General features: G+C 38.3%; 1 long non-coding RNA gene across 1 annotated transcript; it reads right to left on the bottom strand.

The window, feature by feature from the left end:
* Nucleotides 1-9973: 9973 nt before the first annotated feature.
* LOC116560179 lies at nt 9974-89849 on the bottom strand. The gene is made up of 3 exons (XR_004272839.1): nt 88491-89849; nt 70448-70484; nt 9974-10295 (listed from the first exon to the last, which is right to left on the bottom strand). It is a non-coding gene; the product is annotated as an uncharacterized LOC116560179 (long non-coding RNA).
* Between the last annotated feature and the right edge of the window lie 26356 nt (nt 89850-116205).

Below are 116205 nucleotides of genomic sequence, written 5' to 3'. Positions count from 1 at the left end.
CTACTATGTGCTTTACATATTATAGACCAATTGATCTTCCAGTAGTTCTAGGAAAATTAGGTTCAGCGATTACTGCTAGCTAACCCCAATTGTCATAGCTAGTATAGAAAGGGAACTTAATTTGTTAGTAACTACACTACCCCAAGGGCCAAATGGTCACAGCAGGGCCTCAGAGCAGTGGCAGATGGTTCTGAGAAGAGCAAACACTCCTCAAATCCAAATTCTAAGTTAAAATCCTGGTTCTGCAAGTAATCAAAATGACCTTCTGATTTGGGTCAGATAGTTCTTTGTTGCGGAGGCTGGCTGCCCTGTGTATTACAGGATGTTGGACAGCATCCCTGGCCTCTATCCACTAGATGCCAGTAGCATCTTCTCTTCCTCTACTGCGACAACCAAAAATGTTCCAGATGTTGCTAAATGTCCCCTGGAGGGAAAACTCATCTCTGATTGGGAACCACCGAATTAGACAAAACCCATAACCTCTGTTTTATCATCTGTAAAATGGGGGATAATCACAGCACCAGCCACTCACCACAAGATTATTAAGACAGTCATATCCAATAGTGGTTTTGCAAAGACTTTGCCAATTGCAAAGCTTAAAGCAAATATAGGTTGTTATTCTGACCTAAGGATAACACTAGAAACTGGAGTTGAGGGGACCATCATGCACGTTAGTGTAACGAACAACCCCAGGCCTAAGCAGGGCAGAAGAGCGTTTTTGTGCAGATGATGACTGGAGGGGTTTGGGAATGAGGAAAGCTAGGGGAATGTGGTTTCACCACTCTCTGGAGTTCCATTAACATGTGGATGAATGTCAATGGCAGAGGTTCCTGAAAGTGAGTTTTCAGGGAGAGGTGTCAGGTTAACAGGGCTGACCACTACAGGCAAAGAGTGAGAGTTGAGAATTCAGGAGGCTTGGGAACAGCAGGCAGATGGAGAAGCTATTGCGGTGGAGAAAAAGCTTGGGAGCTTGTGGGCTTGGGAACCAGGACTGTGTCTTGGGGTGAGAGTAGGGATGGGGATGGGGTGGTGCTAAGCCAAGTTAGCTCTGAGACACTCACAGAAGGAAGCTTGAGGACCCAAATGCCTAATTAGTGTTCTGGGATCTGTGAGGATGAATGAAGTACAGAGATGTATGTGTAGGTCCTGGAAATATTGCTTTAGTAAATATATGGTTATAGGTGGAGCAACAGAGACCAGGATATCTGTTACAGCCTCTGAGCTCATGACCTGCTACAGACCATGGTAGAAAAAGTGGGGGCAGGAGGTTCCATTGGAGAGATTTGGTTATAAAAGAGGGAAAAGAAAGAAAACAATTTAATCAGAAAGTACTTAAGTGATGTCATTAAAAGCCAAATTTTCTAATTTGAAATTGGCTTCTTAAGTGAGTAAACCTAAGGTTTAAAAAATAAATAACAGCCCCTTTCATTTGTGTAGCATTTTGCATAATGTATATAAACCACATACTCCACCACTCAATAAACATTTATTCTTTTCCATTTGCAGGGCTTTAACAGATCTCAGTTCATCTTTGTACTGATGAAGGAGTAAAGTCGGCTTCCTTATTTCCATTTTATCAGTTTGGAAATAGAGACTTTGAGAGGTACAGTGATATCCAAAGTTACAGAAATATTGGGTGACAAGGCTTGGGCATAAGCCCATGTTCCCCAGTTTGAGCCCTGACAGTTCTCTGAAAACTTGGCATTGAGGGACCTGGTGACACATCCTTTAGGGAAGCAACGTGGCCAGTTCTAGAGCACTTTGCCAGTTCATACAGTTTGTCCAAGCCCTTCCCTCCTACCATCCTAAAGGCAGGTGGTAAGGGCAGGGCTTTAGCAAGAGGAGCAGCCTCCTTGAAAGTGACATCCTCCCATATAGGACATCTCTGCTGGTGCCATCCGCCAGCATGGTTTCTGTATGCTGCTTCCTCTGATCAAGCTTGGCTCACTCTAAAATTTACATTCTTGCTCACATTCCTTAAGCTATAGATTGGCATCTCTCTTCAGCATTGCACAATCACTGTTCATCAATTTCAGATGACGGACTTGGTTACCTAAGAAGCATACTGTCTCTCCTAGCTCTAAAAACACACACCCACCCCAAAGTACTGTTAGATACACGAGGTCCACAGGCCACCTGCATCACGGCCATGGAGGTGTGTGCTAAGGACAGATTCCTGAGTTTTTGAATTTTTGGCAGACTTCCTTCAGTGGAATCCTGGATGGAGGTGAGACCCTGGAATTTGCCTTTTTTTTTTTTTTTTTTGAGATGTAGTCTCGCTCTGTCACCAGGCTGGAGTGAAGTGGTGTGATCTTAGCTCACTGTAACCTCCGCTGCCTGGGTTCAAGTGATTCTCCTGTCTCAGCCTCCAGAGTAGCTGGGACTACAGATGCATGCCACCACGCCCAACTAATTTTTGTATTTTTAGTAGAGACAGGGTTTCATCACGTTGGCCAGGATGGTCTCGATCTCTTGACCTCGTGATCCACCTGCCTTGGCCTCCCAAAGTGCTAGAATTACAGGCATGAGCCACCACACCTGGCTAGGATCTATCTTTTTAACGAGCTTTCCCAAGTGACTTTTATGCATCCCGAAGTCTAAAACCACAGTCTAAGGTGCATATTTATTTCCTGAGAATGTTTCTGATTTTTGTAAGCTTCCCCAAGTATAAGGCAGAGCCAGGCAGGGCTCCTCTGCCAACCACCCCACTGTGGGTTGCAGTAGAAATACTCCCCTGGCTCTGTGGCCTGTGGGCTCTGCTGAGGGCTTTGCACCCTAATCCTGCTTTCAGGGAGCCCACCACCTGCCTCCTGCCACACACCGCCCACACCGGCAGTGACAGAGCAGAACTGAGAACTGCAGCAAAGGCAGCAGCTCAGCCTTCCTCTCATGCCTGTCAACAGCCTGGAGCTGAGCACGCTGCACACTAATGAGTACTATTTTCTACCCCAGCTTTTTAAAATGCTGCAATATTAACAACTATCAAAATAATTCAACTCTCTACATCAGTGGGCTGGCTTCACCGAAAAAGCCACTAACAGGGGCTACAGCATTTCTGCTGTGTGGCTAAAGCCCTGCAGAGTATGTGCACACACACATGCACTCAGACATGCACATACTTTATCATGAAAACGAAACGAGACGATACATGTAAATGTACCGTGCTTGGAACAGATGCTGCTACGGCTGGTATTAAAAACAATGAGATATCATTTTGCAAGGAGATGTGCTGAATATTCTCTATTTACTTTTCAGATCTTTCCCTTCCCTGCACTGTGTTCTGGGAGGCTTTATGTGCTGCCTTAATGTGCTCTCCTGCCCTTTAGTTCCTGCTTGGGCTTGGCCAAGGAGAGGCACAAGCAGAATATGGGAGGATGAGAGGAGAGGGGTCACAATATGAATTCCCCTGGCTCCCTGCCACCAAGGCCTGGTTGGCAGTAACCAGGGTTCTCTCCACATAGCCTTAGCTTGTACTGGCTGGCCCTGTTTCCAAGGTGAATGCTTCTGCTGGGTTCCAGTAACTTCACTTCCTCACCCTGCAACTTTAGAACTATAGGGATGGTGTCACTGTGGTTTATAGCTGTAGCGAGCCCTGTAGCGAACACCAGGGGTGTTCACAATTCACCCTGCTCACGCCTCTGTACATACTTCTTTCATGAATTCTCTCCAGTCACCACTGTTGAATATGCACCTGTTTCCTGCCAGTACCTGACTGATACAAGGAACAACTGTCTGGATTTGATCCGAGGAAGATCCTGAAACAATGTGACTGTCTCCTGCACTGGGCATCTGTCTCCAGTGTCGTGGTCCTTAGCTGCTCATGAGGAGAAGAAAGTCCTCCCCCACTGTGTGATGTTGGGAAGCATCCACGTGCTTCCTTCTTCAATGCAAAGCCAGCACCATTTCCACCCACTATTTTCCCATTGTTAATTCTCATATCATTCCATCCAAACCACTTTGTAATCTTTTCCCTTCAGGAAGTCAAAGGTAAATATTCTGAAAATCCACTGGGAATCCCTCCGATTTGCCCTTACATGTGTGCCAGGCTTCCCACTAGGCCATGTCATCCCTGGGCCTGGAGCTCTTCCTAGCCAAGGGAAAGTGAGATCTCGCCAACCTGCATGCTTACATCAGCAGGTGTAACTGTGGTACACACTTTGGTATCCATTATGATGAATATCATCTCCATACTCTTTGAAATACACATCCGTCCAATTTTACTAGTGAGGGCACTGATGCTTAGAGAGAAACTTGTTCAGGGTTACCCAGCCGGTGGAGAAGATCTATTTTGAAGCCTGTTATAACACAAAGCTTGTGCTCCCAAAATGAAGAGTCTCTCAGGGTTGCACCAGACTTACTCAGAGATCTTGCAAAAAATAAAATACAGCCTCCTGGCCCCCATTCACAGACTGGTACAGGTCTGGAGAGAAGACTTGGAAAACGGGAGCCCACAGTGAACTTGCCTGGAGGGCTCTTCCCTGCTCTCTGCCCCTGAAAACTTTCTCCTCAGTTAGATCCCAGCTTTAGTCTCCATTCCTGGGGAAGTCTTCCTGATCTCCCTGACTCAGAAAATTCCCCACACTCTCACAGGGCTGCATAAATCCCCTTCAGAGCCCTTATTCCAATCACAATTTTACATTTATTTGTATAATTATTTGATAAAATCTGATTCCCCATACTAGACTGTAAGTTCCAAGAGGGCCAGCCCTGTGCCTGATTTTACATACTGTTGTTTCTTCAGGGTATTAGTACTGTGTCTGCTGCATTGTGGGCATTCAATAAATATTTGTCAAATATCTGTTCACTGAAATCAGGAGACTGGACCAAATAATCTGTGAGGTCACATGCAGTCTTTAAACCTCATAAGGATTTACCTTAAGGATCAAGAGGTGAATTCTGTCTATCTGATGCCTCCCAAGACAGAAATTTAGATCAGAAAGTAGCTCAGAAAGTACAGTTTTTGGTCAAGCGTTGTGGCTTATGTCTGTAATCCCAGCACTTTGGGAAACTGAGGCAGGAGTATCTCTTGAGGTCAGGAGTTCAAGAGGAGACTGGATAACACAGAAAGATCCTGTCTCTAAAAATTTTTTATTAAAAATTAGCTGAGCATGGTGTGTGCCTTTTGTCCTAGCTACTTGGGAGGCTGAGGGAGGGATCTCTTGGGGCCAGGAGTCCAAGACTGGAGCAAGCTATCATTGCACCACTGCGTTCCAATCTAGGTGACAGAGCAAGACCCAGTCTTTAAAAACAAAAACAACAAAAAATAAAGTACAGTTTTTCTGACTTTTCATTGATTGAAAGATGACCCCAGTATATCTGAGCAGCTGCTGTTTGATAAACTAGACAAGCTATCTGAAAGCAGGAAAGACGCCCTTGCATTCACCACTGTATCCCCAGAGCCCAACTCGGGGACTGGTGCATTGATTACGGATACTGAATCAGTGTTTTCTTGCATGGATGAGTTGAAATAGACCCACACCAATGAAGTAAAGGGACTCTCCACTCCTCCTTTCTCAATTTGTACCCTTCACCCTAAAAAATGCTTTCGGGAGTCACTGAAGCAAGACTTGAAATAATGTGGACTTCTAGCTAGTAATATTGCAGAGAAAATAATAATGAAAAGCACATCATGTGGCTATATCCAAAATGAGATGGCTTTAGAGAAAAAAATATAATTCATAGAATGAAGAGGAAAAACTGTAAAAAGTGTCATGTTTTGCATAGCAAAGTAACCCATAGCTTCAACTAGAAGAAAAGTTTCCAAAGGCACAAAAATGCAAAGAACTTCTGGTCTTTTTAGCGATATGAACATAATGATATGTCGTGTCATGTAAAACTTATTCTCTCCTTTTCTCTATTTACCTATGTGTGTATGTGTGTATACAGATGTGTCTATTCCTACTTAAATGGCTTCTGCACCAATGTATCCATTTTTTTGTGACTGCATGGCTAGATCAGACATCTCATCTCAGTTGACCATCCCAAAGAAAATGCATTACAGTCCACAATCCTTAGTAGCTATCAAGTGACTTTATCAATTATCAATACTTCCTGAGACATTTTAAGAATTTTGACCTGATGCCTTACAAAGGCACTAAATGGTCATTGTTCTCTCTCAGGCAAGGTCATACTTGCTCTGTTTATTTTACCACAGCCAACAGCACTTATGGCTTCTTAAGACCTGGTGTAGTGGGTTACACAGTGTTCTCTCACAATGTCTGCCTACCCTGAAACTCAGAATGGGACTTGGTTTGGAACAAAGATCTTTGCAGATGTAATTAGTTAAAAACTCAAGATGAAATCACCCTGCATTTAGAGAGAGGCTGTGGGCCAATGATGGGCGTCCTTATAAGATGAGAGGACGGAGAGGGACACAGAGGAGGGGGTGATACAAAGATGGAGGCAGAGATTGGAGAGGTACAGTACAAGCCAAGGGACTCCACAGATTGCTGGGAGCCACCAGGAGCTAGGATGAGGCAAGGAAGGATTCTTGCTTAGAGTTTTTGGAGAGAGCATGGCCTTGATGACATCTTGAGTTTTGACTTCTAACCTCCAGAATGGTGAGAGTAAACTTCTATTGTTTTAAACTATCAGGTTTGTGGTATTTGTGATGGTATCCCTAGGAAATTCAATCATCTGAGCTCAAGGGGGCTTCATCATTGGGGTGATAAAGTCATCCTTCTAGTTACACCTGAGTGAATATCACACAATCCTGACAGGCCTTCTCAGTTTCTCTAAACCACCTTCCTCCTCTCTCTGACAGACTCCACCTGCACCAGGTTGTCCCTCCACATTTTAACTTGGATGGAACATCACGATGTTTGCTTCCTGAGCAGCCATAAGCTGAGGGACTGCATGACAAACCCTGGCAGTGAGGGGCAGGGAGCTCTTGGGGAGGAGATGGGGGCACCTGGAGCAAAGGGGAATGAGAGACGGAGGGAAATGCATGGAAAAACATCTCTCCTTCCTTTCTTCCATCCACAGTCTGCTCTGAGGCACACTTTCTCCTTGCAAATATTCTAGAGAAGTCCAGGTATCCAGTGACCATGTCTGCTGAATATCACTTCACACGTCCCCTCTTCCCTTACCTCACCCTTACTGGGATTTTCAGATCACAAATACAGCCTTCACATTTAGTCCTTGTCACAGACTCCGGGAAGACAAGGTGGTATAACTTCAGCAAATTAATTAATGTCTCGTGCTTTTGTTTTTCCCTCTGAAAAATGGGAAAATTAGCAGTTTCTATCTCATACAATTGTGAGAAATTAAATAAATCAACATATGTAAAATAGTTGAAGGATGTCAGGCATCAAGTAAGTGGTAAATGATATGTACTGTTACCTGGCTTACGTAGGTTTAGGTTTTGATACCAAATGTTAATAAGAATTATTCATCAAACCCTAATCCTCTAGGAACAATCTGATAATCCTGTAAGTATCTTACTTTAATGAGATCAGAAGAACAAAAAGAAATATAAAAGCAACATGTAGGGGAAGGATTATTAGGTGGAAAACGGCCCGAGAGAGTAAATATTGTTTTTCCCAGGTCTCAGTTCCTAAGTTAAAAACAATACTGAGAAAACAGGGAAAAAAATTTCATTCTTTTTTACAAAGGCAAAGAAGTGCTTGGCTTAACTTAATAAGCAAGTGCGGCAGCGGCAAGCACTGTGTGGCATAAGAGCCACCATCTGCGTGGGATACGCTGGATGCCACGCTAAGCTCTATATGTTCATTGTCACATTTAATCCCATAACAATCTTTTGAGATGGGATTATGCACATTTAGACATGAGAAAACCATTTGATAGGAAAAGGTTAACTAATTGCCAAGGTCACACTGCCAAACAGTGGAGCACCTGGGATTTGAACCCAAGAATTCTGACTTGCAGTTTCCCCATCTCATCCTTCCCTAGAGTGTGAGGCAGTCTGAGTCTAGCTCTAAAGCTAGTCCCTTATTACAATGCTGGAAGAGTCCTAAATGAGTAGAATATAAAATGCTAATTTTCCCATTGAAGCAATCATTGTCTCTAACTACTTGGACACACTACAAGTGATATTGGGTAGTACCAGATGAGGTGTCCCAGACTCTACAATTTTTGTCCCCTGACTTGTCCTGTTAATTAGGAGCTACACACACACACACACACACACACACACACCCCTTAGCATCTGAAATAGACTCATGAAACATCAAAAAGTGGGTTACAGGCTGTTCATGCCTTCAAATTATGATACTTAAAGTACTCTGCAGCAAGCCAGAGACAGGAGCCTGATGGGTGAGGCTCCTGGAACACGCAGCACTTCCCCAGCACCAACTGCCCCAGAGTCAGAGTCTCCTGAAACACTGCCATGTGAGTAACAGAAATGCTAGGTCCCTGACAAAGTCCCTCCCCTGTTTAGCTTTCAGTTTCCCCTCTGACACAGGCACTTCCCTCTGCTGGCCTGAGGTTGATGAATTAGAACGTGTGTGGTGCCTTAAATTGGAAAGGGCAGTAATTTTCCTGAGCAACGAGCACTGACATTTTCCCATGGCTAATCAGAGAGGAACCAACACTATAATGCTAGTCAATCCCTTAAAGCTCCCTGGATAAAAGACATTATAGGAGCATTAATTATCATTGCAGCTGGAAGGAAGAAGAGCTAACATATGAAGTGCTTTTACGGGGTGGAATGCAAAGCTCTGAGTCAGGGATAACTAACAGTGCCTTTGCAGGTTTCCTTTCATTGTGGTGTCACAGGCTTACCTTTAAGTTAGCTTACTGGCCATCAGTCAGACTGATGAACAGTATTAAGGACAAGAATATTTCCTCAGAAAGTGTCTTCTTAAAATGTACTCATACTCATGAGAAGTGAGCTATAACCTATGAAAGCACCTTGTGTATTAGGAGAAACGGTTGACCCCTCTTCCACTCTGCCTTTCTGTTTAGAATGCACTGTGAAATAGACAGTTACCATGAATGACTTGAAAACTTAAGTGTCACTGATTTCTGGAATGATTGGGTGAATTGTTTATAACTAATCCTTTTGCCACTGTAATTAGAGTTATGTGAATGCTATACCTGGGTCTAAAAAAGCACTCTCTTTGACAATGCACACTCTTCCCTTCTGGGAATGTAATACACTTGTGTTCTGATTAAACTAAATGCATTTATTAAAAGCTTGCAGGAGACCTTGGATAAGTCACCAAACCTCTCTGAGCTTCAGTCTCCACATTTGTTAAACGAATGGATTGGATTAGATTAGAGGCCTTTTCCAACTCTAACACTGATTATATGTTTAAAATATGTTCTTGTGAAGATAAATACCGGTTTGTAGCATTGGCGATGCTTCTGTCTCTGAAACTTCAATGTCACCATTAAATTATTAGTTATGGGACAGAATTGGTTACTGAGAAAGATGAGGGGCTGTCCTCTCACAGTCTGCCCCTGCTTCCTCCCTGGAATCGTATGATTCAGTCACATGAATTACTTCTAGGTACCTGAAAATGCCATGATCACTCTTACTTCCGGCTTTTGTTTGGTCTTCACATGGCATGGAATGCTCTGTGTCCTCTTCTCCATTCACCCCAATTCACCCTGCAGACTTCAGCTTAGGTGCACCGCCCCCCGTCCCCGGAAGCCTCACCAGGCCCTCCCAGCTGCACAGTGCCCCTCTGGAGCATTCCTGTTTCGAGTGTTTCTATTATACCACTTCCCAAACTTTACTGTGCTTGCCTGTTTGCTTTCTAGAAGTGTCTTCTATTAGGTTGGTGAAAAAGTAATTGCGGTTTTTGCCTTTGAAAGTAATGACAAAAACCGCAATTACATTTGCACCAACCTAACAGATTGTAAGATCCCTGGTGGTGGAAACGTTATATTATTCACTCTTAAATCCCATTTCTAGCAGAGTATCTAGCCACAGATGCTCAATAAATATTCATTGTTGCAATTATATAATTTTAAACCCTGAGCAGCGTTAGGACATCCACATAGTTTCGTGACAACACTTCACCTCCAAGCAGCACTTTGACATGCATGACTGTCAGTTGGTTCTTCTGAATGCTCCTGAGTGTTATGGAGAGCTGCTCCATCAATTAATAGAGCAGTTAACCACTCAACAGATTTTTGGGCATTTACCTTATGGCCAGGCAAGAAACACTCCATTTCACTTTTCTGGGATGGAGAAGGAAGTACATTTCACAGTTTCCCCAGGGCACTGGACTCATGGGACTCTCCTCTACATTCTTGGTAGAGATAATGCAGATCTGTGAGAGCGGCCTCCGATAGGGTTGTAATGCTAGTCAATCCCTTAGACCTCCCTGGATAAAAGACATTATAGGAGCATTAATTATCATTGCAGCTGGAAGGAATAAGGAGTAAGGTGATACACATTGTGGTTTTCACTTCCAAGGATATTTCATGAAAGAATGGTAAAGAAGCATTTGTTGTGATTTATGGCAAGTCCAACACAAAGCTTCAAAAACTTCACAAAGAATAGAAAACCCCAAATTGAAACTTTAAAGAAGGAGACTTGTCTACAAATTTTGACTGGAAGCCTAGAAAAATTGCTTTGGAAAATACCTTTTTGGGTAAATATGTGAACGTAGTGTGTCTTATATATTGGTAAGCTCCATAAATATCCAATGACACATTAATCACTTCTGCCTCTAAATTGCTGATTTTTAGCTAAGGTTATTCACTTTCTTTGTGTGAGTTCCTTTGTTTGCAAAAATGGAAATGTAGAAAGGACTACTCATCTTAAGGGGTCATGAAGAGATTTTCTCTACTCCCATTTCTTCCTAATTGCTGGTTTACCATCCAACTACTAATATTCCAGCTGACAAAAGGAAGGCAATTTGATGGCAGGGACCTAGAACTTTTTTATGGTTATAATTATTATTTGTTTTGTTTTGGTCAGTGAACAGATTTTTATTTATTTATTTATTTATTTAATAGTTTTTGGAGAAGAGGTGGTGTTTGGTTACATGGATATGTTTTTTAGTGGTGATTGCTGAGATTTTGGTGCACCCATCACCCATCGCCAGAGCAGTGTACACTGTATTCAGTGTGTCTTCTCCTGACTCCCCAAAGTCCATTGTATCTTTTTTTTTTTTTTTTGAGACTGAGTCTCACTCTGCTGCCCAGGCTGGAGTGCAGTGGTATGATCTCGGCCTCCCATTCTCCTGCCTCAGCCTCATGAGCAGCTTGGACTACAGGCACAGTTGGCTAATTGTTGTATTTTTAGTAGAGATGGCGTTTTCCATTCCCAAGTTACTTCACTTAGAATAGTGGTCTCCAACTCCATCAAGATTGGTGCAAATGTCATTATTTAATTCCTTTTTACGGCTGAGTAGTATTCCATAGTATACATACGTCACATTTTCTGTATTCATTCATTGATTGATGGGCATTTGGGCTAGTTCCATATTTTTTGCAATTGCAAATTGTGCTTCTATAAATATGTGTGTGCAAGTGCCTTTTTTATGTAATGACTTCTTTTCCTCTGGGTAGATACCCAGCAGCGGGATTGCTGGATGATAGTTCTACTTTTAGTTCTTTAAGAAATCTCCCTACTGTTTTCCATAGTGGTTGTACTAGTTTACATGCCTGTCACCAGCAGTGTAAAAGTGTTCCCTTGTCACCACACTCACACCAACATCTATTTTTAAAACACTTTTTTGATTATGGCCATTCTTGCAGGAGTAAGGTGGTATCACACTGTGGTTTTCACTTGCATTCCTCTGATCATCACTGATGTTGAACATTTTTTTCATGTTTGTTGGCCATTTGTATATCTTCTTTTGAGAATTCTCTATTCATGTCCTTAACCCATTTTTTAATGAGATTATTTTTTTTTTCTTGCTGATTTGTTTGAGTACCTTGTAGATTCTGGAAATTAGTCCTCTTGTTGATAGGCAAAATTTTTCTCCCACTCTGTGGGTTGTCTGTTTACTCTGCTGATTATTTCTTTTGCTGCATATAAGGTTTTTAGTTTAGTTAGGTCCCGTTTATTTATTTTTGTTTTCACTGCATTTGCTTTTGGGTTCTTAGTTATGAAGTTTTGCCCAAGTCAATGTCTAGAAGGTTTTTCCAATGTTATCTTCTAGAATGTTTATGGTTTCAGGTCTTAGATGTAAGTCTTTCATCCATCTTGAGTTGATTTTTGTGTAAGGTGAGAGATAAGGATCCAGTTTCATTCTTCTACATGTGGCCTGCCAATTATCCAGCACCAGCTGTTGAACAGAATGTCCTCTCCTCATCTTATGTTTTTGTTTGCTTTGCCAAATACTAGTTGGCTGTAAGTATTCGGCTTTATTTCTGGGTTCTCCATTCTGTTCCATTGATCTATGTGCCTCTGCTGTTTCGGTGACTATAGCCTTCTAATATAGTTTGAAATTGGGTAATGTGATGCCTCCAGATTTGCCTTTTTGCTTAGTCTTGCTTTGGCCATGAAGGTACTTTTTTGGTTCTATATGAATTTTAGGGTTGCTTTTTCTTACTCTGTGAAGGATGATGACATTTTGATGGGAACTGCATTGAATATTTAATTTGCTTTCAGGTCCTGGGCTGAAGAAAGAAAGGAAGTAAAGGTATAGTAATGGTTAAAGACCCAGGAGGTTTTTGACCAGGGTTGTGAAAGCGCCTTTCCCTGTAACGGATTAGAGAGGTCCTAAAGATCCCAGCCAGACTAAAGATCAAATCCTTGCTCTTCAACATTCTTTGATGTCTCAAGCAAGTATACTTAAACTCTCTAAGTCTCTACAACTGTAAAAATTGAGATCATAATATCCAGTTCTCATGATTATTATAAGGATTAAATGATAATTGTGTCTGTGAATACTCAGGCACTGCCTGGCAAATAGTAACCTCTTAGTAGTTGAGAATCATTCTACTTTTTTTCTAGCCTGTCATAGTCTTGACACCAGACTTCATATGAAGGAACATTCCTTCCTTATCCAGTAAACATAGAAGTGCAGCCTGGAATGCTTTCCATCTCCTGCTTGTTAAAAAAAAACCTACTCAAATTAGCATGTGTGTGGTGAAGTGGTGAGGGGAGGGCCTGTGGAGTCAGTAAGAACTCTTTTGGCAGTTGAAGTTATTTGAACTCAAAGACTGTGTTCACCCAATTGTAAAGTAGGAATAATAACATTGTCTCCCTCATAGGATTCTTGTATGACATGAGAAAATGCATGGGAAAGACTGAGCACAATGGTTGGTAGCAAGCAGTCAATAAAGGACACCTGTTAACTCTGTTAGGCAATAAAAGCTCAACTCAGTAGCTTCCTCCTCTCTGAGGATTTTTCTGTAATTGCTCTCTGTGCTGCCATAACACATTGTCTATAGTGCATTTCTTTTCAACATGAAATTGTCATATTGCCATGTGTTAAAATTAGCAGTGTATATAAAATGTCTGTACAAGCTCATGTGCTCTTTGAGAACAAAGACTGTTTCAGTCATGAGGTCCTTACAATCAGTGGGGGTTACATAGTAAAGGCTCAGAAGACATTATTGATCTTAACTAAAGTGATAAATTAAAACAGAAAGGTTTTCTACTAAGGTGATAACTAAGACAGTTATCACATCCTCTAAACAATAAAACCAGCAAGAGGCATACAATGTGTAATAGTCACTCTAACATAGATGATCAGGAAATTGGTGTGAGTGAGAAAAAGAGATTGAAATAATTGAGAAAAATATTTACGTGTCAGAAAGAAAAGTGTGAATCAATTACTAGAGTTAATAATATTAAACAAGTTGCTGCTTGAAAAGCATTGATATATGGATGCATTGGACAATTTTTCCCAAGCTTTCCAGAAAAAGGAATCAAGATCACTCAGCTGCTGACAAGTGATTTTAGCCTTTCAGATTCAACATTATTTACTGTCACCCAGCTAAAGACAAAGGAGTTTACATGCTGTGTACATAGAATAAATATTAACTGGGTGATTACTCACAATTCATTTTTATGGACCCTCTCTAATTTGTAGTTACACATGCAGACAAGCATCCCACTGAGATACTGGCAGAGGGATGAGGAAGAGGTGTGGGAGAAGGGGAAGGGAATTAAACCTCTGCAAGTTTCCACTCACACCACTTCCTCCTTATCTGTGTAATTCTATCTTCTCTGTTATTGTCTAAGACACTGTTGTGCAAACCCTTCATACCTGAAAGTCCTGGGAATAGAACTGTGGTATGAGGTTTCAGGTATCAGGGCTAGATATGGGAGTACTTTTCCATTATACAAAAGCAGATAACAGCCCTCACCCCCCAACTCCAGGGCTTCATCAGAGGAGATCGAACCCTTGCTATGGGCATCAAGCTTGTGTATAGGATGAAGTATGGGAGATAAGGAGCGAGGCAGTGTTTATTCAAACACATATGTAGCCCCTGTCCTAAATCAGTGCCAAATTGGGTGATGGCAAACCTAAGAAATGCAGTGTCTCACTTATACAATCCCAGCTTCTCCTCAATGTTAAAGGGTCATTTATAAGTTAACATGAAAATAATATTTTTAAAAACTAAATTGAGTATCTATTGTTTGCCCGAAAGGTCCAGGGGATATTGGTATTGGTGGGAATGGTTCTAATTCTTATGTTCTAGAAGTCCACAGATTTCTGTTCATGCCTAGGATCTGCTACACTCATGGAGGACATCAGGCAAGTTGCTTAACCATATAAGTTTGGGAGCGGGTGGGCAGTTTCCCAATTGGTACAATGAGATGGTTGATTAGCTTATCTCCAAGACAACTGGGCTTAATATTTTAAAGATCATAGATAACTTGGAGAATCTAATGAAAACTGTAAACCTTCTTTCCAGAAGAAAGTACTTCTAACATTTGACTTTTAACATTTATTTTCAGAAACTTTATGAGCACCTTGAATTTACTGACAGACTGCAGGTCCCTGTTCTAAAGGATTGTTGCATAGTGTTTTGGATAGTTTGAATACTAAGAATGAATACCAAGAGGGTGTAAAACACAAGGGCACTGCTTTTGCCTTCAAATACACCAAGTTAAAATTTAATATTCTTGAGAATATCAAGTTAAAAATGAAAGATCTGATATCTTCTGACTTTTAATCCATACATCAAACGACTTTAAATCATAAGCCTAGGTTTCTTTTGTATATTTTTAAATAAACTGAATTTTCCTAGTGAATTAAACTTTCTACTTGCACTGTAATTTCAAAGGTATTTCCTTAGGGAAAAATTTTTGGCTCCAACTATGAATATACACAAACAAAATTATCACATTTTGGTAAGAACTAATATTTATCTGTGAAACCTCATTGGCCTATTTTAGCTTAAGAAACTCCCCCTCCACCACCTTCATGTGACCACTGTTTCAGAATATTAGGAAAGCAGACTAAAGGATTGATGACTTAACAGAAGCACTGTGTTGATACACTCATAGACTCCCTTTTAAAAATCTACTTACTGAACTGGAACATTTTAAAAATTGCTGCAACAGGTCAAACAGGAAACAAGTCAGGTGGGAAGTGAGAGCAAACATAGGCAATTTCAACACATGCAGAAAATGTCAAGATCATGTCATAATTATAACATGGCTAAAATCTCCATTTGGGATGAAAAGTACTGGGTTATCTTAACACCCTCCAAATTACCTACATTTTTTTTAACCTAAAAACTGACTTAGACCATCTTTTTATTTATGTAATTCCCAAGTCCAGATCAGTATTTGGCACACTGTTCTTACTGCACCATCTTCTCTTATTTCTTCCCGTTTTTTGGAAAATGTCAGAGTAGTATGAAACAGAAAGATTTGTATGCTTTTCATCTTCCTGTTGTAGAGCCAGAAATCCTGTTAGATTCAGTTTCTTGAGCAAAGGTATTGAGTCCTCAGCTATCTTCCTTTCTAGTGTAAATATTTCTGGAATGTATAACACTTGAATGAGATGTTAACTCATTAATGTAATGTAAAATATGGTCTCCCAGTTTAATTTCACACAGATACCTGAATCTGGGGCATTGAGGAAACCAAAGACACAATGGGCAAGGACAGATGGATTTTGATTGCATGAGAAGAGGGAAGAGCCTAGGAAACAACTAACGACATGAGCTGAGATGAGATGTGGTGGGAGGTGGGAGGAGGATGGAGGTACCTGGTACGGAATGTTAGAAGAACTAACAGAAAATACAAAGGCAAACTTGGCCTTCTTCACTTTCCCTTCGAATAATTCCAATCCAGTTGACAAGAAATTATATGTACCACACTACTCTGAATGTGTCAGTTATTTTATTTTGAAAACTTTTGCACATGGTAGGCAGTAAAAATATTTGTGGAATGAATGAAATTATCACCAACACCCCTATGCCATATGATAACTAAGTTAAGAATCCTTCTCATTAAAATGCAGTTCTAAAGCTGAGGCCCCCTTAGAGCGGACTGACTTTTATCAGAAACAGTATGGCCATCTGTCCTGAATAAATGCCTTTAAGGTCATTTTTCAAAATTCTGCATCCCATATTTCTTCTAAGTCATGGAATCTGTGCATTTTGTTCTACTATATTTCCTTTGCTTTTCCTTGTGGCCATGTCGATAATACAACTCTTACTACCACAGGATTGACTGCTTAACAGAAACACTGTGTTATATTAGTGACATGTACTGAACATCTAACAGGTGTAAGGCACTAGAGTAGCACCTTACAGTGCATTAGCTTATTTGCATCTGGTGTGTATTAACGTTATTCCCATTTTACCAATTGAAAGTCTAGGAGTTAAAAGTCATACATTTAGTAAGCAATGGAGCAGATTTCTATCCCTTATTGAGTGAAGTCATGGCTCTCAAGCCCTGTGCTGTGCAGCTTGTGCTTTGCAGTGAAAGGGTACCTAGTCAAGGTTGCTGACAAGTGAAAAACAGTTCACCATATTAATTCAACGTTAAAGTAGAGCTAAAGGATCCAAAAGAATAATAAATGTTGAGGTCCTGGTGCCAGGTAGGCTCCATTTTTTATCTGGAATATGAAGTTCCCACTCTTCTAAATCTCTGCCCACGAGAGCCTGCTGCTCATTAGGCAAAATACAAGGAGTTGATTTGGCAGAGGGTGGTGCTGCCTTCAAGCTCTGTTCAAACGTGTGGGTGACATACAGCCTGCAAGTGACCTTGAAAAGTAGGCCGTTTCTCTCCCACCCCTTCCCAGGACCTAAGAGACTCTACGAAACCTTCCTGCTTGCTGTAGCTTTCTGAGAGGCATAGGGTTCCCCGGGGAAATGGCACTGGGGAGGTAATCTTGCTTCTAGCAGTTTCTGTACTCACTGCCTCATTCTTCTAAGCTAGCCTGGTGGAAACTGCCTGTCCCCAGCCAGTGAACCAGAACCATGTCTCTGTTCCTTTCTGTAGAGCAATAAAAGCAAAGTCTGGTTTGTGTCAGCTGCGGCTAACCTGGGTCACAAGTCACCCTCAGGGAATCAGACTGGTTTTCTGAACACTTTCTGAGTTCCAGCCTCTTTGGAGCAAGAAGACCAAAAGTGGGAGCTCAAACCTTGCTAAGAGGGAGGGCTACTTATTATCCAGGACCTGTTCTACTATTGGCATTTTAACATATATTCTTATTTAATTGTCACCATATTGCTGTGAAGATGATCAGAATATCCCTGGTTCCCCAACTGGGAAGCTGTGGTTCAGCGAGGTGAAGTAATGCACCCAAGGCAAACCCTAGAGAATGTCAAGACTGAGCTTTAGACCCAATATGACTGGCAGTGAAGTTGATGCTTTCCCCTATTCTATACTACTTTATAGCCCCTCCCTCATGATCTCCTCGGCAGGATGCTCAAACATGAGATATCAGTGTCCACTCCCCATGAGAGGCTCATCTTTCTGGCTGAGGGCTAGATTCTTCCCTCTCTTGTCCACTTCCTATTACAACTTCATTACATTTGGTAAGCTAGGACACCTGGTTTTGTAGTGGCCTTCGCCTGAGATTAAATTCATCTTTGACTGTGTCCCATGTACTATTCTCTAAAACCCAGAAAATTTACTTGCAAATTGTTTGAAAGCCAATGCTGTTTCTGATTGCGACACAGAATGCTCAACAGAAGACAGAGAAACACAAAAATTCACTTTAGCCTCACCTTTACCATGTGATCTTCCAGGTCATGTATTAGAACATCTGGGTATGGGGTAATAAAAGTGTAAGGAAAGACCAGATAGGCTCATCCCAAACTCTGACACTTAATGGCCGTGACCACAGGCAAATAAGGTTCTTTGGGCCTCAGTTTGTTCATGTTTACCTTACAGGTAGGTATTACCTGTAGGAGCCCACTCAAATTAAGGAGGGTAAATGAAGCCAGAACCCTAAAGAGCTATTCATCCTCCAAAAAAGAATAAACTAAATTAAAAGAAAAAAAAAAAGGAACAAACAAAACCGAAAAACATCTCCACAAAGAAAGTCAACAAGACAAATTGTCTGGTAATGTTTTCAAGAGGCCTGAGAGTGAGAGGATTCTTGATAACCTATAGCTATTTTTACCAATTCCACCCTTTTGTTGGAATATGGCTTAGGAAGTCTCTGCCTATGCAATGCCTTAGTTTTCCTCTCTGTAGAATGGAAATATTCTGAGTCTCCTGCCTGTCTTATGCATTCTCACAGAAGCTTTACAAGATATACCTGATAGCTGTGAAACATTGAGTTCCCTAGGGACAGTCTACAGGAGCAGAGCTCAGCAACCCAATCACCCATAGCCAATATGTAATTTTACAACTTTTCTTTTTTTCACTGTGACTATCCACTAGACTGTGAACGCCATGAATCAGAAGATTGTGTTAGATTTTGCTCACTGATGTATCCCTGGGCTAGGAGAGGCTGCAGTGCATTGCTCAGGGCCTGCCTTCAGGATAGAGGCATGCTTGCCCCTAACTGCTGGGAGCATCAGCTGCCAGTGGTTCACAGCTGATTGCCTTCCTAGAAACTGTCCTTGGTGAAAGAATGTTCTTTGCCAATATTCTCTTCCCTCTCCAGTTGCAGCCCAGTGACTAGTCAATAATGTGGTACAAAGGCCTGGGCCCCTTGCCTTAATTCAGGACAACTCTGAAAGGCTACCCCCAGCTCCAGAACTCTCTGAAGGGCCAGCTAAGGCCTGGATCAAAACTGCTGCACAGTTTAACTTCTTCTGCCAAGTCCAATTTCCCTCACTCAGAGATGAGGTACCCACCAGCACTTCTCAATAAACCTGCAAGCAAGTCTGTAATTCACGATCTATTTCCCAGGAACCCAACCAAAGACACTCACTGTAGGGTTCAATAATATTTGATGAAGGCTGGATGAACATTGGAAGGGATAAAGTTGCCAACAAAATCAATTCAATTTGATATAAACATCCTTCGAGAAATGAGAAGGAATATAAACCATGGATTCTTTCCATAGTTTTATAGACAAAAATTCCATAAGATATAGGAGAGCCTTTAGTTAATGATGCTGTCGTAATTTATTATTTCTTTGGAAGACTTTTAAATGATTGATACAGGGCATAATAAATGAAAAAGTCCAAAGTGACCAAAGTCACATAACCATCAGTCAACAAACTCTTAAAATCCTTTAAAAATAAAGACAGTTTGTGACATGTAAAATTCAATAGACTTAATTATTTTCAAATGAACATTAAGTTCTCATTAATTTTCATCTGGCCAAATTAACCAAAAGGAGAGAGGACAGTCTGTGTATCAGTCAGTGTCTATCAGGTCAAGTTTAAATTACATTAGTGTAAGTGGATCAGGAACATGTGAATTAGATTTAACCTTTGGATGCTATGAATGTAATAATTAAGGCCATCACCCCGGCAGATGGAGATTCTGCCCAAATACCACTGAGCTCATATTCCTCATTACTCTTCAAGATTCTGTACAACAGCACTTAATAATGGAAGTCAACTCTCAGTTGACATTCTCCCCACCCAGTTTATTTTTTCACCTGAACATCAGAGATATGTCATTTATGACACTGGATCATTGTTGACTGGGACACAAACAACACAACAGAAGATGGGGAAACAGATCCCATTGACTTCACTACCTTCACTCATGCTGTAACAGCCTAGCTGCCTCCAAACCCCGTCTCTTCTCTGTTACTAACACTCGGGGTTGAGTTGGCAGAAGGCCTGCATGGAAAATGACCAAGTTTGTTTTTAAAGATTTCAGGACATTTATGCTGAGAGAGTCTATGAACAAAACTTGCAAAAACTGCCTCTGAATAAGTGCCAGGCAAGTTTCCTTCTTTGTTTTAAGCAATTTATATTCATTATCTTGAGTCTTCCTGAGAGCCAGATCTGTGGATAAGTATTATTATTCATGTTTTACAAGTGATCAAACAAATTCAAAAAAGCAAACAGATTGCCCAAGACTGCACAATAATTAAAATAGCAGAACTGGGATTGAAATCCAGGGCTAGACTAATAGACACTGCCAGGACATTTTGCTCCTTTATTTTTTATAAGTGATTTCAACTTGTGAAATGAAGTAAAGGCAGGAATCCAAAACCACCAGCCATCCTGGAGAAATCAGTTAATTTCTGGTGGCTTTAGTGACTAACCCAGTTATAAGAGCCCATTCAAATTAGGGAGGGCAAACAAAGTCAGAATGCTAAAGAACCATTTATCCATCACAAAATATTACATTAAAACAAAAACAAAAACACCACCATAAAGAAGGTCAACAAGGAAAACTGTTTACTTAAATGTAGCCATAGATAGAGAAAAATAATATTCCCAGAGAGTTTTTTTCAATAAAATTTAGCCCTTTTGGGGATTTTCTGATTTTCATAAAAATTCACATTGCAAATTTAATTCAAAAAAGTACAAGTTGAAATTTTATTTTTAGGTGACATTAGATTGCTGGCCTCCTATCATCTGGCTAAAACAAACACAAATTCTTTACAGAAGAATGCACCATCACTAGGGACCTATTCCACACAAAATTAAATCAAACAAGAGTTCCCTGAAAAAGCATGAAAGAAACAAAGCATTGTGATTGAGAGCAGAAAGAAATAGCTTGGAGAACCAGACCCACAGGATTTCAGACATTGGAATTATCAGACACAGTATACAAAGTGAGTATGTTTAATATGTTTAAAGGTATAAAAGGTGGCAAAAACATGAGCAAAGAGAAGACAATATAAAATGATAGGGCAGTTTTAAAGATCAAGTAGAACTTCTATTTTTAAAAAAAGCATATTTGCAATTTAAAAACTCATTGAGTAGACTAAGCAGAAGATTAGACCCAGCTGAAAGGATACATAAAATGGAAGATGCATTTCAAGAAATTAACCAGAATGCAGCATAGAGAACAATCAGAGGTTTAGAATTCAAATGAAGAAAAGACCACAATATTTTTAAGAATTGTGAGCTGACAAAAACCCTCAGTTTTAGAAAGTCCAAATGAAATCCAGGCAGGATTCTTAAGTGCAACACCAGCTTCAGATTCCTCTAGCATTACCTTTGATGAGGGCTTGCTGCCTGAAAGTCTTCCTTAATGTCCCTATGCCACCCATACCTCTTGCCTTCCTGTGTACTTGAACTTCTGAGAGGCTCTCTCCTCGCCCCTTCCCTGTTTCTCTCATTAGATTGCTGTTGCTAGTTACCTGGTGCCACTAGGCTGGTTTTAGGCATGCCCTGTGCATCCTGTTGTTAGGATGAAACTTTCTCTTGGATCCTGCCCCACTTTCAACAGTGGAAGACATCTAATAATCTGCTCCAGGGCGATTTCCTTCCCCTTCCTCTAGGGTTAGTTTTCGTTTGCTTGTATGTTTTTTGTTTTATCTCCAGCCCACCTGTGTCTTCTTTTTTTTTTTTTATCTTGGGTGACAGGGTTAGCTGTGCTTCTACAAGTGACTTCTTTTCCTTAGGGAAGAGGGTGTGGATGATGTTTCAGGCCTTACCTGCAGCTGGCCTGCTCATCCCAACGGATGTTCTTTCTGTTATTTCTGGTCCCTGGCCCTGCCTCTAGTTCTTCATCCAAGCACCTAACGGATGCGCATAATGAAGAACCCTCAGAGTGGGTGAAAATCCTCTTTGTGTCTGTGGCTCCCAGAGGTTCACTTGACTTTTAGAGTTGTTTTAAAAAGGAAAAAGCTGGGCGCAGTAGCTGATGCCTGTAATCCCAGCACTTTGGGAGGCTGAGGCGGGTGGATCACCTGACGTCAGGAGTTTGAGACCAGCCTGATCAACATGGTGAAACCCTGTCTCTACTAAAAACACAAAAAATTAGCTGGGCATGGTGGCGAGCACCTGTAATCCCAGCTACTTGGGAGGCTGAGGCAGGAAAATCAATTAAACTTGGGAGGTGGAGGTTTCAGTGAGCCAAGATTGTGCCATTGCACTGCGCAAAAAGAGTGAAACTCTGTCTCAAAAATAAAAACAAAAACAACAAACAAACAAACAAACTTGCCTTCTTACATACAAGTTAGGCAGCCCATATTCCTTCTGTGCTCTGCCCAGGTGGTTCAGGGCTCTTGTCCCAAATCAAGTTGGGGGAGGCCCCCGCTTGAAAAAATGAGCCAGCCTCTCCCTCAAAAAGCCTTCTCAAAACCTCTTACCTTTGTTAAGCAAGGTGGAGAAAAACCTCTCTATGGAGAAAAACTTGTGGGGGATGGTGCTTAAGAAAGAACTTACTTTGAAGAATAGGGAAATGTTATTTCTTTTTTAAACCTAAGTTCTGGGCATAAAGCAGTGAGATTTAGAAATTTGCCTGTGAGTTAAATGGATAAATCAAGAGGAGACTGCTGTTGCTTATCTAAGCATTTGAAAGATAGAATGTGTATTAGTCTGTTCTCATGCTGCTAATAAAGACACGCCTGAGACTGGGTAATTTATTAAGGAAAGAGGTTTAATTGACTCGCAATTTCACATGGCTGGGGAGGCCTCACAATCATGATGGAAGATGAAGGAAGAGTAAAGGGAGTCTTACGTGGTGTCAGGCAAGAGACTGTGTGCAGGGAAAATTCCCTTTATAAAAACATCAGATCTCGTGAGACTTATTCACTATCACGAGAACAGCACAGGAAAGACCCACCTCCTGTTTCATTTACCTCCTACTAGGTTTCTCTCACAACATGTGGGAATTATGGGAGTGATAATTCAAGATGAGATCTGGGTGGGGACACAGGCAAACCATATCAGAATGGTTAAGAATTTCCATCTCTGGAGCTAAAAACAATAAGAGGAAAACAAAAACTTGGACTGGAATATCAGGTTGTCATTACCTGACTGCATAACCTTGGACAAGTTGCTTTACTTCTCTAAGCCTCAGTTTCTTCTGTTGTGGGAGAGTCTACAGTAGCTACTTTGCAAAGTCAAAGATTAAAAGAGATATAAAGTGCTGAGAACAGTGACCAGCACATAGAAAGCACTCGCTCAATGTAGCTATTATGATTATTAACTCTCCTGATATCAATATCTCGTTGTATGTTTGTATTGGGTATATACCATAGCTGTGTTTCATGGACTGGAGGACTCACAGGTAGCTGAGTAGGAAGTAGCAAATCACTGGTCAGTGAAGGCCTTGGGAACTTAAAACAAATTATACTACCTTAAAACTGCACTAGATTTGATGTCCCTTCATTTTGTTTGCCTATTACTCCCTTATGGAATGCGGAACAGACATACGCATGGATGACGTTGGTTGCAGAAGCTGGAAGGTTAATAATCAATCAGTAATCCAGTATTCTCTAAGCCTGTGCCTATTTCATCACTGAGCATGGCTCCAGGGCTAAATTAGCTAAACTACTTATGGAAAAGAGATTCAGGGGAATAAATAAAAGGCAAGATATGTCAGGGAAAGAAAGAAAATGTAGGGAAACAAGGGAAAGTAAAGAAAAATTTCTTGGACATGGTTGATCAATCAGTGTGTCCTGGTTTTCTGGAAAGACCCTAGAGAAAATCAAATGATGAATTTACTAACATGTGGATGATCACAGATGTTTAGGATAAACCAGTTTCAAAACTATTTCATGTAAACCAATTTAATATTCTTCTGTGGCAGATTGATGGGCTGCTCTACAGATAAAATAAGTAATAAATATTGCCTATCTTATCATCATTAAGACATATGACTGTACTGCAGCAAACTTGCTAGTAAGCTAGGAAAACAGCCCCAGAGGCCATTGTACTGTGAGGTGGTTGCACCATGAATCATGCTCGGGGAGTAGTCCTGACCACCCAGCTCACAGGTATCTGCAGTCAAATGGTTTGAAACTTGTCACTCTCTGATTGATCCTTCATATAAGAAATGACTAACACCTTGCAGAATAAAATTAGAATTCTGAATAATCTTGACTAGTTGGAGAAGTAATTAGTCATAAACTGATGAAGTCACAGTCAAATAAGATACCAATAGTTTATTTAGAGAGAACACCACAAATATGTGAATGGTGGATGAACGCATGAAATAATACATTAAGAAAGAACTGTGTGCCCTTTTATGGGGAGCTATAGAAGGAACTTTCATTATAAGCTATTTAAATATCACAGTCTTGGAAAGCAGACAGACTTGAGTTGGATCATGGTTCTTTCACATCTGAGATGTGCCTTCTTGAACAGGTTCTTACCTATGCTTCCTCTGGTTTTCTCATCTGTAAAAAAAGGAGGTAATAATCTCTACCTTGCACAACTGTTGCAAGGATATACCTGAAGAAAATCATTTGTAGCAGATACTATTTGTTGTCTGTCCCACATCCATTTCCTCCTTTCTACTGGTTAGGAAAAACTTAAAATTTTTATAGTTGTCTGGATATCCTTCTGGATGGCGACCCTAGGCCAGCTCAGGAGTAAATCTGAATCGGCCCTAATGTACTATCGTGGGAGTCTTCTCTCCACAGACTTCTTGATATATGAAACAATAGAAGTTCTTATGATTAATATCAGAATTTTTCTTGTATTTATTGCCCACATGGTTCATTGAAAAAGTTTTGAAGTTCTTGATACCTAACTGCTACTCAAAAAAGGGATTCTCCATAAATCTCCATTATTTGTTACTTTTCTGTAGCTTTTGGATCTGCTGATCACCTCCTTTTAATGAAAGTTTCTCCACTTTTACATTAGAGACCACTGCCTTCTGCCTTTCTTCTCAAATCTTAGGTTGCTGTTTCTCTGTTTTGGAGGACAGCTTCCCTTTCTCTACCTGCCCTTTGAATATGATTCTCTATCAGAGGTCCATCCTTTGTTTTCTTCTCTCTTATTGATCTCAGCTACTCCCTGGGCTTAGTGACTCTTAAATAATTATCTCCAGCTCACACCTCTCTTTTCAGCTTCTAGCTGTCATTCCAGTGTCCTACTGGATACGTCCACATGGGTGTCCTGTCCAACTCAACTCTTATTTGTATCATTTCCTCACTCATTCCCACTGCTCTTCCTGCATTCCATTTCTTGCGGAATCCATACCACATCTTCCCATTGTGTCAAGCCAGAAACCTCCAGTCACCAATTGTTCTTCCTTCTGCCTCACACCCTGCATGCAATTAACTTATTGCCTTAATATTTTCAATTAATATTCATCTGTCCTGATTCCTGAATCTTCACTGATATGGCTTTGGTTTACCATTGCTAATTTTCATCTCTAATCTGGATTACTGCAGTAACCTCTTTGCCTGAATCTTGCTTTCAGGTTTCTTCTTTTCTATTCCATCTTCCAGACTATATGAGTAGAATGATAGTTCTAAAATACAAATTTCATCAAGTCACTTCCCTAGTTTAAACCACCTTGATTTTTTGTAAATGCAAACTTCGTAGCACAGTCTACAAGTCCCTTGCATAATTGAGTCCGACAGTTTTCATGCTGACAACACCTTGGAGTCACCTAGAGTGATTAAAAAATATGCCAATGCCCAGGCCCTACCTCCAGAGATTTTGATTTCATTAATTTAAGGTATAGTTATTTCTAAAAGCTCTCCAGGTGGTACAATGTGATGTAGGCTGATAACTGCACACAGCTCAATTTTTGAAGAACTTGCCTGGAATCACACAAGAAAACCTGACAAGAACCCAGGTGTCAGTACAAACCTCCTGAATGACCAGCCAACATGGCAGGGCCCTAAGTCTCAGTCAATATTTGGACAGACACCAATTGCTGAGTTTTCTGTTCATGAAGCCATGCTTCTCTTGGAATCATGAAGACATAAGCTAACCAAAGAGAAAAACTTAACTGCACATGCATTGGTCTGAGCAAGGTGTATGGGAAGGAGTTTCTCAGGAATGGTCTCAGGCTTAGGACACTATTGCTCTGCAGAGATAGGCACAGTTATCTTCTCTGCACCTCAACTCCTGTTTATAAGAAAATTTACTTCTTTTACATGACTTACAGCAGGAATTCTCAAACCTTTTTATGGCAAAGTCCATGGACTTTCCTCAGTAACTTTGTCAAATACGTCAATGGCATAAAGTTGCAACAGAGAAAACTTACATTGAAATGCAGTTATCAAATACTAAAATATTTGTGATATAGGAATATTTGTCTTTATTAAAGTACTAGATAAAAATATGTAGCAGTATATCTAATAACAGTTATAGTTTACAAGGAGAGATGAACATAAATGATATTTCACGATTCTATAATAGCTGCAAAATAATACTTTAAAATACATAATTTTTAGTGACAAAGTTGTAGATATTCCTAATGACTATAGTAGTGTATTGTCAATATCTGTAATTGAAAAACATAACACATTTCAATTAGATGTTAGTGAAATAAAAATATCAGTTTTTTTCCAAACCAACTCCCTGCACATCACCCCTTCCCTACCCCAATTTTTATCTCTGAATCCTGTGGGGCGTCAGATTAAAAAAATTTTGGTTTAGCAGAAACTGAAGAAGGCTTTTGAAAGGAAAGCAATAAGCTGTGTAGGATATAATAATACTTATGATTACACTTGATATTTATTTTTGTTGTTTATTATTAATATGTTTACCATGTTCAGTTATACTTTACTGCAGATATTAATGTTAGCAATGAATAGAATGCAGCATTAATTATTCCTCATCATAAATATTAGCGGAATATTTGAATTAGCTAATACATGAATGAATGGACAATTAAGAAGCAAAATTTATGTTTTTAAATCACAAGTCTACCCCATCTAGTCCAAACTGTTACCTTAATGAATCAACACCTTGTGCCTCAGTTTCCCTAGATCATAGATGATCAGGGTATTAGTAACAAAGTGTGCAATATAAAGGTCAAGAACATGGCATTTGGAGTCTGACGTAAACTGGCTCTAGTTCCACCAGGCATCAGCTAGGTGGTCAAGGGGAAATTACTTGGCTGGTTTTGGGGGATTTTGTTTGTTTGTTTTTTGAGACAGGGTCTCACTCTGTCGCCCTGGCTGGAGTGTGGCAGCATGATTTCGGCTCACTGCAGCCTCTGCCTCCTGGGCTCAGGCAATCCTACCACCTCAGTCTCCTGAGAAGCTGGGACTATAGGCGTGTGCCACCAAGCCCCGCTAATTTTTATATTTTTTTTAGAGACAATTTCACCTTATTGTCCAGGTTGGTCTCGAGCTCTTGGGCTCAAGCAATCTGCCTGACTCGGCCTCCCAATCTGCTAGGATTACAGGCATGAGCTACCACACCTGGCCTTTGTTTTTAATTATGTAAAGTAGAAGCAATGATTTCAACTTTTGAGGGCTGTTGAGAGGATCATGTGAGATGATGTTTGTATATAAAGCACTTTGCACAGCATTCCACACATACTAAGTATTTACTTAATGGTTGCTATTACTGCAACTATAACTATTGCTACCTGTTATCACAAGGCATTTTGCCTATCAAATAAAAGTTGATATGTTTAACCCATAACAACAACAAATTATAGGCTCCTTCACAGCAGAATCCTTAGGTAAGCTTTGAAGTGATGAGAAAGAATCAAAATCTGTGCTATGCCTAGGGATTGTCAGCCTTAGCTAGAAAATGACACAGAAAACAGCCCTTGTGTGAACAGAGTAAGGACTGATCTTCGGAAAGAATGGAAAAATAGGTTACATTTGCCATGGAAGATCTCCTAGGACATTTTCAGAGTGCTTTCAGTTTTTGTGTCCCCTTCCCTGGATTCCAAGGTTTCTGGTATCCAGTCTTCTGCCCCTAAACATGCTACTGTGCACTTCATGCTAGGCAGGAGGGGAAGGGAATTTGTATTGATGGGGTCTCTCCTATTTGCAGGGCACTATTTTGCTTTCTAGGTGATGAGTAATCCAGAGCTTGAAAGCTTTTAAATTTTTCTGTGTTTCATTTCTTCAAGGATCTGGTTTTGAGGTCATACCTGCCTCATTTGAACCAATCAGTAATACTGAGGTATTACTGAAAATTGGGGATGGATGCCCAATTTTCCATAATGTGATTATTACATGTTGCACGCCTGCATCAAAGTATCTCATGTACCCCATAAATATATACATCTACTATGTGTCCACAAAAAATTTAAAAAGTGTATTAGTACAGAAGCTTTGGGAATGCCTTAGTTTTCAAGCTGCTGCATAAAATATATGTGTTATCTTAGCAAAAGCTTTTAATACCAACTAATAATCTATAAAGCTGTACACATACATCCATGTAGACCCGGCTTGCATCCTGACTCTGCTATATCCTAGCTGTGTCATCTTGAGCAAGGCAGGTAACCTCTTTCTCTAAGACCATTCTTTACTTATAAAATGGAAATAATAGCTACTAAGCAATTTGGCTAAAATCATAAAATTTTATCAATAACTAATAAATATAAATACTTAACATGAAAATGTTTACTATCAATAAGAATAATGAGACTTTCAGTGTGTTGGAAGACATTTCATGTGATATTGGAAGGAATTTCAGATGCTTTTGATCACTCATCATGAGTAACTGCTTCTCTGTCAATGGGTGGTGTTTCTTCCATGCTAAGAAGATGAACACATTTCAGTCTTTTGGTAAACACAGAGCTCATGAAATTCTAGCCAACATCTCAGAGTGAGTGCACACTACATGGTAAGGAATAGTAATGGGTTGAGAAAATCCTACCCAATTAATCTTCATATTCAATTTGGAGGTAGGACAACATCTAAAACACAGATATATAATCTCCCCTCTCTACTCTGGCCCCTCAAGAGGATGATTCTTGACCCATTGCTCTTAAAACACTTTTAAGCATTTAGGCATCCTGTCCCAGAACAAAAATCAAAGTAAGGCCGCACACAGCTTTGAGAAAGACCAAGGGCTTTCAGCCTTTCTCCCTCCTCAACTTGTAAAGGCTTGAAGAGGCAGTCCCCATAGTCTCTGGGCTCTCCTTAAACTTTGGGGCTCTTCAGCCATGGAATCCAAATAACTTTTCTGGATGTATGCCCGGAGCTGAGCTCTGGCTTCAAATTCTCTGGACGACAGCCACGATAAAGACATTTGCTACTGCCAGCACATAGAGAGAAACATGGAAAATACAAGAACACAATCAGAGTTTCTAAAATACCTCAGCCAGGGGGAATCTTTGTCACCGGCTTCTCAGGAAAGAGGAATTATGCCCTCCCCTCCCCACTTGGCTAATTATCGCCAGTATTGCAGAATTGAAAAGAGCTTCAAGGGATTGAAGGAGAACAGTCTAAAGAGACTCATAGTTCATGAATTTAAGAACAGGGTCTTAATTTGCGCTTTATAGCTTGTGAAGCTCACGTGTTTCCATGTGCTTAGGAGAAACTTCTACAGGGACCAAGTGTGCCTTCTTACAGCACCCTGTTCCATATTATGTGTGTCTTTTTTTTTTTAACTTTTTGGATTTTTAGATTCAGAGATTCAGTTTATTCATACTCTTATTTCAATTCCTGGCACACTCTTATGTTTGATCCCATAAAGCCCCTTTCTTAGTTTTAGTTTTCCCCTTCATCTATCATTTCCTATTCCCATTCCTTACCACTTAGTATACATTTGCTTTAAGATGTTTAATGGATATCTCTTGATACTTTTAATACATGTGTATTTGTGAAAGATATCTAGTAGTATTTTGTGTATATGCTTTTATTTTCTTTTTGGAGATGGAGCCTTGCTCTGTCACCCAGGCTGGAGGGCAGTGGTGTGATTTCGGCTTACTGCAACCTCTGCCTCCCAGGTGTAAGTGATTCTCCTGCTTTAGCCTCCCTAGTAGCCAGGACTGCAGGCACCCGCCACCACGCCCGTCTAATTTTTGTATTTTTAGTAGAGACAGAGTTTCACCATATTGGCCAGGCTGGTCTCAAACTCCTGACCTCAGGTGATCCACCCACCTCAGCCTCCCAAAGTGCTGGGATTACAGGCGTGAGCCACCAAGCCTGGCCGTGTTTATGCTTTTAGTCTACATCATACATAGCATCTTATTTTTCTAATCTCTTTATTCAATGCTATGTTGATGTATATTCACTTGTTTATCACATCAGACAGCTGAATTCTATTCCATCTGCTGATGGACAACTATTGCTGTTACAAATAATGCTGCTGTGTTCACTTTTCCATGTGGTGCCTTACAGGCCTGTGTGAAAATCTCTCAGGCACATTCCCAGGAGAGAGACTGCTATATTGTAGGGTACACAGAAACTAATTACTAAAAGCTGCCAGATTACTTTTTGGAAAGATTGTGCCAGTTCCCACTCCTACCAGCTATGTATGTAGGTTCCTGTTTCCCCCAACTTGTTGAAAACTTGGAGTCTTCTAACTTTTTAACTTTTGCCAATTGAATGAGTATTAAATGGCGTATTATTGTTGCTTTAATTTTTATGTCTCTTATTACTGGTGAGGTTGAGAATCTCTCGGTCTAGCTGTAGTCCTTCAGGTTTCTCCTTTTGTTCATTTCTTATTCATATCCTTCATCCATTTTCCTATTTTTTTCTCTCATTGTTAGAAGTTTCTTTTGTAATCTAAGTATTAATCTCATTTATTTTAAACTTTGAAAATATTTTCCCCGGTATGGTACACATCTGTTAACACTGTCGATTGTGCCTGTGTTGAACAAAAATCTTTAATGTTATTTAGTCAGATCAACAATTTTTGCCTTATAGTCTGTGCTTTTAGAGTCTTATTTAAAAAATCCTTTTTCATCCTAAGGTCATATTTTCTCTTGCTAGCTTTAAAGTTTTACTTGTAAGATTTAGGTCTTTAAGCCATCTGGTTGCATAAGGTCTATATGACGTGAAGTAGACATGTAAATTTTTATTTCTTAATATAGTGAGGCAGATTTCCACAAACCATCCCTTAAATAGTTTACCTATTCTTTACCTCTATCATGTATCATTTCCTTACATATATGCTGTATTTCTGGTCATTTTTTTTTTCTATTCTATGTTTTATTTATCTGCTGCTATGCTGGCATATACTATTCTCTGTTTGATAATCAAAAGATAATTGCCCTCTTTGCCCTGTGTGTATAAAATTGACTTAACTAATTGTGAATCTTAATTCTTCATGTGCATTTTTGAATTGGTTTGTCAAGTTTCTCAAAAGCTTCTGCATGAGTTTTATTGCAACATATTGAATATATAAAGTTAGAGAAGAACTGACAAATTGATAATGTTAAGTAATTTCATTTATCATACCTTTTTCTGTCTTTACAGAATTTGAAACATTCATCCATAAAAGTTTGTACATTCCGTTATGCCTCTTTCTAGAAACTTTAGAGATTCTTGATATTATACATAGCATCTCATTTTAAAATTGTCATTTCTTATTAGTTATTGATAGTGTAAATTGAATTATTGATACTGTAATTGAATCCGGCAGCCTTGCTAAAGTCAATGTATATCTGACTCCTTTTATTTGAAGGTACACTAAAGCCAGATACACACCTGCTCTTTGTATTTCCCACCACTGCATTGCTTTAAACCTTTCCCATCCTGACTGACCTCATAATATAACTGCTATCATTTTTTAACATTTACTACGCCAGATACTACTATAAGCACTTCACATGCATTGTCTTACCTGAATCTCACAGCAATGAATTTGACTTAATTGTTATCCTTACTTTACAAATTAAAAAAGGGGATGCTTTAAAGTAAATTGTCACAAAGTCACACAGGTAGTAAGAGACTGAGAAAAGACCAGGTATCTTCGATGCTAAAGCTTTGGCCAGGACTTCCACACGGGTGGCACTCAAAGTGTGGGCCTCACCAGGGGATAGGTAAAAATCTATATGATTTACGTATACACAAGCTTTCAATAAAAAAAGAAAAATGTGACTGTTTCAATAAAAAGTGACAGTTTTAATATTTTTACTTATGCTGTTTGTTCTAATTATGTTTATTTAATGCTAATGTAACAGCCACCAGAAGTATATAATAAACATAAAATAAATGCATTTATATTAATTATAGAAATTTCAAAATGGTCTCTAGTTATAAATATGAAATTGGGGCTGGTATCTTGCAGGTCTGTGTTTTATTTATTTTTTGATAATAATTTTTTGAGACGGAGTTTCGCTCTTGTTACCCAGGCTGGAGTGCAATGGCGCGATCTCGGCTCACCGCAACCTCCGCCTCCTGGGTTCAGGCAATTCTCCTGCCTCAGCCTCCTGAGTAGCTGGGATTACAGGCAATTTTTATTGTATTTTATGAAAGTAGTGGTGGGTGACATTTTGGAAATCTAAAAAAAAAAAATAAAGATTCTTTACCAGTGGTAATTGAGAAGCACAGATCTAGACTACATGTCCTTTCTTTATAAAGGTATCTCTTGCTGACTTAGGTGCCTGAAGATCTGAAGATGCAAACAGATGAAAAAAGAGTTATGAATCAGCATATTAGGGTGCCCAACTGTCTCAATCATTTTAAGTGGGTGATTTGGTAAGAGGCATCTGAGCAAAGCCATTTCTTGCCAGGAAAAAAAAAGAAAAAAGCCTCAGAATGGTTCCTTGCAATGTCCCCACCCAGATCTCTCAGCTACTTTATATCTCAATGGCCCAGAGGCCTAAAGGGGAAGAATCTACTGCTGGCTCTGGAAGTACGAAACAATACGTGAACTCTGAGCTAAGGAAAAGTCGCTACCAATCTTTAAATTCAACTCTCTCTCATTGGGAAAAAGAAATGATTGAGCTTGAGCATGACAGTATCTGGAGGTTAATTATGAGGTTGTTGGCAATGTTAATGAAACTATCTGATTTAGATGCTAAAGTATGGTATTTGTACATAGACTGAAGTATTTGAGCCATCAGCACAGCTGATTTGTATAGTAATACTGAGATATATCATCAAATCTGAGGAGAAATGTGATATTTGTAGGAAATTACAGAATATTAAAACAAATTTAAGATCAAATCCCATATCTAAGTAAAAGTATAGGATAGTGGTCTGACAGATCATGTGATGTTGTGATAGAGCAATCCAATGAATATACAATTTAAAAAATAATTATCTGGCTACGTTTTTGAGTATGTAATGTTACCAAGTTTCAAACACAATTATTAGTAGAGCTATCAGCTAGCTAGCTTTTAAATTTTGATTTTAACCTTCTTGTATGTCACTTGTACAAAGATATTTATAGTGGTCCTATATAGCTCATGGGAAAAAAATGGGAAAAATCCAAATATTTAACTGTAGGAGAATATGTAGCAAGACAGCTTTATAAATGTAATGACATACTGCAAAATCTTTTATAATAAGGAAGCAGAATATATCAATATATAACAATGGCTCTATAAAGAATATTGAGTATAAATCACAAAATTAAAAAAATAGAATACCTGTAAACAAATTACAGCTACATAAAAATATGTTCATGTGTTCAGAAAAATAATTAGAATGTAGTCGGGTAGAAATTATTGGGTATTTTTTTAATCTATAAAGGTATGATAAAAAAATTGAAAAGCACACATTTATATTGCAATTTTGAGAAAATCATACCAATGCATAGGCAGTTTATGTAAATTTAGAAACTTTCAGAACTCTCAGATAGTGGTAATAGGTAGCACAGAAAAATGAAAGAAAGTGGGTGTTATAAAGGGCCCTCTGGAGCAGGGCTCAGCAAACCATGGCCTGGGAAAATTCTGCCTGTTGCCTGCTTTCGAAAATAAAGGCTTTTTAGAACATAGGCACACCCATTTGTTGACGCACTATCTGTGACTGCTTTCAAGGTACAAGGGCAAAGTTGAGTACTTGCAGCAGAGACCATTTGGCCTGCAAAACCTAAAATATTTACTGTGTGGCTCATTATAGAAAAAGTGCCAATTTCCAATCTAAATTACGACTTGAGAAGAGATAAATTAGAATCTATTCTCATTTGTGGGATTTCCATTTCAATAACATATATGGGGGAAGACCCACACTCCTTCAAATTATGTCAGTCTAAGCCTGCAAACAAGTACAACTGATGGATTATAGGCTCAAGAGGTTTTGGGAAACAACCGTGTCACTATTTTCAGAGTTAAGAAATTTCAGAGCACAGGTTTTTATTTCTAAGCAAAACAGTTATCCATAAGGATATCAGAGCTATGTGACTTGAACGTGGAGTAGAAGTGAACACAGACTGGGTCACCTAGGTCCCTCAAGGCTTCCTTTGGACCTCTCTTTTTTGCAAGGATATTATGTAGGAGGCTGTTTGTCCCTGCATAGTACCATACAGTGCTTTTACAGCAGCATCGAAAAAAAAAAAAAAAAAAAAAAAAGATTGATCCATGAGTTTCCTGAAGGTGTCAGAGCAAGAATGAATCCTGGGGGAAACTAAGAAGCAATCAGCAGGGAGAAGTGCGTGTTTCACTTCTGGTGGCTATGGAATGCCCCTGCCCATACTCACAGGCTTTCTGTTTCTTCTGTTGTTTCACCCAAGTTCTCTGCACCTTCTCCCTTCATTCCCCATGGAAAGGTTATTTTCTGTCTGTGGCTGCAGGCAAGTGGATTGTTCCCAAATGGATTTATATTTTGTATTTTGGAATAGCCCAGGAGAAGCTTCATACTTGACTTTGTCCTACAATTTTAAAAAAAGTATCAGCCTGCTTCCAGAAAACAATTAACTCAGTTTTCAGGTTGCCTCTTTGGATACAATTTTAATCTTTTCTGGGAGAAACAAAATTTATCAGTTCGATACCTGGAGAAGAAAATTAGTAGTTTTCAGTAGTTTCTGGACTGAGATGAAAGGTACTTTTTAAACTCTTTTTCTCTGATCAGCCCTCCACAGGATCACAGGTAAAATCATATTTGTAACGACAGATTTCTAGCATACTTACTACATGCTTACTACCTATTAGAATACAGAATGCTTACTAAACAGACATTCATGCACCCACTTACTGAGATTGAATGGCCCCAGAACATGTACTACTGAAGATGAGAGGAAGAGATCTTTGTAGAGCGGCTTTGGAGTGGGGCTAGAGGTCCCACTAAGTCAGTGAAATTGTCTTGACCTCCCTTTCTGCCTTTTCTGTGCTCTCCTTTTCTTCTTATCCTCCTTCATCAGTTTCTTCCCAAAAGCATCTCAATCCAGTAGCTACAGTGATCATCTAAATTCTCCTGGGACTGAAGAACGTTTTCTGATTATGTATGCTAAAGTATCAGTGACTCTGGTATGATCCTTCCTAAGGATATTCACATTGATACGGGAAGAAAAGAATCAAGGGGAGAAAGCAATGCTTTACTGAACCGAGTGTATTTCTAATAGTTGTATTTTTAACACCATGGTGCCTGTTGGGAAAGATACTTTTATATGTGTGAGGAGAGAGCTGTTAACTGTCCTTCAAATCACACTAAATCCTCTTAACTCCCCTTCTTCCCCTCCCTTTCTGTGTCCACCTTCCCTAGCTGCTAAAAGCACTTACTCAAGAGTGAGTCCACAGGGATACTGTGCTGCAAGATCCAGCTCTCCGCACCCCAAGCATGCAGCTTCCAACTCCACAAATGCTGGAATAGCAAATGCAAGCCAAGACCGCTCAGCCAGCTGGTGTGAGGTCAGGGCTCTGCTTTGCTTTGTCCACCCACACCTTCTCTCTGCAGAGAGACAGAAAGAGTCTGGGAGAACTAATGACAGGATGAATCAGAGGTCATCACTGGGCAGATAAAGCTCAAGAGAGAAACTAGGGTAAGGGGCTGGGAGCAGAGGGCTGCAGAGTGAGAGCAAGAAAAGGTGAGGAGAGTCAGAGCTGGTCTTGGGCCAGACCCTGCAGTGAAATTTATTTGGGGTACCCTTCTCATTAAGCTTTACTGTTCACCCAAACTGGCAATTCCTTCTTAGTGTCACCACTTAGCTGCCCCGCCCTGGGCCACACCTTTCTTATCCTCTGCCTTCCAAAAATTCCTGCTCTTGATAGCTTTCTACTCTCTCTTTTTACTTTCTCTTTCTCAGGTCCTGCCATCCTTTTTTCTGTGAAAAAGTAATCCGTAGAAAAGCTTTCATGAGTAATAACAAATTAATTCATTGACTTTCTAAAAGGAGATAAAGGTAGAATTTCAAAATGAGATCCCTTAACTCTCCACCAGTGCGTGCCTAACATAAGCCCTGACCCTAAGCCAATTTTGCTTTGAGTATCCCTGTGTCTTCCTCTTCAGGATCATTTTAGGGATTAAAACAATTTAATGCTAGAGGAACTATAAATTGCTTTTGTGTATGTTTATATGGCATTTGCAAATGCCTACAGACACTGAATTTTAAATTTACAAATAACATTTGGCCTAAATATATTATTAGTAACCTTAAGCTGATATATATATATATATATTTTTTCATATATATTAGCTTAAATATATGTATTAATAACTATATATATTTTAAACATATATTTAAGCTGATATATATGTAAATATATATAAGTATACATATTTAAGCTGATATATTAGTAACCTTAAGCTGATACATATATATATATAACATATATCTAAGCTGATATAAATGTAAATATATATAAGTATACATATTTAAGCTGATATATATGTGGTGTATATAATATATAATATGTTAATTCACATTTTGGGGGGTTCTGGATCCTGATCCAGGCTCTCTTAAGTATGCAGGTATGTAGGTTAGTTTGGAACAGGAGTAGGGAAATACGCAAGAAGAAAGACTCAGTGGATTGGCTGTGTTTTACTAAAAAGGTCTCCTGATCCAAGTTTGAGGGAATCAATTGTATCATTTGCTGTTACATAACAGAGATGGATTTCTGGACAAGCTCCATAATAAATATTTCTTTTCTCTTAGTTATCATTGTTCTCTTGCTGGCAACTACCATAATTGTGGGGGATTTTCCCATGAAGAAGAGAACCTAGTAATTGAGAAGACGTTGACTGAAAATCTGTTTTTCTCTTCCAAAAATGGGAAGAGCTTTCATGTGGGTTAAAATTAACCATGAATCTTGTCCTATACAAAATATTCACAATCGTACCCATTGAGGGGGATGTTGTAAACTCTTTTTAGATTTGTTTGGGTCAGGAGTGGACCCAAAAGTTATTTCAAGAGAAGAAAAAGCTAGACAATAACTTATTGAGCTTGTTTTATAGTAATTATTGTAAGAGTTATATAAATCTGCATGAATATAAACATATAAACTCTCAAAAAATTATAGAACCAGTAGGTGGCTAAGAAGGGCCTTACGTAACTTCTGACCCTTTCTACTGTATTCTATCGTGAGGAATGGTTTGTGGGCCATTTTTCCTCAGCCTCTGGACTGACCCACACCAGGCATCCTGGTTGACAGCACAGCCAGATAACTAGTTCCACACAGAGCAGCGGGAAGCAAGGGGGATGTTAGCAAGTTAGTGTGCTTAGCATAATTGGAAAATATCACTAGAATAAAAGCAACCTTTGTTGATTTTTCCACATGACCTACAATTTCTGATTGTTATTCTTCCTCTTCTCCCATTTCAGCCTACAGAACTGTCCTCTTGCTGTGACATCCAGTCAACATTGACCTTCATTCTACGCCTGCTGCCCTGATGACGGCACATTAATGAAGCACAAAGAGGAGTTATTATTGTCCATTTATTTTCCAGCCCCAAAGACAGTAATAGAACCAGCCTGCCCTTCTCTGAGGAGGAGAAAACAAAAGCTTATTAAATGTCAAAAATATTTTGAGTACTTCCTGGACACCTTCAGGAGTCAAACCACCTGCAAATGGTCACCAGGCCCGCCTCCATTGAAAGCTTTCTATTGGGAAGGGGCTCTGTCACCCATTTGTGGAACTCCTTGAGTTCTGTTATATGGCTTCTTCATCAAAAACATGCCTTATGATTTCTCATTAGCACAGCTTCTCTTTCTAAAGCTATTTCCTTTGATGTAGCCACCCCTACTATCTACATCTCATTTTAATTTTACAGCCTCTATTCTCTGTCCTTGTTTGCATAGCAGCAAAGGAGATCTTAGTTTCTTTGTATTTATAGTCAGTGTCTAGACTGTTGGATTAATTCATGTATCAATTCTGAAATTCATTCAACAAATATGAATTAAAAGAACACTTGTGATATGCACTGTTATAAGGATACAACAATTGAATAAGACACTTTGGAAATAGGTAATGGTGATGAAGGCACAATATTGTGAATTTAATTAATGCCACTGAATTGTATATTTTAAAGTGGGTACTATGAAGAACAAGATGAAGTTTCTTCAAAAAACTACAACTGGAATGGCCATTTTATTCAACAATCTCACTACTGGGAATTTATCCAAAGAAAAGCAAATTATTATATCAAAGGAACATCTCCACTCTCATGTTTATTGAAGCACTATTCACAATAGCCAAGATATGGAATAAGCCTAGTTGTCCAACAACAGATGAATGGATAAAGAAAATGTGGTATATACACACAGTGGGATACCATTCTTCCACAAAAAGGAATAAAATCCTGTCATTCGTGGCAGCGTGGATATAACTGGAGGACATTATGTTAAGTGAAATAAGGCAGGAATAGAAAGTTAAACTCAGCATGTTCTTTCATTCGTGAAAGCTAAAATAAGTTAATCATGGAAATGAAAACTAGAACGCAGGATACTAGCCTCTGGGAAGGGTAGGCGGAAGAGGGAGTTAGGGAGAGATGTGTTAAAAGATACAAAGTTACAGCTACATGGGAGGAATAGGTTCAAGTGTCCTATAGCACTATAGGATGACTATAGTTAACAACAATATATTATGTACTTTCAAATAGCAAAAAGGAAGATATTGAATGCTCCCAACACAGAGAAATGACAAATGTTTGAGATGATGGGCATGCTAATTACCCTGATCTTATCACTATATTATGCACATCAAAACATCACTATATACCACATGAATATGTTCAACTATTATTTTTTCAATTAAAAAATGAAAAAGTTTATGTTCCATACATTTTACTGCAATAAGAAAAATGCTTAAAAAAAAAAAAGCAACAAATCAGGCAGTCGTGGTCTTCACACACAGTGCCCCTAGTCTAGTAAGAAAGACAGACCCATGCAATAAAGTATTGTTGGTGAGAATATAGAAAGATGTAAAGGACACAGTGAATGCAAAGGAGAAGTTGTAAACTAAATTCACCTTTTTACTTGTTTTTGTTTTGTTTTTTTGGTTAGTAGTATTGGTTAGATACAGTCTCTAGAAGTGAGGATTCAAAGATGAGCAGTTCTCAAGAAACTAGCAGCCCAGGCTCCCTCAAACACTGGGTGCTGTGATGCAGGCAGTAACATTTGAAAGACAGTAGAAACCTTGGGTAGTTTAGTCTTTAGTCCTAAATCCAGTACTTCTACCTTCATTAATTTGTCCTACCTAGGACAGAGACTAGGGTGAGTCAAAAGAGGCACCTAGGCCGGACACAGTGGCATGCACCTGTAGTTCCAGCTACTCAGGAGGTTGAGGTGGGAGGATCACTTGAGCTCAGGAGTTTGAGGCCAACCTGGGCAATACAGTGAGACCCCATTTCACAAATAAATAAATAAAATTTATTTAAAGAGAGACAGAGAGAGTGATCTAGGGTGCAAGATGTAAGGAGTCATTCCCTTTCAGGGACAGGCTAACTTGCATGACCTTGAAAGTGAGCACCCCCTTAAATGTCCTTATGTTCAACGTGATCCATAGTATCCTTTCTATAGCTGCTTATTTTCTTGCCTGCCTCCCTATACGAACTATAAATTGTGCCATGTGCATTTTTGTATCTACTGGGGATAGAACAAAGTTTGCACATAGAAAACTCGCAAGGAATATTAGTTTGCTTTGGAACATATTTTTTAAATAAATGCATGGCCACAATCCAGCATTGGTTCCCCTAGGAACCAAGCTCTTCAGACTCTCTTATCCTTGGCTTCCATCTCTGTCTTGTCAAGCTGAAGTTTGTTCGGGATTCACATTCCCTGAAGGCTTCCAAGTAGGTAACATGTAAGTGCCTCTGGAACTCTTCTCCTTTTTTCAGTTTTTTTTTTTTCCTCCTTGTGATTGATTTTGAATAGTTGTTCTATCTTCAAGTCCACTGTCAAATCCACCATAAATCCCATGCAGATAAGTTCTCATTTTGAATATTGTATTTTTTATTTCTAGAAGCTCCATTGGTTCTTGTTTGTATCTTCTATCTATTTCCTCACTATGTTCACATTTTGCTTCACATCGTTGGGCATATAAAATATATATATAGGAACATTTTCAATGTCTTTGTTCATTAAGTTCATTATCTGTGATTTCTGAGTATCTTTTAACTAATCGATGTTTCTCCTAGCCGTGGGTCACATTTTCTTACTTCCTATGGCTGAAAGTGGAAGTCAGTCCTCAATATGTTTTTCATACACGTTTTCAGCCTTGTTCTATTAAATTAAACATGACTTTTTCCTGATGACAGAGCTTGACAGAACTTCCCTCTCATCTCCACCCAGTGGATCCTTTTCCCAATATCTTCCTCTCCCAGGACCAGGAGGAGGTGTTAGAAGTCACTTTATCACACTGTTGTTTCTTGGTCATTGCTCACCTGAATTTTTTTGCTTTGACACAACTGGAATATACAGTACTTCCAATACACAGTCCTTTTCTCTATGATGTATCTCTACACCTCCAGGAGTCTCTATCTTCCATTTTGGAAGCTTTTAGCATTGGGTTTAGTTTCCTTGTCCTATGTCCTATTTCCTTTTCTATTTCCTCAAACTATCTTGCCTATGACTTCAAGCAGAAAGTCAAAGCCAAGTATAAGTTCCCTCAACTCTGTTCATATCCAAATTTCATTTCTCTGTACCTTTGCTAATATTTTCTTCTCTCCTCTGTCTCCTTGGGGAATGTGATCACTCTTAGGAATAACCTTATTCTTTCCTTCTATGCACTTGAGTATATCCCCATGGATTCTCCTAAGCATTGCTCCTACAAACATGCTCCCTTCTTCTTTTTCCTTTGCTACTCACCCATGGATAATGAATCCCTCAAATAGAGGTATGCCTTGTTCTTGGTATATTAATAATAGCCATCATAAAGTGTGCCCTGATTCATGCCTTATCTTTTTTTAGGTGCTTTTCCTTTTTACTCTCTTGTACTGGGTTCATCTTTGATTCCAGAAAGTCAACTTTGATACTTTCATTTCCAGCTGTGGTATACTAGCTTATTGGGCCAAGCTTCCCATCAAGTACTAGTAGAAAATCTGGACAAAATACATTTAAACAAAAGTCTGTTTAAAGGCTTTGAAGAACAATAAAGGACTCGATAGGCCAAGATGCTGGAAATAAAAGATCCCCGAGAAGTGGGTCCAATATCAAATGCTTCTTTTCTCTGCTGGCATCTGCCAATTCTAAAACAATAGCTGAGAGACTAAGAAGCAACTAGAGTTCAGAGCCCACCTAGAAGGAGGGGCTCTGATAAATATACCCCAGAATTTTAGATGGACTTCTACAGGGCAGATCAGATCAGATCACTCAAAGACTGAAATCTACCTTCAAGTCACCTCAATTCAGGATTAAATTTAGGTGATCTATTTCTTGTTTACTTGCTTGGCAGAAGTAAATATGGACCTTCTCTGGGAAGTAATAGCATCATCTAAAGTCTAGCCACTTGTCACTATTCTCACTGCCACTCCCTAGTGGGTCCATATCTCCTGTCCCCTGGGTTGATGCAAGAGCCTAAAAACTGATCTCCACACTTACCACCCTGTCATCCTGATGTTCTCCTGTTCCCTTGATATAGCATCTAGTGCATTATTTCTAAAACACACACACAAAAAGCCTTTCTCAAATACTTCCCTAAATTTAATTAGCTTTTACGAACTAACATAGAACCTAATAGAAGAGAGCCTCCATTTTTTATAAATGGTTGACAGTGGTATCCATGATCAGACTCCTGCCCATCTTTCTACCCCATCTCTTTGGTTCTCTCTTACGCAAACATAGTGAGCTTGAAAGAAAAGGCTGTCTCGAACTTCTGAATGTTCCCACTTGCTCTCCTTCTGCAGGAAACATCCTCACTTTCTCCTTTCCTTATTAACACCTACTAACTCTTCACATATCCACCTGGAGTTGACCTTCTCATTTTTATACTAGGTTAGGGTTTCCTGCTGCGTGTCTCACAGATCTCTGTACCTCTTCACTTGTAACACTCACTTTATTGTTTTTGCTTGTTTATTCATTTTTCTTTTTAAAATCCACTGAACATCACGGTTTTATTTCACTCTTTATTTTATTAATATCTGTCTTTCCTACCAGATACAGCTTCTGTGGTGGCAAAAGGACTAGCTACATAATTTGCAGTATCCAATATGAGACAAAAATGTGGGGCCACATGCTCTAAAATGATTAGGAATTTCAAGAAAGTGAGAACAGGTATTAAGTCAACCATATTCCACCTATTTCAAGCAGAGGTTCCTGTGTGAATGTACAATTTTTTTTTTTTTTGAGACGGACTGTTGCTCTGTTGCCCAAGCTGGAGTGTGGTGGCACAATCTCGGCTCACTGCAACCTTCACCTCCTAGATTCAAGTGATTTTTTGTGCCATGTAGCTGGGTTACAGGCTCATGCCACCACTCCCAGATAGTTTTGTTTTTTGTTTGTTTGTTTTTTGTATTTTTAGTAGAGATGGGACTTCCCCATGTTGGCCAGGCTGGTCTTGAACTCCTGACCTTGTGATCCACCCGCCTCAGCCTCCCAAAGTGCTAGGATTACAGGCATGAGCCACCACACCCAGCTGAATGCACATTTAATACCCATGAAACTGACCTGTGGTGCAAGCAGAAATGACAAGGAGGTGGTAGGTGCAGATTTTAAGAAAAGGTTGAAGTTTTTCAGAGTTGCTGAGAGCAATTCCTTCTTTCTCTTATTCACTCAATAGATCTTTATTTAGAGTTAATATGTGTCAGGCTCAGTACTAGCTGCTGGGGTCCCAGATCTATTTGACATTTCTGCCTACACCCTTTAGTGAGAAAACTGAGGCAATAAGTTCACAATCCCATACATGTGCTCATTGCTTTCTTTGTTCCTTCCCATCCTATGAAAGGGGTTTCACGCCTAACATGCCAGACCGCTTCCCTGTGGTTTGGGTCCCTTGCTTTCCTATCTCCTGACCTTTCCTTCTTCTATGTTCTCAGACTTTTCAATGGGTGTTTTTCTTTTGGCATTAAAAACATTTCATATCTTTCCAATCTTAAAAAAGGAATAAAAACAAACAAAACCTTCCTTGACCACCATGTCCTTCTATAGCTACCATCCTATGACTCCACACTCCTTCACAAACAAGTGTCCCAATAATAATCTACCCTACTTTCCCCAGCAATGCCTGTCACTACATACAAGCTTTAACATACTACAATCAAGCTCCTACCCCTCCTGCTTTCATTCCATGATGCATTTTGGCAGAAGTCAGTGAGTTTTGTTAAACTCAGCATATAATTTGGGGTTCTTATCTTACTTCATTGAGGTAGAATCACTTGCTTTCTCCTGCCTGAGGTTCTGTCTTTCTTGACTTCTGAGAATGTCATTTCATTGTGCTTTTCCTTCCTTCCTTTCAAGTCTGATTTTCTCTGACTGCCTCCTTTCACTTTATTATTTCCACATTAGTAAGTCCCCTTCTTTTCCCCTCCTTCTCTTTCCTTTTCTTCCCCTTTTTTCCCCCTTCCTTTTCCTTCTCTTTTCTTAGCTTCCTTTCCAATTCACAGGTGTTAATTCCAGGAGCACTCCCTCATAAACCTCCTATAAACTAATCTATGCCTCAGAGTCTATTTCCTGGGGAACCCAATCTGCAATAGTCATCCTAAATATCTCAATTTCATATGTTCCCCTCATCCAGTTAAATACAAAGCTATAGATACCAAGCTTTATAGTATCTATAAATCTATTTTTTCCTTAATTAATCTGTTTTCTTCTGTTACGCTCCCTGACACTACTTGACTTAGAGTCTTAATAATTCTCAATGGCACTATTTCCACTTGTTCTCCTTGCCTCTGGTCTGACTTTCTCCCGATTTATCACTCAAGGCTACTCTCAGCAGGATTTTTCCAGAATGTAGATGTAACCTAGCAAATAATTTACTTCATAAGGACTTTCAATGGCTCCCATGTCTGGCATTTATTTTTACATTCAGTCAGTCAGCATTTGGTAAATATTCACCATGTTCCAGGCACTGTAATAAGTTCTGGGGATGCAAAGTTAATGAAACAGAGTCTCTGTCCTCATGGAGCTTATAGCAAAGGGGATGTTATCAACTAAGATGTGTAAGGTGAAGAAGCAAGAGCACAGAGGACTCACAATATGGTGAAGAAGAAAGGCATGAATCAAGTAATCACTTATTTAGGTAAACACCAATAACAGCTGTGATAAGTTCCACAAAAAACAGGTTCATTGTGCAATAAGCACTTACAAGAAGGTTTGACATAATCACAGGAGCCAGAGAGGAATTCCAAATGAAATGGCTTGGAAATAAAATTTAAATGCTTCTTCATATTCTGATCCCAATCTCCCTTTATAGCTTTATCTTCCAAAAATTCATCCTAGCCCACCTATGACATCCACTTACCCTTCAGAAAAGTTTTATAGAGACTTCCGCACGTTCAGTCATCAGCCTTGTTTCTAATGCTCCCTGTGATGTAATTTCCTCTCTTACCTTCTTCATGAAGCCGTCTCCTACCCATTTGATAAAAATCAGTATAATGAATAAAAATCTCTAGGAGACATTTCCTAATTCCTCAATAAGATTTTGATGTTTCTCTGTTGTTCCTTAGCAATATAATTTCTTAATAGTCACATCTGTAGCAATTTTAACATGACACTTAATGCTATGTATCACAACCTTCAACTTATTTTAAGTTTCTTGAGAGATGCGATCATGTTTGTTTGTCTTTACCATTGCCATGCCTAACATGGACATGGGACGTGGCATATCATAGCATAAAATTTATGACAAATGAAATGAATGAATGAATGGAGTTTGCATACACATAAGACCTCACATGTCTCTTTATAAGCATAATCTGAAACTTAACACTAAATTAGTTCTACATCAAGCACAATAAATAAAAACCTTTAAATAAGCAGGTTTCAGGCACCCTTTAAGCTTTTAACTGAGAAGTGACTGTGTAGTATTAGATTCAGTTTAGTCATTTAGATGAGCTAGTCGTTTTCCAGTCTTATTGTCTTGGTCACCTTATCTGATGGTTATTTGATGATTCTCTTCATTTCCAGGTAGCCTATTAGTCATCAGTTAATCCAAGGACTTACTGCAGTAAAGTCAAGGTTTAAATACTGTATTCATGTTTCCATGTTCTATGGAGCACAGCTTAATGGGATGCCAGCTGTTACATTCCATCTACAAAATGATGTTTATTCCAAGTGAAAAGGAAAGATATAACACTTGGTTTTTAGTTAGAAAGGAATTCAAAATAAACAGAATTTTCTAAATCAAATTGTCAAACTAATGTAAATAAAATAACTCACTCTGAATGAAATTCACCCAAGAATTTTGAAGGATATCAAAGGCAAAACTGTAAAACTATGGCTATTCTTCAAAATTCATCACCAGTGGCTACTAGAGCAGAAGATCATCAACACAGCTCCCATCAATGGGGCATTTTCCAGCAAGAGGCTGAATGTTGTCTCACTTTCATACTGAGCAAGGACATGGAATCTTTGATAAATGAGGAAGACTTTGAACACTTAAACAAGCATAACCTCCTGAGAGAGTAAGTCTGTTTTCTGCCTGGGAAAATCTTGGCTAATTTACTAGAACTATTTTTGGACGATAAATTCAAAAACAGAAAAAGAATAACCAAAGGGGCTATTATGATTAAACTTTATAAACAAAGTGCTTTTACAGTTTTAAATTTTAAATTCTGAATCATTGATTGATCAAATTAATTGTAAGTTATTTAATTAAATAATTTCTTGAATTATTATTTGATCATTCTAAATGAAAACAATTGGTATCGTTGGAGGAGCTTGGGGAAAGTGGACAATGGCACAACGTTTAAGGGTTGTACTCCTTTTCTCTGGTCCAATGGTAAGCAAAGATCTCCGCCTTGATGTTCCAAAAACACCTTAACTCCACATGTCCTGACATAGCTCATTATCTTCCTCTTCAAACCTGTTCTTTCTTCGTCCTACAGAATGTTGGTGAGTACTGCCACTATTTTACCCACCAACATAAAAAAAAGCCACCCCAAATCTTTATTTTGGAGAGAAATACCTTGCTAATCCGCAAGTCTAGTCATATCTCTTCCCTAATTAATCCTTTTAGTAGTTGTTAATTGTTGATAGAATAAAGCACAAATTCCTTAGTGTGGCATAAAAGGTTCTTCAACATTTGAGCTCTCTCTTTCCAGCCACAGCTGCTGCCAGGCTTCTCCAGCATTAAAATCTTGCTTTTAAAATAAACTTGGTATGTTCTTTCTTCCTTCCAAAACTTTATACATGTGGCTTCCTCTGCCCAGCATGTCCTTTATCTCATTCTCTTACTAAGACAGTCTCATCATCTTTCAAAATCCAGTTAAGATGTTAACTCTTCCATTAAGCCTTCTCTGCCTCAATATTAGCTTCAATAATCCTTAAGCAAAACTTTTCTTCTCTAGCTAAATACTCAAACATTGTTCTAAAATTAAAATGAGACTTAAAAGTGACAGAATTGACAAGACCTCATGACCTTTGAATAGGTACAATCAATATCATTCTAATATATTCACCAAAAGATGGACAGCTTTCCTACAATCTCAATAAGAGATGACTCAAGATGAAAATCCTTTGTAGCAGATTTTATTAGCTTCAGGTATCAGGCAATTATGTGCTTCAAGAGAGAGCGCCTCTTCAGGCAGTGAACCTGATTGGTACATCAACTGGGGTAATTCATCTTTCCAGGGATTAATTTAAGAATGGGAATGTAAGATTAACCAAAGAGACATGAGGGGAAGTCTGCTTAGAAGGAGATAATAGTCCAGAAAATGATTTTGGTTTGCTTTTTAAAAAGGAAGCAGGAGAAGAAAGTATTCTGTTTTGTCTTTAGATTTACCATGAGCGTGTGATGCTTAGCCCTATGGCAGCCATCGTGATACCCTGAGAAGAGTCACCACAAGAGAATATGCCAGCATTCTAAGAAAAACAGGGTGGGGATGGAGAAAAAAAAACTGGGTCTGGATGACATTGTTGAGCTGCACAATTAACCTAGAACTATCCTAACTCAAGATTTCTCTTTATAAGATAATATATTTTCTTATATTTAGATCATTTCAAATTTGATTTTTGAAATGTGGCGACTGATTAGGCTCTTCAATTTCATGTTTCTTGATAAAGGTTTCTTTTTCCTGACATAATATATGCATATATGTGTGTGTGCATGGATGTGCTTAAGGCGCAAATGAAACAGAAAGCTGTCTCTATTCATTAAGAAGTTAGCATCCTGTTGAAATCCTTAGAAAGTTAGAAGTTCAGTGAAATTTTTAAAAGTATAGAGGAAAACTGCAGATTAATTTTAAAGATAAGAAATTAAGAACAGGGAAAAGACAAGTGCTATGCTGTGGAATGAAATATGCTCAGGACAGGTGTGTGTGTGTCTGTGTGTGTGTGCATGTGTGAGTGTGCATGTGTGAGTGTTCATATGTGCGTTCCCTCTTTCTCCACGTTTTATTTTCATTAACTGTTCAAATGACCAAAAAACCTTACACTGAAGTTATTGTGTAGTTTTCTGTGAGGTTCATGGTTAAGGCAAAATCCAAAGGCAACAGGGACTTTCAAGCACAAAGACTTTGAAACGGTGTCCCCCATCATGCTTAAAGCCTGCTTGCTTCTCCCTTGGGACCAAAAAAGCAAGTAGAAGATGCCAGAATTGAGGAAATCCCAGAGTAGACATTTGTTGCTTATCTGCTCAGAAGTCCCCTTACCTTCTTTCTAGCTGTCTTTTATTTCCTCTTAAAGATCGTGTATTTTCAGGAAAACTGAATGTTCTCTCTGCTCCCTATTTAGAGCACATACAGCCAAGGTTAAGTTGATAACCACACTTTATCCTCCAGCTATGATGATTGTTAAGGGGTGAGTTTGTTACGAAAGCTGGTCCAATCAGACTTTCAGAATGATTGTTGGGAATCCAGTGCACACCCTCCTGCTGCATGAGGTGCCATGTAGCCCTGAGATTCTGGCAGCCATCTTGGCATCAGCCTCAAGATGAAGTTGATATCAAAACTGGGTCCTTGGGCGACATTGTTGAAGTGCTAAAGGAAACTTTGCCTGAAGCCAGCCCCAGTTCTGGAATTTTTAATTTCATGATCCAGTACATATCATATATTTTTAAGCCAATTTGAAATTTTTAGGGTTTTTTTTTTTTTTTTTTGGTCATTTCCACCCAAAGGCCCCTTTGTGATGCAATCTGTTGGCATCATCTAGTGCTTTCCCCCCATTTTACAAGTAAGAAAATGAAGCCCTAGAGGGAACTTACTTGCCCAAGGTCAAACAGTATGTAGTTAGGATCTGCTACAGGAAGACAAGTTTCCTGACTCTAGTCTGTTCTTTTCTCATAAATTTTCACTCTACATGTGTACAGAGAATGATGTTATTTTCCAGCCAGGCAGAAACTAGCAGAATGCCAGGCAATCTTTTACTTACAAACTAGAAAAAAAAAAGTATGTATTTATGTGGCTATTGGGATTCCTGGGATGTGTTGCATTAAGTAATTTGGGGGTATATGGAATGAAATCATATTCGGCCATTCTGCTTTTCTAACCTCTCTTTAAGACTATATGTGTTTGCACTGCAGAATCTCTCTCTTGCAGGGCTACCACAGGCACGTGGAGAATTTCTCAGAGTATTTCCACAGCAACCAACAGGCAATGAAGAACTGCCAAAACATGGGGTTCAGAAGCAGGTATAGAGCTCCAAATCTGACTCTTCCCCACCAATTGTATGTTTGCTTTACTTGTATACATCTCTGTGTGTGTTTATGTATGTGTGTGCATGTGTAAGTGGTACGTATACCACAATATAGTTTGGGAAGCTTTGTAACTAATCCAACTTTACTTACCTTTTTCTTTTTTTTCATTGAGGAGAGTCTTAGCACCTCTTTCTCACATACGCTGTATTTCCTCTCTCTTTCCCTCTCTTCCTTCATCCCTCCCTAACTCACCTCCTCTCTACCTCCCATGCATCCACTCCACTATAGAAATGTTTTCAAGTTCCACCTTCTTGACCATTATTTGAAAGGAGAAAAATCCTCTGTTTCAGCTAAGTGTGTGCCATGCATAGTGGTTACTATGGAAATACTCAAAGGAGATATCTGAAAAGAGACGTCAAACTGAAAAATAGTATTTTTTTCAACCAAGGTATATGGAAACAAAATGGGTTACTCTATGAAGCAATATATTAGAAGTCACTGGAAGTGTACAGCATAAAGTTTAGACTATGTAATATTTTACAACCACACCAGCAAAATGCCTACACATAGGCATCCTGGGTCCCAAAGTCCTTTTCATAATAAGGCATTCTCCCTAGGCTTTTTTCCCCCATCTTATTCTCAGAAAATTAATAATCTTCCCTATTTCTTCAAAGCACTGAAATATAAACTATTTTTTCATTAACTGGTATAGTCAACAGTATGTGTTGAATACCTGCTCTGTGCCAGGCATTGTGCTTGGCCCTGAGGCCACAAACAGGGAAAATAAATATTAAATTCCTGATAAATGCCTGCCCCCTGGAGAGAGAAGGAAGAAACGGGAATTGTGACCTTAAGAAGGTAATGTTTTGTTTTTTGAAAAAAATAGCTCTGAAGCAAACGTGAAAAATGTTAGCATTTTAAAATTTTGGTTATTGATTACATGGGTGTTTATTATATTATTCTTGGTTCTCTTTTGCATTTTTCAATTAAAAAATAAAAGGGATATTGTGACATTTATGTAAGAGGAAAACTGAAACATGTTTGAAGAATTTAGAAATATAGAGGTCTTTGGAGAGCCTAAGAAGAGCTGGATCTGGAAAATGATGGGAGGGGGCATGAACCTAGAGTGTGCTGAGGAGTGAGGAGTAGATACTGTCTTAACCTAGGAGATGTCATCCACATGGATAGCCACCCATATGGTAATGACTTACAAATGTGTATTTTCAGTCCACAGCTCTCTTTTAGACCTCTGAAGTCACACCCAGTGGTCTCATCAACATTTCCTCTTGAAGGGATTATAGAGATTTCCAGCTTAACGCCGTGTGAGTAATTCAGTCTCTATGTTCAAAGCCTCATAAGAAAGAATGACTGGTTGACCTGACATGGACCAAGTGACCACTCTTGTTCCCAGCGTGCTATGGACTAAGCAGAGATGGGCACAGAATGATGGGAATGTAGAGAGAAAGGGCCCAACCCCACCAGGAGGGGTAGATAAGAACTCCTAAAGAAATAATGTGAAAACAGAATATTTATAACAGAATTCTCAACTTCATTTTTCCCTGTTTGAGTCCAGGAAGTCAGCAGTTGGTCACTTAAGAGCACTACCTGCTCCTTGGTTTGAAGATGTTCCTGATTTTGAATACAAACATCTGATATTCCAGCTTATACTCCTCCGCAAGAACTAGACTGTCGTCCTATTTTGGCTTCCAGCTCAATCCCTCTGCTACAAGTCCTGACTCCAGAGCTCTGTGGGATAATAAAATACAAGATCATAGCTTGAAAATAGAGTGTGCATCTGGTGTGGATTGTTGTTTTGGCTTAATTAGGACTTGCTGTTTCCTGAATTCCTATAATCTCATTTGATGAATTGTGTTGGTGACTTGCTCTGCAGGCTTTGAGTATGTGGCACATTTCAGAGGAAATGATTTCCCCTTTCTTCTTTGAAAATCCATCTTCTGGTGCCTTAAAAAAAGAAACCAAATGTGTTTGGATTTCTTTAGCTGTCCCAGAATTACCAAATGCTGTGGTAGACATTTGCTTCTCTGAAAGTGCTTGGGTCCAGTGCATTCAGTAACACATTCTATTCAACAGGTTCTAATGTGCATCTACATGTGCAAGGCAGTGGAAGTTACAGAGATGAGTAAAACATTCTTACTCTCCCAGGATTTTTCAAGCCAATTCAGGAGACAGATCCACTGACAAGTAACTACAATGCAAGGCAGACTAGGTAAAAGCTATAATACAGATAATCATCTCTTTCATTTACTTATCTCAGTTTAGTTTACAAAGAACTTCCATTACCTCATTTGATCCTCACAATGGCCCTGTGAGATAGATATTATTATCTTCATTTTAGAGTTATGGAAAACCAAGGTTCAGAGAGAGTAAATATCTTGCCTATGTTCTCACAGCTAGTAATTGGTACATAGATCTTTTGAATCCCAGTTCAGTACCATGGAAGTTCATAGGAGGGAGAGAATAACTTCAGCAGAAGCAATGAGAGAAAATCTCATAAAGGAGGTGGGGTCTGGGTTGGGCCTCTTCCTTCTGGAATCAAAGTGAAAAGGAAAGGAATTCCAAAGAGATAATAAATATATGAGTAAAGTACAGCTAGTACTCGACTTACGACCACGATTGGTTCCGACAGACCGGTTGTAACACGATTTGGTCGTAAGTTGAGTAGGCTATATGCACGCGGAGATGGTAGTGCTGCTGGAAGCTGGTCTGCACTATCATACTCCCAGCTGGGCAACGTTTGCGCTGCCAGACGCGGAGCAGTCATGGCCAGCGATTGTGGTCGTAAAGTCGAATGGTCGTAAGTTGCATAGGTCGTAAGTCGATCAATATCTGTAATCTTATTGATGTGGAGGTGGGAGAAGAAAATTAAGTAATTTGGGTGTCTATGACTTGCCAGTTGATACCATCAAAATCCATGGAACAAATACAAATTGAGCACTATATTATGTAATTGATTTGATTTTGAAAACTGTTTTAATTCTCAGAGATTACTTAGCCAGAGGAAAAACATACACACAAAACAAATGAGCCCCATACAAGAGAATATCTAAGTAGTTAGCCCTATTGCAAAGTACAGATAAATGCCATAGGAGTAGGGTTTTATTTTCATTTGTTCATATTTTATCAATAGATTGATTAACTGCAGGGAAGGTAGTTCTATTATAAGTGTGGAAATATTAAATTGCTCTAAAGAGATCAATGTTTTAGGCATTGAGTTGGGGCTGAGAATGAGAAAATGTTGAACAGCTCTAAGTGAGTCAGGGCTCCCATGCTCCATGGCCAGTGAGTGTTCTCAGGGTGAGTGTGGATGAATGATGCTGCCTAGCAATGCTTATTGGGATTGAAGAGGGATTGGCAGGTTTAAGGAAGATGGGGTGAGCCTCAGCTTCAGGTGCTGAGGTGCTGAAGCCGTGCAGACTCATCCCATGCCGAAAGAAGCAACCCCACTGGAAGAAAGGGGAAGAGGGAAAGTAGAGGAAGATTGAACTTCTGGAGCCTAGGCAGGCAGAAATGCAGCAGTTGTCTATTGACTGAGTCTAATGTCTTCCTGGCAGGATGCCAACACACAGAACAACATGATTTCACTTAATTCTCACGCCAAGTCTTGAAATACATCAAATAGGTATCATAAATGCATCTACAAGTAGCAAATACTCTTAAAGGAATTAAATAACCTACTCTGAGTCACACTTAGTACCGTGACTGCTGAATTCTGGCAGAACCAACATTTAAAACTAGATCTATTTGATCTATTTGTTAATATACATCAATTGTGTGTTAACAGAGTAGCCACTTTGTATTCGCTTTTATCACAATTTGTTAGTGTAATAAATACTGTGGCAGACATGCTATCCAAATTCACAAAGTTTGGAGAAATTACAAAAAGTGTTGTAATCATATTTGGGAAACTCAGTATGTGCATGTGTGTGTGTATATTTGTTGAGGGTGTGTGTACAGTGAGCAGGACCTCGAGGAGTATGTTTAGATAAAGAAGAGTTTTATTCTGATTTTAAAATGCAAGTTAACAGGCCAGGCGTGGTTGCTTATGCCTGTAGTCCCAGCACTTTGGTAAGCTGAGGCAGGTGGATCACCTGAGCCCAGGAGTTCAAGACCAGCCTTGACAACATGGTGCAACCTTGTCTCTACAAAAAATACACAAAGTAGCAGGGTGTGGTGGCATGCACCTATCGCCCCAGCTCCTTGGGATCAGGAGCTGAGGTGAGAGGATTGCTTGAGCCAAGGAGGTCAAGGCTGCAGTAAGCCATGATCCACCATGCCACTGCCACTGAACTCCAGCCTGGGTGACAGAGAGACTCTGAAAAAAAAAAAGAAAGAAAGAAATCAACAGCACATTTGTGTCCCCATGCTAATAAGCAAAAGGGGGTAAAATAATGGAGGAGGGTATGCCTAAAGGTCAAAGTTTCAAAGAAGGTCAAAGGGATGGGACCCAGAGCATAGAAGGGAAGAAGAGACCCTTCCTCCACCACAGGGGAGAGAAGCAGGAGACAATAGGAGAGATGCAGGTGCCTTTTGTGGCACTTCCAATGTCTGCCTTTATAAAGCAAGGTTTGTTGTTGTTATATGGTCTTTTTGGCCCATTTGCCATCACACAGACTTTTTTTTTTTACAGCTTTATTGAGGCATACTCAACATAAAATATACTGTACATATTTAAAATGTACAATTTGATCAATTTTTACTTACACGTATACCCCTGAAACCATTGCAACCATCGAGGTCATGAACATAACCACCGGAGTTTTCTCATGTCCCTTTGCCACGCCTTCTTCCAAGACTTCCCCAGCCCCACCCCTCCCAGGCTAACAGTGATCTACTCTCTGTCACTATAGATGCACTTGCATTTTCTAGACTTTTCTATAAATGGAATGATACCACATATACTATATTTCATCTGGCTCCTTGCACTTAGCACAATTCTTCTGAGATTCCTCCATGTTGTCATGTGCATCAATCGTTCATTCTTTCTGTATTGCTAAAAAGTATTCCAATGTATGGATAAGTCACAACTTGTTTATTCACTCATCTGCTGAAAAACAGCTGGATCATTTTCAGTTTGTTAAATAAAAACTGCTATGGACATATTCATGTACAAGTTTTTGTACAGATATATGTTTTCATTTCTCTTGGCTAAGTACCTGAAAATGAAAGGACTGGAACATATGGTAGGTATATGTTTAACTTTGAGTAAAACTGCCAATTTTCTTCCAAAGTGGCTGCACCCTTTTAAGCTTCCACCAACCACATTCTAGTTCTTCCATGTCCTTGCAAACACATGATACGAACAGTTTTTTTAAAATATTGTAACCATTCTGATAGATGTGCAATCTTATCTCACTGTGGTATTAACTTGTAATTCCCAACTAATGAATAATGTTGAATATATTTCATGTGCTTATTTACCATCCATATAACTTTTGTGGCAAAATTTTGCTCATCTGTTTACCATCATTTTTTTAATAAATTGAGTTTTGAGAGTTCCTTACATGCTCTTAATATGAGACTATTATCAGATATTTTACTTGCAAATATTTTCTCTCAGACTATGGCTTGTCTTTTCATTCTCTTAGGGGTGTTTTCACATAGGAATATTTTTTCATTTTTATCAAGTTCAAATCATCAACTTTTTATGAATTGTGCCTTTAGTGTAATATCTAAGAAATATTTGCCTTACCCAAGGGCACAATCATTTTTCTCTTTTTCTTCCTATAGGGAATTTATAGTTTTAGTTTTACGTTTAGGTATGGAATCCACTTTGAGTTAATTTTTGTATATGCCATAGGATGTGAATCTAAGTTCACTTTTTTGCATATGAACAACCAGCTATTCCAGCAGAATTTATGGGAAAAACTACCCTTTCTCTATTGAATTACCTTTTCACTATTCTCAAAAATCAATTGACGGCCAGGCACAGTGACTCACTCCTGTAATCCCAGTACTTTGGAAGGCTGAGGCAGGTGGATCACTGGAAGTCAGGAGTTCAAGACCAGCCTAACCAGCATGGTGAAACCCCGTCTTGTCTAAAAAATGCAAAAATTAGCTGGGCATGGTGGCAGTCATCTAATTGCTTGAACCCGGGAGGTGGAGGTGGCAGTGAGCCGAGATTTTGGACTGCACTCCAGCTTGGGCAACAGTGCAAGACATCATCAAAAAACAAACAAACAAAAACCACAATCAATTGACCATATATATGTGGCTTTACTTCTGGATGCTGTTTCATTGATCTATTTGCCTATCTTTTCAGCAACACTATTTTGTCTTGATTATTACAGCTTCAAAATGAGTTTTAAAGTCAGGTAGTATGATAAGTCCTCCAACTTTATCTTTTTCATAGTTCTATTAGCTATCCTAGGTCCTTTGAATTTTCATATAAATGTTAGAATCATCTTGACAATTTCTGCAAAAATATCTGCTGGGACTTGAATGGGATCCTATGGAATTTATATACCACTTTGGGGAAAACTGACATCTTTTTTCAAATTTTAGTTTGAAATAATTATTGGTTTACAGGAAGTTGCAAAGATGATACAAAGAAATACAAATGCTCTTCAGTTTGTTTACTCCAAGGTATTTATTTGCACAATGTGTGTGTGTGTGTGCAGTTCTATGTCTTTTTTATTATTTGTAGGTTTATGTAACCACTGTCACAGCCAAAATATAAGACTGCTCATCACGACAAAGATCTCCCTTGTGCGACTCCTTTATGCTCACACCCACCTACCTTCCCCATCATCCCTAGCCTCCGTCAACCACTCATCTGTTTTCCATCTCTATATTTTTGTTTTAAAAATGTTACATATGGATTATATATAACATTTATATATGAGCTTTGAGACTGGCTTTTTACACTCAGCATAATGCTTTTGAGATCCATCCAAGTTGTTGCATGCATCAATAGTTCATTCTTTTATGTTGCTGAGTAGCATTCCATGGTCTGGATATACCACAGTTTGTTTAACCATTCAACTATTGAGGATTATTTTGGTTGTTTATGGTTTTTGGTCATTACAAATAAAATTGCCATGAACATTTGTGTACATACAGGTTTTTATGCATATGTACATACTTATTTCTCTGAAGTACATGCTCAGGACAGTAATTTCTTTCTTCCTTTCATTATTTCTATTGTGGTCTTATTTCATTTTTTCTGCTTATGTTTTCTTTGACATTGTTATTTTTCCCCTTTATCTCTTTTCCTGACTTCCTTTGGATTATTATTATTATCATTTTTTTTTTTGAGACAGAGTCTCACTCTGTAACTCAGGCTGGAGTGTAGTAGTGTGATCTCAGCTCATTGCAACCACTTCCTTGTTCAACTGATTCTCATGCCTAAGCCTCTTGAGTAACTAGAATTACAGGCAAAACACTGTCTCTACAAAAAATTAAAAAAAATTTTTTTTTGAAGAGATGGGGTTTTGCCATGCTGGTCAGTCTGGCCTCGAGCTCCTGGCCTCAAGTGATCCACCTGCCTTAGCCTCCCAAAGTGTTGGGATTATAGGTGTGAGCCACCTCGCCTGGCCTAGGTTAATTATTTATGATTCTATTTTATCTTTTTTGCTAGCTTATTAGCAATGGCCACACTTTTTTTTTTAGTTGGTTGCTTTAGGATTTATAGGATACATATTTAAATTATCAAAGTATACATTACCTTTTCATATACAGTAAAAGAGTCTCATAATATATAGTTGGCCTGAACAACATGGGTTTGAACTGCATAAGTCCATTTATACATGGATTTGTTTTCAATAAATATAGTCAGTCTTTCATATCTGTAGGTTCTGATTCTGCAACTGCACATGAATCAGATATATAGTATTCATGGGATGTGAAACCTGTGTATAGGAAGGGCTGACTTTTCATATATGTGATATATGTGAACTCCTCAAGTTAGGTATGTGTGACTTGAGTATGTGCAGATTTTGGTATGTGCAGGGGGTCTTGGACCAATCCCCCATGTATACCAGGGGAGGGATGGCTTTGCTTTCCTTTGTCCTCTCCCAATCGTTGTGATATTTTTATTTTGTACTCTAAAGATTTGTTCTACTACTTTCTCACTTGCATTGTTTCCAAGAGAAGTCTGTTGCCTTTGTTATCTTTGTCTCTCTGCTTACAATGTGTTTCCCTTGCACTCTATAGATGCTTCTACATTTTTCTCTATACATTTTTCACTAGCTCGAAGAAATTTGATTATGATGTGCAGAGGTAAAGTTTATCATAAGCTAAACCTGAAAAGAGGCTGTGCATGGTGAATTCCACAGGTGACATAAAAAGGTCACAGTAGTCAAGAAGAAATGAATGGGGGAGGTTTTCAGCAATGATTTGGATTAAAAGGCGACATGAGACTAAGAAGGAAATGGAAACGGAAAAGGAAAATGAGAATTTTTTCCTCTTTCCAAAACATAGAAAATATGATGTTTCCATTTTCTGTCATATCAGAGGTACAAAATAGACATTGATTATTAAGAAGTTATTCTTTATGTAATCCACCCATCTTTTCATCAACTCCATAATAATCAATATGGTAATAATGCATTACTTAAGACATTGGTACTTAAAACTTTGAAGAATGTCACTTTTACTGGTTTGCAAACAATTCAGCTCTGCAGAGGCTGCAGATTATATCAGATTATCTCCTAAAGTCTTCCTCTGGGACTCTATCAATTTATGAAAACAAATAAATATGAAAAAATATTTCTGAGGTTATCTTAATGGCTGATATTGTTAGTTAATCTCAAGGGAGTAAGAGTATGGATGTAATAACCCAAGGACAAGATTTTCATTCAAGGCTTGCTACATTCTAACTGTGTGACCTTGAGAAGTCACTTAACCATTAAAGTCTTCATTTCTTCAAGTATCAAGTGAATGTAATACAACATATTACTGTTATAAAAATAATTACTGTTCCTATTCAGCCAATCAGAGTATTGCAAGGATTAGACAGCACAATACTGGTGAAAATACTTTGTCAACTATAAAGGACTATGAAATATTAATTTTCATTTATCCTAAGCAAATTAACTTAATGTAGCATAAGAAAGTTTATGAATACTCTGAGGAACACTTGTGGGGAAAATGTTTGCAACAGTGTGCTTTGAATGGAAACGAAAACATAGTATGGGCTCCAGAATTTGTGTAACTCTAGTGGCAGCTGGTAGGAGGGAAGAAAGAGATGGAATAAAAATGTCCAAATTTATAGCATGAAGCAGATATACAGGTATGCCTTGTTTTATCACACGTTGATTCAGTGAACTTTGCAGTATTGTGTTTTTTACAAATTGAAGGTTTGTGGAAGCCCCTGCTTTGAGCAAGTCTATAGATACAATTTTTCTAATAGCATGTGCTCACTTTGTGTTCCTGTGTCACATTTTGGTAATTCTCAGAATAGTTCAGACTTTATCATCATTACTGTTTCTGCTATGATGATTTGTGATCAGTGATCTTTGATTTTACTATTGTAATTGGGGACACCATCAACCACACATATGCAGTGGGTGAACTTAGACAATAAATGTTCTGTGTACTCTGACTGTCCCATTGACTAGCCATTCCCCTACCTGTTTCCCTCTCCTTGGGCTTTCTTATTCCCAAGAAACAAAAATATTGAAATCAGGTCAAGTAATAACTCTACAGTGTGCTCTAAGTGTTCAAGTGAAAGGAAGAGTCACATGACTCTCACTTTAAATCAAAAGCTAGAAACACTTAAGCTTAGTGAGGAAGGTGTGTTAGAAGCCAAGTAGGGTGAAAGCTAGGCTTCTTGTGTCAGTTAGCCAAACTGTGAGTGCAAAGTAAGAGTTCTTGAAGAAATTTCAAAGTGCTACTCCAGCAAACACACATATGATAAGAAAGCAAAACAATCTGTATCAGACCACCCATTTCTGGGAAGAGGAGAGCCATGTATTATCACCCATTTCTGGGAAGAGTAGAGGCATGACAAAGGACTAATGTCACGGGAGAAAAGCATTCTCTTTAAAAAGTTAAATTCATTTCTACTCCCCAAATTATTATAGGAGATTGACTGGCTATGCAACCTATATACAGAGAACAGCAATTTTTCTACAGCCAGGATGGAAATAAAATTATTTCTCTAGGCCTTCCATGCTATTGAAAGGAGATACACTGTATTTAAAAGTTTGACCTTTAGTAGATACACCAGTCACAAAACCATTACAAACTAAAGAAAGATTTGATGAATGTCAAGAACTTAGGAAGGAAAGCTGCCTTGAAGCAGTAACACTATGTCGTGTTCTTTGCATACTGAAAAAACTTGCATAAAACCATTTTGTGAGACTGTCTTATTTTCCTGCAGTTCACTCTTATACTCTTTGCAAGGTCAAGATATGTCCACACTTGAAGATACTTCCTAAGAGTTTCCCAAATCAGAATTCTTCCCAATTCCTCTGACACATTCTACTGATCATCCATTTACCATGGGACTCCTATTGAAGTACAATGTTTATTAGGCAGAAGAACGCAGGATTGGGGAAGATCTTAGAGTTGTTCATTTACTCCTTGGCATTCTTCCTGCTCTGTATGCCAACCACTGTTATACATACTTTGTATTATTAACTCACTTAATTATTAATCATTTGATCATTCCAATAACATTTATTGCGCTCACACCAAGCTCTTACAATGTATTAGGGCTAATATACAAGCCTTGCTGTAAAATAGCCCTTCTGTGAAGCAATCCACAGTATGTTAGGCGAGGTAGACACGTAACACATCTCATAATTACCTCTTAAAAGCAATGATTAATTATGCAGAGAAAATACAGAATCAGGGAGGAAAGATACCTAATTCTAGGAGATAGGAGACAGGAAACAGGGAACGTGTTAGGAAGAGCTTCCTGAAGGTGCCATCTCAGTGCTGAGCCTCAAGCGTGAGCCTATAGAGTGGAGTGGGGCTGTGATGGGACAGAGTGGGGAGTGGGGAGCAGGACCTCTCAGGCAGAAAGGAGAGTGGGAACAAATGCACAGAAGCAATAAATACAAGATCTATGAAAGCCACGACCAGCAACTTGTTGCTGGAGCATAAGGATTGAGACAGGCATTGCAAGAGAGAAGGCTGAAGCTGTGGACAGGGTTAAGTGAAGGAGCTTAGTCTTTGACCCGTGTAGACAACGGAAGTCCACTGAAGAATTTTAACTAGGGGATAAGTGGTTAGACTGATATTTTATATATTTCATATAGTTTAGATAGTCTAGTGGCAACGGAGGGAGGTGCATGACTGGAAATGTACAACCAGTTAGGACACTTGTTCTACTAGAATTATGAACTTCAGCATAATAGATATTCATATTATCAATGTAGTAAACTATTTATAGTGTATTAGTTCATTCTCACACTGCCATAAAGAACTGCTTGAGACAGGGAATTTACATAGAATAGAGGTTTAATTGGCTCACAGTTCTGCATGGCTAGGGAGACCTCAGGAAACTTACGGTTATGGGGGAAGGTGAAGGGGAAGCAAGCACCTTCTTCACAAAGTGGCAGGAGAGAGAGAGAGAGCAGGGGAGACTGGCATTTTTAAACCATCAGATCTCCTGAGAACTCCCTCACTATCACAAGACCAGCATGGGGAAAACCAATCACCTCCCACCAGGTTCCTTTCTCAACACCTGGGGATTACAATCTGGGTTACAATTCAATATGAGATGTGAGGGGGGACACAGATCCAAACCATATCATATAGTTCTCTGTAGCGTACTTGGGTATGCACTAAATAATAAATCGACTATACTGAGAAAATCTTAACTTTAAAAAAATTTGCATTAAACTTATGTTTTTTCTTTTTCTTTCTTTCTTTTTTTTTTTTTTTTTTTTTGTTATTTACTTGAAGGAAGACATGGTTAGGTCCATTTCTGGTTAACAACTAAAGGGAATTGAAAAAAAGTTAGGCCTTATCTTTCTACTCTTGTCCCAGCCATTGATTAGCTGTGAGTCATTGGTGCAAACCTCAGATTTCTCAACCATAAGATAAAGGGACTACAATAAATGGTGCTTAATTTCTGTTTAAGCATCGAAGTTCTATGGGCAATTTTTATTATATCTAACATTTTATTAGTCTTCAAAGGGAATTGAAGGCAGATACACAAGAACCTTTATATGTTTTATCTCTCAGTGTTTCTGAATAGGATAAGCAGTTTGAATATATGTGATAATTAAACCTCAGGGATCTGCAACATGAACAACATAGATTTAAATATACATACAGTGCTCATACTAAATAGGATGCAATGCATTTTTGCATATGACAAAATATTCAACTATCCAGAATAAACTTATGTGCCAAAATAGTGAGTAGAGTTTAATTTTTAAAATTTAAAACATTTTTAAAATTCCTCTTTACTTTTCCTTGAATGATCCTCTGAATCTGTAATTTGGAAAAAGATGAACACTGGCTAAAGGCTTTAGTCAAGAAAAAAAGTCAACTCCTAGTTGACTCATTTTGGACTTGGAGCCTCCAGAACTGTAAGACAATAAACTTGTATTGTTTTAAGCCACAAAGTTTATGGTAATTTTTTACAGCAGCCATAAGGGTTTAATACATTTTCCATAGTCCATTTGTACAAGAGAACCTCCATTTTCTTCAGCAAACATGCTTCCTGCTCCATGCTTCCCTCTCTGTGTTTTTAGAGACTGGCTTAGAAAATCTAGGCAAAACCTAGAGATAGGCATAGGCAAAGAATTCATGACTAAAACACCATATACCTATTTATCCTACTGGGAGCCATCCTCAATCTCTACCTCTTCACCACATTTATACTTCATCACCAATTCCTGTCCATTCTTTCTACCTCTGGAGTAACTCCTCTACTCTGTTGTCTTTCCCTGTTACTACTCTTTTCAGGTTACAATTTTGAACTGCTAGAGTTTTATATTCAACTCTATTCTCTATACTTTCAAAGTTTATTTTTACTTTTTGGTTGAGAACCATAGGAAGAAATACATGTCACATCAAGATCTAGGGCACACACACACTCCTGAAACAAAAGTTTCGTAAAACAACACTTTCTGTACTCTTTTGCAGTATATGCTGATATTTTCCATTCTATGTTTTAATTTTGTAAAAACCCAGCTATCTGTGATTTACTGCAATGATTTCAATGGATCATGACCTGTAGTTTAAGAAAATTCTAGCCATCAGAATGCTCTTTATAAAATATGATTATTTTTTCTTAAAATCTTTCAATGCCTACATTACTCTATGGATAAAGTTCAAACTCTAACATCATTTCTAAGCCCTTCCATCACCGAGTCCTTTTATCACAGTAGCTTCATCTTTCTCCACTCTAACTGGTTCATTTTCATTTTACAATCCAACCTTACCTGCTTACTTTCTGGACTCAGATTGAGTTTCTGGGCCTTTGCATGTTGTGTTATCCTGTTCAGGCTGTTCTTATTATTATTATTATTATTTCGGAGTCTCGCTCTGTCGCCCAGGCTGGAGTGCTGTGGTGTGTTCTCAGCTCACTACAACCTCCACCTCCGGGTTCAAGCAATTCTCCTGCCTCAGTCTCCTGAGTAGCTGGGTTTACAGATGTGCATCACCACACCCAGCTAATTTTTGTATTTTTAGTAGAGATGGGGTTTCACCATGTTGGCCAGACTGGTCTCAAACTCCCGACCTCAGGTGATCCACCACCTGGGCCTCCCAAAGTGCTGCAATTACAGACTGTCTTCTACATACCCTCTTCTTATAGCTAATTTCCACTTAGTCTACTTCCTTAGCTTACACTTCACTTCCCTCTAAATGCCTTCCCTTGATGCTAGACTGGGTTCGGTGTTCCTTCTGTCCCCCTGCATGCTCCCTTAGCACCCAGAACCCCCTGAATGGCAGTGTTTATCACCCTGTACTTAACAACAACAGTGCTGTTTAGGAGCAGAGACTGAGTTTTGTTCCCTAAGAAATATGTAGAAGGTCTTCAGTAAATACTTATTGAATAAGTAAGTGAAAGTTAAAAAAGTTTAAAAAGCCAGTTATTTGAACTAAAATTCTATTAACATTTAAATTGTCAATAATAACACGTTCTTGAAATATTCTATTGGGATAGAAAACAAGCGGTCATTACTAAAATGACAATGTGTTTTAGGACTATATCTCATTTGTACTATTACAAATATCATGGCAGATAGAAAGAGGTAGGATGCACTTTGCTTTGTTGAAACCTGGTAATAATGCAGGGGCTTGCTTAAGCAACAAATTATCATCCTTCACATTCAGTGTAAAGAAGAACCTGGTTCATAACGTGGTTGGTGCTTTCTTTTTAAGGGCATTCATAGAAGGGCTTTAGTTGCTTTACCAGTGAGCCAAATAATCTATGACAGTTCACTTTTATGGTCTTTGATATGCTATTGGCTGATTTTCTGTTCAGCAGGCCAGTTCTATCATTTAACCACCCAAATAATTAAAATGGACAAAATAAATTACTCACTAAGACACTGTCTTATGACTAGGGACAAGACGTCTTGGCAATGATTTGGTATGTATGTTTGTTTCATAAAGAGGAAATTAATAATTTCATCACCAAGTATCAAGGCTGTCCATCTGTCTAAAATAAAAACACAATCATTTATTTCCTTCCTTGGGTGTCAACCCAGCTTTTAGGGCAGTTTTCTTTAAACAGCATGAATGCATGTGGGTACATATGGACAGAAACAGACACACACATTCTTCATGAGAAAAGAGAGCAAGTTCTATATAAGGAACCCAAGATGGGAAACAGCCAAAGTGAAATGCACCTGGATGCCTGTGTAGGCAATCATAGGATTGCCAGTGGCCAGCAGAAGATGAAAGGGAATGCCTGCTTAGGAGAGAAGAGCATGCCTTGTGCAAACATCAAAGCGCTGCTTCTAAGAGAGGCAATTTTTATATTGCCGTTGGCAGACATGGATACTAATGCAAATCATTCAGAGCTCCTACAAAAGGCTTGACATACTCTGAACTTGGCGGGAGCTGGTTGGGACTATGGCATTTATCTCCTTCCAATCCTTTAAAGTGACATGACGCCTTCCTGTCTCCAGTCTCAGACTGACCACTTGGGGTAGTTGCTTTCAGGCCACTGTGACAAGAGCTGACCACTGTGGTTTTGTGTTTGGTTTGACAGGGCAGCAATCCAGAGCTGAAAACAATGGAGGCTGAGACAGAGAGACTGCATTAGCTGAAAAGTTTTTTACGGCACTCAATTGCAATGTTCAGTGTTCTCTTAAATAGGGTAAATGTGGCCAATGGGTAAAAATGATCCAGTGAGGTGAAGGATAAAATGATTAGAATGCTATTTACATTAATTTACATTTAATTTGTTTTGCACATATTTTATAAAATATACAATATATTAGTACAATTGTTCATGTGTTATAAGTAAATATGTTTATTTCCTAAATGAACAAACTATTTTTATTAATAGAGATGTACAGTCAAATAAGTTTTCATGTTATTGGTGTTTTTGCTCAGGTTAATATATGCATTTCTTGAAGAGGGTCTTATTTTTGCCTCTAAAAGAGTTCTTCAGATTCCAGAGTTCTGTTTTTTGGTCACCTTTTCTCTTTGTTGTTAATTATCTCTTTGCAAGAATACTACCTATATCTACAGGTAGTCTGTATTCTGTTGATATTTTTCTAACATTTTCTTCAAAGAAATGTTTAATTTGAAAAATCACAGAGGGAGGTAAAACTTATTTGAGGTTCTTTATTGATTTGTGTGACATTAAGAATTTGTAGGGAAAGTGAAGAATGATTCAATATTGCAAGATGCAGTATTTCCTGGGTTATTTTAAGGGGCTTTATTTTATCTACATGTGTTGTAAATACAAAATCAAGAGTGGATTAGAATGTGAAATTGGAACGTGTGAGTATGTGTAAAGTATTTGGTAATCCTTAGAATTAAAAAAGTAAAAAGAGCAAATAGTAAAAACAAAACAAAACAAAAACACACAAAGTACATAAACCCAGAACTATAGCAATAGCTGCTACTACTGGCAGAGATAATACTCAGGAAAATAGGTCTTCCATCTATTTTGAAAATTATTAAAACAGAATAATGTTTCAGTGAAATCCAGGTCTATTTATTCACACTATTAGCTGCAAATAGCTCTACCCTCACATCTTGGATCCTGCTGACTTTCCCTCAAAGGCCTCTCTGAGTCCTATAGTTGAAAAGTCTCCTACTCAATGCCTTTATATAAAATTTGAAATAAATGGAAAGTAACATGAAAATAAAACAAATAAAAAAGATGTCATTGCAGTAGGGTGACAGTATTATACATAGTTTTCTTTTGATTTTATTTCTTTTAATGTGCTATCATAATAATCTAACCAAATATAAAAAGCAAATAAAATTGAGACTTTGAGATATCAATTGTGTGTGTGTGTGTGTGTTTTTTTTTTTTTTTTTTTTGAGATAGAGTCTCTCTGTTTCCCAGGGTGCAGTGGTATGATCATGGCTCACTGCAGCCTCAACTTCCCAAGCTTAAGTAATCCTCTCACCTCAGCCTCCTGAGGGGCTGAGACCACAGGCATGCACCGCCATGCCCGGCTACTTTTTTTAATGTTTTATAGAGATAGGGTCTCTCTATGTTGCCCAGACAGGTCTCAAACTCATGGTCTCAAGCAATCCTCCCATCTCAGCCTACCAAAGTGCTGGGATTACCGGCATGAGCCACAGTGCCCAGCTTAAATTTTGGTATCTGATGGTCAGTCAATACCTACATATGAATGTAATCCCAGCAGAGGGAAAGCATTCCTAACAGTAACTAGGTCTTTGCACATATCCTGTGTAAACCTCTATCTAAAGTTATCATGAGGGATATGTAGGCCTTTTGGAGACTATCCAGATCCCTTATTTTTCCTATCTATTGAGATTTCTTTTGAGAAAGAAATCAGAAGCTAGCTGGCATGAAAGTAAGAAAAGTGATCTCCTTTTATCTAAAATGACTGGGCTGGGCACCAGCCCGCTAACAAAGAGTTGATTCACTATGTCTGAGACACAGAAATATTTCTTGGAGGCTCTGAAGGCTCTCTTGGAGCTGTTGACTCAACATCTTGGATGTCAACAGATATCTCAACCTCAACAGATCCAAAGAAAAACTTCCAGCCTTCCCCATTCCCTAACTCCAAACCGACTGTACCTACACCCTTCCTCATCTCGGTTTTGCCAACTCCATCCTTCCGTTGAGAGAACCAAAATTGCGGAGTCATCCTTGACTCCTCACAGTAAAACAATTTATCAGATAGCTCTGTAGACTCAACCATCAAAACACATCCAGACTCCAACCATTTCCTGCCCTCACCAGGGCTGCGGCCCACCCAAGCTACCAGCATCAACTGCCTGGAATATTGCAATTGCCTCCTAACAGTTATTGCCACTTCTATCTTTGCCTCTGCATGGTCCCCACAGAGCAGTAGCGGTAATGCTTTAAAAAGGTAAATCAGATCACATCACTCCCTTGATCAAAACATACATTGGCCCCCACCAACCTCTACTCAGATGAGAGTCCAAGTCCTTACCATGGCATAAGGCCCTCTCCGAGCTGCCACACCATTGGATCTCTTTTCTCTTACTCTCCCTGTGCTGCCCTGTTCCAACAACTCTCACCTCCTTGCTTTCCTCAAAAACGCCAGGCACACATGCTCCCTTTTAAGGGGTTTTGTGTTAGCTTTTCTTTCTGCTAGAACCTTCTTTCCTAAAATACCTACTTGGCTTACTCCCTTATCTCACCTTCTCAGTAAAATCTGATTCGGCCCCCTCATGACTACTATAACCTGCCAGCTCCACTCCCACCGTCCCTCTGTACTTTCAAGTTCCTTTGCCTCATTCCATTATTTCTCTTATGTACAGTAGAATATATTTATTTATTTGTATGTGTATCATCTAATGTCTGGCTCCGCCAGCTAGACTGTAAGCCCCATAAGGGCAAAGGTCATTGTATGTGTTGTTCCCTCAGGTATTCTAAGAGCCTAGAGCAGTGCCCGCCACATAACAGGTGTATCATATTTGGTGGATGAACAAATAATAAAACTTATAACCAAAGCCTTCATTTAAACCCCTTATCCTATAAAAGTGGGAGTTTAAATAGGACATACTAAATATATATCAGCCTGACTGGTCTTCATGATTCTAATTGTTAGAGGTGTTTTCCAACATTCAATGTTATAATAAGAGCTACCCAGTACACTCACTAAACAATCTTTTTCCCTAAATGTTTTACTTGGGGAAATTCTAAATGATCTCTCTTCAGTTACCAGGGATTTGCTCTTCTGACATACTGTTTTATAACCTCAGAAGCCCTTAGTTGAAATGGAAATGGCATTTGAGAGGTAACATATTTAGGTACAATTGTTCCTTGTGTTGCTTTCCATCACCAGGGAGGTACAAACTCCTATACAAAGGATGTGAGGAGAGATAGTAAGAATAGTATATTTTGATTAAAAAAGGGGGGGAAGGGTAGAAAGATGGATGCAGAACTTAGAGACACTACTCAGAGAACACAAGCCTCCTTGAGAGGTCACAGTCATTCATTCACACATTCACTTACTCATTTAAATACCTCCTGCAGGCTTGCTTACTGCTTACTTCTCAAGAAATGTAAGGAATGCACAGACTTTAGGAAGAGCCCAAAGTAAGTAATAACCGCACTTTGCAGGGAGTGCTGCAATCCAAAGTGCTATGACTACACAGTTGGAGACGTGTCTGCTCCAGGGGAATGGTGAGCAGACTGTACTGTGGGGAGGCATTAAGAAAGAGCTGCAAGGAAGGTATTACTCACATTTTTGCATTCAGCTCTCCAGACCCAGTTATAGACCAAGCATGTTCATGCCCTAGTGCTTCTCCATGCTGCATAGGGTCTTCCATCACATGAGGCATAGTCAGAGATTGCTGAGTTCAGAAGGAGCTTCTAGAATCCCAAGAATAAGTGGAGTCCATTTGGATGACTGGCTTATTCATCTGGGTTTCCCAGAAGTGCTCCTTACTACCTCTCTTGCAAACGTGTATTAAAACTCAAACAACTAAACAGGGAGAAAGAGCTTGCTTACATCTAATCAAGTCCTCAGAGCATAGTTTATACATAGTTCTCATCCTGTTCTGTGAAAATTCAGAATGAATGAAGATTCCTTGCAACCCTGTAAATATAGGCGAGGAAGGATGATTAAATCATCCTCCATCTTCTCTCCAAACAGATATCTGGAATATTTTAACCATCTTTGACATACTCTGACTTTCGTTTCTTAAATTATTATAACCGCAGGTTGAATTAGCTTTTTTAAAACTTAACTTTATAATAATTCATAGTAGTTAATTTACTGCATTTGTAGAATAATAGCTAGTTCTGCCAAATGATCATAACTTAGAAAACTCTTCTTTAAATAAACTCATGTAAAATATTATTGTGCAGTGTTTTAAGATTCTGGTATATACCTTTTTGGGCTTACAGACACAGAAACAGTGCTTATCTTTGTCTATATATAGAGGGTTACCCTGCTTTTAAAAGACATTTAATATGAAAAATCATTATGTGCCAAACAAATAGCCCAGGTGAAAGAAGAATATTTGCTTTAAATCTAACTTTCCTAAACCTCTTCTTTTAAAAACAGAGAACTTTCTTCACATCATGATTCAGTTTATACATTGTATGTTCAGGAACATGGTGACTGAACAGAACTCTGCAGAATCAAGGTCATCCCACTGACTTTCCCCTTTGGTTTTACTGGCTTATCACTGTCCCCCTAGAAATCCCTTTTCATATTCTTCATCCTATATGTCCATATCCTTTTTCCTTCTTAATAATATCAACGTGTCAACTTAAGGCCCATTCTATTTTTCCTTCAACTTGAGGCATATCATTTTTTGTGCATATTTCTCTGCATATTTGTTTATAGACATAGAACTCACTGTTCATGTTTGTCTTTGCCAAGAGAGGCAAGCTGATTTCTTCTCTTTATCCACCTGAACATTTTCTTCTTTTTATCCACCAGTTTCAAAACCAGTGCCGTTATTATGTGGCTTCACAGCTTTGAAAAGTAAGGCTATTAAAGGAATGAGATCCAGATAGGAATAATGTGTATTGATCAGCTGCCATAGAACTAGTTTCAATTCTAGGCATTTTCACACTTTCACTACAGTTCAATTCTTATAAAAATCCTGGGAGGTGGTATTAGTTCCTTTATACCCATGAAGACACAGATACCCATCCAACCATACACGGGCAGAATCAGGACTCAAACATAGAGCCTCCAACTCCAAGTCCAAAGTCCCTGAGTATCCTGTCACATTCTCACTTGAAAACCACCAATGCAGGGAGGCTTTCAATGCATTTTAAAACCCCTCAGACAGGACTCCCTGCATGCCTGCTGTCAGAGCAAACTTGATACAGATCATTGTATGAGTCTGCAGCCTCAAGAGCCACCTGCGTCCAATGGGCACAGTTCTTACCATTAGCCCTGCCTCACTGGATACCACATCCCCTCCTCATGAAATGTAACTCATTCACTTCCATTCACAAATGTAACACTCATTCTCTTCCATCACTCGGAAAACATCTGCCTGTCTCAGAGCTTGAGGTTTCCACAGTTGGCTTAGGGTCACTGGCAATAGTTACTAAAAATGGCAATGTGTCAGGACAAAAAGTTCACTAATACCAATGAACATGAACATAATACAATAGTACATCAGACATATACAAATAAGGAATCACCTGAATCAGACAATTTACTTATTTATATAATTACTGCCTTATTATATTATTACTATACAAATTATATGAATAACATTTTGATTACATTAATAAGTTAATTATCTAGCAAAACTCAAAGATAATGTTGTATAAGGTATTTGGATCATGGTGTGTGATTATTTTTATTATATTTTTTAAATTTTGCTTTGTTTCATTTTTTTGGAGAGAGAGAAAGGTAGAGAGATACCAAAACAAAGGAAACTTGGGCCTAGCCGATGCAGTTAGAAGCAGATGATGAGTTTGAGAACCTCAGGCCTTGCAAAGGGGCATCCGGAAAAACAAACAAACAACAACAAAAATCTGTTCCCATGCGATTTAATCTAGTTTTGAAAATGAAGAAGTTCTATGTCATATATTAGAAGGGCAGAAATATCATGGAGGAAAAGAAAGTATGGAAGGAGAACAGGAATGCTGTGGGCCACTGCCTTTCAGTCAGTCAGAAAGAAATTTAGAAAATTCCTAAATTGTCTTCTTAAGACAAATTTGATAATTTTTTAAAATAACACTTTCCTTTCATTCATTCAGATGCTCAGACTTACCTTGCTAGTGTGCTCAGTGGCAGGATGCAGGGGAGACCTAGGAAGAAAAGAGGAATGAAAGATACATTTCTACAACTTATCAGTCTATCAATATAGAGTCTCTTATTTGATCTTTTTCCCAAAGCATGAGTTTGCCCAGGTTCACAGAATCTGCTAAAGTGACAGAGAGCCATGATTTACCCTCCAGTTCTACGATGCCAGCCTCTCCCCTATCCACCGCCCCCCCTTTGTTTTTTTTACCTTGTCTACACCATGCTGTCTTCCTGGGAGGGTCCCTGTAATTTACTACCTCCCCACAACAGTAACTGGGCATAAAGAAGAATTGGGAAAAAAAAGATCTCTCTCTAGATAAGCATAAATGCTGAATTATCTTGGAAAAGTTGTGCAAGTTAATTTTGCTCTCCACTCAGTCAAGGCAACAGTGGTCATGAGTTCTGTATTTATGGGAACAGAGAGGAAGTAGAAAATAAGTCACCACTGTCATCTTCTAGTTGCTGTGGTGACATTTGATGACCTTCACCTACCTGCCTGGCTTCCACTATTCTTTTTTCAGTCAAAAAATATTCCAGATATATCTTTCCTTGAGAACTTTCTAAACACAGCTACAAAGCCCTGTTCACAGTCAGTGTGTGTGTGAATCTCATTGAACCATAAATAATTTTCCACCTCCTTGAAGCGAGGTACCCAGCTGCTAAGGGGCTCCAAGAAAACCTCAGTCATGACCCCTACGAAGATGCCCTATACTCTTGCTTGTTTCTGAGCTTTGTAGAGACAAGGACAAAGAAGATATTTTGTCTATTCCCTTTGTTCAGACAGCCAGAGGTGAATAAGTGACGATTTTATCACTGATGAAACCACTAATGATGAAATAAACAATCTGAAGTCTGACACCTGACCCTCCACAGGAATACCTGCAGTGGTATAGCAGGTGATGGGAGAATGGAAATGCACTGGGAAGAATCAAAGAAAGTAGTGTGTACATGTATGTGTGTATGTGTATGCACGCTTGCAATCATGAATGATGTTGGGTGATGAAAGAAGTGCATTTACTGCCTCAGACCCTGAGGGGGTATCACCTTTTTGTGTATAACAAAGATCTAAAACATTGCTTGCTGAATTTGCCTCAACACACTGTGGTGAATGTTTCCACATGCTATATAGAGGTATTTCTACTAATAGATATAGACCATAACCTTGAAATCAGTGAAAACGAGATGCTATGGCTTACCCACCTTAGAATGGAAGCTCTAAGGAGGCAAGTCTGCTCACGGTAAGTGCTGGATCAAGAACCTAAAAGATGGCCCTGAATTCTGACTTCTCATTTGGCATGGCAATAGAGAGAATAGCACCTCAGAGCCTGGGTGTAGAACCAGATGCTGGCAGCTCAAACAAGGAACCTTTTCCTTCAGCAATCCTGGGAGAGAGCTCCGTTGCACACAGGGATCTGTGGGTGGCTCCCTGGAGACTCACTCCCTGTCTTTACATTTCCTATGTGGTGCACTATTGGGCTGCTCTCCTGGAGCATGTCTTCCCTTACCCTCACCTGCTGTGCCAGCTATCTAGGCCTGCCATAACAAAGTACCACGGACTGGGGGACTTAAACAACATAAATTTATCGTCTCAATCATGGAGGCTGGAAGTCCAAAATCAAGGTGTTGGCATGCTTCCTTCTCAGAGCCATGAGGAAAGGATCTTCCAGGCCAAGGTCCTTTGGTTGCAGATGGCTGTCTTCTCCCTGTCTCATCACACTGTCTTCCTTCTCTGTGTGTCTGTCTCTGTTTCTAAGTTTCTCCCTTTTATAAGGACATCAGTCATATTGAATTAAGGCTTAGCATAGTGGTCTTTTTTTCAATATGATTACCTCTGTAAAGACTCTGTCTCCAAATAAGATCACATGCGGAGGCACCAGAAGTTAGAATTCCAATCACATCTTTTTTGAGAAGTGCAATTTGACCCATGACACCTGCTAAGCAACATTTTGAAATGTTTTTCTTATGTTTCTTTCCATCATTTTTACTGGGTTGGGAGCGATCATCCCTTCTGTCCTCATCCAAAATAAAAGAACACAGGGCTTCAAGAAGCCAGAGGAAAGCCAGACAACTTGATTTTTACCTAAAGAGTTGGTGACAACTAGAGGATGATGAGGTATGACTGGAATTGAGAACACTGATATATTTCCTTGTCCTATAATATTGTGAAGGAAGATCAGTAAGCAGATCTTTCCAGAAAAATCTCCAAGGTTCAAGATGGCTTTTTGAGCAGCCAAATGACAGGATAAAGGAAGGATGTAAATGACAGAAAAAGAAACCAGTATTAAAGAAATGGATAAACAAATGTACGGTGGAATTGTCTTCTCTCACAGCCTTTAAAATGTAAAATTGCACCTATGGGCTTGCAAAAGAGAAGACATCAACATGTCAGTTTATAAGAGCCTGGGCCATGAAGTCAAACAGTCCAAGTTTTGATTAATCCACTCCCCCCAGCTCCCGCACTCTCAGTTCTGCCACTTACAAGCTATGTGATATTGGGAAAGTTACTTAACTTCTCAGAGCCTTGCTTTCCTTATTTGTTCAATGCAAATCAAAATACACACCTTTAGTATTTGCAGTAAGGATAACGCATTTTATAATTTAAAACACTATATTATTCCTCATGCTGCTAATAAAGATATACCTGGGCCTGGGTAATTTATAAAGGAAAGAGGTTTAATTGACTCACAGTTTTGCATGGGTGGGAGGGTCTCAGGAAACTTGGCTGAAAGGGAACCAAACATGTCTTTCCTCCCATGGTGACAGGAAGGAGAAGTGCTGAGTAAAAGGGGAAAAGGCCCCTTATAAAAACATCTGATTTCATGAGAACATACTATCACAAGAACAGGAGGATGGGGGTAACTGCTCCCATGATTCAATGACCTTCCCCAATCTCTCACACAACATGTAGGGATTATGGGAACTACAATCCAAGATGAGATTTGGGTGGGGACACAGCCAAGCCATATCAAACACTATAATAACAATACCACATAATAGATATATAATACACAGCCATTAATGTCATTAATAGTGTCATTATGGAGATAAAAGGACAATCAAGGTCAGTAGTTTTCAGCTTTGGCTGCATATGAGAATCATCAGGAAGTTTGAAGAACTAGGCTGCAACTCAAGCCTATTAAATAAGACTATCAAGAAGATTCCAGTGTACAGCCAAAGTTGAGAGCTACTGTCTAGATTACTTATACTAATTCAAGCTATACTGTGGACTAAGAAAATATCTACTCAACCTATTAAAATTTCTATAGGCAAGAAAATAATGAATAAACTCCCATTCACAATTGCTACAAAGAGAATAAAATACCTAGGCATACAACTAACAAGGGAAGGGAAGGACCTCTTCAAGAAGCACTACAAACCACTGCTCAAGGAAATAAGAGAGGACACAAACAAATGTTAAAACATTCCATGCTCATAGACAGAAAGAATCAATATTGTGAAAATGGCCATACTGCCCAAAGTAATTTATAGATTCAGTGCTATTCCCATCAAAATACCACTGACTTTCTTCACAGAATTAGAAAAAAAAACTACTTTAAAATTTATATGGAACCAAAAAAGAGCACAATAGCCAGGACAATCCCAAGCAAAAAGAACAAAGCTGGAGGCATCACACTACCTGACTTCAAACTATACTACAAGGCTACAGTAACCAAAACAGCATGGTACTGGTACAAAAACAGGCACATAGGCTGGGTGCAGTGACTCATGCCTGTAATTCCAGCACTTTGGGAGGCCAAGGTGGGCGAATCATGAGGTCAGGAGTTTGAGACTAGCCTGATCAACATGGTAAGACCCTGTCTCTACTAAAAATACTGAAAAATTAACTGGGCATGGTGGCACACACCTATAATCCCAGCTACTTGGGAGGCTGACGCAGGAGAATCACTTGAACCTGGGAGGTGGAGGTTGTGGTGAGCCGAGATTGTACCACTGCCCTCCAGTCCAGGCAACAGAGCAAGATTCCGTCTCAAAACAAACAAACAAACAAAAACAAAAACAAAAGACACATAGGCCAATGGAACAGAATAGAGAACTCAGAAATAAGACAACACACCTATAACCATCTGATCTTTATCTGATCTTTGACAAACCTGACAAAACCAAGCAATGGGGAAAGGAATCCCTATTCCTTACACCTATACAAAAATTAACTCAAGGTGGATTAAAGAATTAAATATAAAACCCAAAGCCATAAAAATCCTAGAAGAAAATCCAGGCAATATCATTCAGGGTATAGGGCAAAGATTTCTTGACAAAAATGTCAAAAGCAATCGCAACAAAAGCAAAAATTGACAAGTGGGATCTAATTCCACTAAGGAGCTTCTTCTGCACAGCAAAAGAAACTATCATCAGAGTGAACAGGCAGTCTACAGAATGGGAGAAAATTTTTGCAATCTCTCCATCTGACAAAGGTCTAATATCCAGAATCTGCAAAGAACTTAAATTTACATGAAAAAAATGAACAACCCCATTAAAAAGTGATCAAAGGACATGAACAGACATTTTTCTAAAGACATTCATGTGGCCAACAAACAAATTTTAAAAAGCTCAACATCACTGATCAATGGAGAAATGCAAATCCAAACCACAATGAGACACCATCACATGCCAGTCAGCATGGTGATTACTAAAATGTCAAAAAACAACAGATGCTGGCAAGTATGCAGACAGATAGTAATGTTTTTACACTGTTGATGGGAACATAAAATAGTTCAACCATTGTGGAAGACAGTGTGGTGATTTCTCAAAGATCTAGAAGCTGAAATCCCATTTGACCCAGCAATCCCATTACTGGGTATGTACCAAAAGGAATATAAATCATTCTATCATAAAGACACATGCACTCCTATGTTCATTGTAGTGCTCTTCACAATAGCAAAGACATAAAATCAACCTAAATGCCCATCAATGGTAGACTGGATAAAGAAAATGTGGTACATATACACCATGGAATACTATGCAGCCATAAAAAAGAACAAGATCATGTCCTTTACGGGGACGTGATGAAGCTGGAAGTCATTGTCCTCAGTAAACTAACATAGGAATAGCAAATGAAACATTGCGTGTTCTCACTTATAAGTGGGAGCTGAACCATGAGAACACAGACACATGGAGAGGAACAACACACACTGGGGTCAGTAGAGGAAGAGGGTACAGGGGGAGGGAGAGCATGAGGAAGAATAGCTAATGCATGTCAGGCTTAATACCTTGGTGATGGGTTGATCTGTGAGCAAACCATCATGGCACATATTTACCTATGTAACAAACCTGCACATCCTGCACATGTACCCTGGAACTTAAAAGTTGAAGGAAAAAATTTCTATAGGCATGTCATACATACATATATGGAGAGAATGCTTCAATGTAATTTTAAGCTGTTTAAATCTATTTTAAATTGCTTCTTTTAGATCTGATATGAAATGAAAATCATATTCACCACACTGACTTACGATATATTCACTTTGGCTGCCAAGTAATTTTTAGATTTAAAAAATTAAGATGCTTCAGATGGAAATATATAGCAGATTGTTAAAAAATTATTCTGTAAATTGGTGTCAGTGTGTGCACCAATTAACTAGGAAGTACTTGTACTTTCCCAGCTCTAACTCTTTAATCATCAGAGACCTGAACATTTTTCATTTTTCCTCCTCTTCAGATTTACTTAACACCCTTTACTTTACTTAATCTTTCCACTTGAACTTCCATCAGAAGCAAGCACACATCCTCTGAAATCATTCATGCTCACTCTGAACAATGAAGAACTTCAGAAGATCAGAGTATGAACCTAACCATGAATGTAATCTTCTCATATCCTGGTATCTCAATGGCAGCATATGTTAGCAAGGCAATCCATGGTTGTGGAAACATTTTTTGGATACAGTCAATTTAGTGGAGCCAGGATATGGGTTCAAAGTAGCCCTCTTCAGAAAGTTAATATCTTCTCCATAGAAGGTCCCGGCTCTGAGCCTACACAGAACTGGTCCAGGTATCCTAATGGAAGAGATTCAGCTTCTCTGACTGTGACAATAAGAAGAGGCTGGGGGAAGTGGGTCACCCCTATAATCCCAACACTTTGGGAGGCTGAGGTGAGAGGATCACTTGAAGCCAGGAGTTTAAGACCAGCCTGAGCCAGAGAGTGAGACCCGACAACAACAACAACAACAACAACAACAACAACAACAAAAAAAATCCAGGTACGGCAGTGCATGCCTGTGGTTCCAGCTGCTCAGAAGGCTGAGGTGGGAAGATCACTTAAGCCTAGGAGGTTGAGGCTGCAGTGAGCCATGATTGCACCACTACACTCCAGCCTGAGTGACAGAGCAAGAGCGTGTCTCCAAAAAAAAAAAAAAAAAAGTATGGCACAGACAAATAGATAGTAAGATTGGTGGAATGTGTAATGGCAAATCCAACCACAGATACCTTATCCATTCGTTTGACAATTTGTTGATAATCTCACTATAAGGATTTCTTTGGGTTGAGGATTGAAGACCCCAGAAAATATGCCAACATTTTTTGGTAAAGTTAATATCGTAAGACATTATTAAGTGTCATTACTTAGAAAAAATTAGTTTATGTTTGTTATTTAGTCAACTGTTAAAATTTGCATGAATAAATAGAAAAGAATGAGAGTCAACAGGGAGTATAAGATGTGATAGATTGCTCTGCTGTTTTTGAAAGAACAATGGCATTTATGCATGTATTGCAGTGAGCTTGGAGATATGCTTTATTGTCCATTAATTTGTTGGGTTGAAACAAGAAGTTCCATGAAGCAACGTTTAGAGGTAGGTTTAGGATGTCAACTGCCTGTATCTGTCTTGAGCTAGTTGATGGCCTGTGAACTAGGCAATTTGAATGAAAAATGCCATTAAAGAAAGGGCATCCAACTCCTGGCTGCCTGAAGGATAGCTCCCACTGTCTTATAAGGGTGAGATGCCAGGTCCTAGGGCAGGCTGTATGGGGTTTAGGAGTATCTTTCATTAATGAAAAGCCTTCAGTGGCTTCCTTCTAACACTGCATGACATTTGAGCTCCACAACCAGGCATAAATGCCCTTTCTCAATGGGTACTCACTGGTTTCTCCAGCCTCAGTTCTCAGGGACTAAACTTTTTTTCAGCAACACAGATCCATAACCTTTTTACTACTTCCTTCTCTTTTCCTGTCTTCTGCTTCTCTAATCTCAGTTCATCCTTTAAGACTTAATTTGGATATCACTTATTTCAATGAAGCCCTTCCTGATTCTCAAAATCCCCTTATTTTTTCTTCTATAATTCCTGATGCCTATCTTATATGATTATACCTATGGCATAAGTTAGGGGTCTACTGCTCACATTAGTCTTACAAAGTCTCTATGGAAAGGGACTATGAGGTATTCAACTTTGTGCCCGAGAGCCTAGGGTAATAAACAGATGACTGGATGGATGGATGGATGGATGAATGGATTGAAGGAAAGATTGGCCGAATTCTGGATCTTTTTGGAGACTTTTGCATTACCATCCATAATTTGGTTTGACTAAGGCATGAAAAGTGGGGACAGGGTAGGGTGTGAATAATTTGTATGAACATTTTGAATGTCCCTAAATTATTATAGTTGAATCTTAGTTGAAGTTTCTGCAAGCATATTTTTTGGCTTAAAAATTTACTCATCCCTTTTTGTATTAACCTATTTCCTTTTGGGTTTTTGTTCCCACGATTATTTGAATAATTGATACACTTTGCACTTTTTAATATGCTGCTTGCTGATTATCTTCCAGTTATATTTTTGGTTTTATCTAACTGTAAAGTAAGTCTCTGGAATTTTCCTTCTAATATTTTGTCTCCTGTCATTAAGCCTGCAGTGTAGTAAATACGAACCTGATCACTAAAGCCAGTCTACCAGGCATCATAGCTTAGTGCTACTCTTCACATGGCCCTGGGCAAGTTACTTAACCACTAGTGCCTCATTTTTTCATATATAAAATGGGAATAACACTAGTTATTATCTCAGAATGTTTGTATAAGAAATAAATGGGAGCATGAACGTTATAACACATTTAGAACAGTGCCCAGCATATAGTAAACTCTTGGTTAAGTCTTTTCAGTATTGCCTTCCCATAATAGCCATTGGTAATGCCTTATAAATGTTCATTATTATATACCTCACAAAGTGATTTCACATTTACTAACAACAATGGATACTTAGTATGCATCAGTCTCTGTGCTGGTCACTGGACACGCTGTTGAATAGGATTACCAATACCTATCCTCACAAAGGCTTACAGAAACCTGCTGTGTTTGGGATTTCATAATTTGCAAGTGTACAGGTGCAATGAAGCTTCCCTGTTTAAGGACAAAAAATAAGAGGCCTCAGAAGATTAATTTACTTGACCATAGTTATGTAGGCTGAGATGCAATGGAATCCAATCTTATACTGCCGTCGCAAGTTCAGTTTACTTCTATTAATCATAACTATAAATAAGATGACTGTGTTAAGTATAGTGGGCTGAACACTTGAACACTTCCTTTTGGAACCATACTAAAGTCATAACAAAGAATTTTATAAATGTATAGGGAGAAAGGAAGGTAAACAGATGCAACAGTTGATAAGCAATGCCAAAATCTTGGAAAATGAAAAACAAAAGCACCAGTAGCAACTGACCAAACAGAAAGCTGAGCCCTAAGCATGTAGGGGGAAAGCCAAGAAAGAGAGAAGCCAAGTCAAGCCACAGACCAGATCCTTAGAAAGACTTAGAAATTATAGGAGCATTTTTTGTTTGTTTTGTTTTTGTTTTTGTTTTTGTTTTTGTTTTTGAGGGGGATGCAAAGGGTGGGGATGGTTTGGAAGGCTGAAAAAAAGAAGAGTGATTATAAATTTGTATAAGGAGCTTCGAATTGCAGATTCTCTACTCATTTATCCATCCTCATCTATTCATTCTCCCACTCTAGAAAATGACAGAGATTTCCTCTAAAGAGAGGTTAGAGTAACACAGGATTTGGGGGTACCTGACCAACCTCAGGGCAAGAGCAAAACTCTATACTGAATCATTAAAAAATGAAGTAAAAGCCCACAAGTTGAACACTAAACCTACCACAAACCTGATTCCCAGAGCTCCGACAGTCACACTTGCACTCCCCATTTCAACCTAAGTTGAATTTAATTATGTGGCTCAAATTTAATTACGAGTTGACAGAAAAATATCATTTTAAAAATGACAAAAAAAATAAGAGATAAAAAAACTCATGCGAGAAAATTTTGGCAAACCGTATATATAAGGGGTCAATATCTAAAATGTATAAGAAACTTTTATAGCTGAATAGCAAAAACAAAACAAAAAACCAAATAACCTGATTTAAAAATGGGCAAAGGACTTGAGTAGGATTTGAATTTCTCCACAGAAGATATACAAATGGCCAAGTGTATGAATAGATACTTAACATCAGTAATCACTAGGGAAATGAAAATGAAAACTACAATGAGAAACCACCTCACATTTCTTAGGTTGGCTATTGAAAGAAAGAAAGAAAGAAAGAGGAAGGAAGGAAGGATAGAGGGGCGGGAGGGAGACAGGGTAGAGGGAGGGAAGGAGGAAGGAAGGAGGGAAGGAGGAAGGAAGGAAGGGAGGGGGGTAGAGAGAAAGAAAAAGAAAGAGAGAGAGAGAAAGAAAGAAAGAGAGAAAGAAAGAAGGAAAGAAAGAAAGAAAGAGAAAAAGAAAAAGAAAGAAAGAGAGAAAAAAGAAGGAAAGAGAGGGAGGGAGGGAGGGAGGGAGGCAGGGAAGGAGAGAGAAAGAAAGGGAGAGAGAAAGAAAGAGAAAAGAAAGAAAGAGGGAAAGAAAAAGGTTTGGCAAGGATTTTGAGAAATTAAAACCTATGTTTACTACTGGTGTAAATGTAAGTGACAAATGGGTAGAGAGATAGAAAGACATGCAGAGACACCGAAGTAAAAAAAAGAAGAATAGTGTATTAGTCTATTCTCTCACTGCTATAAAGAAATATCAAGATTGGGTAATTCATAAAGAAAAGAGGTTTAATTGGCTCATGTTTCACAGGCTGTATAGGAAGCATGATGCTGGCATCTGCTCAGCTTCTCGTGAGGCCTCCGGAAACTTACAACCATGGTGGAAGGCAGAGGGGACATTAGGTTGGAGTAGGAGGAAGGTGGTGGAGAGGTGCCACACACTTTTAAACAATCAGATCTCATGAGAGCTTCATCACAAGAACATCACCAAAGGGGGAAACCCGCCCCCACAATTCAATCATCTCCCACCAGGCCCTACCTCCAACACTGGGGATTATCATTCTATATAAGATTTGAATGAGGACAGAAATCCAAACAACATTGGGGGGTGAGGGGAAGGCTATAGAGAGAGAAGAAATAACAGGATTAAGGAAGGAAAAGAGAAGGGGAAGAATGGGAGAGAGACAGGATGAAACCTGTATATTCTATCAAACTAGATTTCAAGAAAATTATAAAAAATATAACTCTGGCTGACTCCCAAGTCCATGCTCACATGAATTTATAGTTTGAATCTGTTAGCATAGCATTTCATCCTGTATGTGGCCACGTCCCCAGCCTCTTCTGTTACTCGACAACCCAACAGCTTTCTCTGATCTGGCCCATTTGTCTGCAGCCTAGGAGACCAGGATATTCCAACTCTACCTCACACTCTAATCTTTTCACTCACAGCCAGAACATTTGTTTCATAGCTTTTCTTCTACTTGGCCTGAGACTAAAGGACCCAGATGCCAAGGCCAATAGGCCCCCCGCTTCACCTGCTTTTTGATAAGTAAATGGTTCTGGCCTTCCTTCTGTTCTCACTCTAGGGGTAAAGGGGAAGAATATACAAGTCCTATTCCTTCTGGAATGGCTCCATGTAGCTGATGAAGACCCTTGCTGTGTCTGCAGTCAAGGATGCCGTAATAATATATAAAGCAGAGGTTGTTAAGCTAAAAACTAGTTCACGACAACAAGCAAACGGATCTATACCACAGAACCCTATAAAAGGTCAGGGGGTGAGCTTTTATCCACACACTGCACTACAATCACACCCACCTACACCTATATTCACATTTCTCTCACCCTCGTGGGCCTTGTGGGTAAGAGTGGGCCCCCTGAGAGGGATGTGAGTATAAGTGTGGGTGGGTGTGGTGTAGTGCAGTGTGTGGATGTGTGTCTGCGTGTGTGCTTGTATGTGTTTCTCTTACTTCTGAGAGGTATCCTAATGTTGATGGTCCTTGACTGTGAGTTCATGTATAATGGAGAGGCTCTAAAAAGCCAGTTGGGAGCTCTCTCTGCATGGGCATAGCTTGGCAGTCAGTGGGGCTCACAGGTGATCAGACTAGATACAAATGCATCTTTGTGAGATGAGATTAAATGTTCCCCAGAGATAGCTATGTCTTAATCTCCAGAGCCTGTGACTATATCAGCTTACATGGCAATAAGAAATTAGGGTTGTAGGTGGAATTAAGGTTGTTAATCAGTTGACTTTAAAATAGGGAAATTTTCCTGGATTATTGGGGTAGCCCAATATTATCACAAGGGTACCTAAAAGTAAAAGCGAGAATTAGAAGAGAGAATCAGACAGACGGCAATGTGGAAAAGACTTGGTCTGATATTGCTGACTTTGAAGATGGAAGAAGAGAGCCACAAACCAAGGAATGTGGGAAGCCTCTAGAAGCTGGAAAAAGACAAGGAAACATTCGTCCCCAGATTCCCTAGAAGGCCAACACCTTTCTTTTAGTCCAGTGAGGCCTAGTTTGGACATTTGACCTGCAGAAGTGTAAGATAATTTGTGTTGCTCTAAGCTGTCAAGTTTGTGGGAATTTGTTACAGTAGCAGCAAGAAACTAATACACCCCCAATGACAATGTACACAGGCCTTTTCTTTTGCCCAGAAGTTCCTCCAGAAGAGAGCACATATAATCCTGGCTTCTCAAAGTCTAGGAAACAAGCAGGAGAAAAAGGTAAGGGTTTTATCATACCATCCACAGACTTCTTTGTAAGCCCATGTTTCGTGTGGCACTGCATCTCTCTCCAGCTCCCAGGATGGTGGCAGTCAATCTTGTTTTCAGTTCCATCTTACCCTCTTTTCTTCAAAGGTACCTCCTTTCTCCAATTTCTAAGCCTTTATAGGATTCTGTGGTATAAATTGGTTTGCTTGTTGTTGGCTTTCTTCGCCCACTTACTACATTGTAAAGTTTTATTTGCTTCATTACATCAAATCAGTTCTCTTTCATGAGTTCACCATCCATCAGCCGAAATGTACTGATATTTCTATCTGCTGCCACTGTCCATTTGGGTTTATAGACATAACATTGTTACATTTCATATTTATTTTCCTGAGACTTCAGAAAGGAGCAGAGACAAACAAGTCATTCATTATGTTGAACAAGGATTCTTATCATCTCTATTTTGTATTATATAGATGAGATAACTGAGACCATAGTGGCTAAGCAATTTGTGAGATTTTAAATATAACTCTGGATGACTCCCAAGTCCATGCTCACATGAATTTATAGTCCGAATCTGTTAGCATTTGAAAAGCATTTGGAGCTCAGCCTCCTAAATTGAACATTAGCAGCTCTGTGGTGTCCTGGTGAATACGGGGGCTCCACAAGAACACTTTGACTTGCTCAAAATGCATGTTATTAAATCATCAGGCACAGAAATTCCCTTGTATCTGAAAAGTGACTGCCTAGATATGAACTATACCTCCTAACTTCCCCCATCCTCTGTCAGCTAGAAAGCTCCATGTGACTGGATCTTGTCAGTGGAATATGAGCAGAAGTAAAGTGTGTTATTTCTAGGCCAAAGACATCAAGAAGCAGGTTGGCCTCTCCAATTTATCAATCTGCCTATTGGAGGTTGATAAGTAACTGTCATTAACTAGAGGTGAACTTTTGTTGTTTTAATCCATTGGTTATTTTGAGCTAGTCTGTTATAGCTCCTAGTATTAGCTTAACTATCTCTGCTGTATTTATGATGCAAAGCGAAAGCACTGGATTAGGGCAGCATTTATTCAGAGCCAGGAGGTTTTTTTACTTCTCAGAAAATCACCCTCTGCTAGGTAATTTGTACATCTAGCAAAAGATGGGATATTTTGCCATTTTCCAAAGGTGCTGTGTAGGTTAATGATGGACCTATACTCATGGGGACTAAGCATGAGTTATTCCCCATAAATGAGGAAATTCAGTAAGTAGGAGCAAGAAGTCCACATTTAGTCTCTGCCCTTTGGATAGATCATCAGTAGATATAAGAAACTAGACAGTTTAGAATGGGCCAGTACAATGCTGGAGAAGTAAATTTGATAATTAGAAAATTCAATGATGTCTGAAAAATAGTTTGAAATCTTGGCTCTGAGTGTGAGAATGTGCCTTTTCCCTCCTATAGAGTTTACAAGAGAACTCTGCTAAAACCCAGAAGGGATAGGAAATGAACTTGGTTACAAACCAAAAGCTAAATTGCCCAGCCTGATCTAATTCTTCCAGGAAAAGTGCAATGCCATGGGGAAATAAGGAATGGCTAGGCAGAAAATCCAATTAGCCTTTTGCAAACTGTGTTTGCTTATACTTTTTAAGTTAAAAATATTCTTTAACTTGCTCTTTTCCTTCTTATCCAAAACTATGGCCTGAAGGTTATATGGCCAAAATACGTTTTCATAAGGTCCTTCATTTCATTGTGAATTTATCTATTAGATTCTGAAATCTTTGCCTGACATATCCAGGGTCTGTGTTCACTTGAGTCCAGGAATTCAAGAACAGCCTAGGCAACATGGCAAAACCCCCTCTCTACAAAATTACAAAAAATCAGCCAGGTGTAATGGTGTACACCTGTAGTCCCAGATACCTGGAAGGCTGAGGTAGGAAGATCACCTGAACCCAGGAGGTTGAGGCTGCAGTGAGCTGTAATCACGCCACTGCACTCCAGCCTGGGCAGCAGAGCAAGACCTTGTTTTAAAACAAAACAAACCAACAAAAAGCATGCTTATTATGCCTGGAAGCACGAATGGGCAGTCAGTTTTTCTGAGCCCTGGGAAGTAAACCCACAGAAAGATGATGGATACAATATGGTTCAGAGAATGGAAGGGTTTCTGCTTAATATGGAATTTTCCTGCTACAGAGGCACAAACAGCTCTTCTTTGATTTAAAGCAGTAATTACTTCCCCAGCTTGCCCACATCAGGCTATCAGCCTTTGAGTACTGTTGCTGCTGTGTCACTGTCAGAATCAAATTACTAAAAAGGTCAGCATCATTAATATGGGGCTTGAAAGGAGTGAAAATGTCAGACAGAAAATCTATGAGCTTCTAGGGCCTTTTGTCAAAAACTTTGCTCTGGTTTCTGTTACTATTACTTACTTCAAGGTGTAAACCACATGTGGAAGCTTACAAGCCATATGATTATCTAACCTCCTTGTTCCTGGATAGAAAATACTCCTTGAGAATTCCTAGCCAGACGGAAACTCCTTGACATCACAGATTATTCTTCTTTGGATCTCGGATAGCAGTTGCCTAAATACATTCACAAATACTTGACTATAGATTAATTTACATGTTTAAAACTTATACACTACTGAGAATATTGTGGGAAATAAGTGTCCACTGAAGAAGTTCTGGGACTTAAAAACTTTAAAGAAGAGCAGGCCAATAATTTCAGTCCCAATCCCTGCTGAACCACTGACACTTTGTATGACCTTAGAGCAGTCACCTAGAAATTACTAGTTTTAAAATTTTCTACAATGAAAATTGCTTTGTCTTTGATATAACCAGAAAAATATCTGTAATATATAATTGAATCATAATATTCAGAATTTTTTTTTTTCATATGAGACCCATTAACTATCAGTTTGACCCCTGGTCTTAATTAGAAATTAAATTATTTCAGAACAATGATAAGCAATGACTCTAGCTTATACATTAAAATTGCCGAATTTTCATCTCATCTAGTTTGATGCTGCTAGCTTGATTTATGACTAGATAAACTGTGTTTGCTTATTTTCTTGCTTACTTGTTTGTTTTTTATCTCTCTAGGCCTTAATTTCCTTATTTTAAAAGTTGATATCCAACGTCTTTTGCAGCTTTAAAATTCTATGATTCCAAAGAAGATAGTATAAATGTAGCAGTGTGCAGTATATTTCAACCACCAGCTTGTCATGGTGAACAAAATCCCCACTATTTGAATAATTGCTTTAAGACCATGAGTGTCAGATTGGCTCCATGCTGCCATCTTTAAATATGTAACGCTAGAGAAAAGCAAGCCATTACAATATAATTTTTTTTTTTTGCCATTTGTTTATCAAGCAACTTAGCTATGGATTAGCCAACAGTGAACTCTTTAAGATTTGGGAACCAAGAATGGTCTATACTGGTGTAGGTATAATGTTTTAGGATATATGTTGCCCAGGGAAGGAACACTAATGACAAATTCCCCTTGCTTTACTACAATTTTGTCTAGAGTGGTCCTGGTTCCTAACTTACTTTGGAAATATAAAAACAATGCATTAGTCAACATCAAAATTATTTATTTAGGCTAGAAGAGACAACAATGATTAACATGTTATGATAAAGAAACTCAACTAATTAGTCATTATTACTACTAATTCTATTACTGTAATTATCAACATATAATTATATTATTACTAACATAATACAACTACTAGTAGTAATTATATTGTATAATATGTAGTCATTAATAATTAATAATATAATTATAAATACTACTTAGTATTAGAAACAGAGGAGAAAACAAAGTCATAAAATGTTAGTAAAGAGTTCAAAGGCAGAGAATTCCATCTCGTCACTTTCATGTACATTTACTAAAATGTTGGACTCTTTCCTAGAGATTTTGCATTAGCCTATTTCTCAAGATACATATGAAATAACATTTATTCCATAAAATCATTGATCTTCCCCAAAAGATATGCTCTCTTTCCTGCATTCAATTATACAAGCACTTACTGAAAGCTTAGTCTATATCAAGCCTTGCGTTTGATGCTATAAGAACCAAATTCACTCCCCATCACTCCATTTCCTGAAAGCTTCATGGCATTTTTCTTATACTGATACTTAACCCTTTGTTTATATTTAAGACACGTATCATGCTCTAACTTGATTAGGGTGCACTTGTTTGCCTACTTTATTGCAAGCCTAACACTATCCTTTGGACATTATAGGTGCTCAATAAACATTTGGAGAATGACAATTGAGGCAGTAATCACTTCCATTTGTAGACCATTAAGAAAAAAGAATAAGTAATATTATCTCTAAAATTGTAATATAATTGAACGAGAAAATACAAATTGATCTATAATAATTCAATTACATAAGACCTTTGAAGATAATGTTTGTTGCATGTGCCTCTATTACCAATGCAAATAAATAATTATACCTCTTTAAAACCACACTTAGGTTAAGTCAGGCAAAACAGCAATTCAGTCTCACAAACTGATCCACTAGCATTAGCTACAAAATTGCCCTTTGAATCAAATGTTCTCAAGACAGCTGAGGATCAGGGAGATACCAAAACAACCTTATAAATGTTCAGCCTTGCTCATGCACAAAGAAAACTCTCTATAAATAACTCCCACAAATAAAATCCAAATTCTGCAAGCCTTGGGGAAAAGTCAGGGGATTATCTAAATTGACTTCCTGGGTGCAAATCTGGTGGAGATAGGAGATTTGAGATCAGCCCTACCGGTTGGAAATTTCCCTATGAGTCCTGATTAGGTCTTTGGATGCTTCACTGACGGCAGTTGCAATTTATTGTGCTCTAGACACCAATAGTGGCTAACAGAGAAACAGGGAATCTGAGCATAGGTGATAGTGTGGGAAGGACCTTTACCAAGATATAATTAAACAGCTGAATATCTACTCTTAAAGCATTTTCCCTACTTGCAAGCTAAAAGTTAGCCTTCAACATTTTCAGTAGATGCAGTGTAACAGCCTTTTCTTGCAGTGGCATCACCCTGTGGGAATTGGGCTACGTGGAGCCAGGTGACAGTGGAACACGCAGTGGGTTGTATTACAGGAGAGGAACACTGAGTTTAGGGAACTAAATCTTTTCTAATCGGTCTCTAAGCTTTCCTGGTCTTTGCTCTGGAGAGAGACGTTATCTCCACTTTCAAGGGTATTTACTATACAAATGTACTAGAAGAGATCATCTGCAACAAAGTCCATGTCTCTGTTCACAAGAAAGACAGAAGTGTGAGGGACTCATGGAGAAATGTCTCCCAACACATGGATCTTATCTTCTAAATGACAAAGATAAATATATGATTGAATGAATCAATGGATAAATGTGTGAAGTTAGATGGTAATTAGTGATATGAAAAAAATCACAGTTTAGACATGAAGATTGCTAAGGCAAGCTATTTTCAACAGGTTTGTCAGGGAAGGCTTTTAGGAGCAGAGATCTGAATAAACTGAGGAACACAGACATGTAAATATCTGCCCAAAGAACATTCTAGGCTTAAAGGACAGCTCATGTTAAGGCCAAATCAGGTGAAGAATGTTTGGTGTATTGAAAAACAGTAAGAAACCCAGCGTGGACTTAGCAAAAGGGTGAGTGGGAGGCAATGAGGTTGGAGAGTGGGTCAGGAACCAGATCATGCCCTATGCTCAGCTTGGCCTTAGTATGCCAAGGGAAGAATCTTCATTAGGTTCTAAGTTTGATAGGTTGCATTTTATAAAGAAATAAATGAGCCTGGGCAGCTGACCCAGGATCTCAAGCTGGACTAAAGTCATTAAACAATGAGAGGCCCCAGGTTCCCCAAGAGAAGCACACAACCCAGACACAGTGAAGTAACACAACTGCTTTGTCATTCACCACTCATTCTCTAGTTCTAGCTCTCCCACACCCTCTTTCCCAGCTTCCATCTATCTTTTTTTCTCTCCTATTTCATTTTCTTTACACATTTCTTGTCTGGATTGCTCCTTGCTGCAATTCCCATTTCTCAAGTTTCTTGTCTTACTGCCCTTCCACCCCATCATCAGCACATGGAAACCTCTTTTCTCTCTCCTTACCTTTGTATCTCCCTGTGATGATGGTCTCCCTCTTTCTCTGAACCCCGTGGTTGGTGCATCTCTCATCAAAGAGCCATGGGAAAAGAGAAGAGGCTTTCTCCCTTCACATGTTCAGGTGTTGGTTAAATGCTTTTCATCTCAGACTGAGGTCAGAGCATGGTACACCATGGATATTGGGAGAAGAGAAGAAGCAGCTACATTCCCAGCCACAGCATGGTAGAAAGGACCTACTGTCCTCAGTCCCCATGGTAAGAGCCATGCCAGGACTTACAGTGTCTGGCACATGGTGGGTGCTTTGCAAATGTTTGTGAATATAATGAATGTGCTATTATAATTATCATAGTTGTCTCTCGGAGTATATGGGGTGAACACTTATACCTAAATTAGGCAGTATCTCAAAGCTGTTTATTTTTTTAATGGGCTCAAGGATAAAAGCTGTTTGTTTCATTTTGGTTTTTTACAGGCAATGATTACCATAGCAGCAGAGAAGCCAGCTTCTGTGTTCTTACCACCAAACTGTATAACTTGTGATAGACAAGATATAAACAGCATCATCTCAGATGACATTTCTAGACAAAAACAACAAAGTAATGCATTGGGAGATCTAAAACAAATGGCAAGTCAGCTTACATCTCTAAAAGTTGGCTGCTGTAAATTCCACTTTTTCTGACTTCCATTATAATTTTAAACAGGCACCTCTTCCCACTATGTCATCACCTGCTGTTAACCTGTTACTGGGACTGGCAGGCTGAGGTCAGTTTTTCTCCTTTATCAAACAACGCTTGAGGTCCTTGTAGGTGCAAAGAGCTGTGCTAGGTTCTGGCACTCAGACCTGCTGCACATCCTCAGAGAACCAAACGGTAGTAGAGGAACAAATTTGTACAGATAAGCACAGTCCAGGGTTGCAGACCTGTGATCGGAACCCTCATGGGGTGCAAGGAATGTCCAAAGGATGTCCATAAAGGTAAAGAATAGTGTTGGGAAAAGAGCCAGAAAGGGCTTTATGAAGTGTGTGACACTTCAGTGAGCTGCATTCTGAAGGAGAGGTGTTTCCTAGGTAGAAACATACAAAAGCAGAGATAGGTGAGACTTAGCTTCCTCAGGGAATTACAAGCAATTTAGTATGGCAGCAGTGGAGGATGCTGGGGCGCAAGGAGATGGGCTCAGAAAGAGATGAGGCTGTAGAATTAATCAGCTGGGAAGCTGGGAAGCACTTCTGCAGATGTTCATGGAGGAATTGTGTAATGCTACTGTTTTGGAAGAGCTTACCAAGTATATTGCTTGTCTTTCTTATTTGGCTATACTAAACTTTAAAAGAAGGACTTAACACCTCCATTGGAGCAATGTACAGATATTAATATGTAGATGTGTACATATGCACGCAAAAGCCCACCCATGGCTGCACCCCACCCAAACATTATAGGAAGTCAGTAGATAGTTGTTATTTCTTCAGAAAACAGACTCCCCCCCAAAAAATTTTACATTTTTTAATAAAGTTTGCTAAGGTTTTTTAAATTATAAAAGTTAACACACTTTTTTATTATAGAATGGTAGAAAAAGAAAGTTAAACCAAAACAGAATAGAAATAAACATATTTATATTTCTCAAAGTTGTTAATATTTTGATAATTTCCCTCTAACCTTTTTTCCTATGTACAAGTTTGTCTGTTAGCCAAAGTGATAAGTCTGAATAGACTATAGAAGGAAATAGTTCAATAGGATTTTACTTCAGATAAATATAGATAGTCATAAAGGTAATTCAACAATATTTATTAATTTTCTTTTCTTTTCTTTTCTTTTTTGTTTTTTTGAGACAGAGTGTCGCTCTGTCGCCAGGCTGGAGTGCAGTGGCGCGATCTCCGCTCACTGCAACCTCAGCCTCCTGGGTTTAAACAATTCTCCTGCCTCAGCCTCCCAAGTAGCTGGGACTACAGGTGCGCCACCACACCCAGCTATTTTTCATATTTTTTTAGTAGAGACGGGGTTTCACCATGTTGGCCAGGATGGTCGAATATTTATTAATTTTCTATTATGTGTCAGACACAGTACTACCTGCTGTGATAAAGCTATAAAGACAATAGACACAGTGACTACCCATGCAGGTTGCCATGGAAATGGGAAGGACAGGAAATAAAAGAGGTGTCATGGGGACAGGCAAAGGCTGGCAAAACTTTTGGCTCCCTTAGCGGAAACTCCCCAATACCACTCTGCCGCTTCCCTTCATAGTTACGAAGTCACTGAGTGCTGGCATTGGAAGGGCCTTTGGACTCTCATAGTCCAAATAATAGGGTTTCTTGGTTGAAACAAATAGGACATCTTCAAGCCTTGCTTTTTCTCCCCTAATTCCTGAATCATTATTGGCTTCATTAAGCTACCCCTTCTCTGGTAGCCAGTGCTCCCCCTTGCTACCTGCCCCCTGCCACTGTGGCAGCCCAAAGAACAGGAAACCGGAGGTGGCCCTGCCAGAGCTGTCAATCCCAGCAGGCATCTTCCTTCCTGCCACAGGGGTGATAAGACACAAGGCCAAGGGAAGGGAGCCCCTCTGGGCTGAACACTCCGTGTGTTGTCCTTTGTCTTAGAAAAACCTTCATTCTTCCTTCCCCCCAAATAGCCAGTCACCGCCAGCATGGAAAACAAATAAATAATCTAAGCACGGTCACAGTTACTCGTGCTGTTGTGAGACCCAGCATCACACATAAACAGAGTTGGTGGTTTCTAATCCTCCACTGCCAAACACAAATCATATTTCCCTCCTCAGCCAGCACATCTCAAATTGCACCTTTAGAAAGCCATATCTTGAGTCAAGGAACTGTAGTTCCTATGTATCCCGTGCCTAACTGAACCGAACATTCACTACATAAACCACCCTCACACCACGATTAGTAATTGATCACATCATGGCAATGTACTCACAGCAGATTCCACTGCAACCTGTTGAGCGTCATTATGAGACACTGGCTAGTCAGTGTTGGATAATTTAGGGTTAGGCCCACATTAAGGACCAGGCAGCCTGGGTCATGTTATCACAATGAGGCCTCAGAAGCCTGAGACAGCAAGAGGGCCAGGAAGTGTGAATGGTTTGAGGAGAAATGTTCCAAAAAAAACCTTTCCTTACTTCTTCTATTTTACACCATACACATCCTGACACATCAAGGGTATTCTCACAGTAACTGGCAATTCTATGAACTTTAGAATCCATTCAGGCAATCACATGTCTCTGTCAGCTGCACTAAATGTCTTTGAAGCTGGGAAATTCCTTTGACCCTGGTTAAATATTACAGAAAACACGCCTGCTTTGAATGGGCAAACCATAAACTGTACAATAAAGTGTGGGAGAAAGAAACTTGGACTTGGGGCCACAGATATGGATTTGAGTTCTTTCCAGTGATCTAACCTTAATAATCACTGCTCTCTAGATTTTAACATTATTCAAAATTGTGCTCTACTGTAATCTCTTAAAATATTTCCTGGCCCTTCTTTTCTATCAGGCCTAGACAGAATTAGTTATGTATATATGTACATATTATATATGTGTATACATATATACAACAGATATATATGTTTTATTTACATAAAGTATATTTTATATATTTAAAATATATAAAAATATATATACACTTTCTAATATTAAATATATATACATTTACATATATATTTTAAAAATATATAAATATATACACTTTTTAATATAAAACATTTTATATTATATATATAATAAAAATTTAATTTAAATATAAAATATAAATATATATAAGCATGATATATATATATATATATATATATATGTATATTTTTATCTCCCTTGCTAAACTGTGATTGTTGCAGAATTCATGCCTTTAATTCCATGGTATTACTCTGACTGAACCACAAACCAAAGGTCATAATAAGCACTTCTCAGGGGCTCTTAGGAGGCTCAAAGGTGATAGTACTCAAGCAAGTATTTCATAAACTATAAGGCTCTGTGTGATTGTAAGGTGTGGTCATTATTTGCATGGCAATATTATTTCTTAGTGTAGCACATTTCATAAAAATCCAGGAACTAAGGCAAAGAAAACAAGAAGCAGTCAAAAGTAATTAACTCTGGCGGTGGGATTGGGAGGTAACAGGGAAGGTGAAGAAGAGGGGAGGAGTGGGGAGAGGAGGACAGGAGATGTCATACTCTTATTTTATATTAATTTTCAATATTAGAAATATGGATAATTTTTATATTGATATGTCTTGGTATTTTTAAAATTTAGAAAAATAAATGCACACAATTCTAGGAAGCTACTGCGGTATTTACCTGCTGGGGTGGTAGGACGGGGTCCATGGACATCTGTCTAATGTTAACTGAAATTAAAGCCTTCCTGTAATATTTATTACATTATTATTGACAAGAATGACAATGCCTTTCTAGCTTGTATATTACACTTCAAGCTTTCTGAGATAATGTTTATTATTTGCTTTATGCTTACAACAATCCTGATATTATTAGGGTAACATTATCATTAACTGTATTTAATGAAAAGAAAAACTGAGACAAGAGAAACTTCCTAAGTTGCCCAAGATTCCAAACACAGTGGACAAATCAAGACTAGAATTCAAGAGACCCAGTTAGAGCCCTTTGCAGTGCGGTGAAATCTTTGGAGCATTAAGGATATGTGCAATAGTCTCCACATTTTTTGTGACCTCTGTCCTTGGCAGAGGCCTGGCATCCCAGAAAAGCTGTTACCTACAGAAAAGCTTCTGATAACTTATTTACTGCCACTCATCATATCAGTCACTGAATTTCAATGCATGGCTGACGAAACATTGACAACCTACTAGCTTGAATCTGAACCCTGCCACTAAATGAGCTGCATGACTTTGAATCGTCACTTAACCTTTCTGAAAGTCAGTATCCTTCCTTATCAAGTGGGAATAAATCCACACAGCAGGATCAGGGATGTTGTGAGCATCTAAGGAGATAATGTATGTGAAACTGCATTGTAAACTGTAAGACATTTTGTAAATGTTAGAGATCTTATTTGCTTACAAGCTTCTGGAGGCTACTGTGCAAAGGCACAGATTCTTACAGCCACCAAGGAAAGGAAATCTAGGAGGAAAAAGATAAAATCACTCTTAAAAGGAGGAAAGAACTATGCCTACTATATGAGCCTCCTCATCTGCAATAATAGAGCCACAATGTTCTTGAATGTCTATTTTCTTTTTCCTTCTGGAACTGTGTTTCCTCTTCTCTGCATGTCATCCCAGCTGTGACAGTCATTCAATCAGTGAAATTATCAGAGCAAATAAATTTCACTCTCTAGGTCCTTTGCCTGAAGCGCCACAATAGGATAAAAAGTGTTGTAAATACCTCTATTCTCAGTTACTGAAAGGGAAACATCAAAATATTCAGCTTCCTATTAAGTTTGATAAATTTTATTTTTATTAATGAATATAGGGACCTAAAATCTTTCATCACAGTGTTGACTGAAAGTGTGGATTAGCTGAACACGTGGTATTTGGTTTTCTGTTTTGTGTCAGTTTGCTGAGAATGATGGTCTCCAGCTTCATCCATGTCCCTGCAAAGCACATGAACTCATCCTTTTATGTGGTTGCATACTATTTCATGATGTAGACATGCCACATTTTCTTTATCCAGTCTATCATTGATGGGCATTTGGGTTTGATCCAAGTCTGTGCTATTGTGAATAGTGCTGCAATAAACATGTGTGCATATGTTTTTATAGTAGAATGATTTATAATCCTTTGGGTATATACCCAGTAATGGGATTGCTGGCTCAAATGGTATTTCTGGTTCTATATCCTTGAGGAATCACCACACTGTCTTCCACAATGGTTGAACTAATTTACACTCCCATCAACAATGTAAAAGTGTTCCTATTTCTCCACATCCTCTCCAGCATCTGCTGCTTCCTGACTTTTTAATGATTACTTTTCTAGCTGGCATGAGATGGTATCTAATTGTGGTTTTGATTTGCATTTTCTAATGACCAGTGATGATGAGCTTTTTTTCATGTTTGTTGGCTGCATAAATGTCTTCTTTTGAGTAGTGTCTATTCAGATCCTTTGCCCACTTTTTGATGGGGTTGTTGGGGGTTTTTCTTGTAAATTTGTTCTTTGTAGATTCTGGATATTAGTCCTTTGTAACATGGATAGATTGCAAAAATTTTCTCCCATACTGTAGGTTGCCTGTTCACTCTGATGATAGTTTCTTTTGCTGTGCAGAAGCTTTTTAGTTTAATTAGATCCCATTTGTCTATTTTGGCTTTTGTTGCCCTTGCTTTTGGTGTTTCAGTCATGAAGCCTTTGCCCATGCCTATGTCCTGAATTGTACTGCCTAGATTTTCTTCTATGTTTTTTGTGGTTTTAGGTCTTATGTCTAAGTCTTTAATCTGTCTTGAGTTAATTTTTGTATAAGGTGTAAGGAAGGGGTTCAGTTTCAGTTTTCTGCATATGGCTAGCCAATTTTCCCAACACCATTTATTCAATAGGGAATCCTTTCCCTATTGCTTGTTTTTGTCAGGTTTGTCAAAAGCAGATGGTAGTAGATGTGTGGCGTTATTTCTGAGGCCTCTGTTCTGTTCCATCAGTCTATATATCTGTTTTGGTACCAGAACCATGCTGTTTTGGTTACTGTAGCCTTGTATTATAGTTTGAAGTCAGGTAGCGTGATGCCTTCAGGTTTGTTCTTTTTGCTTAGGATTGTCTTGGCTGTATGGGCTCTTTTTGGGTTCCATATGAAATGTAAAGTAGTTTTTTTCTAATTTTGTGAAGCAAGTCAATGGCAGCTTGATGAGGATAGCATTAAATCTATAACTTAGTTTGGGCAGTAAGGCCATTTTCAAGATACAGATTCTTCCTATACATGAGCATGGAATGTCTTTTCATTTGCTTGTGTCCTCTCTTATTTCCTTGAGCAGTGGTTTATAGTTCTCCTTGAAGAGTTCCTTCACATCCATTGTAAGTTGTATTCCTAGATATTTTATTCTCTTTGTAGCAATTGTGAATGAGTTCACTCATGATTTGGCTCTCCGTTGTCTATTTTTGGTGTATAGGAATGCTTGTGATTTTTGCTTAATGATTTTGTATCCTGAGACTTTGCTGAAGTTGCTTATCAGCTTACGGAGATTTGGGGCTGAGACAATGGGGTTTTCTAAATATACAATAATGTCATCTGTAAACAGAGACAATTTGACTTCCTCTCTTCCTATTTGAATACCCTTATTTCTTTCTCTTGTCTGATTGCTTTGGCCTGAACTTCCAATATTAATGTTGAATAGGAGTGGTGAGAGAGGGCATCCTTGTCTTGTGCCGGTTTTCAAAGGGAATACTTCCAGTTTTTGCCCATTCAGTATGACATTGGCTGTGCGTTTGTTATAAGTAGCTCTTATTAGTTTAATATATGTTCCATCAATACCTAGTTTATTGAGAGTTTTTAGCATGGAGGGGTGTTAAATTTTATCGAGACCTTTTCTGCATCTATTGAGTGAATCAGGTGGTTTTTATCATTGGTCCTGTTTATATGATGGATTATGTTTATTGATTTGTGTATATTGAACCAGCCTTGCATCCCAAGGATGAAGCTGACTTGATCATGGTGGGTAAGCTTTTTGATGTGCTGCTGGATTCACTTTGGCAGTATTTTACTGAGGATTTTCGTATCAATGTTCATCAGGGATATTAACCTAAAATTATGTTTTTTATTGTTGTTTCCCTGCCAAATTTTGGTATCAGGATTATGTTGGCCTCATAAAATGAGTTAGAGAGAGTCCCTCGTTTTCTATTGTTTCAAATAGTTTCAGAAGAAATGGTACCAGCTCCTCTTTGAACCTCTGGTAGAATTCAGCTGTGAATCCGTCTGCTCCTCAGCTTTTCTTGTTTGGTAGGCTATTAATTGCTGCCTCAATTTTAGAACTTGTTATTGGTCTATTTGGGGATTGATTTCTTCCTGTTTTAGTCTTGGGAGGGTGTATGTATCTAGGAATTTATCCATTTCTTCTAGATTTTCTAGTTTTTTGCATAGAGGTGTTCATAGTATTTTCTGACGGTAGTTTGTATTTCTGTGGGATCAGTGGTGATATGCCTTTATCATTGTTTATTGTGTCTATATAATTCTCTCTTTTCTTCTTTATTAGTTTGGCTAGTGGTCTATTTTGTTAATCTTAAAAAAAAACAGCTCCTTGATAGCTCCTTGATTCATTGATTTTTTTGAAGGGTTTTTTTGTGTCTCTATCTCCTTCAGTTCTGCTCTAATCTTAGTTATGCCTTGTCTTCTGCTAGCTTTTGTATTTGTTTGCTCTTGCTTCTCTAGCTCTTTTAATCGTGATGTTAGGGTGTCCACTTTAGGTCTTTCCTGCTTTCTTCTGGGGGCGTTTAGTGCTATAAATTTCCCTGTAAACACTGGCTTAAGTGTGTACCAGAGATTCTGGTACATTGTACCTTTGTTCTCATTGGTTTCAAAGAACTTATTTATTTCTGCCTTAATTTCATTATTTACCCAGTAGTCATTCAGGAGCAGGTTGTCCCGTTTCCATGTGGTTGTGCGGTTTTGAGTGAGTTTCTTAATCCTGAGTCTAATTTGATTGCACTGTGGTCTGAAAGACTGTTTGTTATGATTTCTGTACTTTTGCATTTGATGAGGACTGTTTTACTTCCAATTATATGGTCAATTTTAGAATAAGTGTGATGTGGTGCTGAGAAGAATATTCTGTTGATTTGGGATGGAGAGTTCCAAAGATGTCTATTAGGTCTGCTTGGTCCAGAGCTGAGTTCAAGTACTGAATATCCTTGTTAATTTTTTGTCTCATTGATCTAATATTGAGAATGGGGTGTTAAAATCTCCCACTATTCTTGTATGAGAGTCTATGTCTCTTCGTAGGTCTCTAAGAACTTGCTTTATGAATCTGGGTGCTCCTGTATTTGCTGCATATATTTAGGACAGTTAGCTCTTCTTGTTGCATTGATCCCTTTACCATCATGTAATGCCCTTGTTTGGCTTTTTTGATCTTTGTTGGTTTGAAGTCTTGCAACCTCTGCTTTTTTTTTTTTTTTTTTTTTTTGTGCTTGCTAAATATTTCTTCATCCCTTTACTTTGAGCCTAAGTGTGTCTTTGCACATGAGATGGGTCTCCTGAATACAGCACACCAATGGGTCTTGAATCTTTATTTAATTTGCCAATCTGTGTCTTTTAATTGGGGCACTTAGTCCATTTATATTTAAGGTTAATATTGTTTTTTGTGAATTTGATCCTGTCATTATGATGCTAACTGGCTATTTTCCCTGTTAGTTGATGCAATTTCTTCATAGTGTCAAAGGTCTTTACAATTTGGTATGTTTTTGCAGTGGCTGGTACCAGTTTTTCTTTCCATATTTAGTGCTTCCTTCAGGAGCTCTTGTAAGGCAGGCCTGGTGGTGACCTTTTTAAAAATAATAAATGGACAGCCTCAGTTTCTTTATATTTTATGAAATTTGCAATTATGTTTATAAATGAAGAGTTTGTCCTCTGGTATCTTTTCTACTACCTTCTTGCCTTGTTTGGCTGTCAAAGTTAGAATAGCTTCATGAATTGACTTGGAGAGTTTATGCTTGCTTCCTTTCCTCTGGAAAAATGCTTATAAGATGAGAAGTGTGTGTTAAATTCTCCAGTGATAGGTAAAGTGTTCTAAGCATGTCTAATAAATCAAGATTATAAACACAAATATTCAAATATTTATATCTTCACCAGTATATTAGCTTAATCTATCAGTTTTTGATGGGAGGTAAAAAAAAATCTCCCATTATGATTTTGTATTGATCAGTTTCTGTTTGTAGTGTGTAATGATTATTATATTTTCTTCATGAACTGTTGTTTTAATAATTAAGAAATTATTCTTTTTACAACTACTGTGCCTTAAAAACTAGATTTGTCAGTTATTAATATTGCAATAACAGCCTTCTTTTTTCCTACTACATCTTTTTAAAACATTTTTACTCTAAAATGTTCTCTTTTCTTACTTTTTAGGTATTTGAATAACAGATCAATTTTCTTTGTTTCCCTTTCTTCATCTACTCTTTTGAACATGTGTGTTTTATTTATATTATTTAACATGGATACCTAAAAAAGTCCAATTCTAATCAACATCTCTTATTGACCAATAGAGGAAACTTGGAATGCTTTAAATCCCATCCCCTTCCATTTTCATGTTATATTACATTAGTTTTACTTTATCTTCAAGCTTCTCAAAACAGCCTGTTTTGTTGTTTATACAATCAGCCATTACTTTTAGTAGTTTTTTCAGTGAATATCTGTGATTTATAAACCCAATCTTCCTTTATAGAAAAATAATTGTATTTCACTATACCTTACAATGACACTTTAGCTGAACATTTTGCAAATATTCTATTTTATTCTGGCTTCTATTCTTGCTAAAATATGCTATTAGTCTTAGTAGGTATTTTTGTGGGTAATCTATCTTTTTCCTTGGAGCTTGTATAATTTATTTGTTTCTGATCTTTGTTATCCTGCAGTTTCACTATAAAATTAATTCTCATTGGGATTACTTGCATAATTTTAATATGAGGACTTGTATCTTTCTTGAGTTCTGAAAAATTCCAAGTCAGTATCTTTTTGAATGTTGTATCTTCTCATTTTTTTTCTAAGATGTATATTAGATCTTCTTATTCTAACTTTCATCTTTTAATCTCTTTATAGAACACCTCATCTCTATAACTCTTTTCTGCATTATAGATGTTTTAGTCAGCTCTATCTTTCATTAATTAAACTGTCTTCAGCTGCATGTACTTTAGTTTAACTCATAATTTGCTATTTTAATGAACTACATATTTTTTCATTTCTAGAAATGCCATTTTTCTGCTTTTTCTTTTCTTATACTATTTTGTTCTTACCTTCTGATTTCTATGCCTTTTAAAATGTTCCAACATGAATACTTTAAATACATTCATTTTCTCTTTTTTTTTTTTAGTTAAGTATAGTCATTTTCTTTTTCATATTGTTGTTAGTTTTCCTCAGGATTTTGTGTTAGCTGTAATTTTTAAAAGTTCATCTTTACTGCAGGTGGGTTTCATCGGGAATTCTGTTGTGCTGATTTGTGGATGTGTACCTACACAGTATTTTCATATTTGCCTCTGCCAGGCCCTCAGAGTTTGACCAAAGCTAGACCAGCTTTATGCTACTTCCTAAATCTGGGGTTCCTACACCTCATGGGTGGCGTATATTAAGACTCTGCACACATTCGTTATGTAATTTCAAGATTCTGAATTCTTAAAGGTGTTATGGATAGCTAGTTCCTTGGGTCATTAGTATGCGGAGGTTTTTAAAATCATTTTTTCCACAGACTGAATCTGCTTTCAAGAATTGTAGCAATATGTAAAAGACTCCATTATAGTTGCTCATCTCAAATGGCTATAGATGTCATAGCCTATCCTCTGTGGGCGTGAAAACCCAACATCCATGCATTAAAATGTATTTCCAGGACCTGTTGTCCCATGGGCCACTGTGGCTTTAGGCTTTAACCATTTTTAACTTTGAGGATGTCTTTATTTCTACTACCTATGGATTCCTTTTTTTTTTGAGTTTAGTAACATACGTAACTTTTGTTGGCATAGTTTATCCAAATTTTCTATGTTTGGAGCATGAGGAAGTTCCTTTGATTGGATTTCCATTTTCAGGGTATATCCATTTTCAAGATATAGCAACTTTGCAATAGGGACTAGAACATGCTTTAGAAAGGCGTTTCATTTATGATACTATTTGCACTTCTGATATCCAGAAACAGATGTTGATTTTAAAGCACATGACTAGACTTGTCAGATTTAGCAAGTAGAACTACAGAACATTCGGTCATATTAGAGTTTCAGATAAGCAATGAATAAGCATGGCCCATGCAGTATTGACACATACTTATATTAAAACATCATTCATTGTTTATCTGAAATTCAAATTTAACTAAGCATTCTGCATTTTATCTGGCAACCCTACACTGTATCCACCTCTTCCAGTTTAAACAATAACGGCCATTTGTGAAAGATCTCCCACACATGTTCCATTTTTACCAGTGTCCTATTTTAAATAAGAAAGCTAAGCTCAGCTATATTTTTATATAGAATCTCTGTTCAAAGCATGGGGATATTTTTAATCAAATGGCTCAATCTGGCAATTGAAGTCCAAACATTATTTTTGTTTGATCTGCCCTTCTTTTGGATTTAGTCAGCCATGTTTAAATTGACATTGGTAGAGTATAAGATTTTCAGACATTTGTTAAAGTCAGCTGGTTTTAAAAGCAAGCAATTGAGCTCTCAGCACACGTTAAGTTGACAAGTTAGTCTTCCAGAGAAGGACTTGCTTGTCTCTTTCTGCTTACTGTGCTGCCTGTAATGGTTACCTTAAGTCACGCCTATGTTACTCACTGGCTGGAGAGCCCTGGACAAACATTTTCTCTCTCAAGGGTTTGTTTCCCATAAGAAACCTATGGGTAATCATTTCCACCCACTTCAGGAACTGTTGTACTGTGAAGGAGTACTGGGAAGTAGAATAGCATTGTACCTACAATACATGGTTCTCCAGGCCCACAGTTGAAACAACAAAGGTTTCCAAAACACAAAAAGCCAAACTGGGACGTGTGCCACTAGATGAGGTGAATAGAATCTGTGCCCTCTTGAAGGGCCCTGAAGTGGTCGTTGTTAGTATGGAAAGGGAGCTTCTTTGTCAGGCTGTTCATTAAGGTCTCCACTCAACAAATACCTCCCCCATCCCAAGCCTTCTCTCCTAAGGAGAAATCTTCACTTCCTGCCTTCTCTTGTGTCTGTACCTTGTCACTGGCAAGTGCTTCTTTTTTTAAGCCCATGGACAGAGGGGTGCTGTTGTACTCACATAAACAAGAAAAACAGGGGCTTCCCTAGAGATTTTTCCATTTGTAGTGCATGTGTCATCAAAGTCCCTGAGGAATTGTTACCCATTACCAGGAACAAATTAAGTCTCTAGAAAGTAAGAGCAAAACAAGAGGAAACCATGTACTATTTGCTTTTCTTCCCTCTATTCTCTTACTCTCAGTAAACGGAAAATATCAATACTAAACTTAATTATAAAATTGAATTCAGCTCAGTTGAGAAACTGGTCCCACGAGAAAGCAACAGAGCTGCAGAAGGGAGAAAAAAGAAAGATGGAAAAAAGGTTTCTCTATGAAATTCCCTATTTTAGAGACTTGAATGCATTTGCATGAGAATTATCTTGCCTTATGTAGCAGATTTATCCTTGAAAAGTTGTGAATAATGAAATGCTTAGAAAACTGACTTGTATTTTACTGACAACCATTGAAATTGAAGCACTGCAGGTTCATCGTTTCTGTCTTCATTTGCAGTAGTTCCTGACACTTTGCATTTGTGCACCATAGTATTTAAAGCGAATCCCAATAAAATCAAGGTTCCTTTTATAGTAAGATTACTCATCACTTCTGCCTTCCAACCTCCCAGCATTTTCCACCCCCAGAGGTAGTTGTGCAAAGTGAGACGAGGGAAGCTGGGACAAATTACTTAGGAATTATGTGCCTCCAAGTCCCCCATGCATAGGAGAATAATAGTGCCTACCTGGAAATTAGGTTCTTCTCCATATCCTCCTACAGCATGCCATAATTCCCTTTTCATCATACCCACCACTTTTCTGATGATCACATTAGCATCTAAATTCGCTATGGTGTATAAGCTTGAGAAAAGGGGCTGAATCTCTCTTTTTCATCACTGTATCTCTCACAACTACCATAACGACTGCCAAGTAGTACATAGTAATTAAGAGTACCTATTATTTGTATTATTGTCTAACCCAGAGATGACAAATACAATTGATTCTCATTATTCGTGGTAGTTGTGCTCTGAAAAGTCACTGCAGGCAATGAATTAGCAAATACTGGCCCATTGTTCCTAGAAGAAATACAAGGTTAAGTTCCTGTGAGCATCTGGTTATAACATTTTTGTCAACTAGTGAATACATAAGCTTGTTTTATGTGTGTGTCTCTTTAAAGACACCTTGTTAATATATAGTGTTGATTCATTAACACTGAACTTATGGCCACTCCTTATTTCTCAAATAATGTCCCTCACCTTTCGACTTTAGGCCTCAGTTCAAGCTTTGGCTTTTGCATGAAGTGTTTCCTTCTCCCTTACTAATCTTTCCATCATTTATTCATTAAACTTCTCTACTTCCTTTAAGGTCCACACAACTCTCATATTTTTTAGATGACTTCTCAGATTCACAGAGACAGAAATAATTCTTTCTCTCATAAAATATGGTTTGTGACCATATTTTTGCAGTCATCACAAAGTTGTATCAAATTTATTTGGATGTGTAATTCATTCCAATCAGCTTATAAAATCTTGAAGACAGAAACGAGGTATTTTTCACCTCTGAATTCACCACAGCTCCAGCATGGGTCTTTACATATATGCAATATATAGTTGCTTTTAAAAAGTGGATTCAATTGATTTTCTCTTCGTCACTTCAAGGTAGAAAGTAAGCAACGTAAAGCAGAGATCTTCAAAATTACACCCCACTTGACTATCCAGCCAGCTTATCGCCTCTCAACAGTCAAGAATTCCGGGAAGCCTGGCCCTCTGAATTTGACCCACCTCTACCTGGAAGTCTCCCCAGTCTCAGGACAGAAACAGAATTGTTGATATGCTGTATAAGCCAAGACCTGCCCTTGTTAAGTATAAAATCAAATATAAAGTTATTTCCTTATTGAAAGGAAATTCTTGCTAAGCTAGATCTCTCAGCTGCACATAATCCTTTCACTTTGGAGAGAATAAGCTCAGAGAATGTTGGCCACTTGGAGCCTCTTCCTTCAAGCTTTCGCTTGATGGATAACAGCATTGCACCCCTGGGGCTCTTTGGTTAAGGAGCTCAGCCTTCTGACCATAGTGCTCCTGCCCTCTAGGGTGCACCTGCCTGCAGGAGAGAAGATGATGTTCCTTGGAAGGCTTGAGCCAGAGTCCCTCTAGGGAGCTAATATGACCATGATGGAACAGCAACAAAATGCTTCTTGTCCAAGCCATGCTGCTTTGACCTATTGTATGTATTTGAAATATTTGTATTCCTGGTCTGTTTTTTTTTTTTCTCACTTGGCAAGACGATGGGAAAGTGGAGTGAGTAGAGGAAATGGTGAAGATGAATATGAACAAGACTAGAGGGAGATTCTTCAAAGTGGTTGAATATATCACACAGATATAACCCACTGGGTTAGTAAGAAATTATCATCAAACACTTTATCTAAATACACATAAGTGATGAGACTCTCAGATAAAGCAATCAAACCCTCTGGTGTAACTTGTGGAACTAGTCTTATTGCTTTCTATGTAGGTTGCCCAAGCAACAGTGCAGAGAAAGGTGGCAGTCCATAATTATGTAGTACTGGGAAGGACAGGCATCCTCTCTTCAGAGCAAAAGAAACCTAAATGATTCTTTGAAAATTCCTTAGCCCATTGCCTGACAAAATCTACTTTTCCTAGACCCACACATTCATCAGTGCTTGTGAATGGAAAAGTAAATTTTATTTCAAGGGATGAAATTCCAAGAAACTACATTTCCAGAACTATCAGAATTCATAGCTAAAAGAGACTTTAATCAAAATGTAGCTGTTTAAAAATTAAACCTTTGTAAATGTAGAAGTTCAGTGTCAGAAAAGACAAGTGTGAGTTACCCAAACACATGCAGGCAAGGTTATTAGAACTCAGATATCCCAACATCCAAACCTCATGTTCTCCATGACACCACTGCTGCACGAGGCTTGTATGCTGGGTGTGCTGTTGGCTCAGCACTCTTCTTTCCATGCTCCCTGCTTCCTACCTTATGCTGCCTCTGCGGTTTCATAGGCTGGAAGCCTGAAATCTATATTTCTCAGAATCCTACCTCAAGTTACATGTCAACAATGTAAAGCAACTTCAAGATCTGGAGAACAGAGAAAAAATAGAAACTATTAAGTTACCTGCAGCAACAATAGGCAGTTGCATGCATTGTGTGAACTTCAGAAGACTGTAGATGCGACGCTGTCCAGCAGCTTCCAGGTATTCTTCTGCCACCAATCATACCCTTTGGTGTTGTAACAGCTAAGAATGTTAGTGAGAGATTCCCAAAGTTCCTTAAACTTTCTGATTTCCAGAATGTCAGTGGTAGTATTCCTTGATCTTTCCTCCCTCAGCTCCAGTCTATAAGTCCTTATATTAAATCTCTTCCTGCTTAAAATGTCCAGAATGGTTTCTCAGCCCTGACACTACCCTAACTGATACCACTTCTTTCCACAGAATTTTTTCTACATTATAAATTTTACATGTGGCTTTCAAAGGTAATAAACAGAGTGCAGAAAATGTTCCGAGTATCAGTGAATAGATGATGACAACTTATTGTAAAGATGGTAACACTAGAGTTGTTAAATATTTGTGCACTGGACCCCTTTGGCAGTCTGAAAAACCTAAATACCCCATTTTTAAATGCATAAAATAAAATGTAATTGATTACAAAGAAAAGCAATTATATTTAAATATAGCTCTCAGAATACTATAAATCAAATTTCTATAGGAATATATATATTCTTCTTTATTAACTCAAGAAGCAACAAGATTGTACTGCACAGCATACCTAATAACTAATTTCAAAGGAGTGTAAAGCAAGCACAAAATTTTGATATAACTCTTCAGCAATTATAATGTAATAAGTTCCAGTGGTGACAAAGTCATCATTAGACTTTTGATTTGTTGCCTACATTCATTAGTGACAGAAATGATAAATCTTAGTTAGAAGTTAGCAAAAATAATAGTGTAGGCTTTTTTTTCCATCCAAGTTTGTGAACCCAAGGTTAAGAACTCTTTATCTAGATGTGTGGGAAATCCATTCTTATTTCTAATGTACTTGAAAGGAATCTGGAGGTTGGGGTAGGCTTCAGAAACTCAGATGCCAAAGTAGGAACATGTTTGCAATTCACAGGCTATAATGTATATATGAAATATTCTTGGGGGAAAAAAGACTACTCAGACACAGCAAATGCAATTTCTACAATTTCTCCGAAGTAGGGACAGGTTAAAACACTGAACAAAAGGCTGTTTTTCAATGCCAATGTTATCTGAGGTAAGTTAGATTTGAAAGAGATTGCACCTATTTATTGAAAGGCTGGAGAAGCATGCCTCTTAATGCATCTCCCCTTCCCAAAGAGGGAAGAAATGAATTCCCATCTTCACTGTCTGGAGGACTCATTGTTAAGATCTTTAAAAAAAAAATTGGAGGGGGAAGGAAAACATTATAAAATCATTCCTTATTCTCATTTTTGAAAGAGATTACCACGTTTGATGTAAACATTAAACCTGACATCCTCTCAACCCTAGAAAAGTGTGACTACTGTGGGAACCCTTAAAAGTAATGGAGAAAAAATTCAATTTCTCTCATGTGGTCTGAACAATACGCTAGAAATCTGAGTTCCTTTGAACAACAGAAAATTGCTTGAATATTTAAGCATGCATTTGTTCTTGGGAAACAAAATGTTCAGCTCTAGTGGTTTCCACAGCAACTGCCTGGGCTAAAAATACAAAATTTGCCATAAGAAGAAAAAGTATGTACCAAGCAGGAATGGGAAGAGAAAATGGGAAATCTCCCAAAGGAAGATCATTGGCAGGAATCAGCCTGCAAAGACAAGGAAGGAGATGCGTCTCATGGAAAGCCTTTTCCTGTGGGGCAATGTGCTCTGGTAGAAACCCATAACCTCCCCACCCCAGTGCATTTCTTCTCCTCTCTTCTACTTCCCTATACTTCCTCCTTCTCACCCTCCTGGAAAAAAAAATATCCATACTGAAAAAGGGCAGCCAATCCTCTGAGGATCGTTCTGGTCAACAGTACAGATACACCTGGGACGAGGGAAGTCCCTGCCACAGCATCATCAAAGCTAACTCTCTTATTGCTTCTGCCACTGGTTCAGCCTGGCTGTCAGTTCTCCTAATAGGTAACTGTGGCTTACTTTCCTGCCCCAGGCAAGATGGCTTCTTCACTGTCTCACACATATACCCTGGCTATTCCTGCCTCTAAGCTTCGGCTCATGTGGTCCCTCATCTTGGAAATATATGCCTTCCCCCTTCCATCTATTTAGTTCCTTATCTATGACTTGGTCTAAAGGACACCTTCTTCCTGTAGCTTCCTGCCAATAGTCTCCCAGTCTCTCCTTTTTCTTAAATGCGATTTCAAACAGAGCTGGTACTATAGATTTGTGAATGTGTGCATTTATTTAGTCTAGATTTCAGGCTCCAGGGAGTAAGGATCTTGCAATAAACTACAACTCTATTCCCTATGGTGCCCAGCACAGTACCCAAACCACACTTATTGACAAAATCTGCTCCACCACCATAGGAGAAGAGGGGCAAGGCTGAATTAGGGGGAGCACTGGGATGCACCTACAAGCACAATTTCTTGATTAAATATATGCCAGGATTGCTCTACATGTCTCCCTTTGCACATTAACTCGGGTCAATGGCAAAAGCCCTTCAAGCCTACACAGACATTACTGCCACCCTTCCGCTTTTGTTTAAGGTGTGAGATAGCAGGAAGAAAGCTGATTTAATAATAACATTATATTCCAGTACACTGAAGGACTCTACACTGTAGTAGAAAGATTAAAGATTTGGAACCAGAAGAGCAAGCCCTAGTTTCCAGTCCCACCCTGTCTCCCCATGGACAATAAGTAATGAACATGGACAAATACCTGGATAACTATTTCCTCCTTTGTACAAAAGGATTATATTGCTATCCTCTTCATATGGTTACTCTGAGGGTCAAATTACATGAGAAATGACATGTTAAAGAGCTTTGAAAAACACAGCCTTTTGTGCAAATTGTAGGTATCACAGTGAGTTAACTCTCTCCAACAAATGAAAACCAAAATGCACTCCTCCTAATCTCCTAAACCTATGTTTATTCTTATGTCCTTTAGGTTCAGTCTAAATTTCCAAATTCTCTTATCTCTTATTAAATTATTAGGGCCAACTTACATGGCTAGTTTTGTCACAGGCATTGTTCTAGGCAGCCATGAGTGATTTCTTTGCAACTCAACATTTGCCCCTCAAATAAGAGCATAATATATAATATATTCATGTTTTATATTTGCACAGCAACTCCCAGTATATAAAGCACATTCATATTCACACCCAGTGAGACAGAAACTCCCACTTGTACTATCCATCTCCTGCCTTTTTAGTTGAGGGGAGTAATACTCCAGGGAGGCTGGAGCTGGAAATGAAATTGAATATGGAAGGAGTGCCTGATGAAGACAAGGACTGTCATCCAATGGCCACTCCCAATTTCATCCCTTTCCTGCTCTTCACAGCTGAAGTCAAGGACTGTGTTCCCAGAATGCAAGATGAAGCTGCCTCCAAGAGGCTGCTCAAGAACAAACTCTCTGCTGTATCACAGATGCACATCATGTATATCATGTACATGTTCTCCAGTGACAAGAGTTCCCACTCACCATGGACAAGACCTGAGAGATGGCCCACAATACAAAATACTGTGCTGGGAAGAAGGAAGTGCTGCCTGCCCTGGGATTCAGTAGCTTCTTGGGGCTACTTGGTACTCATGTTGCAAATCAGGCTCCTTGGGAAGACTCTAACTGTTCAGGCCACAGTGGACTTACATAGAGAGGCTCTGCCCATATTATCGTTTCAGCCAAGGACGACTACTATGCTTAGCACACTTGGTTCTTTCTTGTACCTGTAGAATACGTGTAAGTATGTTTAATCAGCGGTCTCAAAGAAATCACATAAAACTTCCTACACGAGTGGCCTAAAATAGTGCAGGTTCTGTCTCCAAGAGTCTAATTTACACCTCAACCTTGAGGAGAATTTGAATTATGTTTCTTAATTTTATGTTATCTAACACATTCTAATCTCAGAGTGCCCCTGGGATATTGAATGGCTCAGAAATAAGTCAGCTAAATTCAGGCATAGTAAAAAATTTATTTTCTGTTTTTTTTTTATTTTTTATTTGATAAGCATTTATTGAGGTCTGCCATATTCCAGAAACAGCATTGTATTAGTGATAACACAGTACTCAGAGTTCAAATCTAGGCAATGGCTGGTGAGGGCCGTGAGGGCTGAGAAGAGAGTGCTACTGTCAGAGATCCACATTTAAGGGGGGTCAATCAGTGCACAATTTTGTGGGTAAACCTTTGTGTTCTGGCTTGGGGTTGAAACTTAGCTTTGTTATTTTCTAGCCATATAGTCTTGAACAAATTGTATAACCTTTCTGAACCTCAATTTCCTCATCTGTAAAATGGGAATAATTACAGTACCTATCTAATAGGGTTGCTGTAGAAGGCAAAATATGTAACAAGTGTCAAGCAGTTATCTTAGTGTCTGGTGTCCAGAACGAACTTATTAAATGAGGAAAAATAGATATTCATTGAGGCCTACTTATTTTTATTTTATCTAACTTAATTATAAACATCTATTTGCAATGTGACATGCATTGGATTAAGCATGGTATTAAATTATGAATAATTTACTCTGAGTAGCTTCGTAGTTAGTGTAGTCAGTGGGGAGATTGTGGCCTAAAAAGGCAACTGAAAAATAGAGCAGGAAAAGTTACAATGGAGGCCTGTGCAGGTGCTTTATGTGCAGTCCAGTCAGGCCACAGAGAAGTTTCCTGGAAGAGCTGATGTCTAAAATAAGTTTTGAAGGAGCAAAGGAGCTATCTGAATGAAGATGTGTGCATGGTTAGGAATAAGGGAGGAATATTCCAGACAGAGTACAGCAAAAGCAAAGATGTAAAGCTATGAAAGATTTACTTTATTTTTGGTTACAGGAAAGAACTAGAGTCAGGAAATGAGGGTGCAAATGTAAGTGAAGTTAGGTCATGAAGGCTTTATAGACTTGCATAAGGAGCCTGGGATTTATCTTACTGCATATGAAAGATTTTAAAGGTAATAACATGTTAGATTTGCAGTCTACAGGATGGACTCAAAGGGACAAGGTGACAAGACTGAAAGCATACTTTCAGGAACCACTGCAGGATAAATACACACACACAAACACACACACACACACACACACACACACAGCCATATCATATTAAAACTAATGAAAATCAGAGATTAAGATAAAATATTAAAAGCCAGAGAATAAAAGCATAATCCATTTTAAGAAGCAATAATAAAACTGTGAGCTAACTTCTCAACAAAAACAATGGATGCCATATTGAAAAGACTGAAAGAAAATAACTGCTGATCTATAATTCTATGCCCAGTGAATACATTATCCCAAAATGACAACGAAATGAAGACATTTGGATTTTTCTCCTCCTCCAACCTCCAGGTTGCCCCAAATTATAATAAATATAAGTAGGTTAATATTCCTATTAAAAGTAAAAATTATCACAGTGGATAAATAAAATAAACATGATTATATGTTCTTTATAAGAGCTACAACTTAAATAAAGACAAAAAGGTTGAAAGCAAAAATATTTAAAAAATTATGCCTTATAAACAGTAACTGAAAGAAAGCACCAGAAATTATAACAAAATCAGATAAAGTGGACTTAAAACCTAAAACAATACTAGAGTTTAAAAAAGAATATTTTGAAATGCCAAATGATCAACCCATCAGGAAGATATAATAATTCTAAATTATCAAGCAAAAACTGACAGAAGTAAAAAAAGAAATAGACAAAACTACAATCACGGAGGGCTACTTAACAATGTTCTCTCAGAAATTAATGAAATAAGCAGACAAAAACATCAGTAAGTATGGAGAAGATTTGAACAACATGGTTACTAAACTTGGAGATATAGATTTATAGATTCATAGAGATAATACCTTTATATAGAGGTATCTATAAATATACAGAGATATAGATATATGAACAATATCAGAATACATATTTTTAAAGTATATATATAGAACCTTAGCCAAAATTGACCATATGTTGGTTCATAAAATGCATTTTTAAAAAGTCAAAGGATTGTAATAATTCTGAAAATACTTCTCAGACCATAGCAAAATTAAGCCAGAAAAAAATAGCAGAAAGCTAATTATTAGAAGTTTCTCAAATATATAGGAATTAAGAAACATTATTCAAAATAATCCCTAGTTCAAAAAAGAAATCTCATTTTAAAAATTCTTAAATACAGTATTTTCTTTTTATATTTATTTATTTTTTTTGAGACGGAATTTCACTCTTGTTGCCCAGGCTGGAGTGCAATGGCACGATCTCAACTCACAGCAACCTTCACCTCCCAGTTCAAGCAATTCTCCTGCCTCAGCCTCCTAAGTAGCTGGGATTATAGGCATGCACAACCATGCCCAGCTAATTTTTTGTATTTTTTTTTAGTAGAGACAGGGTTTCTCCATGTTGGTCAGGCTGGTCTAGAACTTCCGACCTCAGGTGATCCACCCTCCTCGGCCTCTCAAAGTACTGGGATTACAGGCATGAGCCACCATGCCTGGTCAAATATTTTCAAATGAATAATTTTACAAATATAAACTTGTGAGATACAACCAAAGCAATACTGGAGATAAATTTAAAGTCCTAAAATGCATATAATGAGAAAAAGAAAGGCTAAAAACCAACATCTAAATAACATCTCAAGAAGACAGCAAAAGAACAGCAAATTAAAGAAAGTAGAAGGAAAGAAATTACAAAGTCAGGAAATAATGATACAGTAAAGGGTTCAAAAGAGATGATCAGCCATAGCCAAAAGTTTGTTCTTAGAGAAGACTAACAATATTGATAAGTACCTAGTATGACCTATGAAGAAAAAAGAGAGAAAGAATAAATTGCCAATATCAAGAAAGAAAAAAGGATATATCACCGAGGGTCCTACAGATACTATGAAGATTTTATCATCAATTTATGATAATTATGATTTAAAAATTTAGATGAAGTAGATAATTTTTAGAAACATATAACTTACAAAAGCTGACACAAAGAAAAAAATAGAAAACCAGAATAATCTTATAAAAATTAAGAAATGAATCTGTAATTTAAAACCTTTGTCACAAAGAAATCTCCGGGCCCATATGATTTCAGTAGGAGTTCTTCTAAAACCTCAAAATAATACATACTTCTGGTTTCTAGTCGAACATGTAAAAAGATTTAAAGTTTCCATTTCATCCTAACAAGTAAAATGATGAACAAACTGAAAAATCAAAAACTTATCCTGGATTCTTCCAGAGTGAAGTCATGAAGATGTGAAATTACAGGGCAAACCACTGTCCCCCAGTATGAAGAGACAGACAGATGGAAACGAAGAATTATAACTTCCTGGAGCAAAAACCCACAAGCAGAAACCTTCATGGGAACCAGTTCAAGGGCAGAAAACAAAAACAAAAACAACCTAAAATGTAATTGACAAATGACTGGAGGCTTAGTGTGGACAAGAACTTAAAACTTCAGGGGAATCCAGCTTTTCTGGGTTTTAACTCCCAGAACTCTACAAGGTCATTACCGTGAATATTGGAGAAAAATTCCCTTGTGCTTTTAGCAGAAGGAAGAGAAAAGTAACCATTTTGAAATATGCTATAGCATTCTGTTCTTAATAAGGCCTACCCTCAGGAGAAAACATTTTATCTGAGCCTCTCTTACCATTTGTTTTCAATATTATACTGCAAGTCCTAGCTAATGCAAGAAGGCAAGAAGAAAAAATAATAGGCATACAGACAGGGAAGGAAAAAATAAGCCTGTTTTTGTTTGTAGATGATATGATCTTCTATCTATCATCCACAAGAATTGACAAAAACCAAACAAACAAACCTACTGAGCCTGGGTGGGTTGGCTCAAACCTGTAACCTCAGCACTTTGGGAAGTTAGGAGAAGAAAGGGATGAATAGACAAAAACGCAGAGGTTTTTAGGACAGTGAAACTATTCTGTATGATACCACGATGGCAGATACATGTTGCTATACATTTGTCAAAACCATGGAAAGTACAACATTAAAAGTGAACCCTAATGTAAACTGTGGACTTTGGGCTATAATGGTGTGTCAACGTAAGTTCATCAATTACAGCAAACATACCACTCTAGGGTGGGATTTCAGTAGCAGGGAAGGTTGTGCATGCGAGGTACATGAGTGCTCTCTGTACTCTCCACTCGTTTTTGCTGTGAACATAAAAGTACTCTAAAACTAAATTTTATTAATGAAAAAAGAAATAATACTAATGTTACATAAACTCTTCAGGAAAATACAAAAAGAGCGATCACTCCCAATTTTTAAATATTTCTAGTATAATATTGATACCATAACCTGACAAAGTTATTGCAAGAAAATAAACATACTGGTCAATTATCATTTTAGATACAAAATGTATAAATAAAATGCTATTAAATATTGTATAAAAATAAGATTTTTATCCTCAAGTTATGTTTAATCTTGGAAAACAAAGTTCACACACAAACACACACACACACACACACACACACACACACGCACACATATGTATCAACCAATTGGTTTCCCAATAACAACAGAAAAAAGGGAGAAAATATTATAATTATCACAATAGATGCAGAAATGTTACTTAACAAAATTCAACACCATTCATGATTTAAAAAAAACTTAAAAAAAAAAAAAACTTCAAAGAGCTTACCATCACCATTTCAACATTGTGTCGACTGCCTTCATTAGTACAATAAGACAAGAAAAAGAAATAAAGAAAAACGGCATGGAAAGAAAGAAAATTCTTGTTTTTCCAAAGACGTTATGATCATGTACATAGAAAATCCTAAAAAATCTCAGATAAAAGATTAGAATTAAATATTAATTTATCAAATTTATTGGATGTAAGATCAATATACAAAATACATTTAATTTCTTTATATCAACAACATAGAATTAGATACCAAAAATTTATAAAATAACAGTGAGAGCAGCAATTACCTAGGAATAAGTCCATATTGCTAAGAGCAATGAAAGGTTTACATAAAGGATATACCATATTCATAGATTAGAAAATTTAGTATTGTAAAGATGTGTATTTTTTCTAAACTGATCTACGTATGTTGTACAGTCTCAATCAAAATAAAAATCTCAAGCAGTGTGTGTGTGTGTGTGTGTGTGTGTGTAAATTAACAAGCTGATTTTCAAATCTATATGGAGATTCAAGAATAGCCAAAATAATCATAAAGATGAACAAAGTTGGAACACTTATACCACCAGAAATTCGGATATATTATAAAGATACTTAGAATTTATTTGGTTTATTTTATTATATTAATTTTAAAAGTTTGAAGGTAGAGGTCAGAAGGAATAAGCAATAAGAAAAGGTAACTCCCTTTAGTAATTATTAAGTCAAGGATTATCTTTAAAGAAAAACCATGTTCTGGAATACTATGCAGCCATACAAAGGAATGAGATAATGTCCTTTGCAGGGACGTAGATGAAGCTTGAAGCCATCATTCTCAGCAAACTAAGACAGGAACAGAAATTCAAATACTGCATATTCTCACTTGTAAGTGGGAGTTGAACAATGAGAACACACAGACACAGAGAGAGGGACAACACACACCAGGGCCTGCTGCGGGGTGAGGATGAGGGGAGGAAACTTAGAGGACAAGTCGATAGCTGCAGCAAACCATCATGGCACACGTATACCTATGTAACAAACCTTCACGTTCTGCACATGTATCAAGTTTTTTTTTAGAAGAAATGAAGGAAAACAAAAACTATTTTCAAAAGAACCATGTTCTAGCTATATGCAGAAAAAAACATGGTTCCTTTTTGAAAAAAGGAACCATGTTTTAGCCTTATGCCTCCCTTACAACTTATACAAAAATTAACTCAAGATGGATTAAAGACTTCAATGTAAAACCCAAAACTATAAAAACTGTAGAAGAAAATCTAGGCAATATCATTCAGGGCATAGGCACAGGCAATGATATCATGACAAAAATGTCAAAAGCAATTGCAACAAAAGCAAAAATTGATAAATGGGATCTAATGAAACTAAAGAGCTCCTGCACTGCAAAAGAAACTATCATTAGAGAAAACAGACAACCTACAGAATGGGAGAAAATGTCTGCAATCTATCCATCTGACAAAGGGTCTACAAGAAACTTAAATTTACAATAAAAAAAAATATCCAGAGTCTAGAAGAAACTTAAACAAATTTACAATAAAAAAATGAACAAACCCATTAAAAAAAAGGCAAAGGACATGAATAGACATGTCTCAAAAGAAGACATTTATGTGGCCAACAAACATATTTAAAAAACCTCAACATCATTGATCACTAGAGAAATGAAAATCAAAGCCACAATGAGATATCATCTCAGTCCAGTAAGATGGTGCTTATTAAAAAGAAACAAAGATGCTAGTGAGGTTGTGGAGAGATAGGAACTGTTTTACACTGTTGGTGGGAATGTAAATTAGTTCAACCATTGTGAAAGACAGTGTGGAAATTCTTCAAAGATCTAGAAGCAGAAATACCATTTGACCCAGCAATCCCATTACCGGGTATATACCCAAAGGAATATAAATAATTCTATTGTAAGAATACATGCATGTGTATGTTCATTGCAGCACTATTTACAATAGCAAAAACATGGAATCAAACAAATGCCCATATATAATAGACTGGATAAAGAAAATGTGATACATACACACTATGGAATATTATGCAGCCATAAAAAGGAATGAGATAATGTCCTCTGCAGGGACATGGATGGAGTTGGAAGCCATTATCATCAGCAAAATAACACAGGAACAGAAAACTAAATCAAACACCTCATATTCTCACTCCTAAGTGGGAACTGAACAATGAGAATGAGAACACATGGACACAGAGATGGAACAACACACACTGGGTCCTGTCAAGGAGGGAGGTGCAGGGGGAGGGAGAGCATCAGGAAAAATAGCAAATGCATGCTGGTCTTAATATGTAAGTGATGGGTGGATAGGTGCAGCAAACCACCATGGCACACATTTACCTACGTAACAAACCTGCACATCCTGCACATGTACCCCAGAACTTAAAATGAAATAAAATAAAATAAAAAAGAACCATGTTCAGGAGGGGAAAGGGGTAATTAGAATACTGAAGATTAAAATATTAATTTGTGGTAAAATGTACAAAGTAGCTTTTTAAAAAAAAATGGTGAGAAAAGAAAAAGGAAGACAGGATTTTATTTTGTAAGGGGAAGTAGGATCAGGAGAGGAGTTTGGTTTACTAGAATGGAGGATACTAAGTCATAATTTTAGGTACAGTCATTCAGAGTGGAACATGAAGAAAAAATAAATAATTGATAGGAATAGGTCTAAGAGAGATAAAAGGGCGTGTGATTAAATAAACAAACCTAAGAAAATGGGGGAGATTCTTTATCCTCTAAGGTAGCGGAAAGGAGTAGACAGAGAGGTAAGCAGATAAAGATACTTTGAAATCAAGAGTAAATTGAGATCCTTCTATTGGATGGCCTGAAAAAAAAAGAGATAAAAGCATAATAGAGTGCATAATAGTTTCTCAGTAAGTATGTATTGAATTAATGAGTGAAACATTTATGCATTAATAATCCATAGATAAATTTAAATCATCTATGGTGAATAAGGAGACAGTGGTTGGTTAAGGCAAAATACAGATACAAGGAAAGTATAAATTTTAGGTATGCAGCAGGGTGTTGACTGGAGATTAATGGAAGAATTGCTAAGTTTCTGTTTATTCTGTTTATTTTTATGATGGTAGGATAGTACTGTTTTGTCATCACTAAATCCACTATGCTTTCTCC

The sequence above is a fragment of the Sapajus apella genome, unplaced genomic scaffold (assembly GCF_009761245.1).
Source record: "Sapajus apella isolate SASKATOON/1434 unplaced genomic scaffold, GSC_monkey_1.0 scaffold25, whole genome shotgun sequence".
Lineage (NCBI taxonomy): Eukaryota > Metazoa > Chordata > Mammalia > Primates > Cebidae > Sapajus > Sapajus apella.
Note: the sequence above shows the minus strand (reverse complement) of the source record. Positions and strands in the feature narration are given on the sequence as shown.